At 37.9% G+C, this 129960-nt stretch overlaps 7 protein-coding genes across 20 annotated transcripts in view; 3 read left to right on the forward strand and 4 right to left on the reverse strand.

The window, feature by feature from the left end:
- Positions 1-387, forward strand: part of igsf3 (immunoglobulin superfamily, member 3) — a 187696-nt gene extending 187309 nt beyond the window's left edge. For both annotated transcript variants that reach the window (XM_048193202.1, XM_048193203.1), the window contains exon 9: positions 1-387. This exon is cut by the window's left edge and continues 2694 nt beyond it. The gene's annotated coding sequence lies outside the window, so the exon portion shown is untranslated.
- Positions 388-7217: 6830 nt separating this feature from the next.
- ttf2 (transcription termination factor, RNA polymerase II) lies at positions 7218-26808 on the forward strand. Of its 3 annotated transcripts, XM_048193205.1 has the most exons (25): positions 7218-7545; positions 8024-8077; positions 10549-11401; positions 13492-13603; positions 13740-13826; positions 14206-14275; positions 14421-15383; positions 15522-15642; positions 17127-17306; positions 17405-17562; positions 18119-18200; positions 19784-19882; positions 20084-20234; positions 21064-21169; positions 21280-21464; positions 21852-22005; positions 23083-23174; positions 23284-23363; positions 23743-23879; positions 23964-24134; positions 24220-24272; positions 24841-24994; positions 25098-25180; positions 25423-25497; positions 26525-26808. In XM_048193205.1, exons 5-25 carry the CDS (start codon positions 13777-13779, stop codon positions 26667-26669), a joined length of 3309 nt encoding a protein of 1102 aa, XP_048049162.1. In that variant the 5' UTR covers positions 7218-7545; positions 8024-8077; positions 10549-11401; positions 13492-13603; positions 13740-13776; the 3' UTR covers positions 26670-26808. The 3 variants fall into 3 exon arrangements, with proteins under 3 accessions (XP_048049162.1, XP_048049161.1, XP_048049163.1); XM_048193204.1 differs by lacking the exons at positions 7218-7545; positions 8024-8077; positions 10549-11401 and adding an exon at positions 12985-13296; XM_048193206.1 differs by lacking the exons at positions 7218-7545; positions 8024-8077; positions 10549-11401 and adding an exon at positions 13345-13363.
- Positions 26809-31987: 5179 nt separating this feature from the next.
- Positions 31988-39665, reverse strand: prmt2 (protein arginine methyltransferase 2). The gene is made up of 9 exons (XM_048193207.1): positions 39443-39665; positions 39078-39254; positions 38769-38930; positions 35079-35243; positions 34712-34887; positions 33748-33877; positions 33525-33661; positions 33171-33333; positions 31988-32994 (listed from the first exon to the last, which is right to left on the reverse strand). The coding sequence occupies exons 1-9, from the start codon at positions 39521-39523 to the stop codon at positions 32962-32964; spliced, it is 1224 nt and encodes a 407-aa protein (XP_048049164.1). The 5' UTR covers positions 39524-39665; the 3' UTR covers positions 31988-32961.
- Positions 39666-46190: 6525 nt separating this feature from the next.
- On the reverse strand, positions 46191-82230 carry LOC125270030 (UDP-glucuronosyltransferase-like). 8 transcript variants are annotated; one of them, XM_048193214.1, is made up of 6 exons: positions 58398-58742; positions 55298-55879; positions 49607-49738; positions 48108-48195; positions 47691-47910; positions 46191-46653 (listed from the first exon to the last, which is right to left on the reverse strand). In XM_048193214.1, exons 1-6 carry the CDS (start codon positions 58674-58676, stop codon positions 46374-46376), a joined length of 1581 nt encoding a protein of 526 aa, XP_048049171.1. In that variant the 5' UTR covers positions 58677-58742; the 3' UTR covers positions 46191-46373. The 8 variants fall into 8 exon arrangements, with proteins under 8 accessions (XP_048049171.1, XP_048049167.1, XP_048049173.1 ...); XM_048193210.1 differs by lacking the exons at positions 55298-55879; positions 58398-58742 and adding an exon at positions 81352-82230; XM_048193216.1 differs by lacking the exons at positions 55298-55879; positions 58398-58742 and adding an exon at positions 76190-77047.
- Positions 78606-79427, reverse strand: LOC125270031 (UDP-glucuronosyltransferase 1A5-like). The gene has a single exon (XM_048193217.1). It carries the CDS (start codon positions 79335-79337, stop codon positions 78609-78611), a length of 729 nt encoding a protein of 242 aa, XP_048049174.1. The 5' UTR covers positions 79338-79427; the 3' UTR covers positions 78606-78608.
- Positions 82231-85436: 3206 nt separating the features above from the next.
- nxph2a (neurexophilin 2a) lies at positions 85437-102739 on the forward strand. Its single transcript, XM_048193222.1, has 3 exons — positions 85437-86174; positions 86275-86419; positions 100657-102739. The coding sequence occupies exons 2-3, from the start codon at positions 86375-86377 to the stop codon at positions 101407-101409; spliced, it is 798 nt and encodes a 265-aa protein (XP_048049179.1). The 5' UTR covers positions 85437-86174; positions 86275-86374; the 3' UTR covers positions 101410-102739.
- Positions 98000-117244, reverse strand: spopla (speckle type BTB/POZ protein like a). Of its 4 annotated transcripts, none has more exons than XM_048193220.1 (12): positions 117224-117244; positions 115819-115949; positions 115104-115240; positions 113200-113321; positions 112957-113108; positions 112017-112144; positions 109645-109822; positions 109171-109226; positions 108933-109055; positions 107708-107850; positions 107556-107609; positions 105843-107133 (listed from the first exon to the last, which is right to left on the reverse strand). In XM_048193220.1, exons 3-12 carry the CDS (start codon positions 115179-115181, stop codon positions 106989-106991), a joined length of 1179 nt encoding a protein of 392 aa, XP_048049177.1. In that variant the 5' UTR covers positions 115182-115240; positions 115819-115949; positions 117224-117244; the 3' UTR covers positions 105843-106988. The 4 variants fall into 4 exon arrangements, with proteins under 4 accessions (XP_048049178.1, XP_048049177.1, XP_048049176.1 ...); XM_048193219.1 differs by lacking the exon at positions 117224-117244 and adding an exon at positions 116634-116841; XM_048193218.1 differs by lacking the exons at positions 115819-115949; positions 117224-117244 and adding an exon at positions 116634-116843.
- Positions 117245-129960: the final 12716 nt, after the last annotated feature.

Here is a 129960-nt window from a genome sequence, read left to right on the forward strand (position 1 = left end):
ACATGCCCAGCTGAATCATAATGTTCTCACAATGTTGTAAATGCATTTGGAGGGCTGCATGTCATGGCTGTGTACTGGCAGTATAGCTGCAGAAAAACAAAACAAATGACAAAAAATATTGTGTTGATGTGTGTTCAGTTCAGCCAGTGCTGCTTTTACAAGTGGTGATTTTTATGTTCTTTTTTTTTAAATAACCAAAATAGTGCACTGAATATTTAAAAAATGTTGCCATGTTTTTTTATGCTTCTGTGTTTTTGTTGTACTCTGTTTAATTTTTGTTGTGTTTTTTTATATCTATACTTATTTTATTCAATTGTAGCAATTGCTATTACGAAAAGGCACTTTGCTATTGTAAGTTGATTGCAATAAAACATTCAGTGCACAGCATTTTAGATTGTGTTTATATAATGTATAAATTGCTGTATATGGGGCCCAATTTACAAATGTTAAAGCTGCATTCTGAAACTTTTTTTTGGTTAAAAAGCATCCAAAATCAATTTTGAGCAAGTACATAACCAGCCAGTGTTCACAACTATCTCCTTACCTTAGCCCAATTCACAGCGGTAAGCCTGTAATAATGTTTTCTAATTCGAGTGGTACTGGTAGGTTTCCACGGGAAATTCAAGCATGCTGCCATTCGTCTTTGCATCATTACGCCACGTCTGTTTACATAAAGAACGAGTCCCAACTAGTAGGCTATGTGGCATGCTACAGATGACAGATCATTTATAGGCTTTTTTCACAGCAGCTGTGCCATCGAACGTTTTTTTACAAGATGTAATATAAGTCTAAGGTGTCCCCTGAATGTGTCTGTGAAGTTGCAGCTCAAAATACAGCATAGATTTTTTTTAAATTAATTTTTTTAACTGCCTATTTTGAGGCATAATTAGAAATGCGCCGATTCATGCTGCGGCCCCTTTAAATCACGCTCTCTCCGCCCCCTCCCGAGCTCTCGACTCTATCATTGCATAAACAAAGTTCACACAGCTTAAATAACCCTCAAAATGGATCTTTACAAAGTGTTCGTCATGCAGCATGTCTAATCGCGTAAGTATGGTATTTATTTGGATGTTTACATTTGGTTCTGAATGAGTTTGATGGTGCTCCGTGGCTAACGGCTAATGCTACACTGTTGGAGAGATTTATAAAGAATGAAGTTGTTTTTATGAATTATACAGACTGCAAGTGTTTAAAAATGAAAATAACGACAGTCTTGTCTCCGTGAATACAGTAAGAAACTATGGTAACTTTAACCACATTTAACAGTACATTAGCAACATGCTAACGAAACATTTAGAAAGACAATTTACAAATATCACTAACAATATTATGTTATCATGGATCATGTCAGTTATTATTGCTCCATCTGCCATTTTTCGCTTTTGTCCTTGCTTGCTTACCTAGTCTGTTGATTCAGCTGTGCACATCCAGACGTTAATACTGGCTGCCCTTGTGTAATGCCTTGAACATGAGCTGGCATATGCAAATATTGGGGGCGTACACCCCGACTGTTACGTAACAGTCGGTGTTATGTTGAGATTCGCCTGTTCTTCGGAGGTCTTTTAAACAAATGAGATTTATATAAGGAGGAGGAAACAATGGAGTTTGAGACTCACTGTATGTCATTTCCATGTACTGAACTCTTGTTATTCAACTATGCCGAGGTAAATTCAATTTTCAATTCGATGGCACCTTTAAATGTATCATTTTGATGGCGGATTGTATTGTATGACAAATTAACGTTGGAGATTAGACTGTACACAAATTGAAATCTACAGGTAATGCTAATACACACTAAATACACAGTCACGCAATGCTGATGTTGTTAACATTAACAATTTGAGAACAAAGTATAACAATAATAATTGCATGGTTTGATGTGAAATGAGATAAGTGATCGCAGATTTAATCACCATTGGCAGCGCGATTTATTGCAAAGCTTTTTTTTTTTCTTGGTCCGAACAAAAGTGTCAGACATGTTGCATACTTGCTTACTCGTATCTTCATGTTCCACAGAAGAAAGTCATACAACATGAGGGTGACTAAATAATAACAGAATTTGCATTTTTGGTTGAACTACTGTATCCCATTAAAATAAGCTTTTGAATTTACCATTACGATTTTTAGTACATATTAGTTAGGTTCAGCTAAAGAAAAAAGTTTCTGTGCTTTTCTTCCACACACCTAAATAAATAACAGAAGAGTTTGTGAATCTTTTTGACCTCCAGGGCTTTGAAGAAAGTGGAAAATCCTGTCTCTAAAGACACAGGTGAGAATGGTATGTGACATATATTGCAGTCTTATCAGGTCTGAGTAAGTCAGATGCTTTGGATTGTGGGGTGGATGATTTGGGTGGCTGCAGGCTGGTGTGTTATTATAGAGGGCCAGTGCTTGTTAACCTCCAGAGCAGTGCGGTGTACTCATATTGAGAGCTTCTGTCCCTTCCAGCTGCTCACAAACCTGGTTTAATGATGGACAGTGGCCAGTCTTGGCATCTGGCTGAATTATGATGTCTGGATGAAGACGAGCCTTTGTGCTTTGTTTACCTAATGTTTTGTGACGTTCTGTATGTGTAATTGCAAATTAGAGCAGTTAGTTCCTTGGCTTTCAAATTTGGCACCCCTGCATTGCTGATATTTAACCCAAACACAATGGAGGTTTCACTTTTGTAACTATCGTGTTTTACTGTCTTCTAGTCTGTGTGCTGCTTGGTGACAAATCTTTTGGAGCCGTTTTCACTGGCAGAGAAAAGAATATACAATCTAACTGGCCAAATGTTGTCAGAAACTCAGTTACTTGAGTCTCTAGCACCCCTAATGAAGCAAAATTAAATGATGTGAAAACACTTTTGAATTTAAAGACCCATTTAAATTGATTGGCAAGTAGGATGTTTGGATGGGGGATATCAAAGGCTCAGTCTTTTGTTAGGTCATAGCCATTAAAGGATTAGTTCACTTTTAAATGAAAATTACTCAAAATTTTTGTTACCCTCAAGCCATCCTAGGTGTATATGACTTTCTTCTTTCTGATGAACACAATCTGAGAAATATTAATAAATATCCTGACGCATCCGAGCTTTATAACGGCAGTGAGCAGGATCAACAAAGTATGAGCTGAAGAAAGTGTCTCCATCCACATACATCGATCATAAACATCCACACGGCTCTGGGGGGTTAATAAAGGCCTTCTGAAGCGAATCGCTGCATTTGTGTAAAAAATAAATAAATCCATATTTAACAAGTTATGAAGTAAAATATGTTTCGGTTCAGCTATTCAGCATGGATAAATATGATGGTTTGAGATGTACCTGTTGTTTTACGGTGCTTGAAATGCTTTTCTTACTTAGATTTGTTGTGTTGTTTCCAGTCCAAATATCTAAAAATTCTTAAATCAAGAAACATTTTCTAGACAAGTAAAAATTGACTTGAAGTCAGTTTTTGTTTAAAGGTCCCGTTCTTCGTGATCCCATGTTTCAAACTTTAGTTAGTGTGTAATGTTGTTGTTAGAGTATAAATAAAATCTGTAAAATTTTAAAGCTCAAAGTTCAATGCCAAGCGAGATATTTTATTTAACAGAAGTCGCCTACATCGAACGGCCAGTTTGGACTACATCCCTCTACTTCCTTCTTTAATGACGTCACTAAAACAGTTTTTTGACTAACCTCCGCCCACAGGAATACACAAGAGTTGCGTTTGTAGAGTGTGTTTGTCGCCATGTCGTCGAAACGCTGTTATTTTCATCCCGCAGTCCAATCACCGGGTCTGATTCCGGCTCAAATTGATAGGGTAAAATTAAAGACATGTTTACAATAACACTGAGCGCATGCATCTCCACGTTATGGTAAGAGGCGTGACCTTTCCGGGCAAGGTTCGCTAAGCTGCTGTCGAATCACAACACAGGAACCGCTGGCACAATCAGAACTCGTTACGTATTTCTGAAGGAGGGACTTTATAGAACAAGGAAGTCATCAGCCCGTTTTTATGACAGTGGAAACAGCGGTATACAGATAAGTAAATTATGTGAAAAATACTGGGGTTTTTTTACATGCGAAACATGAACGCATGTTATATTGCACACTATAAACACAATCAAAGCTTCAAAAAAACCACGAAAAATGGGACCTTTAAAACAAGAAAAATAATCTGCCAATGGGGTAAATAATCATGTTTTTGCCTACACCATTGACAGATTATTTTGCTTGTTTAAAGCAAAAACTCACTTAATTTTGACTTTTTTTCTGAAAACAAGACCATAATTTTTTACTTGTTTAGAAAATGCTTCTTGATTTAAGAATTTTTAGATATTTGGACTAGAAACAAGACAAAAACTCTAAGTAAGAAAGGCATTTTTTGCAGTTATTCTCGTTAGGCAAGTCGAATCTGACCTAAATTATAAGCATTTAAAATGCTTACAATCAGACAGAAGACTTCTCAACATCATAAATCAATGCCCCGGGAGGCAGATTCTGTTAAATAAAAAATAAAAAAATAGAAGTCAATTTATTAGTTTCTCTAGCAATAGAAATATTCTACAAATACTATTTGTAAGTTAAAGTAAGAATATCAAAAAGTTTTTTGATCAAGCAATTATCAGCATTGGTTCTGGTACCAGAGAAGCTCTTCAGGTGGTCACAAAGCAGCATCTGATGTCACTGTCGTCATCACGGATATTTAAAGATAAATTAGTGACCTCCCCAAATGAGGTCATCCTGACTAGGAACGCCCCCTTTAAAAAGGCCTGTTTTATGCGCTTGATGAGCTCCTCTCCTCGTCTGCATCCCTTTTCATCCACAGCAACATATTTAACACATAATAGTTATAAAGCTGCTCTAATACATGTTTTCCTCTCTACTCTGAGCATAAATAAGTCATCTGTAGAGTGATATGTGGAGCAGTCTCATCCTTATCTCTTTGACCTCAAATTTAACTCTGTACAGCCTCTTTTGCACTTGCACACATATAACTTTGCAATGCTCTCCAATCGAACACTTGCAGTACTACTGGGTGAATACTAGTGCAACTATTTAGCGCTGTTCTTTAGTCTCTTTTAAAATAATGTTACAAAAGAAAAATGCCGTCAAACTGGAAGATCAAATAATAGATTTGTTAATTTTTAGCCAAAAATACTGTATAGTACATAACCTAAATATCTGCTAAATGTAAACATTTGTAAATGTTAAGTAGTACGCTAGCATTTACATGACAGCAAAGCAAAAACACATGAAGTGAAAGCCACAAACCTCTCATTTTAATTTCACAGGGTTTTTAAGCTAAATCTCGCATGCAGTCATGTGAACTCTATGGCTCATTATTTTAATTTGCATCGTTTGCATTGAGTGTTTTTCTAAATATATTTAGCTCTATTTGTGAAGCAATGGTGTACTGTTTATGAATGGTAATTAATGTGTTTGTGATGGCCTGATGCAAGTGAGAGGTTGTCAAACGGGATAGATGGTCCTGTCCGCTGTTGCTGTCCTGTCTGCTAACCGAGCGTGGCGTGACCACCAGGGGCCAGGACCAAATCACATCACACCTATCATAACTCATCCTGACTCGCCAGCTAAAACTCCATTCTGCTCATGAATATTAATACTTCTCTCGCTCCATGATGTATGTGAGATTGTGTTTCTCATTTCTGGGCCTGCGGGAGAAACTGCTCTGAGAATTTGTAAATACAGTCTCCCTGCTATCCTTCATTACATTACCTGTCTGAACGGTGTCGAATCAATTTGCTGACACCACCGCCTGTGCTTTGTGTCACAGGACCTATGAAAGCGTTGAATGGAATGGGAATTACTTTCTGATGAAAGCAAACCTGTGCCACAGGTGTGTGCCTTTGTGTCATTTGTAATATAACAAAAAAGCATTTGAGAGGAGAGCAGACACCACGCCTCTGAAGGATTGAAATGACACATGGTTCTGGGCATTGGGACGCACCGCTCAATAACATCCAGAGCTGGGTCATGTTTCTGACAGAAGAGTGAATAAAAATGGATCAAAGAATACAGACAGCTGCCTTTGGAAAAAGATGGAATAAAAATGTAGATTTGTGTATGTGTTCGTGTTTGCAGCTGTGTGATGCCAGTATTTTTATTTTGTCTGCTTCAGCTGCATCCCAGCCTCTTAGCAAGGTCGAGCTGTCTGACAGGCCTAGATCAGATGAGAAACAAAGAATAAGTCTCTTTAATATCTCACAGCTGAGCAGGAGAGGTGTGTTTTTCTCATAAAGCTCAATAGACACCAGTGGAGTCCTTCAAACATGCCTCTGTAATTATACTGTTGCCTTTGTGTTTTATGAAGGCAGATTTAATCATCTATTGAACGTGATATTTCTTTTTCTTTTTTTACTGACGTCAGAGCTCTATGAGCAAACTTTCTTTTATGAAGCTGTAACTGCATGTTTTTTCCATTCAATTCAATTTAAAAGTTTAAGTCAATTTAATATGTACAGGGTAATATAGAGTTATCCGGCCATTATCAAAAAAATGCTGTTCTTTGGAACTTTATATTCATCAAATAACAGTTTCCACAAAAATATTAAGCAGCATAACTGTTTTCAATGTTGATAACTGTAAGAAATGTTTCTTGAGCACAAAATCAGAATGATTTCTGAAGGATCATGTGACACTGAAGACTGGAGTAATGGCTGCTGAAAATTCAGCTTTGCCATCATAGGAAGAAATTCCAAAAAAGTATTTTACATTGTAATAAAAATTCACAATATGACTGTTTTTACTGTATTTTGATCAAATAAAAGAGGCTTCTTGCAAAAACATTAAAACAATCTTGAACTTTACTGTATAGTTTATAGGTGCTAAAGAGGATGTTTTGTTTTATACGTTTTTGCAATATTACTTGAAACTGTCTTTACTAACTGATAAAAGACTATTTATTAGGTGCACTGAAAGGAATAATATTAATGTACATCATCTGTGCACGAGGTAGGGCCTTAAAAACATCAGCCAATCGTTTACGCGTTGATTGGCCCTATGGCTTGTCAATCACTGCCATGACGTTCCTTGTGAGAGACGAGCGCGGCCGCTCCAGTTACCTGCGGTGAGTCCGACATAATGAATCCACTAAACACAATACAGCGAATGCCGGTGGTAAACACTTGTGTTCCAATACGAGTGTTTACGAGTTTTTTTGGGAGGCGATCCTTCGAAGGAGGGGGGTTGTTCTTACGCATGCGCTCATTTCAAAAACTCAGTAACAGTCTTTGGTTTCTCAGTCGACGAAAAGATCCTCTTTAGTGATGCTAACTGGCAGTATGTGGTGATCAATTAAATTCAAAGCTAAATCTCATATAAATAAACAAGCCTCACATGTTGTCAGCTATGCTATAGTCACTGCTAAATATCACCAGAAAATCAAGCAATGCAGTCTTTATGTTCTCTGATTTTGCTCGGTTGTTGAACCCAACTCTCACTACAATCTACAGCCATCCATAATAGATGAGCTTTAAAATGTGTGGGTTTTCTATGGGGGCTCAGCACAGCTTTAATCAGCTCTAGTTCCAGGCAATTTGAAATCTAAAGCATTTCAGGTGAGTATTACTGTCTTGTTCATTTGCCTGAGAGCAAGTGTTTAGTTTACTTGTGATTGTTTACAGAGGGAATGTTATACCGTCTCATTTTGCTGCTTGACGTGTTTTAGATTGTGCCATAGGGTTTCATTATTAACCTCCCAATTACATCCAGTCTCCTGTTAGATATTGCTGTTAAGTGTTATGTAAATGAAGGGTTTCGTTAGAGGGAAAGTGAGGTCATTTAGATTGGTTAGCACTATTGATTTCTGTGCATCACAGTGGTCTTCACTAACCTGACCTTTAAGTATAAACATATGAAGCATATCCACATGAACCCTTCTAAGAGTTCACAGTTGAATAAAATCACTTGAAATGCTGGATTTGAATTGATTTAAATTCTCACAGATCCCAATTAGCGGTGTTCACAAGAAAGAAATGCTTTTCTTTAGTAAAATTGCTGTCATTAGGCAAATGCAACTTCAGCTATCCTTTGCAGGTACGCCGCTAACCCTGTGATTTTCACCAAAGGAGGCCAAAGAGGAGGCGGGAAGTGAGTAGCACAAGAAAAGTACTACATGTATTAGAAAACACTTTGTTAGAGTTTAATTTGCCACTCTCAGTTGAAATAAAAAAAAAAGACTTAAGCCAGCCTATGTGGTTAGCTGACTGATGGTTTTATAGATGTCCTTTTAAACTGGTCAGGGGTGCGTTTTTCCAACACGATCACATGAGAATGCGTATCAATAGTACGAGTGTGTAATCTCGTAGAATATATACGCCAAAACTCATTTTGGCGTGCTTATGGTACGCAGTTTTTCGCGTGCATATGATTTGATTTGTATGTATAATACGCCATAAAGTGCGTATCATATGCACGCGAAAAACTGCGTATACCATAAGCACGCCAAAATGAGTTTTGGCGTATATATTCTGCGAGATTACACACTCGTACTATTTATACGCATTTTTGTGTGATCGGGCTCGTTTTTCATACAATGACGTTACTCACTGCTGAACTACTGGGTACGAAAAGTATTCAGACCCCCTTAAATTTCATTTTTTTTTATATTGCAGCCATTTGCTAAAATCATTTAAGTTCATTTTTTTCCTCATTAATGCACACACAGCACCCCATATTGACAGAAAAACACAGAACTGTTGACATTTTTGCAGATTTATTAAAAAAGAAAAACCGAAATATCACATGGTCCTAAGTATTCAGACCCTTTGCTGTGACACTTATATATTTAACTCGGGTGCTGTCCATTTCTTCTGATCATCCTTGAGATGGTTCCACACCTTCATTTGAGTCCAGCTGTGTTTGATTATACTGATTGGACTTGATTAGGAAAGCCACACACCTGTCTATATAAGACCTTACAGCTCACAGTGCATGTCAGAGCAAATGAGAATCATGAGGTCAAAGGAAGAGAGAGAGATAGAGATTGTACTACATGTTAGTTTGCTTATTTGTAGCATGATCTGTTCATTTGCAACTACAGCTGACTAACAATGCTTTTGGGAAATGCACCCCAGACTGTGAAACCAGCCAGCCAACCAGCTTAGAAACAGCTTGGCACCTGGCTAAACCAGTTAAACACCAGGTTGGAAGACCAGTTAAACCAGCTTACCACCTGCCTACCCAGCCTGGAAGACCAGCTAAACCAGCTAAAATCCACCTTAGGCTGGATTTATCGTGACAACAAGTTACGCCTATAGCTTACCTGAGTGCGTCTACTGGCCAAAAATGCTAATATTTTCAGATACTGAGCGATCCATGATGCATCAAAACATGATTGCGTTATGGCTGGCATGGTTTCACCGTGATCTTATGCTCACACTATTGCTTTTGTCCGCTCAGTGCATAAATGTAGATATTTATCCTTCATGTACACACACATGAGGAGATGTTGGTTTTGTAGTTGCTAGCATACTTGGATAAGCAGATACTTCTCATACTCTCATACTGAATGCATGTTCAGTCATAGTGCACATTTATCAGCTCTTCTGTAACCTTGTTTGTAGTTCATTTTACACTGCTGCCACAAACTGAAGTAAATGTTGCCACAACAGCAAGCTAATAAGCTGAGCTCCATTTACTTGCTCTTCTGGGGCTGAGCAATTCTGAATGAATGTGAATGAGATAATGTGCTTATAATAAAACTACTGATTGCTTTTGCTAAGAATGTTAATCAATTCCATAATACTACGATACATTTCTGAAGTCATTACTAACATAGAGACAAAGATTAAATGTATTAATAATGCCAAACTAGTTTTAGAAGACTAAAAAAATTACCAATATTGACTCTATCACTGCATTTGCTGAGGCAAACAATGAAGCGACTACAGTCTCTGCCTCAGCTGTCTGAATACACAAACATCTTACTTTTTTTCCCATTCATATTTTGTAGCATATTCTAATTTCCTGTTTTTGTCAATAAAAACAAAAGCTGAGAGAAACTCTGCTTTGTTCAGTAGATGAGCGATTAGACTGATGAAATGTTATACTGTATATCTTTGGAGTTTTACTTTTGTTTGTCTCCATATAAACCTTTTCTCAGTTCAAGTAGGGGGGCCTCAGCAAACTTCCAGCAATCTATATAGCAGGATCATTAATAGTGATATTACTATTACTTAGGGTTAGGGGTTTAAATAAATAAATAATCCTAAAACTTCATCCCACACTGTTTGTGATATAGACATGAATGATGACTCAAATCATGTGGCTTGTTGAGTGGAGATGCATGTGCTAATACTGTTGTAAGCCATCATACATAGGTTTTTTGATCTGGTGGATGATATAATTTTGAATATGTTGAATATTTTCAGTTGTGATGGTTAATGCAAATTATTTGAATCATTTCAATTTTGTTAAATTAATCTAGTAAATTCTGTAGGCTAAAAATGAGTTAACTACCTCCAAACACAAGACCAAGCAGCAAGGCTATAATTATACAAAATGCTTTGTAGAAAGTTCAGCAAAAATATCAAACAATCTTTTTTGTTATGCTATTTCAGGACACCAGAAACTCTGCTGGAACGGTAGAGAGGTCTTCAGCAAGTACACTACACACATCCTATAAAATATGTCATCCACACAACAAGTTTACATCATTTCATTTTCTTTGAGGTGATAACGGCAAGGTGATAAATAACTTATCACCTTGCCGTTAGGTGGTAACTTTAAGGTGATAAATGACATTTGCAATATATATTTATTAACAAAAGAGTCAGCGCCGATAGCCTCGTGGGCAGCATGCTGACATATAGCGTTGTTGCACTTTGGGAGACCCGAGTTCAAGTCCCGGCTCGCTGACCTTTCCCGATCCCATCCCCCCCTCTCTCTCACCTTGCTTCCTGTCCACTCTATACTATCACAACGAAGGCAAAAATCGCCAAAAAGAAATCTTAAAAAAAAAACAACAACAACAGCAAAACAGAGAGGTAAGTATCAGATATGGAAATGAGGAAAAGTGCAGCAAAGTGGGTCAACATGTAAAAATCAGTAAAAAGTGTGAAATTTTTAGATAACATGTAAATAATACACCGTATAGAGAAAGTACTATGCCTGGAGCTTGGGCGGCTGCTGTTTTATGGAATGTAATGCTTTAATATTCTGATTTATACACTCTCTTTTTCTCCTGTCTCTCATACACTCCCCAGAGTCAAAGCCAACAATTCACTCCTGGCCTGTCCTCCTCCAGGGCTGTGGTACCTCGGGGAAGCAATGAGTGAGAAGCTAAGCATAGAGAAGCTGAGAGCACTTGCCACTCTCCTTAACAGGATTATCCCTCACTCACGCTGCTGTCTCCACTCACGAGCGGATCACATTCTTAATAAACATGTTACCTCACACCCTGAGCGGCCGCAGGTGATGTATATGTGGATGTGGCGATGGGGGGTTCTTGCTGTCACGGTTAGACATGGAAGCTTGAATTTGTTTCACTCTCATTGAGCAACCGTAGCATTATGGGTAGGGCTACAGTAGCTGCAGTCCCACATAATCAATAATTCATTGAATAGCATACACTCAGCTTAGTTAAGTCAACTGCTCTGTGACCAGCTCAAACTTTAGGGGACATGTTTGGATTTCAGGAGTCAGCTGTTGTTATGCTAGCACTCATGGTCGCTCGGCACTAGCTTTGAGCTAAACTCTGTTTTTGTACTTGTCATTTTCCAGGTCTTTCAGGGAGCATCTGACTCCCAAAGCGAAGCACAAACAGACTCTCTGCCTAAATACAACAATTTCGTCATTGTGTCATCACCACCAGTTTTGGTACACAAAGAGAGTCCTCTGTTTATGTGTTTGTGTTACCCATGAGTACGGTCTCCTGCTAATAGGCCAGTATTCTTCCTGGTATAACTGCACAGAAAAGTCAAAACATGTCAAATAATAACACTTAGAAGCCATATTCTAGATGCTACTCTATCTATATCTCTGTGAGTGCTTTAGCCATTATTAAGTGCATTACTGGTGGGTTTTCACTTCTTTTTCACTCACCCCTGAGACGAGTAGCACTCATCCTCTTGTGTCCTTTTCATGACGATAAGAAATATTGCTGCTCCAGATGGCATTTCACATAATTCAACAATTCTTTCTTTGTAGAACAGGCAGAGATGATACCTGCCTGATCAGGAGAAACTTCAGACGAAGCATAAGCTGAGCAGATGCTTTAATTTGTATTGTCAGCATATGTGCTTTTGAGGCATTTACACACTCCTGAGAATAAGACTTAAGATGCTTCATTGTTTATACATAATAAAAAACTGCTGGCTTGGAAATTGTAAATGTTGTTTGGAGGACACATTGATAACTGCAGTAATGTTCACTATACAGTGGAAGGAAGGAAGGAAGGAAGGAAGGAAGGAAGGAAGAAAGGAAGGAAAAGTTTGAGCAAATTTGAACAATATTAGGACTAAAACAGTATAGAAGAGTAATAGAAGAATCTCTATGTGAAAAGATGTCCTGAAGAAAGCTGGATGAAGAATATTTGAAGATATTTCTTTGGGTTGGTGATGAAACTAGAAATTGAACTGAAAAATTGTGACGCAGTCTGGGAGATTATTTTGTTTGAAGCAAAATGTGACAGGACATATTTGAAGGTGATTGATTTCAATTCATATCTTAAACAGTGCACGGGAGAAAACGTATTCAACATTTCTGGTGAAGATATACAGGAAAGGATAGTTTATGAGCCCAGACTATGTTAAAATATGAGGTATAAAGCTTAATATAAGGTAAATGGATCATGGATGTATTAGGCTATAAGCCTATTCGTAGCAATAGAAAAGCCTATGCATATTCACGCAGATCAAATGTATGATTTTCCCGTGACAGTTGTGAGCAGGGTACAGTAAAATGCAATACAGTAGGCTCTGTGTGAGCACCAGAGTGACAGTAGCTCACCCTTATGAATCAATTTATGTGCACATTACTCCATCTGCTGGAATATTTGATGAAATCACATTTGAACATTTGCCATTTATTTGTTTGGTAAATAGGGCAACATGCCCGTACAAAATGTACCATGGTAAGCATAGCTTCTGCCAAAATACCATAGCTATCGATATTTTTGTTACTGGTGTACACATTTAAGTACATTAGTTCAGTCGTTTCAGTAATGCATTTATTGGCTAAAGTGCAGATTGCGTCATCAAAACCGCGACAGTGGCGCCTGTTTGTGTTCAAGTGAAAGTGAAGCCGGTGAGTGAATGAAATAAGCCGCAGTCATAAGAAGATGGAAAGAGTTGTGTGTAAAACACACGGTGAGTAGGCTATCGTACACTCGTTCAGCTATCAGTGTAAAGGATTCTCACTGATCAGTTTTACTCTGTAAGCAGTTTGTGTTCACATGCTGAAGAGCTCCAGACAATATAAAACTATTGCTTTACTTCATACTAATGCGACAGTACATTTACATTTATTTAGAAAAAAATGCTAATTCTACTTGTGTTATTCAGGCAGTACATGTTTGTTGAAGACTGGTGTGAAGGAAGGACCGAATAAGGGCAAAAGTTTCTATGTTTGCACTGCGCGTGATGCAACGCCCTGCAACTTTTCACTGCCTACAGAGTGCGTACACACCTATGTATTATAATAATGTTAGCTTCATTTTATTTTTCCTATATGTATGGACAAAGAATAAGTGGTTTTGTTTCGCATGTTTGAGTCACTGTTGCCCTGTTCTGAGTTCATGTATGTTCTACAGGATCCCTCCATCTCACTGCCTTCAGCATGAGGACTCCATGGTTGAACTTCAAACACTAATTTACAATGAAACACAGGACAAATACAAGTAAGGGTTATACTACATATGAGTGAAAGACTTGGGTAAAGTTGGTTTTATATTCGCACATTCGGACATCCGTATTCAATAGCCTTGTTAATCACACTACATTGGACATTCAGTGGACATTCACAAGTAAATATGCCATTAAAACAATACTTGCCTATTTTGATCGACTGTGAAAAATGTTGTAAGTTGACAATTGTTGGTTGTCAATATCATGTCGCTGCTTAAAATTCGCAAACATTAATTTATTGCACATTTATTGGAAAGCCTGAATTTATCAGAGGTCTGAATGTGCGAATATAAAACCAACTTTACCCAAGTTAGGGAAAGGACTGTGAATCCATTCCACACTATTAATACTTTATTTTTTTTTCATAATCAGGTTGTTTTATCGCTGTATGCTTGGAAAAACTGAGGGACAGAAGTGGTGTGGGTGTGTTCCATGGAGAGAGGTACATATGTATTATTATCATTTAATAAAGTTTAACATAGTTTGTGTATACATTTATACTGTACAAGCAAATCAGACTTCATGTTTACAATTATGAATTATCATATTTCTTGCTACAATTCAGTTGTTTTACAACCTTCTTGCAGAAAGACCCTGAGAGACGGACTGATTTGTTAGACAAAAATCTTCAATCCTCCAGCCTCACTCCAGTCAGGAACCCTTTCAAAGTCAAGACAAAACAAGACAAATCTTCAGAACACAGGAGGGATCCAGATGCTGAAAAGGATAGAAGAGAGGTTAATGTTAAAGATAAACATGTGAACGGTGAAGATAATTGCAGTGCTAAAAAGAAAGAAGGAAAATCCAAGTCAAAAGAGATGGAAGGGACTAATAAGAATGGCATGGATGGTCAAAGTGTCTTGGACCGAGAGGGGAGAGATTCTGGAGGTTCAGAGTCCTGGAGGAACAAGACACTTCCTGCTGGGATGAAGATAAAGAAGAGAGTGTCTAATGATGAGAGACCAAGGAGCCCAGCAGAGGACGAGACATGTCCAGAGAGTCCAAACTCCGTGAAAGAATGTGTTCAAAGGCCGAGAGAATCTGAGACCAGCCTGAAAGAGCAGCAGGAGCAGAAACCTACAAAAAAATCAGGCAGCTCTACAAAGAGCTCATCTGGATCTGATATGAAAACTTCAGAGAATAAAACAAAGGATGACTGCTCGAACAAGCAAAGCACTTCTAATTCAAAATCAGTTACAGATAAACCTCAAAACCTGCAGAGCAAGAGCCAGTCACCTTCATGCTCCACATCACAGGATGTGGCAGATTCTGAAAAGCCCTCAGCACTTAATGTTCAGAAGACACTACCAAACCAGAGTCAGGAGAAGGACCAGAAGGGCATAGCGCGGTTTGGTGAGTGGAGCGATGAGGATGATGATGATGTTCAGCTGGTGTCAGTACAGCCTCCCACCCAGCAGAGTGCTCCGACTCCAGTGGCACCTGTTCAGAAAACGCTCACCTCTTTCCCTGGTTTCCAGGCTGCTTCTAAAGCCCAGGTTCAGTCTGAGGACCTCCACAGCCATCTCACAGCCCAGCTCAAGCAGAAGAAGGTTACTCGTTCTTTATTGCTCTTTTTCTTGAGGACATTTAGTATTTTGTGATAGTTACAATAATGGTGTGATGTAAAACAAATTCGATTGCATAACACTCACTTTTTATCCCTCTATCGGTGCTCCATCTTTTCCTAGGCCACTCTTTCAGTGGTGAATGTGTCTGCTCTGCCAGATAAAGGAGAGCGTTTGAAGAGTCAGGTGAAGGAGCTGGAAGAGGCTCTGGAGTCTCTGAGCTTGACCACAGCTTCTCTGTCTGGTAAGACTCAGTTTATTTTTTTGGGTCAATGACATTCATTATTTTGTCCAGATCTATCAATAAGTTATTCAAAATTACATTAAGATGCTTTTTTTTTATATATGACTTGAATGTATACCTCTGCTATGATGATCATGTTGTTGTTGTTGTTGTTGTTGTTTTTTACAAATCAATTTATTTTGGTATTTTTAGTGGTGGAATACACTACCGTTCAAAAATTTGGGATCAGTAATTTAAAAAAAAAATAATAATAATTAATACTTTTTTTTTTTTTTTTTTTTTTTTTTTTTAATCAGCAAGAATGCATTAAATCAATCAAAGGTAAGAGTAAAGAAGTTTTGTTACAAAAGATTTGTTTCAATTAAAATCCTTTTGATCTTTCTGTTCAACCAAGAAACCTGAAAGTATTACGGTTTCCACAAAAATATTAAGCAGCACAGCTGTTTTTAACACTGGAAATAATAATAAACTTTTCTTAAGCAGCAAATCAGCATATTAGAATGATTTCTGAAGGGTCATGTGACACCCAGGACTGAAATAATGATGCTAAAATTCAGCTTTGCCATCACAGGAAAACATTACATGAAATATATTAAAATAGAAAACAGCCATTTTAAATTGTAATAATATTTTGCAATATTACTTCTTTTACTGTATATTTGATCAAAAATTGATCAAATAAATGCTGTCTTAGTGACCATGAGAGACCTCTTTCAAAAACATTTAAAAAAATCGTACTGATCCCAAACTTTTAACGGTAGTGTAAATGTGAGAATGAATGAATGGAAAAGCTTCAGTATAGGAATACATTTTTTGAGTGATTTAGCATAATTCTCATTATTGTGTTTTTGACCAAAAATATATTTTACTAAAACTGATTTACTGTTTATCAGTATTTAAAAACCTTTTCCTCTGCAAAATCAAAATCATGTTTTAACTACTGCTGTCAAACGGTTAATCTCGATCACATCCAAAATAAAAGTTTGTTTATGTGTGCTGTGTATATTTATTATGTATATATAAATACATACACATGCATGCATATATTTAACAAACATATATTATATCTATATAATAAAATATATATAATATATAAAATATATATATATATATATATATATATATATATATATATATATATATATATATATATATATATATATATATATATATCGAGATTAATCATTTGACAGCTCTAGTTTTAACTAACATGTAAGGGGGAAAAACAGGAAATAATATATCATAGGGAAGACCCTCACAAACCCTCATGACTGTGTCAAGGTCAATAAGTTATGACATTTTTTTTTATATATATATAACATCTTAAGGTTAGTTCGGGTTGTAAAATATAATTTGGTGTGACACGCCAAAAATGTAATGATGTTTATGAATTAATAATAATTTAGCTTTATAAACTTAATAGCCTCATACTCTGGAAAAATCATTGAAATATAAATGAATTGAATCTAATTATTTAAATGTAGAGTCTCAAGATAAAGACAGAGCAGAGGCAGAACACAAGCCCATATACAGCTTGTCCAATCCATTCAGTCATCCTGGAGGCACAATCCTCCTGCCCACAGCTCCAGCTCCCATGCAGAAAGAATCCTCTAGTGGCTCACTGGGCCTGAACCTCAGCCAAGGCTACTCCCAGATGTATGGAGGTATAGTGTTTAATCTCATTTTTCTCTTACAGATTGATGTTTTCTGTGCCAATTTCATTAGTAAACGTATTGATGTACTGATTCGGTTTTCTCTTCAGTGAATCCTCAGAGCCAGGCTTTCTATGGTGGCAGGATGACTGAGAACAGACTGCTGGCTGTCCGCAATGCCACCACTGAGGCCCTCGACCATCTGCACGACTCGCTGGAGTCTTGCCCTACAGAAGACACGGAGGCACAGGATCCCAAAGGAATCAAGGTCAGTTCAGACTATAAAAACTGTATTATTCTGTTTATCCCATTCATTCATTTTTAAACTGTTTAAAGGGTGACTAAACACACCATAATACCATCATAGTCAAATTCACAAAAAATCAATTATACAGTTCTACTGCTGTAAAGAGAAATTAAAGACCTCAGGAGATCATTGATTACACTGTACTCCTAAACACTGGCACAAATAATTTTTATTAATTCATTGTAGTAGATATGCAATTGTAAAATGTACAGTGTATGTCTTTGGAGGAAACTAAAAGCAAAATATTGATGGTCTTGTACTTAGTTAATTACCTTAGTTACTAGTACGAGTATATAAATAAATAAAAGATAGCTTGAGTGTTTGACACTTTTTGAAAACAGCTTTAAGAGAGATGAGCGTCATTCGCTAATTTCAATTTTTTTTTTGCAGTATTTGGAATGGTTAAATAATGCTTATTGTAAGATGGTAAATGAAACTCACTTCACATAATGTATACCATCTTACTAAAAAAGCATTATTTAACCATGTTTTTGTCATGATTGTCTTGCTTCACAAGGTGGAGCTGTTGCCTCATCAGAGGAGGGCTCTGGCCTGGCTGCTGTGGAGAGAGACACAGAAACCATGTGGAGGAATTTTGGGTAATACTCAGTACTCTTATAAGAATTATTGATGTTTCAATTTAAAGGTGCTCTAAGTAATGTCACGCGTTGTTAGGCCAAATCATTTTTTGTCACATACAGCAAACATCTCCTCACTATCCGCTAGATGCCTGTCCCCTGAACACACTGTAAAAAAAACGCGGTCTCTGTAGTCGCCACAAGCTCCGAAAATGGCAATAAAAACAAACTGGTGCAGCCTGAACCACGAATCATAATAAACCTGCTCCAGCCAATAACCGACAAGAATGATTTTAAATGCGCGTTCATGACTGTTTCAGGAAGCGTGGAGTGGAGGGGGAGGGTCTAGCTAGCCTCTGTTTTGTTTGACAACACTTCGAACGTCAACAGGAAGTTACTCCACCCAGGATCACTTAGAGCACCTTTAACATGTATTTAGTGCATTATTGTATTTATTCAGTCAGTCATTATTGGACAACAAGCCCTGAGAAGATCAAGGATCCCAGTGTGATGCGTAGGGCTCTAGCATCACACTCTCAGAGTTTTGCAACATTATTTATTAATTTAATTTATTTATAAAGCACTTTACAACTGCACATGTAGACCCAAATTCTCTAGAATCAACATACAAACACATAAAATAAAACATAAAAGAAGCCATCTCTGGTATCACTTAAAGGGATAGTTCTCTAATCACTCGTTCTCTTGGCCCTTAGTTGAGAGAATTTTGGAAGAAGCAACTCTTAACCACAGCATTGATATGCTTGTCAAATTTCAGTTCTGGGTCAAACACAACCACTAGATTGCTTACTTGATCTAAAGTCATAATCTCTATAATTTCCCTGATTTAACTGAACCAGATTGTGAGCCATTCAGCTCTTAACCTTATCCAAACACAACAAAAGTGAATTAAAAACACTATTATCTCCTGTTTTCAAAGGGAGATGGTATATGGGAGATATATTTGTATATAAAGTGGTACGACGAAAAAATACAGCTGATGTGAGAAAAACACAGCAACCAAAGCTATGAAGCAAAATGTTTGCCCGAGTTTTAGAAGTATTTGACCATGGAGTGCTGCGACTGACCAATAACAAACAAGTATTCTGGAGAGCTGAGCAATAATCTATCATAATGCAGGAAAACTCTTGAACTCTAATATTAAACCTCAGCCAGTGCAGTTCACAATCCACATAAAGACAATTTTTCACCATGAAATTAAATCTATGGAGCCTTCTCACATTTCCGTGGTTCTCAAAGGCAGAAGTAAATATGACTTTTGTTTTCTCATTTGCTCCAATAGCACAAGAATAAATCCATGACAGTGTGTCCATTATTTTCTCAGTGGCAAAAATATTAAATATTAAATTATAGCAGTCAGAAAAGAGAAAGCATGTACTGTCACTCACTCAGCTTTTTTTTGTATTTTAACACCAATGTAATATAACACAAATGATAGTGTTATAAATGTACATCAATTTAATAAATAAATAAATAAAATATAAAAAACATTGCTAAATTTATAATGTTTATAACTGTGGAAATGTCATTGCAGTCAGTAAAAAGGGTTCATTTAAACTTGTTTTTATTATTATTTTATTAAGCTGATGACATGGGCCTGGGAAAGACCCTCACAATGATCTCCCTCATTCTGTCTCAGAAGAAGAAGGATGAAAAACTGGAGGAATGGATCTCTAAAAAAGGTATCCATCACTGATTAATAGCACATACTCTTAGATGTTCAATCTCTGTGTGTGTGTGTGTGTGTGTGTGTGTGTGTGTGTGTGTGTGTGTGTGTGTGTGTGTGTGTTTTACTTGATCAGGGCTTTCTGCCATGTCTGCTATTCTCAAAGTTGTTGTATAATCTAACAGATGCAGAATTGTATCATAATTATCATCCTCAGATTCAACCATAGTGGCTTCTCAGGGGACGTTGATCATCTGTCCTGCTTCACTGGTGCATCACTGGAAGAAAGAGATTGACAAGCGTGTGAAGAGTAGTCGCCTCAGTGTGTATTTGTACCATGGCCCCAACCGACAAAGGAGTTCAAGCATGTAGGCCACGCACTTACATACACACCAACAGAAGGATCATACACACACATCTGTGAAGCATTTAGCAAATTTTACATGTTGTCTGGGTGCTTAATGACACAACGCATGCCTGCGCATTCAGTGGTGCCAAAAATTACTTGGACACCTCAGTTGCCCAAAAATGACATTAAATTAATTTTTCTTATATGAAATACAAAATATGACCATGTAACAAACATGTTTATTTATTAACTCCACTAACTGGTCCCAAATTAATTTTTATTGTATATGAAGTCTCCACCCCCCCCTTGTTTTGCTACATTTATTTAAAAATAAATGACACCAGGTAGGGCTGTCAAACGATTAATCGCGATTAATCGCATACAAAATAAACGTTTGCATAATATATGTGTGAGTAATGTGTGTAAATAATATGTATATATAAATACACACAAATGAATGTATATATTTAAGAGAAATATGTTATTTATGTACAAAAAATGTATTTATATATAATATAAATTATATAAAAATAAATACATATACTTGTAAATATTTCTCAAATATATACATGGATGTGTTTGTATTTATATATACATAATAATTACACACAGTACACCCACATATATTAGGCAAACTCAAACTTTTATTTTGTATGCGATTAATCGTGATTAATCGTTTGACAGCCCTAACACCAGGTTGTTAGTATTGGGTTTTTTTTTTTATACTTTGATACTTTGTAATGCAATGGCATTCATACAGTTTGTCTTTTTCTGTTTCTCACGTTTTACATTTGCTTGTCGTCTAGCTTAATCTCTCATTCTCTCTCCCCAATCTGTGTCTTCACCAGCCTTGCTGAGCATGATGTGGTGATCACTACGTACAGTCTGGTCTCTAAGGAGATTCCTGTGCAGAAGGAGGATGCGGAGAAACCCTCTCAGGACTCTGATCATGTGGTAGGAATAGTGACCATAACATATGAATGATTCATTTGATTGACTGAGATGTTTGAGGGCCTGGACCTGTTAGTTTTGTTGCTTTAAGTATCTGTTTCTTCTGGTTGTAGGCCTCAGACTTGCCTCCCCTTTTACGTATTGCCTGGGCACGTGTGATTCTCGATGAGGCTCACAACATTAAGAACCCTAAAGTCCAGACGTCCATGGCGGTGTGTAAGCTGCGGGCCCGATCCCGCTGGGCTGTCACTGGAACCCCCATTCAGAACAACCTACTGGATATGTATTCACTGCTCAAGTACGATCACTTTAACTCTTTCTTGCTATATTTCGAGACATATCCCAGGACTTTGTTCAGACAGGCAGCAAAAATGTTTAGCATATCACGTTTATATCTATTTTATTTTTTGTATAGCCTGAACAAAAAAAAAAAAACATGGCTTTTGATATTTACAGTCCTTATCTAAACACCTTTCTCAATAGTGTTTACAGCTGTGTCTGAATACACACATTTTACTCTCTCCTCATATTTGACATCGACTATGTAGTAAAATAGTGAATGGTTTTGCTGGACAATGAGACACAATATGTATGCAGCACAGTAATTTAACGATTCAGTCCTTCAAAAAGATGTATTATGTGGCAGACTACTTTAACCGCTGTTGTTTGTGCACATGCTGTGCAGGTTTCTGAGATGCTCTCCGTTTGACGAGTATAAGCTGTGGAAGGCTCAGGTGGATAATGGCTCAAAGAGAGGAGGAGAGAGACTGAACATCCTCACCAGAGCACTGCTGCTTCGCAGGACCAAAGACCAGCTGGACTCTACTGGAAAACCACTGGTACACACACACAAACACAGAGGCTTCAGGCTTTGAAAAGCTGGAAATATCAGGGACATTTTTAAAGGACAAGTCCACTTTTAAATACACTTTTCCTGATAAATTTACTCACCCCCATGTCATCCAAGATGTTCATGTCTTTCTTTCGTCAGTCGAAAAGAAATGAAGGTTTTTGATGAAAACATTCCAGGATTATTCTCCTTACAGTGGATTTCAATGGCTACCAACAGGTTGAAGGTCCATATTACCGTTTCAGTGCAGCATCAAGGGCTTTAAACGATACCAGATGAGTAATAAGGGTCTTATCTAGCGAATCGATCGGTCATTTTCGAACAAAATACAACCGTTTATGCTTTATAAACAGAATATCGCCTTGAACGTACTTTCCGCTTCCGCATTCTTCATAACGCTTACGCTGAATGTCCTACGCCTTCCCTATTCAACTTACGGAACGAACGCGGCGCCAGTTTAGTTTTTTCCGTAAGTTGAATAGGGAAGGCGTAGGACATTCAGCGTAAGCGTTATGAAGAATGCGGAAGCGGAAAGTACGTTCAAGGCGATATTTTGTTTATAAAGCATAAACGGTTGTATTTTTTTTTCGAAAATGACCGATCGTTTTGCTAGATAAGACCCTTATTACTCATCTGGTATCGTTTAAAGCCCTTGATGCTGCACTGAAACGGTAATATGGACCTTCAACCTGTTGGTAGCCATTGAAATCCACTGTAAGGAGAATAATCCTGGAATGTTTTCATCAAAAACCTTCATTTCTTTTCAACTGACGAAAGAAAGATATGAACATCTTGGATGACATGGGGGTGAGTAAATTTATCAGGAAAAGTGCATTTAAAAGTGGACTACTCCTTTTAATTGTTGTTTCCTGACCTGAAAATTAATAAAATCCTAAAATGTCCTGGAAATTTCTATAGTGAACATAATTTTTTTTTTGTTGTGCTCAGACTATTTAATCAACCAGAAATTTCTTTTTGTGAGTGTAATTTCTCTAATATCTTAAGTGATCCATAATCACAAATGACAAAAAAAAAAAGTTTGTGAAGGTTTGTGCTTCTGTTTCAGGTGTCTCTGCCTGACCGGACATGTGAGGTTCACAGATTGAAGCTGTCTGAAGATGAACAGGCTGTATATGATGTTGTATTTGCGCAATCCAGGTATACCATGTCACTGAATCCCAGTCTTTATGTACATTTAAGTACACGTCTTGGCGTTTTGCGTGCTTGGTGTCTCATATGGACATTGGCTTGTCTTCTTCCTCCCCAGGTCCACACTCCAAAACTATCTTAAGAGACATGAAGAGGGAAACGCTAAAAAGGGAGACAATAGTAATCCTTTTGAGAAAGGCAAGCAGTCTCTGTCATAACATGTTGTTAGCTTCGGACTGAGTATTAGCGAGTATTTATTCTGTTGCTCTAATTTAATGATTTAATGACTTGATTCAGTGTTAAGCTTCAATGAAATATTCCAAAATTGGGAGTTTGAATGCAATGAGGATTAACCATTGACTCGCTAAATTGTTAATGGCTTGTACACCTGGGTGGTTGTACACACGAGTGCCATGGAGAGTGTTTTTTTCCATTGTATTGACTGTCACACTAGCCACTTTGTCTAATTTTTCTTCTCTTTTAATATTTGTGACATGATAGACAATATAAACTATATTTAATGTAGATTTATTGGCATTAACATAGTTTCCCTGTAATGATTGTTTTTGTGTCTCAGTTGCACGGGAGTTTGGGATGTCTCAGCAGGACTCGCTGTCTTCTTCTCAGCAGCCTCAGGCCTCCAGCACCATCCACATCCTGTCACTGCTGCTGCGTCTCAGGCAGTGCTGCTGCCACCTGTCTCTGCTCAGGAAGGTGATGTTCCCACTCTCTCACACACACTTATTACACACACTCACGTACTGATGCAGTGTGTATGATGTGTGTTTTTTTTCCCAGACTCTGGATCAGTCGGAGCTGCAGGGGGATGGTGTAGCTCTGTCTCTAGAAGAGCAGCTGTGTGCTCTGTCTCTGTCTGAGCCCTCAGACTCTGACCCTAAAGACACCGTCTCCCTCAACGGCAGCCGCTTCTCCTCTGAGCTCTTCCAGGACACTCGTGAAAGCACTAAGGTGAACCCTACTGTGTCTAATGTATCTGCAGTATATGAGCCTCTATTATATTTGATTATAAAATATTTATTTGAATTTATTTCAGATTTCAGCCATTCTGACAGAATTAAGAGAAATTAGAAAGAAAGATCAAAAAAGGTATGTCAGCTGCTCTTTCATTTTATATGACAGTGCTGTAGGTAACTAGCTAAATATTTCTTACCATCCATTATAAATATATTAATATATTTTTAATATATTAAATAGAATTATTGTTTTTTCCTTGCATATGTGTGACCCAGATCATTGTCAAATTCAAACTCGTCTCCATGTCTTGATAATTCTGCATAAGAACAAGAAGATGCATTGTGTTTTTGTTACTTTTCTAATTTTCCTTTGAGAAATATTCAAGTTTTTAATTAGGGAATTATGATGGAAATTATAAGTAAAAATGTATGAATGGGTATATCGTTTGCTCTGCTGTGTAGAGCAAAACTTTCTTGTAAGCTAGCATAATGAACCATCCTTTGTAAACTAAACATAAAATTGACCTTTTTTTATTCAAATGATTGGTATCTGACATACAAATTGAAATCTGCCAAAGAATGATTTATAAAATAGTGGAAAGGTCAAGGAATGAACTGAATATTTCACAATCTAGAGGTCAGACAATTTGACTTTTTGACTTGCATTTGGGACTTAATGAGTGTTCATTTTTGATTGGCAGTGTGATTGTGTCTCAGTGGACCAGCATGCTGCACATCGTTGCTGTTCACTTGAAAAAAATGGGTCTGAAGTTTGCGGTAATTGATGGCACTGTCAATCCCAAACGGAGAATGGACCTAGTGGAGGAGTTCAACACTAACCCTAAAGGACCACAGGTATGTGATCACATTGAGATCACAGACAAACATTTATTTGATGACTGCTAGTGTACTCCGTTGCTGTGCCCAGTGAAATGAAGAAGCATTCTGCTCATTGCAGGTGATGCTGGTGTCTCTGTGTGCTGGAGGTGTGGGGATCAATCTGATTGGAGGAAATCATCTGTTCCTCATCGACATGCATTGGTGAGCCACTTCATAAATTCTTTTTAATGTTCCTATTGTCAGTTTTTACACTAAAAAACAGATTACAATAATTACAACCGCTTGTTTTGAATGCTTGAATATTGGGAGGTCAGTCTTTTACAAGGTGCTATGCTATTACCAAATAAAATCAACATTAAAACAAACACAACTGCTTCTGTTCATACTGGTATGCTCTGGAGAGACTAGATGGACATATATATGAACTGGGTCTTCATTCACAGGAACCCAGCACTAGAGGACCAGGCCTGTGATCGGATCTATAGGGTGGGACAATCCCGAGATGTTACAATTCACAGGTGAGGGGTTGATGTTGCTTTTGTTCAGTAAGACGTTTGAAATTACACAGTAATATTGCATTCAGCATAGTTTTCTGTGGTGCAAGCAAGTCAGCTAGCAAGCAGCTGATGGAAATTTGCACAACAGTGTCATGTAGCCAGACTGTTCGACTTACAGGTCAGGGGCAGAAAATGGTTTATATCTCATAAGCAGTATTTAAAAAAATAATTGGACAAATGTGTTGCTTTGTGTTTGGCTGTACAGAAAATGGAAGAAATGAATGTAAATTTTAAAGCCCCCCCTGTAGTCAATCATTTTATCCCTTAAAACTCATCTTTGATCACCAAAATGACATATTTAAACATTTTTTCCTTAAAATAGCTTGACTGTATCTCTACACCCTTGCCTCATTTGCTTGGCTTCTTTTGAGACTCCCTTGTGCAGTCAGTTAATGATATGACTTATAAACTTATGTCTAAAAGCATATTAAAAACACCACATAGACATATAAACAACATTAAAACTTAATTTTCACCACAGGGGGACTTGAACGGAATTCATTTCCATCCAAAAGTAATAGAGCCTGATTATATCACAGAGTTAATTGAATAATTATGCAACTTAAGATTGAATTAAACTCTAAATTTTTTCAAATATTTGAGTTCACTAACTTTGCAAACTTAGGTTAGTAAAATGAGACTTTATTTGAGGGCACACATCGTATCTACCTGGCACAATGTGAACACACATTAGTTTCCAATCAGACTGCTGCATCCTGACTGACAGAGATTGCATAGAAGCCAGATAATCAGATCAGAACGGCCGGTTTTCTGACCGTCGGTCAGTGAATAGTTTGTAGGTGGTCCATGAGTGTGCTCCCTGAGGCTTGTCTAAGAAATATATTGAATTATAAATATATTTGACTCTACGTCCAAATACAATATATGTCTTGCGTTTACAGTTATTTTAAAATTCCGCATACTAACTAACTTTACACTGTATATTATCTGTCTGTGGATAGTGTCATGTGGTTCCATCTCCCCACAGGTTTGTTTGTGACGGTACAGTGGAAGACAAGATCTCTTCTCTACAGGAAAAGAAGAAGGAGCTGGCTCAGAAAGTCTTGTCTGGAACTGGATCCTCATTCACTAAACTGTCTCTGGCAGATCTCAGGGTCATCTTTGGTGTATAATGTGCATTTAATTTCAGAAAGTAAATAATAATATAGTCTCAACATCATTTTACCTACTTTTGTTGCTGTCGTGAAAGCAAAGACTTTATATTCAAATACTGCATGTTTAAATTGAATAAATTTAAGGAATGTCACCAGGTAATTGTCTTGTCTTTTTAAATTGTTCCTCAGCTGTACTATAAAAGGCAAACACATATGAAATACAAGATTTGATCTGTTAATTCAACATGAACTAACGATTATTGATGAAGGCAATCATTAACCAATGAAGAGCTATCCTTAACTACAACTGGAGTCGTATGGATTCATGCGTGGATAATATGGCAGCCTTAACTACATGTTTTAAATTTAAAGTATTAGTTCACTTTAAAATGAAAATTTTAGCATTACTCACCTTCAAGCCATTCTGTGTGTATATGACTTCTGATGAACACAATCAGTTATATTAATAAGTATCATGACACATCCAAGCTTTATAATGGCAGTGAATGAGACTACCGAGTTTAAAGCTCAAGAAAGTGCATCCATCCATCATAAACGTACTCCACACAGCTCTGGGGGGTTAATAAAGGCCTTCTAAAGCGAAGCTTCATTTGGTAACAATGATACAAAATTCTCTACGCATCCATTGTAGCATTGTGTCATGGGTGAGTTAAGTTGTATCCAGTACATCAACTGTAAGCCAAAATGAGGGCAACATCACAACATAAAAACTGTAATTCTCATTAGCATAAAGTTGTATTTTACTGTGTCATGTTAAATGATATCTGGCAAATGCGGGGATTTGTATTAGAAACCTGCAGTTTCCGTGCACAAACAGCTGACACAAATAAATATCTGATGAATGGGACATGACTGGTAGCAGTTAATATAGTTTTTTAGTGAGCAGTTTGGTGAAAATAAAAGTACATCTCAGTGTACATTTGCGTCCATTCCTTTTTTTTTTTAACCATGCAAACATACATAAAAAAGGAATGGTTGTATTTTTAAATGTTATGTTGTGCATTGCAGAACACCTGTACCAACATGAAGACGAGTGAAATTGCTCCCCTCTTGTTCCAGTTAAAAAGTCAACCCATTCTCACTCACGAGGGGTCCAATACCAAAGCGAAATGCTGTCACTATACTGATGGCAACATGCCGTTCTTAAAAACAAAACATTCTTAAAAGCACAAAGTGAAAAACGCTTTATGTGGCTTAATGTACAAAGACAGGGATATTGGAGGCCCAAATTCAGTAGCCTACACATCTTATTACTGTAATAAAGAATAAGTAGCTACATAAGCAAATGAGTGCACAATACGAATGCAATTAATTAGCCTACAAGTTGTTTTCCTAAAATACCATTATAAGAAAATGCTCAATGCATAAAGACAGTGATATTAAAAGACTAATCTGTATAAACATTATTAATAAAGCAGTCTTCTATGTAGACAAGCAGATCAGGCCGAATATGAATGCATCGTGCTCAAAAGCCATGTAAAGTGATGCAACCAAAACACATTGCTTTCATTGAGATGTGAGAAACATTTAAACATTGTTAAACTCCACTGAGGCAAAGGGCATTGAAATGTCTTCATGAAAATTATATATTGGGGTATAATTTTGTCATGACATATTGGGGTAAGCTATTTTCAATTTGAAATCTAGCATAGCTATAGACCTTATGTAGCCCCGCCCCTTTTCAGCGTTGCGCTCGTTGTCTTTTGACTTCCGGTTTGTATTTACAGCGCAATCTTACATTTATGAATGAACTGCTCGTTTTAAAATCTTCCCGATCTACTGACATTTGTTATGACATATGCTTTAAACATAACAACAAAGCTCATGATAACTTTCATTAACTCTACAACAAGTAAATCCACTTAACCAACTAACGTTAACTATAGACCTTTTTCACACTTCCGGGTTTTTGGCTGGTTTTTGGCTTCCGGAATGGGCCACGCAGCGTAAAAGTTTTTCCGGTTACAGTGATAGATAGCCTCGATCAGAACCAGTTCGGGAATCAAAGTCGTTTTACGAATTAAATGTCATGAAAATGTTTGAACGGTCTTGGTGAATTATTGGTGAGACTACAGCGCTCTCATTAAGAGCTACATTTAATAAATAATTCGAAGTGATGGCGGTTAAACTAGTTATATTCTTTGTGTCTGTTTGGCGCGGCTGTGCATTATCGCGCTCCATGTGCTGTAAAGACAGTGTCTGCGTCTCAACGTGCATACTATGTGACATTAGTAATATTCAGTACTATTTAGGGTGGATAGTATGCACATATTGGGATGTATAGAGTGTTTTTAGCGACGTGCTGGGGAAATGATCGACTGGCAGATCCTTATCACACAAGCCTGATCCTCTGATTCATGAAGCAGGACCGCTCGCACCCTGGATATTTCTGGATATAAACACTTAAGTCATCTCTCACTCATTTTCCTGTCGTCATCATCTTAAAGTGTGTATTATTTACAGTATTGTTGTGCTGTTGTAACATGCAAAGACTGATAGTTGTGTACAGTGTGGTGTTGGAAATTGTTTTAGTTTAATCATTTTAATCGATCAGGATTAATTATAACATATGCTTGAATGTGGGATGTGATGCCATATGAGATTAACATGCTATATATTTTTAAAACGTATTAAACTCACGACAATATATGTATCTCACGACTTTATATCCCACATTAAAGTATATATTGGGAGTTATTATTTTTTTTTTTTTAATTAATAAATTATATAAATAATGTTCGTCGTACGTAATACGATCTGGGAAATTGCTGAATGAGTAGCTGCGTAGCCTTTACTGTAGCTTACGGCTCCTAATAAATCCACCTGCCGGTAAATTCGATCAACGGTCTGAGTGGCTGTATAAGCTACAAACAAGTAGAAAATTTATTTGTAGATTATAGAAAAGCTATTTGGAAAACAGACAAATCAGAAAAGGTAAGAAGCGATATTTGAGAAAAGAGCATATCAATCTAATAGCCGTAGACTCATAGCGGAACTAACTTTACCCTGCGTCACTGATTTCCGATTCTTGTGAAAAAGGTCTATTCTTTGACAGCGATGCCATAGAAATGTACAGAGCTACCGCAAAACGGAAGTTCAAAGACAATTTTATAAAGATGGAGGCGCGTTCTTTTACTGTCTATGGGTAACGCTGCATTCACACGGGGCGCCGGCGTTAACGCTTCTCGTTTACCTTGAATGGGTGACGCCATGCGTTGCCGAACTGAATTGTGGGTTCCGTCGCGTCGCTTCACTCGCGTTGCAAGCGGCAGAAGTTGAAGATTTCTCAACTTTTCAAGCGCCAACGCAGGCGTCATCCAATCAGATCGCCCTATGCAAATACCCTAGAGCAGTCGCAGCCAACTGCGTTCGTGCAACACCGGAAAGTAATGTGATTGGCTGTAATCACTATAACGGTCGCGTCAACACAAGCTTCAGACACGCCCTCCGTCAAGCGTTGACGCTGACGCCCTGTGTGAATGCAGCGTAAGAAGGTATGCACGTGACGTCACCGTCGACCGTTACGACTGCGGTCACGTCCACTGAGTGGCAAAAGACTGAGCGGCAGCATTGGTTTTCAGCGTGAATGTCCCGAAAAACACACAAAACACATCCAAAACGGGAAAGAGCTTTGTGATTGACTGTACAAATAGCTTTGACACAAACCCTGAGGTATATATTTAAAGACCGCCGAAAGCTACAGAAAAAAGAAGCAAACGGATCACTGTAATTCACAGAAACAACTTGACTTCAGCAGATAAATATGGATTTGCAGTAATCATTTTGTGTCAAATTGTTGGATTTTGAGGTAAAATCATACCGTATATATTGTATTGTTATATATTATGTTGACAACTCATCAATTAAATATTTTCCATCTTATATTCTGCATAACTGGGTGTTTTTAAATAAACAACACTGACAAAAACTATACTATAAAACTATATATGTTTTAAGGCTGGACAATATGACGATATAAAATTGATATAAGTGATTACGCGGATTTAAACCTACCGATATTGTAGTTATATAAAATATTCACAGGCAGATTTGCTTTATGTGTCTCTCCGCCGTCGAAATCAGGCACATATAAATGTCAGGAAACACGACTCCTGGCTGCATGTCGATATCCATGGATTAGGTTTATTTGACAAGTTGTAAGAAACACATTAAATTCCAACCTTTAGTGTGATTCGTCAGTTTTACTCGCGTTTTCGCAGTTTCCTCTATTAAATCCAATCACGCAGCAGCTTCTTTTGCCACTCAGTCCAGCTGAGGGAGCGCGCTTTCGGCGGGAAAGTGACGTCGATGCATACCCTCTATCCGGTTGTTAAGTCTGACGTCACGCGGCAGCGTTTCCGGGTCCAAACGCTCTATCTCATACCACAAGAAAACATAATAGTACAAAAAATATATAATTATAACCTTTATCTCCATACCAAAATCCCAGATGGCCAGACAATGATTCATCTTTTATAAATCGTTAAAATATTAATGTCTGTGACGATGTGAGCACGGAGACTGTTGTGTAGACTGTAATTATTTAAAATGTTTGATGTTTATTATGAATAAATAGCACTCATAAACGGCCGTCGATGGCATTCTCAAGTGAAACGAGTAGAGGGTTGGACCCGGAAACGGCGTTCCTTACGTCATGACTTAACAAGCGGATAGTGACTCCTAAACCTTCACAATTTTTTGATAGAAAACAATATAAAACACCTAACAGCCAGACAAGTAGAAATGGCCATGTTTTGGTTGAAATATAAATGTAAAAAAAAAAAAAAATTAATGAATTAGAATGTAAATTAATGTCATCTTTTAAGGCGTTTTCAGAGCCGTTTTTTATGGCTTTTTAGCATGTGTATTGATGCAAAACACCTAGAAATTTAATTTAGCATATTTACATATTAAACAAGTTGTATATCATTTATACTATTTTTAATTAAAAAAAAATAATACTGTATAAAAAGGAAAATAAGCTTGTATCTGCAAATTTTATTAATGATTGTTCAAATAAAAAAAATTAAAAAAAGCATTTTCCATATTTCATTTGTGGTTTAAAAAAGGAAAAAGGAATGGACACAAAAGTACACGGACCCATCATGACACCTGCAGTGTTTAATGGGTTTTGACTGATGACTGATGATCCAAAAAAAAGTTAAAAGAACTGCTGAACATCGTTTGTCAGTTAACAAATAAAACATTCATGAAATCTGAAATCTGTTTTTGCATTTCTTTGGAATAAAATCTTTAAAACAGTAACTTGAGTTTTATAAGCTACTTGGTTTTAATAAAGAACACTGACAACATTGTTAATGTATTGGTTTTTTTTAATAGCGTAAGTAATGTTTATGTAACCTGGGAAATGAGTCAACATGAATTTACATTGGATTAAAAAAAAAAAAAAACAGCAGATGTGCATATGCAGAAAAACAGAAGCTGCGAAACCAGATGAGAAGGAAGACACAATAGTAATAAAGGAAGTTGAATGGCTAGACTACAATCTACACTCACAAAGCTAATATAAAGTTAAAGGTTTAATCAAAAGATTATGGTATAAAGATAGTCTTTTTGTCTATTTTTTTTTCTTTTGATGTGATAGTCCTCCAATTTAAGTTTGATCCATTTGTTTTAGGTGTTTTATCTAGAATTCTCACAAGCACCAGCAATTTTTTCTTACGGTGACAAATGCCAGGCAGCAAGAAAAGCGCTACTGCTCGCCTGCCAAAATACATGTTAAATACATGTTATGCATCACCGTACAGTAAGACAGCTCACCATACATATATTATGACCAATGTGGCAGCACCACATTTTTAAGCCCTTCTTTGTAATTAAACTGGCACATGCACTGCGTGCAGTGAGAGAAAGCGTTTATGATCCCAGACAAGAATTCAATGTGCCAGCCTGACTGGAAACCATGTAATATCCTGAGTTGGAGTTGCACTACACATCTCTGCTAGCGAAGTGTGCTATTGTTCCAGGAAATGCTGAACTGCCATTGATGACGCAGTTGGAGAATAGAAGGGCTTTGCCCACTCCATTATTGTTATTCAGATCATCTTATTACTATATTTAAAAAAATACAGAAAAATATATAATTACTGAGACCTGCACAAAATCTAGTGAATTTTACTTTAACCTTGTCAGTTTTATCAAGCTAAATGAGGCCTGAAAATTCCTTTTATAAAGGTTTTTATGAGGTTAAGATTTGTAGTGTCATGTTTTATGCAACAGCAAAAAGAAAGACAAGGTTCTGTTTAAAGTTCATGGCTGTGTCTTAGGGTCACCTCCACATTGGAAAACACTTTGTCTGGACCTGCAAAAATATGTAAATGAAGCCTTGTGCTTTAAGTGTTTACGCTGGTATTACATGTAAGAAATCTACTGGTAAGGTGATAAATAAAACAAAGCAATTGCCAAAATGAAGCAAAACATCTGGAAAACAAATAATATGATTGATTTTAAGGAGATCAAGCAATGATACATACTCACCTTAGAAACTTCTGTGCTGTTTATGTTCCATGAAAATGTGACTGACAAGTGACGTCTCCAGATTGGATTTCTCTGCAGACGTATGGACCCCAGTATAATGTCCCCTTCCTCGACTGTCACTGGGGAATCCAACATGAAAAGAGTCTGTTTCCAGTGAGTGATCCTGGGGAAAAAATGAAGGCTCTGTTTTACCGGTTTTACATTTAAGGATTCAGATTAATATATTACTCACAGATTATCCTGTGAACTGTATATTTAAAATTAGAATCTGCGTTCATATCTAAAATTGCGAACAGAATATCAAGTACACAATCATGCATTTGTATTTAGTCCTTTTCAGTTTATGCATCATACTCTGAACATGGTCCAGTGTTCAACTCCAGTGATGGTCCATCCTCTTCTAAACTCTGGAAATGTGCACTGAACCAGACAGTGAAACCATGGAACATGCCTGACTTCTCAACAGTGAAATTAAACTCTCCTTCGAGTCTCTGAACAAAGTGTGAAAAAGCGGCGTAGTTAACATGTGCTAACTGTTAAATAGTTAAATTTCATTTATCCAAATTCTGACATTTACCTCTAAGTCTGAGACCTGTATTGTGATCATATCAAGAGTGATAACATCAGCTGGAGAGGACAAACAGTCCTCAGGTAGGAGATGATGGCTGAATTTAGGCTTGGAGAGAAGCTCTTTCTGTGCAAGTAACCTACAATACATAAATACATGTAATATAACAGTGATGTATGGTTAGTTTTGTTTCAATAGAATCACAGTACAGTTTTTAATTACTCTATTTAATTATTTACTAATTAAAAAAATTAATTAATTACATTTATTAAATATATAATTAAATTATTAATTTAAATTGAATTAAAAAAAAAGTACAATTTGCTGTAGTTGAACTTCTGAATAAATTTTTCAATTACAATCACAATTTGACAATCAGAAATTGTTACAATTGAGTCCAATTGAGTTACAATTGAATGCATCAGTCGGCTTCAGGAAGCAAGAGTCCAATTAATTTTCTCTATAGGGAAACTGATTTTTTAATGATAACTTATAAGCTTTTAAAAGACATCCCTACTGTGAGCTATGAGGCTGTTAAACAATGGTATTTACTTCTGTTGAAGCAGTCAGCCTGCATTATTTCAACTTGTTTCTAAAATAATCGTGTTTAACATTGGAATTCATAGTGAAAAAACTACACTACCCTTGATACTGTAAAGAAAATTACACCAGAGTCTAATATTTGTATGTATATGTGCATATGTTGCAAAAAACATATATATTATGCTCACAATGCTTAATGGGATTGTAGTTCTTTCCCTCATTAAAACTGTTAAGTACACAGTCTTGTACCTTTGTTTTTTTGTTTTGTTTTTTTTTTCAGATTTTTAAATACTTTTCTGCTTCAAATCAAAGTTTGAAATGTTATGGTTCACCTTGTAGCTAGTTGTGTATAATGCTTTAACAAATACTTTTTTTTTTAATCCCTATATGAGAATGGAAAAAATACTTTCGGAATCACTAAAGGCCTCACTGTAGGTAGCTGAAGTCTAGGCCATAGGGTTTCTCCCAGAACTCCATTTTTTGCCCGTAGTCAGAGAAGGCCTGGCAAGGAACGACGGTCAGACAGGCAGAGGACGGCCACATCATTCCACCCTCCTTCAGCCAGCGATCACGTGCCAGCAACACTGACTCCAACATGTACTCAAACTGAGAGACAGTGATAAAACAGTGACAGTTATGGAAGAGTAATATTACAGTTAAAGTGAAAATAAAATGACTGTTTATCCACTCAACAGAAATAATATCTGTTCTGTGATATTCAGTTTATTTTTGTCTGTGAATATTGAAGTGAATAAAGCAGTAATCAGTGGTTAATTAGTAGCAAGCTGCTCTCATACCAGAAGGCAGTTGCCCATCCACTCTGACACTAGAACATCCACTTTCCCAGGAAGAGTGAGATTTTCGGCTCGGTCCTGAAACACTGTCACGACTTCCTCACAGCCATTCTGCCTCACTAGTTTCTCAGTGTGTTCTGCCATTGAGCTGGCCTCCACAGCATATACCTACAGGAACAAAAACTGTGAAATGAATATGAAAGAGTTTTTGATTGAAGTCAAAATTATTCAACATGGGTTTTTTTTAATCCTGTAAAGCCCGACATATGACATGTTTTACCCCAAAAAATTCTACTTTTTTTAATGGAACAGTTTATTGAAACTTAAGGCAAAATATAAAAGAAAATCTAAAAAACAAAAACGTTTGGATGTGTTTTGTTTGTATTTCATACATCAGGCTTTTATGGCTCATATAGTATGATATAGTAAAAAATATGGAGTTCACGCTTGAGTAAAAAAAACTAAATATGCAAAAAGAAATATGCAATTTTGTGGAGTTGCTGATGTTTATTTGACCAAGACGTAAGATGAAATTCTGATCTTAGAGATCTTTATAAAAGTATAACAGAATACTTGCATGAAATGAATATAAATATATCAATCTTATCTTCCAAAAATATGCCTTAGTAAAATATGTAAATGCTTTCAGTTTTATGATCAAAGCTCTGTAGTTTTTATTGTGAGTGGGGGGGCATATAATGCAATGCAATACAATGATAATTGATGATTTATAAATAAGCATTCCTCAAAAGTATGTTGTTTTATACTGATACATACATTGTCATTTTTTAAAATTATGTATGGATAATAAAGTAAACAAAGAAAGTTGCTTCAGTCCAGTAAATGTTTATCTTGAAATATTACTAACATTAGAAAAGTAATTCTTACAGTTGGTTTCTAAAAAATATATATTAAAACTTCCAAACTAAAGAAATGTTTACCACAACATGAAGGTGGATTTTTTTTTAGAATTATACTAAGAGGCCTTTTACTTCGTAAAAAAAAGTATGAACTTTCAATCAGAGGGCATGAAGGCATGAATAAGCTTTTCTACAAACGGTGTTTCAGCAAAGTTGTGTTGATCATTTACAGGCCTAAATTCACATATCAAATATGATACAGGTAGACTTTACAGGGTTAAAGAATTTTACTAGTTATTTTAGTCAAATAGTTAAAGATTTGGACTGATAATCAGAAGGTTGTATGCATGTTCAAACTCCACAAGATGTCACCAACTGAATATGACCCTTAACTTCTTAAATCTTCAAGAGGATTGATCCTATTAAGGACACTTGTTTGATTTTACATTTGGAAACTCCCTAAATGTCAATATAAAAAACAATACAAATTGTATAAATGGACTATTCCACTATATCCACTATCACTAAATCCATTCAAAAAGTGAAACTTGTATATTATATTCATTCATTACACACAGACTGATATATTTCAAAATGTTTATTTCTTTTAATTTTGATGATTATGGGAAAATCCCAAATTCAGTATCTCAGAAAATTAGAATATTGTGAAAAGGTTCAATATTGAAGACATCTGGTGCCACACTCTAATCAGCTAATTAACTCAAAACACCTGCAAAGGCCTTTAAATGGTCTCTCAGTCTAGTTCTGTAGGCTACATAATCATGGGGAAGACTGCTGACTTGACAGTTGTCCAAAAGATGACCACTGACACCTTGCACAAGGAGGGCAAGACACAAAAGGTCATTGCAAAAGAGGCTGGCTGTTCACAGAGCTCTGTGTCCAAGCACATTAATAGTGAGGCGAAGGGAAGGAAAAGATGTGGTAGAAAAAAGTGTACATGCAATAGGGATAACCGCACCCTGGAGAGGATTGTGAAACAAAACCCATTCAAAAATGTGGGGGAGATTCACAAAGAGTGGACTGCAGCTGGAGTCAGTGCTTCAAGAACCACTACGCACAGACGTATGCAAGACATGGGTTTCAGCTGTCGCATTCCTTGTGTCAAGCCACTCTTGAACAACTGACAGCGTCAGAAGCGTCTAAAGACAAAAAGGACTGGACTGCTGCCGAGTGGTCCAAAGTTATGTTCTCTGATGAAAGTAAATTTTGCATTTCCTTTGGAAATCAGGGTCCCAGAGTCTGGAGGAAGAGAGGAGAGGCACACAATCCACGTTGCTTGAGGTCCAGTGTAAAGTTTCCACAGTCAGTGATGGTTTGGGGTCCCAAGTCATCTGCTGGTGTTGGTCCACTGTGTTTTCTGAGGTCCAAGGTCAACACAGCCATATACCAGGAAGTTTTAGAGCACTTCATGCTTCCTGCTGCTGACCAACTTTATGGAGATGCAGATTTCATTTTCCAACAGGACCTGGCACCTGCACACAGTGCCAAAGCTGCCAGTACCTGGTTTAAGGACCATGGTATCCCTGTTCTTAATTGGCCAGCAAACTCGCCTGACCTTAACCCCATAGAAAATCTATGGGGTATTGTGAAGAGGAAGATGCGATATGCCAGACCCATCAATGCAGAAGAGCTGAAGGCCACTATCAGAGCAACCTGCAGGGTTCATACACATTTCTACCAATACATTTCCATGACTTTTCAATGACTTTTAGGCAAATATTCATGACCTAACGTTCCATGAAACGCCTGTGGATACATGTAAAATAAGAATAAAAATCCATGTTCAAATGTCAAATCACAGCATATCTTAACTAATTAACGTCAAGCTATGTAGTTTAATACAAAAGAAACGCTGACACACCAGTAAGATGGTGAGATAAAATACTGTGTCTGACCCTAGCAACAGATTAACATACATCAATAGGAGGCAATGATGTTAAAAAAAAGTGTACAGTAACACTGACTGTAACTTTACAAGGTTGCAGGGCTAGAGACAAACTTTTGGAATACAAAATTTGCTAACTGAGAAGCTTTAAAAACAGCTTTGCCTCCTAGACCTAAACACCCGTGATTGATCATATGCGGCAGTCGGGTGGATCGAAGTATGTTTACGAAGTTTCAAAGTTTGTTTAACCAGCATTATCACTTAATCAGATATTCTATTACATAAATATTTTGAAAAAGATTTCCATGACTTTTCTAAAGCGTTCTGGTTTATTTATTTTTCCATAACTTTTCCAGGCCTGGAAATCGCTGTTTTAAAATTCCATGACTTTTCCAGGTTTTTCATGACCGTACGAACCCTGAACCTGGGCTCTCATAACACCTGAGCAGTGCCACAGACTGATCGACTCCATGCCACGCCGCATTGCTGCAGTAATTCAGGCAAAAGGAGCCCCAACTAAGTATTGAGTGCTGTACATGCTCATACTTTTCATGTTCATACTTTTCAGTTGGCCAAGATTTCTAAAAATCCTTTCTTTGTATTGGTCTTAAGTAATATTCTAATTTTCTGAGATACTGAATTTGGGATTTTCCTTAGTTGTCAGTTATAATCACCAAAAGTAAAAGAAATAAACATTTGAAATATATCGGTCTGTGTGTAATGAATGAATATAATATACAAGTTTAATTTTTTGAATGGAATTAGTGAAATAAATCAACTTTTTGATGATATTCTAATTATAAGACCAGCATATATATATTTATATATATATATAAAGTTGTGTTGTTTATATAGGCCTTATGAATTTACACCCACAATAAGGCTTAATGACTGTAAAGCATTCTGCAAATATTTAGTTTGTCTCACCGCTGCAGGTTGTGCTAGAAGAGCACAGAAGAGGCTGATGACCCCTGTCCCACAGCCCAAGTCCATGACCACCTTCCCCTTCAGGGTGGCGCTATTACTCAGGATCACCTGCCTGTATGTTTCTGTGCGGGGTTTATCTGACAGCATCTCCAAATGAAGCCTCTGAGAGAAACATCAAGATAACACATGTTAACAGTTTGCTTCTGTATGAGAATCCTTTGAGTTTAATCCCACCATTGTATTGAAGTAATGATTTAACTGGATGCTTGCTAGGTTTTAGGTTTATTAGCTTAACATTTTAGTACTTACTAATGTCCCATAATTGCCAAAGTATTCGTCGTCTTGCCAAGCATCTTCTACATCCTCTACTCTTTTGTGCAAATAGCTGGATGGGACATATCCAAAGTGCCCGTGCAGTTCAGCCCACCACCACACGTCTGAACTCCTGTCATGGACCAGCAGTTCATCACCAACTGAGAAACTAAGCTGTCGGTTTAAAAAAGAAAGTAAAAAAGATGAGCTGTGGCATTTGATTATCTATCCCCAAAAATGAAATATTCCCAATAAATAATGAGTACTTAATCACACTCATTAATACATGTAACGTTACACTCACTGACTGTGAAATCAGTGTTTATTTTGAAAGGCGACCACCATCATGTGCGCAACAGTACCTGCTCATCTCCTTCAGCAACAAAATCCGCGAGTCCGACATACTCTTCAGCTTCATGACCCTCACTGCTTTCATTTTTCATTTTTCAGCTCAAAACTGCTAAATGCACACAAATCAAGAAAAGCAAACCTATTAAATATCTACAGCAAAACGGGGAAGGAACTGTTTAACTTTCCCACAGCGCCTCAACCCACCACACAATTTTCAAAATAAAAGCCCTGTTGGAATTGGGAATTTGAGAATAAACTATGCTGTATCTACGGTGACCGGGAGGGGACATGTTCGGCTCACTTAAGGCAAAATCCAAACGGCACTTCGGAAGGGGACGTCATTTGTAGGGGTGATCCAAACGAAAGTGAACAACTGAGTCCCTTCATGAAGGGCCCTTCCACAAGGCCGTTAGCGAAGGGTACATGCGATGGTCACTTCGAGGAAGTAATTTTATTATTTATGGTCATGTGACCCAGTGAATGCTCGTGATTTATTCATTTTAACAAAAGTGGCTGTTCAAACAAAACTTTTTTTTTCTTAAATGTCTTACAAAAAAGCTCTTTACAAATATTTCCTGGATTATTATTATGAAAAAAATTATTTAAAATGTAAATCAATAATAGTAAATCACTACCTGACAACAGCACATGCATGAGCTAATATAACATCCATATCACTGCATCAGCAATTACACAGTTATTGCAGCCTTTAAATAAAGCAACATGCAGCAGATCATCAATGTTTCTGGATCATCACTGACTGAAGCACAGGCGCTAGCCTACTCTCCAGCACAATGGTAACCAACACAAAACTCAGATAACAGAAACAACATTAAACAGATCTCTCTAGATCTCTGCATCTTCACTTATTATAAACCACTCTGACTTTATTTCTTTCATACAAATCTTCTTAATGAGTTTATGAATTTATGAATGTCACCGTTACGGAGGTAAGCGCTTGTTTTAGTTGGGCTCCTGACCCTTCAAGGTTTGACTTTAATTTATCTGTAATTGTTGTTGTAACTGTGTTTTAAAAGCATGTTTGTTACAAAAAAAAATAAAAATAGTGAGAAAAAAACCCTCATCAAATGGTTTTGGTTGTTCATTGTTGATGATTTCATAATCATGTAGTCAGGCCCGGATTAACACAGTGTAGTGCCGTATAGGGTGACCACATTTGAAGTGCACCCACCCCCCACCCATTCAATTTATATGCTAGTGCAACATGAACATATCTTACTAAATATCTTTATTTCCATCATAAAAGGCATGTATGAGGACTACATGCAAAACAATATGTAAAAAAAAGAATACATTTTAAAAAAGCAAGCCCAAGAAAGACGGTTGCAAGCAATCATAACAGCTGAATTCAGCACCACAGACGCGCGCAGCAGCAAAACACACACTCTGAACTTTACAAGCATCTAAGTAACCATCTAAAAGAGAAAACCGTTCCAAAAATTTCAAATCGACAACAGCGTCACATATTTGCAGAGAAATAATTCCTTTTTCTAGAATTTGTGCATGCAAAATCGTTGATTAATTCTGCCTTCACGTGCCATTGGAATGAACATAAATATGAGCTTACTATAGGTAAAATAAATTGTACATGAACAATTACATATGTGTAATTATTTGAAGCGTATTGTATGTTTTATACACAGCGAAATTTGCCTACATTTGACCGAAATAACAGAATCGTCAGCCACTGGACTATCTAGATAGCACTGTGAATGTTTATATGGTTGTCAGTGCATGGGACACCACATAGGCCTATAATTTTGTTTTTAATAAGATTTTCCCAATAAATAGGCAAAAATAAACCTGGTGTCCTCCATGCAGCGGCATGCACAGACCTCCGCGAGGGCAGGGGCGAAATCGCGTTCTGGGGGAGGAGAAATGGGAACGCGGGGGGCGGGGCACCGCTATGTAGAGACATCGATGGGACGGATTTTTCAGTCCCGCGCCCGCCCGCCCGCTTCCCGCAGGAATGATTTGATTTTCCCGCAGGAATGATTTGATTTTCCCGCAACCCGCGTCTCACCGCCCGCGCCCATCAAATCTTGTCCCGCGCCGCACTCTGTTGCGTTGGGTCCCGAAGATCTCTACCGGGATGCAACCGCAAACTGGGTACTTTCACTTTCGCGATCAAAGGGGCAGGGCTCTTTATATTCTCTCTGTATATATTGTATCATTAACTGTTAATTTTGTATCCGTATCTTTCCAGCTAAATATATACAAAACATGATTTAAAAAAAAATCATTATCTTAATCACTTGGTGGTGATTATCTTAATCCCTATTAGCTGGTGCCCCAGGGCACTCGCCCAATCCCGTCTATGGATAAACAGGTGTTACAATATATTCGGTTCCTGAAATATTCTGTTCCACTGGGTGGCGCTTACGCGAATATTCATGATATCATGCTATTGTGGGCGTGTCCTTGAGACAACGCGCAAGTGAATGGAACTGAAAATATTAGCACACGCTCCTCAAATTGCAGCTGTTTAATAGATTATTTCGAAATGTTAATAAAATATTCTTTTGAAATATAAACCTTTGGAGCTTTGTTTTGATGACAGTCTTCATGCCAGCAGCTACTTAAATAATGTTATTTTTGTTTAAAATATTATAATTATGATAGGAAATTATAGTTTAGTTTCGTTTTATTTAAAGTTTGACAAGGCAGGATATTGCAGCACAAAACCCTGAAATGTGTCAAACATAACACATACTCAAACAACCTTATGTAGCCTAATTTAAAACAATTTCAAAAGCAGTCAAATAAAATAATTCTGATAATAATATAATTTATTTCTTTGAGGTAATGCAGCACAAATGCACAGAAAAAAATAGACAGCTACTTTACAAGATGACGTTATAGCCTACTTGTTATTATCAACAATGTCATAATATGGTCTTGTTTTGCTTTTGTGATTCCACATTATACTCATCATCTTGAAAGTCGCTGTCTGTTTCAGATTGGATGTTCCCAAGTGTCAAGGCCCTGTTTAAATATTTACCTCAGAAGCTCACATTTTGCATTGCTTCATTTCACACATTGTTTTGAATTTCAATTTGAGTTACATTCATAGAGTAATTACTTCTGTACTTGTTATAATATTTAATGTAATTAATATTTATAAAGGCTACAACTGGATTTGTTGTTTTAAAAATTGAAATAAAAATAAGAAAAAATGAAAAAATCTAAAAAAAAGAAAAAAGAAAAAAAAAAGTCAATTTTCAGAATAATATTTTAAAGATAATTTTGTACAATCCAAATAAGCTTTACAGATCTTTAGTTTTAACAATGTTTGTCATGTTTTTCAACTGCACATGCACCTATAGGTCAATCAAGGTCAGTTACAATAACTTAGGACACTAAAGAGACCTTTCTACTGACTCTGAAAAACACCAGAATAAAGATGCCTAGAGTCTCTGATCACCTGTGAACGTGCCTTAGTCCTGCTGCAGGAGGTATGAAGACTGCAGATGTGAACAGAGGAGCAATAAACTGCAATGTCTGTAAGATACCTGAGACAGTGCTACAGGGAGACAGAAGGACAGCTGATTGTCCTTCCAGTGCCAAACCATAAGTCCCACCAGACATGTTTGAGAATGTGAATTGCCTTGATGGAAGAGTGGAACATCTCACAGCAAGTTCTAGCAAATCTGGTGCTGAGGATGAGATGCTCTGTAAAATAGCTGGTGCCACATCAGACTTTCAGATGTTCATCGAACGTCTATGAAATATGTTCAGTTTATGTCTCAGTTGTTGAATCTTTTTGTTTGTACAAACATTAGCCTACACGTTAAGTAATTTGCTGGAAAACAGTTGAAAGTGAAAAACTCAATGTGCACCAATATTGATTGAATAATAATCAAGAAATTAAGGTTGACATCGAATATTCACACCAGTCTATACCTTATTTTTATTAGGACACAGATACATTTGAGGTTTATTTCAAGTTGTCAACACTATGCAGTACTGTAGTCACAGAATGACAATGAAGAAAGCAGACTAATCAAACTATTCAAAAAAAAAATAAATAAATAAAAAATTAAAGCCTCAATAATAATAAAAACCGTAATAACAACCGTTTATCTGAATGCCTGTCCTGTACTCAATCAGGCAAAATAGCTTAGACGATTTATCATATTACACAAACTATGCATTGTTTTGAACATGTGAGCTGTTGACTAACATTGTATATTTTATTACCTTTTCGAAATAATCTATTAAACCGTTGTAATTTGAGGAGCATGTGCTAATATTTTCAGTTCCATTCACTTGCGCGTTGTCTCAAGGACACGCCCACAATAGCAGGATATCATGAATATTCGTGTACCCCAGTGGAACAGAATATTTCAGGAACCGAATATATTGTAACACCGGCCCTGCATGTAGTGGCTTTATTCACTTATCTCTGCATGTTGTATTTTTTTATGTTGTTGTAGTTCTATGATAATGCTTTAAATCCTGTCCTGCTTTGATATTTTGAAAGTTTTAATCATTGCATGATCCAGTCTAAATAATTTCTGCGCAAACTCACACAGACATCAAGATTCTGCGTATGAACCCCAACAATGGTGACAAAATTTTCAGATAAACAGATTAACTCTGAACAACACAAAACAAGCTACTAAAGTCACAAAAAAGATTTTTGTTTATTGTCACCATTGTTGAGGTTCATTTGCTGATTCATAATGTCTGTGTGAGTCTAAAAGCCACTGCTCAAAACTCAGGCGAGTAGCCAACAGAATGAAAGCTATATTTCCCCTGAATTGCCCAAGCTGGTTTAATGAAAACCAGAAAGTCAATTGAATATCATTTAATCACCACAGGCGACCTGTTGCTGACCATGTCCATCCCTTTATGACCACATTACCATCTTCTAATGGCTACTTCCAGCTGGATAATGCATCATGTCACAAAACTCAAATCATCTCAAACTGGTTTCTTGAACATGACAATGAGTTCTAATGACCTCTACAGTCACCAGATCTCAGTCCAGTAGTGCCTTTGGGATGTGCAGGAGCTGGAGTTTTGTGGCATGATAGCTTTTGTACAATGTTGAAAAACATTAGCAGTTGATAGGTTTAAAATAAAATATTGTAAAATAAAATTGTTTCATGGAAGAAAAAAATATTTAAAAAAGAAACAGGCCTATGTAATTCGTTGCTGTGACCCAGAAGAATGACCCTACTCTGTAGCTGTCTAAAATGTTTCTAAAATAGAGAAAAGAGAAATTTAAACATCACCAGAGTTAATTTTAAGAGCAGATGGTCTGGATGGAGTGCTAGTGTGTGAAGTAGGGATTTAAACATCAGTTATTTTTGGGAATAGAAATTATTATTATTATTATATAAATAACACTCATTAGCATACAGATGGATTACATCGTTTTATTAATATAAATGATGCATAAACAATCCGAATGATAAAAAGAGAAAAACATACAACCATATACTGATAGAGCAAGCAATAATCTGGGACAGCTTGTCTAAGATTATTTCTATGAGCAGGCCTAAGTAACCTGTTGTAAAGCACCGCTCATTCGACTCATATGTTTCAGCACTTCTACAGACACAATAAAGGTGCACAAGTGCCAGGCGCATTCTCTTCGACAGTGTATCCCAACCCTGCTCCTGGAGGCACACCAACAGTGCACATTTTTGATGTCTCCCTTATCTGACCCATACATTTTTAGGTCTTGCAATCTCTACTAATGGGCTTGAATCAGGTGTATCTGATTAGGAAGAGTTGGAAAATGTGTAGTGTTGGTGTGCCTCCAGGAACAGGGTTGGGAAACACTGCTCTACGAGTCGTCCTGACCATAAATATCTATGCTTTTAATAACATACTGGTTCTGATTGACGGACACGCATAATCTTCAGGAACACTGACATTTCTCTGTTCTTGCCTCGCTCTTCATAGCTCTGCTGCCGCCATGTTTACAACACCTCATTTTAGGGTAACACTTTACAATAAGGTTAGTTAATTAGTTAACATTAGTTGTCTTACATTAGCTAACATGAACTAATAATGAACTGCACTTATTAATCTTTGTTCATGTTAATTTCAACATTTTCTTATACATTATTAAAATCTTGTTAACATAATGCTCTGTGAACATGAACAAACTATGAACTGCTGTATTTTCATTAACTAACATTAACGAAGATTAGTAAATACAGTAACAAATGTATTGCTCATGGTTAGTTCATGTTAGTTAATACATTATAATGTTTAACTAATGAACCTTATTGTAGTGTTACCCATTTTAGAATACAAAAACAAAAATACTCAATGTTAAAAACTATAGATGTGTTAGATGTTGTAATAACCCCTGGTGATTTAGCTACCCTGAATGACAATATGCAATAATATTATCCTTTTTTGAATCAGTAAAGCCTATTGCATGGATTGAGACCAGAAGCAGATGGTTTGTTTCTTCTTTCAGTGACCAGTCATTCATTGATAGACAACAATTGTATGAAGGCACCCGCTAAGCAAACTTCAGATAGACTTTCAAAGCACCATAATGTCATGCAATCTAATCTAATTATCTGTTACAATAATGGAGCTGTAGAGATAACCAAGCAAAAATATTCATGATCAAAGATGTTTTCTCAAATAAGTACTATAGCATTTCCACAATATCTGTCCTATACCCATGAATCTGTATATTGTGATTTGAAATAACATTGCCAGGCCAAACTAAAACATGGGCTAGTGTAGAGAAAGGTTCACACTCAGTAAGTTTTGTGAGGCTTTATTCAAGTCATGGATCCAGGTCATGGAGGTATTAAAGTTACAAAGACCCAGATTGAAGTAGTTTCTTACAATCACCCCACAAAACACAGATTAAAAAAAAAGTTTCTGACGATCACCCCACAAAAAAAAAAAAAAAAAAAACGAAAAAAAGTTGACTTCATGTATCTACTCCTTCTTCTTTTTCTGGGTTTTCTTGAAGCACTTCCTGAAACAGAACATGCAGCTTTTGACAGTCACAAAAATAACAGTCACTAGAATGAGAATGAGAAAGCCAATGACGTCAAGTGAATGATACTGAATCCAGTTCAGCTCATGGGCTGCAGTTCTGAGATGGTCTGCCCCCTTGTGTCTCATGACAAACTCAGTCCAGAACACAGCCAGGTCCAGAGGCTCAATGGGACGGTCTCTGTGAATAGCTGAAAGCTCTGTCATTTTCTCCTTGTAGCTGTTAAGAGAAAAATGGAGGAAGTACTTTTATATTTTGTTGCATACAAAAGGATTGCATAATCTACACACAGAAAACATTTTGGTGAAGGATTTACTCTGAAACATGTTTCGCTCAGAAATTGCTAGTAAATTTCACAAATAATTAAAAATTTTGAAGAAGAAAGACTAAACATAACATGCCACTAAAGCCGCGTTTCCACCGAAATTACCCAGAACTTTTCTCCCAGGAACTTTTTGTTCCCCCCAGACCTGTTGCCTTCTGCGTTTCCACGCGGTCTAAAGTACCGTGAAGATTAGGCTAATTTGTCCGGTGACGTAGTACTGTGCGCAACTGTTTCTTCCTGTCAGTGACGGACCGTAATCATTCTTGTGCGACAGAAAAAGCAGTATGGAGGAGATTCAAGGAATGCTGCTTCTGCTCATGGTGTATTGGTTTACTAAAGAAATAATGAACCAAACGGCAGAAAACAGACGAGCACTGATAGTAAAGCGTATACAGAAAGTTCGTAATTCTCGATATAAAATGAGACAACGTGTCTTATCAGCAATTGCCGACATTGACCGTGAGATGGCTGGGACGAACGCCGCCATCGGGCAGAAAGAACAAGATTGGTAAGAAAACAATCAATCAAAATTATCCAGAGTTGTGAAGAATGTTATTATGGAATTTACTGCTGCGTGGAGTTGACCAATCAAATGCGGCGTGAATCCGACCAATCAGCATGTTCAGCGCCTAGTCCCACCCCCGAAAGTTCCTGAACTTTGAAAAAGTACCACCTCGCCATCAGGGACTTTTCTGAGGGGGAAATTTTACCCGGAACTTTTTTTAGTTCCTGGTTCCTGCGGTGGAAACACACCGAGTACCAGCCCAAAGTCCCTAGTTCCTGGGTAAAGTTCCTGCAGTGGAGACGGGGCTTAACATGCCACTTAGAGTTCAATATATTAATAGTATTATATGCTGTATGAATCAAAACAGAATGCATAAGTGCATAAACTGCATTTCATGCCCAGGCTGAACGTAATTCATATATTCACCTTTTGTCATTGATGACCTTTCTCAATGCAACCAGAAGTTTTTCTGAGGTCACATCAAAGATACTCAGGGCTTCTGCAACACCTCGAGACACTAAGCGCTGGGCGTTATCCCCTTGGTCTCCAAACAGAGGAAGCATCACCATTGGCACCCCATTACAGATTCCCTCATAGATTCCATGTGATCCGCCATGTGTAATAAAAGCCTTAATCTTAGGATGGCCTACAACACATAAGAAAACAACACATTCAGTATATTAGTGTGTTAACAAAAGACTTTGTAGTGAATTATAATATACCATGATAATTAAAACATCATGCACCCCCAGTCTCTTGCCATCAGCTCCAAAAAAAAGCTAATTTCTTTAAATCAAATGTCTTCCAGGAGGGTTAGAGGGTCAAAGGAGAATATAAACATACCCAAGAGATCGTTTTGTGGAAGCCATTTCATCAGTTTGACATTCTTTGGAGCATTTTCAGGGACTGGTCCAGTGTACCTCCATAGAACCTACAAATCAAAGAGAGCTAAAGGTTAATATGAAGCCATGTAATCCTAAACATACAGTATGATGACATGCATTATTTTGCATAACATTATTTTGTTTCACAAAATACATGGCTGGCCATCAGTAATTAGCATGGCAATGTTACAGAGGTAAGTACTGAAATGGTGCTATTATTCAAGCCAGAGCTGCATTTCAGTCAGGCCACTTTCGTCAAATGTATATTTATTATAATGATAAATGCATACAGTTAGTGTTGGCGGTATAGTTCTGTTCTGGGCAAAATCAACACGCCCGTTCATGCAGCCATGCTTGGACAGAGCGGGGAGAGCAGCAAGTCAAACCCCCCTTGGGGTACAGAACAGATCCAGTATCATACATAATTACAGTCACAATTACATGAGTTGTTGTAAACAGCTAAATACATGGGGAAGGATGATAAAATAAAATACTGTATGCAAAAGACAGTCGTAAACAGACAACAGATTAAAGATCCCAGCTAGGTGAAGTTGGGGATGGAGGGGGGAGTTTAATCAAAGTCCCTTTATTCCATAGTCTTTGGTTTAATGCAGCGTGCAGCTAAGCAATAGAGAGAGGCAGAATGAATGGGGATATATATGAACCGCTGTGATAAGTGTCACGTCTGGATTGGTACACGTCATAAACAGCTGACTATCAGCTGGTGCAAGCTTGACTGACGTTGCCTGCCTGAACTAACGCGATGCTTGATGTTTTTAACACAGGGGTGTCCAGTCCTGCTCCTGGAGGGCCACTGTCCTGCAAAGTTTAGCTCCAACCCCAATTAAACACACCAGCTAATCAAAGTCTTGGTGTACTACACACCTCCAGGCAGGTGAATTGAGACATGTTGAAGCTAAACTTGGCAGGACAGTGGCCCTCCAGGACCGAGTTTGGACACCCCTGGCTGTTAGTGTTACTGAATCCACATACTGACTAACATTTTTTTCAATAACCATGTACAGTAATTTTATTCAGCATCTTTATGCCATTAGCTGCCTTTGGTGCAAGAGTAAGAAATTTATAAAATAATAAAATTTGTAGCCATCAATGCACACATCACTGTATATTTGTAAATAATCTTATTTAGACAGTGAGGGAAAATAAATCGGCTGTAGTTTACATGTCTTATGAGTTTTGTGGACAATAAAATCACAGTTTTTAATTCAGTACATTTATGCTGTGATGAGATGGTCAGTTGGTCCTTGAATAACATCCCGGGGAAGTTGAAGGACTTAGAAAGTCCTAGAAACGGCTCAAGGAAGGAAAAAGTAACTTAATATAAAAGGGTCCTTAAACATGATCATCATAGAGTTAAATTAAAGTTTGCATTTCAATTGTAGTTATAAGCATTTAAAAAAGTATATTTTTTTCTTTTTTAAGTGTATCCACACTTACCCTCTGAGGTATTTGCCTAAATGCTTCAAAGAACTCTCTGGCTTTGGCCTCTGGTAACTGTGACACCATGGAGCCCAGAGTGAAGACCACAAACCCATGCTCTCCAGAACCATTCACAAACTCCTCCAGCTCCTACACAGAGGACAGACATGAGCATTGAACATAGATATCACTTTTCAAGTACACAATGGAGCATGCTTTCACTGTTAACAATAGGCGTAATTTGCTGGTGGGACATGTCCCGACACCTCACCACTTTTTGCCATGGTCAATATTGTCCCCAATACTTTTTGTAACATCTCGGTTGCATCACGGATGCATTTAAAAGAAACATTTCTAGTTGATTAGCAATTAGTTAGTTTTTGTTAAATAATGGGTGATCTGGCGCTGGGATGTGTTGTTTTTGAATGTCGAGTGCTCGTTCCCGCTGTTATCAGTGGTGTGTGTTGTTAACAGTGTTCTCTTGGCGCTCGTGCTGCGCAGTCTTCACACGGACGACGCACCAACTTTTTAATACAAAGTTACGCCACTGCTGTTAACACACTCTTTCTATGTAATCAGTTCTTCCTTACATTTATTTTTGTCCGCTCTCTCACACAAATACCGACATGAACTTGCATGTTCGAACTTCTGAAAAGCAGCATACTGCAACAAAACAGATCTACCTCTTGGTAAAAGAGTAACTTTCCCTATGTGTTTACTGAAAAGTACACAACATAATTACAATGGTGCTTCATGGTGTAAACACAAAGAAGCCCCTCATTTCCTCTCGAAGATTACAGTGGTCAAATGAAAAAATAAAAAGGAAAAAATACTTTGCCTGCAATCGTGCTGGATCAGTAAATGCATTTCACTATACTGTAAAAGACATGTGACGCAGTGAAATCTTTTTTTTTTTTTTGACACTTTTGTGCATGAGAATGACTCTTCTCATTAACATCTTACCTGTGTCAATGGACCCCTCTTTGCACAGTTGATGCCCCCTATTTGGACCATGTTTGGCATTTGAGGTTTTGGGAACTCAAAGGTAAAGTCGTACCTCAGAAGCCAGACTGCACCGTGCCCTAATAGCTCTTTGTATGTAGTGTCCTTCTGCAGATATCTACTGGCCAGTTCATCAGCGCCGGCAAACAGTATACGACAAAGGAACACATCAAAAACTGCCATAATCGTATTTTTTACTCTCTGAGGGAAAGTCATCTTATCTGAGTAACCGGTCATGAAGCGAGGAACAAAAGATGGAGGTGAGGGACACTGGGCGGCTGACTCGTCAAGCCCACAGGGAATCAGACGCAAGAAGTAAACGGCGGGTAGCGAGAAGGAATCGGCAAGGATAGTTCCACACGGCAGGAAAGGATCTGTAAGCAAAACATCAAATCCCGTCTCTCTTAGACTCTTCATCAGGGGCTCGTCGTACAGCAGCCATTCACAGGCTTTCAACTGCATATTTGTGAACTCTATCAGGTTCCTCAAATTTGCAACGATATCAATCAATTGCGGAGGCTTCTCAAACGCATTCTTCTCTATGTTGTCCAAGTTGGCCTTTAGATCAGCAAGGGTGTAGGGCACACGAAAAGACTTAGTGGTGTAATTGCCAGACGCCCTAATCTGAACACTAGTTTCAGGAGCCAGGACCACCATCTCATGACCCCTCTGAGACAGCTCTTCCACCAGGATCTTCATGCTCAACCAGTGGCTGCCATCCACTGGCATCACAAGCACCTTTCCAGCCTGCACAGGCTCTGAGGAGAACAAGCATAACCAGGCTAGGATCCCCAGAGCAGGAACACTCAGTGCTCTCACCATCCCTATAACGTTTGTGCAGCAGACAACAATAGACACGGTATTTAAGAAGCCTGGGAATGTTTTTAAATGAGGAAGTGCCTCTAAACTAGGCAAAAGGGGAGTGAGTGTTGATAGGTCTGGTTGCATGTGCAGCACAACTAATGAGCTCAGATTTTTTGCACTGTCACTGCACTGCGGTTTAAAGTCTAACAAGTGGGTTAAATGTAGCACTGGGTTAATTATTTCGAGAACGTACGAGCATATTAAAAACTCTCAGTTAGATAGCTATGTTTATACAAATGACCAAATGTCGGCAACAGGTTAATATGTTGGTAACACTTTTCAATAAGGTTCAACATGTTAACTTTAGTAGGTATCATGAATTAACACTGGAGAATATTTTAGCAGCATTTATTAATGTAGGCTAATGCTGTCCGTAACTTTTTTTGTGTTCAACATTTACAAAAAAATATATAATGAGCATGTACATCATGAAATTTTTTTTCCAGACCGTGTTTTTGTCTTGTCCTGAATCACTGCGGTACACCTATAATATGTGTTTTATTCGGGCTATTTTAGACTGGGTCGGCTCGGCACCGCTGCGGAGTAGCACAGTAGCCTACCTTCCTGACTTGTCATAGACATAAACAGAGAGAAGAAGCTCCGGCTTAAATGTTCTTCCGCAAGACGCATGCAGTTCTGTTTATTAACCCGTTAGAGCGCCACATACATTTTTAACATTTTTGAAATTTCAGACTATATATAAAAAATTACAAATTGACAAACTAAGGTTTTCTATTCAAAAATTTCATTCTTACAATGTCTTTTTTTTTTCTTCTTAATCATCATATCAGGACAAGTTGTATCACCATGACATTTCTGACTTTATTCCCCCCAAATTAAATAAAAATAAATATAAATAGTGGCTCAGGTCTAAGAGTTTTTTTATATCTCCAACAAATTAAATGTACTTTTCAAGGGTATCATGAATACTCAGAAATACTTGCTAGCATACAACTCAAGATTTTTTATGTATCTATGCCTACTTAACATCAAATATCTCTCTGTTTATTATTATATTTCATATAAAAATCATATGCACAGTGAATTCAAATCTAATGCTGTCATATTTATCACTGTCATTAGTTTTTACATCATTCAAAGGAACAATAACAGTGAAAGGTCTCGTTGTATTTGGACTAAATCACCGAATTTTAAATAGCCTACTATACCTACTCTTACTGTTTCTGTCTTTCTGATATAAAAGATATAGAAACAAAAACAGTAAGAGTAGTTTGGTAGTGTCTAGCAGCTGCCATCTATAGGCATCACCGACAGCTTCTAAGCCTTTCCTTATTCTTAAGAGTCTTTTATAAGTGTTTTTCAAACAGACATTACATTCTATAACCTTCCAGAATTACAGGAAATTTACGTGTAAATGTTTAATTAAAAAACATAAAAAATAAATAAATAAACTACAGACACACAGCACTTGTATAAGCCTATTAGGAACTAAGCTGTAAAGACTCACTTGTGATAAAGGTTTTGTTTTCTGGCTTACTGTTGCTCCAATCATGACCATGTTTGGCATCACCGGACGTGGGAATTCCAAGGAAAAGTCGAAACGCATAAACCAGAGAGCTGCACGGCTCATGATCTCCACCATCGATGCGTTTCTCTGCAGTACGCGTGAGGCGATCTCATCTGCACGAGCAAACAAATGCTTGCAAGCCGCAGGCTGCAGCAGATACCTTACCAAGTTCACACTTCTTTGCCAAAGATTCATGCGGTCAGTAAAGTGAGTTAAAGCTTGTGGAACATAAGAAGCTGGAATTGGACATTGACTGGCAAGAGCGTCGACACCACAAGGATGGTCTATTTGCATATAAATAGCTGGAATTGAGAGGTATTCACCAGCTATAGCTCCGATTGGCTCAAACGGGTCGGTGAGAATAGCATCAAAGTTGTAGTCTTGCAGTTTCTTCATCAAGTCCTTGTTGAAGAGTAGACCCTCAGCATTCCTCAGTATAAACATTTGCAGAACATCCAGTGAGAAGATGAAAGCCTGAAACTTGGCCAGGTCTGTCGAGATATCAATACTCAGAACTGTGTTAATTTCATCTGCTAATTTTGCTTCTAATTCAGCCTTGGTGTAGTTCACTGGATATGTCAGAGTGGTGGTATTCTGTGAAGGACCCATACTCAGACTCGCATCTGGGATGACGACCACCACCTGGTTTCCTCTCCTTCCCAGCTCCTCCACAATAGGCTTCATCCCTAACCAGTGACTGCCATCTGTTGGAATAACCAACAGTTTCCCAGCTTCAGCTGAACCCAAGAGGAACAGAACCAGGAGCAACCACACACCAGTCATTCTATTAGTGGTGTGAAGGACAGTGGCAGTTGAAGGAGATAAAGTAAGAAAAACACTCATGCAGTGTAACCACACAGGTTAAAGTACTATCTTAAGTGAGTTATGACTGGGTTCAAGGGGGTGGCGATGTTTGCAGTTAGTAGGATGTGCTCAATCCAAATATGGCATGTAAGAAATCAATGGGTCTTATTCACTAATAACTGTGGATTCTTCATATTTATGTGGACAGGAGAACTTCCCACAAAAAGTTTCCACCCAATACACATGCACAAACATGAATTTTTCCTTAACATTGTTCTAATGAATTAGGAATATTCTTAATTAGATCTTGATTATCCTAACACTGTTTAATGAACATTGTATGATGTAATACTAGAAAAGTAAAAGTAAAAATGAGCCAGAAAAGTAAAAATGTTTTTGTTTTGTTTTTCAAAGTACATACACAGTTCTAATATTACACATAAACTCATGAATTAATGGCATCAACTATTAGAGAATGCTGACCTGGACCACATGCTTAATGTTAATTCAAAAATATATGAAAATATATGCTTAATGAAAATGTCAAATATGTCAATTCACCAAAAGCCATATGGAAAACTCTGATGATATCATCAAATCTTACTCCGCGATTTGAAAATCCCATATATTTTCTTTCATTCCTGACCCTATACATCCTCAAATATCACAACAAGCATTTGACAAGTTGAAATGCATAAAATTGAAATTCATGCAAAGGTAGTGATAGCCAGAGAAAAACGTCCAGGAAAACGTGTGGTGCATCCAAATCACATATAGCTTTGATCATAACCCAACCAATTACACAGCTATAGACCACTGTTATAAGAATAAAGGACTTTCTAGTACTTCACACAACCATTTCTAGCACTTTAAAGCTCAAAAGTCTGAATATTATCTAATTTAAATGTTATTTTTAATGTGATGACCAAAACATTTTATTATTTTGTTTATCTTTCAAAGATTGTCCCCATTTGTAAAACAAAAATTTTCACAGTATAGGAAAATTAACACTTGTTAAAAAACAAACACCTTTATTTTAAAATCTAAAAAAGACATGAAATTACCACCTTAACCAGTAGATGGCAGCAGAAGAGCACTCATTGGCCCATTAGCCATTTCTACTCCCTAATATAGCCTAGTTTTTTCACATTTTGCTTTTGAATTTATTTTTAGACATTTATTTTTTAGACATTATCAAATCACTATTAAACATTACAAATGTACACATTTGCAGTCCTATTATTGAACTCATGTCCTGAACCAGATAGCTATAATTTACTTGTTTTTCTCTTTTATTAAACAATTACAAATTATACTGTTACATGTAGTAATATGTTAATCCTGCAATAAAAAATATATTACTTTGCATTACTAGCTGCCATACCCAATTGATGCCCACATTAATCAAGATTTTGCATAGTCTTACTAGTAAGTGTCTTTAAATGACATGTGACTCAGAGAAATCTCTGTATTTTGTGCACAACTTAGAACATATGAGAATGATATCTTACCTTTGTCAGTGGACCCCTCTTTGCACAGTTGATGCCCCCTATGTGGACCATGTTTGGCATTTGAGGTTTGGGGAACTCAAAGGTAAAGTCGTACCTATGAAGCCAGACTGCACCGTTCCCTAATAGCTCTTCGTATGTAGTGTCCTTCTGCAGATATCTACTGGCCAGTTCATCAAAGCTAGTATACAGTTTACGGCAAAGGAACATTTCAAAAAGGGTCACAAGCAAATTTGTTACTCTCTGAGGGAAAGTCATCTTATCTGAGTAACCAGTGATGAAACGCGGGATAAAAGACGGAGGCGAGGGACACTGGGCGGCTGACTCATCAAGCCGACAGGGAATTCCGTGCAAGAAGTAAACAGGGGGAAGTGAGAGGGAGTCGGCAAGGATAGTGCCACACGGCAGGAAAGGATCGGTGAGCAAAATATCAAATCCCGTCTCTCTTAGACTCTTCATCAGGGGCTTATTGTACAGCAGCCCTTCACAAGCTTTCACATGCATATTTGTGAACTCTATCAGGTTCCCCAAATTCTCAAAAAAATCAGTCAATTGCGGAGGCTTCTCAATTGCATTCTTCTTAATGTGGTCCAAGATGGCATTCATCTCAGCATCGGTGTAGGGCACACGAAAAGACTTAGTGGTGTAATTGCCAGACGCCCTAATCAGAACACTAGATTCAGGGACCAGGACCACCATCTCATGACCCCTCTGAGACAGCTCTTCCACCAGGATCTTCATGCTCAACCAGTGGCTGCCATCCACTGGCATGACAAGCACCTTCCCAGCCTGCACAGGCTCTGAGGAGAACAAGCATAACCAGGCTAGGATCCCCAGAGTGGAAAACATCAGTACTCTCACCATTCTACTGTTTGTACAGTATACGGAGATTCGTTTAAGAAGCCTGGCAATGTTTTTAAAAGAGGAGGGGCCTCAAAACTAGACAAAAGGGGAGTGAGTGTTGATAAGCCACTTGTTGCATCAGCTCAGATTTTAAGCTGTCACTGCCCTGTGGTTTAAAGTCTAACAAGTGGGTTAAATGTAGCTCTGGATTAATTATTTCAAGAAGCATATAAAAACCTTCTCAGTTATATAGAGATAGCTGTGTTCATACAAAGTGCAAGAGGACCAAATATCAGCAACAGGTTCATATATTGTTAACACATTTCAATAAGGTTTAACATGTTAACATTAGTAAATGCATTAGGTATCATGAACTAACAATACTTTTACAGCATTTATTAAAGGCAGGGTAGGTGATTTGTTCTAGAAACCTTTTTTTTTTTTTGTTATGCTGGTTGAAAGTTTTTTTCAGATCCTGATAGCAATCACTAAGTTAAATGGTCTAAATGAATTTCTCGTCTGTGGAAGGCGTAGGGCCATAAAATGTTCGTTCAATCATTGAATTCGGTCTGTATGCAATGAAACGTATGTATTTCCATACCTCTGCCACCGCGCACCCTGCTCACGCAGACATCAAGTCATCAGCGCGTTTCATGCGATCCAGAGTTAGAAAGACGTCAGTCACCGAACAATGCAACAGCTGCCCTTAACCAAAACTACAAGCTTATGCTGCGTTCACACCATAATACTGTAATTTGAGAGATGGAAACCTGTAACGTTATACTCGGAGCGGTTCATGATTCAAATTTAACACTATCAATGCCGAAATAAATCTGCAGCAGTCAGGTTGTACAGGTCAGAGCGCTTTGAGCTGTTTATGTTTGTTATTATTGTAATGTTATGTGCTTTGAGACATGAGGTAGTTTAGCGCCGTGACGCTTCTGTTTGCTGCCTGCTATAGGCGTTCATGTGTTTTGGAGGAGGCGTGGCTTTGTCCAGCGCTCTGAAGGGAGCAAAGCTAGCTCACTTTCAAAGCTCTTGCTAGCCTCTCCGAGAATTGCCTACAATACCTTTCAAAAGGTATTAATTCAAAAATAAATTATCATGAATCTATTATGAACAGACATGAATAATTACATTGAACAATAGTATTTATAAATCAGCACTGACCTAGGTTAATAAATCATTTCCAAAAAGATAAAAAGCTTTTGCATCCTTTTTTTTCTCCTTCATTATCATATCAGGACAGTTGTATCACCAGCCCTGACATTTAAAAAAAAAAAAAAAATATGCCTCCCAAAAATATCAATTTATTTTAATTCAAAAATTAAAAGAATGACCATCATAGAAAATGTATATTCAAGTAATTGTATGCATGTATTGCATTTTTTAATTGAATAAATTGATTAGACAAAAAATAAGTGTCAGGTTACTGACAGTATTTATATTAACAAATACATTTAATATTTATTTGTTTTTCATCTCAAAATTGTTTATAAACCCATAAATAATTCAAGAAATAAAGAAAGAAAAAGGTCACTTTTCTGGTTCATAAATACAGAAAAAAAATTTCAAGGTTAAATTTATTGCTTTTATTTTTAACCTTTATCCTTAAAAGTGGTGTGCTACTTTCAAAACAGTTATGCAAGTCTCTGCAGTCTGACTCTAGTAGGATTGCCTCATATATTTTGCAACTCAGTAATTATTCCCAGCTCCTCCCTCACATAAGTGGGTCAAAAATGGTCAAAAGCACACTATTTGAATGAAAGAATCTTCTGAGAAAAAGGCTACAGCCCACATTTTTTACACTTGAGGACCTATTTGCCACTTAATCATTCTTTCATAATGCATCCACACCCTACTTAACATCAAAACCAGTGTCTCTCTCTGGTTATTGGTCACACAAATCTTATTATGTATACACTGAATTCAATATAATGTCATCAATATCCAATGCTTACTATGAATAAGCCCTTATGATTCAGCTATTTTCGAAGTGCATTTTTAGTTCATGTTAACTAATGTTATCTAATGAACCTTATTGTAAAGTGTTACCCAATTAATGAATGAAGCGCACTAAAAAAATGTATGACAAAGCCCTAAAACAGACAATTAATCATCATAATCATCAAAGCCCTGAAACTGACAAATAATTGGCAATTATTTTTAGACAGTTAATCACCAGCCAATTTCATAATTGAACATTTTTAAACATTGAGTCAGTCAGTTGCGGAGGCTTCTCAATTGCATTCTTCTTTATGTGGTCCAAGATGGCATTCATCTCAGCATCGGTGTAGGGCACACGAAAAGACTTAGTGGTGTAATTGCCAGACGCCCTAATCAGAACACTAGTTTCAGGGACCAGGACCACCGTCTCATGACCCCTCTGAGACAGCTCTTCCACCAGGATCTTCATGCTCAACCAGTGGCTGCCATCCACTGGCATTACAAGCACCTTTCCAGCCTGCACAGGCTCTGAGGAGAACAAGCATAACCAGGCTAGGATCCCCAGAGCGGGAACACTCAGTGCTCTCATCATCCCTCTAACGTTTGTACAGTAGTCAGTAAAAGTTTGTGCAGATATACATTTAAAATGCCTGGGAATGTTTTCAAATGAGGAGGTTCCTATAAACTAGACAAAAGGGGAGTGAGTGCTGATAAGTCTCTAGCTGCTTGTGCATAAAGCACAACTGATTAGCTCAGACTTTTATGCTATGCCACTGCACTGTGGTTTTAAAGTCTAACAAGTGGGTTAAATGTAGCTCTGGGTTAATATTTCAAGAATGTGCAAGCATGAAGAACTGTCACAGTTACCTAGTGATAGCTGTGTTCATACAAAGGTAAAGAGGACCAAATGTCTGCAACAGGTTAATATGTTGGTAACACTTTTGTCATGTTAGCATAATATAACAATAAACTTATTAATATGCTCATTGATTTCTACATATACAAATAGTTTTAACTTTTCAATCTACATTAATCTATTATAAATAAACATGAATAACAATGAATAATAATATTTATAAATCAGCACTGACCTAGATTAATACATTGTTTTTTAAATAAATCATTTTTAAAAAGGTAAAAGTGAAAAAAAAAAAAAAATCATATTGGTGAGTTACACCACATGAACCAAACTAACTTTGCCTTGTCATAAAAAGGTCAAATTATCTGATATTTTAAGATACTTTTTGACCTTTGTCTGCAGGGGTTAACTTTATGATATAATTTCATGTTTTCTGTTTTTATTCCTGCATTTATGCAGGAATATATGTTTTTATTCCTGCATAAAATTTTTCCATATCAGGACTTAAAAAAAGGACATAATAAAAAATCATCTGGTCCTTGCCAGGTCTTAAAATTTAGAAAAAATAACCTCAGATGTACAACAACACATGACATATTACAACGTATCATTATTTATTTAACAAAAATAAAGCCAAGATGGAAAAACCATGGGTGACAAACTAAGAACACCCTATGATTCAGCTGCTTATAGATCTACTTTTAGCAGCAATAACTTGAGTAATCATTTTCTGTATTTCTGTATTTACTGACTTTATAAGTCTCTCACATCATTCTGGAGGACTTTTGGCCCATTCTTCTTTACAATGTTGCTCCAGTTTATTGAGGTTTGTGGGCATTTGTTTATGCACAGCTCTCGCCAAAGCTTTTCAGTCAGGATGAGTTCTGGACTTGACCGTGTTGTGAGGGTTGTTAAGCTCATTGTGGTGTTTCATGCAGAAACCGTTCTCACGTGCGCTAATTAAATAGGGCTGTCAATAAATTTTTTTTTTTAATTGCGATTAATCGCACACTTTACTATCCCATGAGGCCATGGGAGAGGATTTGTGAATGGCAGTAAAGTGACGCAACTGACGCTGGTAGGTCACATGATAATGCATGCCAGGATGTTGTACATCCAGATTACATTTTAATGACTTGCACTCATCCTATATAGAATATACTTTTTTTGTGGTTGTGAAGTAATTAATTAAAATAAGTACCTTCTCAAGAGAGTATGCAATTTCGGATGCAGCCATTGAGTAGACTCTCTTCCTTATGTCAAACTAAAGGCTATCAGCTTATAAAAAAATAAAAATTTTTTTGGAATGATTATACTCTGTCCTCTTACAGACATGCTCTTACATATAAAAAAAAGACCCAAACAGTTTTTTGCTCTTTCTCAGCCCATTAGACAGAGGTGTAAAGAGTACCTGAAAAACATACTTGAGTAAGATACCTTACAGTGACAATGACTCCATAACAAGTTACAAGTAACCAATTCCAATACGATTTGAGTAAAAGTCTTAGGCCCGGTTTCACAGACAGGGCTTAGGCTAAGCCAGGATTAAGCCTTATTTCAATTAGGATATTTAAGTAGCTTTTATAAACATACCCTAGAAAAAACATTACTGGTGTGCATCTTGAGACAAAACAATGGCTCTGACATATTTTAAGATATAAGTTGCTTATATAAATCAGCTCTAACATGCATTTTAGTCTAAGACTAGCTTCAGCCTTGTCTGTGAAACCGGGGGTTTGAGTATCTTATTTTAACAGTACTTAAGTCGCATGGGAACATTTTCATTTTTGGGTGAACTATACCTTTAAGGGACAATGCTATGTCAGAGGACAGACAGCTTGAAAGTGTCTGTTCCACCTTAGGCATCGCCCCATACCTGTGCCGTTTCAACCCCAAGATGTTTGAGTAGTTTGTGACTTGAGGGGCTGAAAACAGGGGCAGAAAACAATTTCCTCCACAATCCGGAAAAAAAATGCCCTCCTCAAAGAGTGTCATTAGCGGGAGCCACTCACAATGCACACACTCTCATAGCGCAAGTTCCCTCGAAAGGGAACAAACCCAAAAAAAAAGACATGAAATTATCACTATAACCAGTAGATGGCGGCAGAGGAGCACTCATTGGTTTCATTTGCCATTTCCACTCAGCCTAGTTTTCATTCCATAAATTTTGCTTTTAAATTTATTAACTTCACAATAAATCTATTTACATTGTGTCTCCAATTATGTCATAATGATAGGATTTGTGCGCATGTAAAACTTAGTAAACATGCGCTAAACAAACTCATTCAGCGTTTTTAGAGATACTGAGTGAATTCTCACTACCGGTAACTTAAACATCTGTAATTGGTCATTATTTTCAACAGAAATGCCTGTGATTGGCTACAATAGGCCTACTCAATGCTACAAAATCACGTTGTAAATAAATAGACACATTTGCAGAGTATTTTGTGCACAACTTAGAACATATGAGAATGATATGCTCATGAACATCTTACCTTTGACAGTGGACCCCTCTTTGCACAGTTGATGCCCCCTATGTGGACCATGTTTGGCATTTGAGGTTTTGGGAACTCAAAGGTAAAGTCGTACCTCAGAAGCCAGACTGCACCGTTCCCTAATAGCTCTTTGTATGTAGTGTCCTTCTGCAGATATCTACTGGCCAGTTCATCAGCGCTGGCAAAAAGTTTACGGCAAAGGAACTTTTCAAAAACTGACAAAAGTGTGTTTATTGCTCTCTGAGGGAAAGTCATCTTATCTGAGTAACCGGTGAAGAAGCGCGGGACAAAAGATGGAGGCGAGGGACACTGGGCGGCTGACTCGTCAAGCCGACAGGGAATTCCACGCAAGAAGTAAATGGCGGGAAGTGAGAAGGAATCGGCAAGGATAGTTCCACACGGCAGGAAAGGATCGGTGAGCAAAGCATCAAATCCCGTCTCTCTTAGACTCTTCATCAGGGGCTCGTCGTACAGCAGCCCTTCACAAGCTTTCACCTGCATTTCTGTGAACTGCATCAGGTTCCCCAAATTCTTAAAGATATCAGTCAATTGTGGAGGCTTCTCAAATGCACTCTTCTTTATGTGGTCCAAGTTGGCATTCAGCTCAGCAAGGGTGTAGGGCACACGAAAAGACTTAGTGGTGTAATTGCCAGACGCCCTAATCAGAACACTAGATTCAGGGACCAGGACCACCGTCTCATGACCCCTCTGAGACAGCTCTTCCACCAGGATCTTCATGCTCAACCAGTGGCTGCCATCCACTGGCATCACAAGCACCTTCCCAGCCTGCACAGGCTCTGAGGAGAACAAGCATAACCAGGCTAGGATCCCCAGAGCGGGAACACTCAGTGCTCTCATCATCCCTCTAACGTTTGTACAGTAGTCAGTAAAGGTTTGTGCAGATATACATTTAAAGTTCCGGGGAATGTTTTCAAATGAGGAGGTTCCTATAAACTAGACAAAAGGGGAGCGAGTGCTGATAGGTCTCTAGCTGCTTGTGCATAAAGCACAACTGATTAGCTCAAACTGATATGCTATGCCACTGCACTGTGGTTTTAAAGTCTAACAAGTGGGTTAAATGTAGCTCTGGGTTAATATTTCAAGAATGTGCAAGCATGAAGAACTGTCACAGTTATCTAGAGATAGCTGTGTTCATACAAAGGTAAAGAGGACCAAATGTCTGCATCAGGTTAATATGTTGGTAACACTTTTGTCATGTTAGCATAATATAACAATAAACTTTTACAGAATTTATTAATATGCTCATTGATTTCTACATATACAAATAGTTCAATCTGTATAAACTAACATTAATCTATTATAACAAACATGAATAACAATGAATAATAATATTTATAAATCAGCACTGACCTAGATTAATACATTTTTTAAATCTCTGTATTTAAAAAATGCATTTAGATACTACTTATAGTACATTTGAACCCATAGTGTACTACAAGTGGTAGCTAAATACATTTTTTAAATACAGAGATAGTATATTAAAAAAACATTTTAGTTCATATTTCATGGTGTCTCAAAATAGCACAGTTGAGTACACTTAGATGTTCTTAAGATGATCTTAAGTAGTACTAAAGAAGAATTGTTAGTATATTAAGTACAAAATGAGTGTGTGAAAATAGAGCACTTTAAGTACATTATAGAAGTGTACTTTTTTTCACCTGGGATTTTAAGATACTTTTTGACCTTTGTCTGCAGAGGTTATCTTTATGATATCATTTCATGGTTTATGTTTTTTTTTTTTTTTTCTGCATGTATGTTTATTGTCTCACAACTATTAAAAAAGATTAAGCCAAACTACATAATGATTAATTTTGGTTACACTTTATTTTGATAGTTCACATATATTAAGCAGAGTCTATTAATACTTTAATGACTGCTAGTTGACATGTAGCTGCAAAGTTACTTATGGTTAGAAGAATCTCTAAAGTGGACCATCAATATAAAATGTTACCTTAATTTTTTAAGAATTTCATTCTTTTCAATCTTTCTTCATTATGAAATCAGGACAGTTGTATCACCCTGACAATTTGTATCACCATGCAAATTTCTCCCAAAAAATGTCAAAATTAATTTTAACTAAAAAATTAAACACATCATAATCATAGAAGAGATGTATTTGTAAATATGAATTGGATTTTAATTGATCAGACAAAAACTAAATGCCAGGTCATTGATAGAAATATTAACAAACTGAGCCAAGCGTAATATATTCCAAAGTTTTTTCCCCTCACAATTGTTTATAAATCCATAAATCATTAAAGAATTTAAGAAAGAAAAAAGTCACTTCTCTGGTTCATAAGTACAGTGTTTGTTAGAGGTCAAAGTTATTGCTTTTATCTTTACCGTTTGACATAATTTTCAAAACAATTCTGCAAGTCACTATGGTCTGTCAGTATATTGCCTCACATCTCGTGCAAACTGAGTGATTATTCCTAGCTCCTCCCTAAACACACACAAGGCATTCACAAATCATGAACTCTCACATACAAGGTGCTGTGGCGTGAGGGGCTTAAGTGGTCAAAGGCACACTACTCTGAATGAAAGAAAGTGCAGACAGAAAGATTACAGACCACATTTTTACACATGATGATCTGTTTGCCACTTAATAAATTATTTCATAATTAAAATACCTACAATAGATAAAAACAATTTATGTTTAAACAAAGTCTAAAGCAAATGAGTATGATTAAAATTCTAATGAATGTACATAAATGACAAAAGGTCTAGAGCCAAACATATCTGAATCTAAAAGCCTGCACTGATGTTTCAGATTCAGTACACAAGTAAATCTAACATGATCCATGATAACATGATATTAAATCATGATGCAGGTGGAAACAGTGGCTTTAGCAGGTCTCTTAAAATGTACTTAAAAATGTACTTTTAAAGGTTTAAATGTTGTCATGTTTACTCAAAGAGCTACTAATACAGTATAGATTAGAATGCATCCACACCCTTAACATCAAATCTAATGTTTCTCTTTCTCTCTGGTTATCTGTCACACAAATCTTATTATATGCTGAATTTGAATCTAATGTCTAAATGCCATCAATATCAAATGCTTACAAATACTGTAAGCCCTTCTGAATTCAGCTATTAATGTTCTAATCAGTTTGGTAAAAAACGGTTTGCTGTTCTTGTCTATGTGAAATATGAAAGAATGTGGTCTAGATATAAAAATCTACTTTTTTATATTACTCATCCAAGAGTGTTATTTTGAATTACAATACGGCACTGATTCCGCAATGGGAACAGATGATGGACCTTTTTCACATTTCTAATGTTCTCAGAAGCAGACGATGGGTGAACTTCTAATTAGTGAACGAAAAAATAAAACAGGTCCGAAGAGAGAAAGGTGTTAAATTTGCCGTCACTCCCTCAGCCCTTGCATTGGAAACACACAGCAGCATTAACTATTTGCATAAAACACATCCAAATATATGACACTACCTAAAGACATGCCATTATGTGACAGCCATTTCAGGATAACTGTGCAAGACAGGTGTAGTCTCAGATTGGAAGTTAGTGCAGAGCTGACGATAGCCTACCCCGCCTCCACCACCAACCCTAACCTTAATGAGGCTATAATCTCCACCCTAACTTCCGGTCTGACATGGCTGTCCTGAAACTTCTGTGATGTATGGTGCTGTGGCTCTACAGTAGATGCTATTGGCTCTCGCTTGAGAGCACACACAACAAAGCCAAGTGTGTCTTGTCAAAACACAAGAAACACCTATACATTTTGATGATATATATAATTAGGACACCCTATTGAATTCCATGGTTCCCTTTCAGTCGGTCACTTTGACGTTACGTCAGAGACTGACGAAATGGGGTCTCGCCCGAGAGCCCAATCACCTTCGAGTGTTAACAAAACGAGCCAATGATACGAGAAGTATCTTGGTCTGCGGAATTTGCATGCGCAAGTCCCGCCCCACACAGTGGGAATATAAGGAGCAGCGCGAGCAACACGCATTCAAGCTTTCGCTTTGGAGCCGAGCGCATCGTGCCTTCACCGGAGTGTTTTCAGCGAGTCTCTGCAGTACTGGTGTGACGGCGCATCTCAGCGGATTCCAGTGTTCCTGCCTTGCCTGTTTCCCCTGAGCGCTTCAGTGCTAATTTCTGAAAGAACTAACGGGTTTCCAGGTCGCGTCTTTTTCAAGATGTCGTACCGCCCGTGTGTTTCTGGGTGCGGTCGGTATATGGCGCCTCTTGACGGCCATGATCGCTGTCTCACGTGCTTGGGCTTCCAGCACGCTGAAGCAGCGTTAGTGGATGGTTCATGTTCTCATTGTGGGAACATGACTATCAAGATGCTTAGATCTAGACTCAATTACCTTAAACAGTATCGAGTCCCCTCTGCCACACCCGTTCTTCGGCTGGTGGCCAGGGTGATCTGAGGGTTACGGTCTGGAATAACCCGACGAGCCAGCCTCCTCGGGCCACGCCCCCCTCTCAAGCATCTCAGCCAGTGGAGCTTCCGGATGGGCCTGCTGCCTCCCCTTCTGGGGGACCCAGCGTCTCATTCGGGGCTCCGGAGGATGATCGTATGTTGATCGCTGCATCAGGCGGGTTTGAGTCCTCGGGAGATGAAGACTCGGCTGCGGTGCCTCCCCCTGGGAGAGCAGCGTTGTCCGAGTCAGATCCCGAGCTGACGGCCATGCTTGCCCGGGCAGCCGAGAGCATTGGGTTGGAGTGGAATCCTCCACCCCGCCCTGAACGCTCACGGTTGGATGATTGGTTCCTAGGGGCTGCACGCTCTGGTGAATGCCAGGGTCCCCCTCTGGTTCCTTTCTTCCCGGAGGTGCATGAGGAGGTTACCAGTTCATGGAGGGCACCTTTAACTGCCCGAAATCGTTCTGGCGCCTCCTCCGCCTTCACCTCCCTCGATGGCAGAGCGGCTAAAGGGTATGCTGGGGTACCCCCTGTGGAGCGTTCGGTTGCGATGCAATTGTGTCCTCCGAGTGCTTCCACGTGGCGTGGTGATCCTAAGCTCCCGTCCAAAGCCTGTAAGTTCTCGTCCACACTTGTGGCCAAGGCTTACAGAGCTGCGGGTCAGGCTGCCTCCGCCCTGCATGCCATGGCCACCTTGCAGGTTTACCAGGCTAAGGTGCTCAAAGGCTTGCATGAGGCGGGTGCTGACCAAGCGGCCCTCCAGGAGGCCCGCACGGCCGCCGACCTTGCCCTTCGGGTGACTAAGGTTATGGCGTGCTCAATTGGTCAGGTGATGTCCACCTTGGTGGTCCAGGAGCGCCACCTATGGCTGAACCTGGCAGACATAAGGGAGTCGGACCGGACTCAGCTCCTTAACTCCCCTGTCTCTCAGGCCGGCCTTTTCGGCGACGCAGTCAAGGTTGTTGCCCAGCAATTCTCGGCCGCCCAGAGACAGTCTGAGGCGATCAGCCATATCCTGCCCCGGCGGCCCACTGCTGCTCCTACTTCGCCGCCGGCTCAGGTGCCTCAGCCTGCTCGTCACCGAGGTCGCCCTCCCGCGGCTTCCTCCACTCCCGCTCGGCCACAGCAGCAGCCTCCACCCTGGCCGCAGCGAGGAGACAGCCGTGGGAAGGTGACACAGCCCGCCCCTCCACCTGCAAAGCGTCAGGCTAAGAAGCGGCGGTCCTCAGACGGGCGACCCGGAGTCGGAGACGACAGCTCTTCAGGAGTTGGTAGAAGGCCCGCTCCTTCCCCCGGAGGAGGGCCGGGGGAGAACCATTCCATCCTCGCCGCTGGCACCGCCAGCGGTACCCATATCCTCACAGAAAGAGCTGTTTCCTCTACCTCCGGGTCCCAAGAGGGCACGGTTGACAGTGTCTGTTTCTCAACACTCTCTTCCTCTCGCCCCTCTTCCTTTGCAGAGCCGGTCCGAGAATGCTATGCCTTCTCACGGAGCCCCCTCTGTCATTCCACGGATTCAGACGCCACCTCGTTTACGGGACGCTACGCCTCCCATACTAAGTCCATCTGTTCCGTTTCGCTGCTCCACTGAGGGTACACCTGTGGTCCCGTTGACCCCGCTGGCACGGTTTCTGGGCACCTGGTTAGAGCTTCCCAACCTGTCCCGCTGGCTTATTTGGACAATCAGGCTCGGCTACGCGATTCAGTTTGCTCGGCGTCCCCCCAGGTCCAACCAAGAGAAGAGCAAACTTTGCCCAGTGCAGAGGATCTCTTTTCTCGGTATGGAAATAGACTCGGTCACCATGTACGCGCAGTCTCTGCTGAACTGCCTGAATCAATTCAATGGCAAAACAGCGGTCCCACTGAAACTTTTTCAGAGGCTCCTGGGGCATATGGCTTCCACAGCGGCAGTTATTCCGCTGGGGTTGCTCCATATGAGACCGCTTCAGCATTGGCTTCATGGCCGGGTCCCGAGATGGGCATGGCATCAGGGCACGCTCCGGGTGACCATCACCCCAGCTTGCCGTCTAACTCTCTCCGTGGCGGGACCTGAGTTTTCTTTGGGGGGAGTCCCCTTAGAGCCAGTGTCCAGGCATGTTGCTGTGTCAACGGATGCCTATGCTACGGGGTGGGGTGCCATGTGCAATGGTCATGCCCCAACTTCAGTGGCATGTCAATTGCCTCGAGTTGCTGGCAGTACACCTTGCTCTGCACCGCTTCAAGGCCCTGCTGAGAGGCAAGCATGTACTGGTCCGTACAGACAATACGGTGACAGTAGCGTACATCAACCGTCAGGGAGGTCTATGCTCTCGCCGTATGTCGCAACTCGCTCGCCATCTCCTTTTATGGAGTCAGAAGCATCTGAAGTCGCTTTGTGCCATTCACATCCCGGGCCGACTCAATCGTGCAGCCGACGAGCTCTCACGACAGCAGTCCAGTCCTGGGGAATGGAGACTCCATCCCCTGTCGGTCCAGTTGATTTGGGAACGATTCGGAGACGCTCAGGTGGACCTGTTTGCCTCTCCAGACAACGCCCACTGTCAGTTGTTTTATTCCCTGACCGAGGGTACTCTCGGCACGGATGCACTGGCACACAGCTGGCCACGAGGTCTACGCAAATATGCGTTTCCCCCAGTGGGCCTCCTTGCACAGACTCTGTGCAAGATCAGGGAGGACGAGGAGCAGGTCGTGTTGGTCACCCCTTACTGGCCTGGCCGGAACTGATTCTCCGAACTGATGCTCCTCACGACAGCCCCTCCCTGGCCGATTCTTCTGAGGAAGGACCTTCTTTCTCAGAAGGAGGGCACACTCTGGCACCCACGTCCAGACCTGTGGAGACTACATGTGTGGCCCCTGGACGGGACGTGGTGGGGTTAGGTACCCTACCACCGCAGGTGGTAGCTACCATCACTTCGGCTCGAGCCTCGTCTACTAGACAGGTTTATGCACTGAAGTGGAACCTCTTCGTCACCTGGTGCTCTTCCAGGAATGAGAACCCCTGGACATGTCCAGTCGGGTCAGTGATTTCCTTTCTTCAAGAAGGGCTGGATCGAAGGCTGTCTCCGTCCACCTTAAAGGTCTATGTGGCCGCTATTGCCGCCCATCATGACCTTGTTGAAGGTAGGTCTCTAGGAAGCATGACCTGGTTGTTAGGTTCCTGAGGGGGGCTAGGAGGCTCTTTCCTCCTCACCCCTCACAGATTCCCTCTTGGGACCTCTCTTTAGTGTTATCTGCACTTCAGAGGGCTCCCTTTGAACCTTTGCTTACAGTTGAGCTAAAGTTTCCATCCCTGAAAACTGTGCTCCTGTTGGCTCTGGCTTCTATCAAGAGGGTTGGGGACCTACAGGCGTTCTCGATTGATGAAACGTGCCTGGAATTCGGACCGGATGACTCTCACGTTATCTTGAGACCCCCGGCTCGGATATGTGCCCAAAGTTCCCGCCACGTCGTTCAGGGATCAGGTGGTGAACTTGCAAGCACTGCCTTTGGAGGAGGCAGAACCAGCCTTGGCATTGCTCTGTCCAGTACGTGCTCTCCGCACTTACTTAGACAGAACTCAATGTTTCAGAACTTCAGACCAGCTCTTTGTCTGTTACGGAGGCCAGCAGAAGGGGAGTGCTGTCTCCAAGCAGAGGTTAGCCCACTGGCTAGTGGATGCTATTATCTTAGCCTACCAGGCTCAAGACTTGCCATGCCCCCTAAGGGTGAGAGCTCACTCAACTAGGAGTGTAGCCTCCTCTTGGGCGTTAGCGCGTGGCCCCTCGCTGACAGATATTTGTAGAGCTGCGGGCTGGGCGACACCTAACACATTTGCGAGATTATATAATCTCTGTGTAGAGCCGTTGTCCTCTCATATACTCGCCCCCTCGGGCCAGTAATTGGGCCTGCTCGGTGTCATACGCTTGCTGTGGCATTCCACTCCTTAGACTGGATACATGCATTGATTCTCAGTTAGTTCCTGTTCAGAACCCTGAGTCCTCCAGCACTGTTGATGTCTATGCTTGTGTACTGCCCCCCAGTCAGTCCCAGTTTAGACTAGGTGCCTATGCTGTGGTTCCTTCTAGCAACCCTTTTCCACTGCTAGTCTCCTTGGAGCTTGTGTCTTCCCCATGTTCTGATATGTAATTCCACCCTGCGGGCTGGTTACTTCAGTTCTACCATTGTTTCTCTGTAAGACCTCCTTTAGTAGGCAACCTGTTAGCATATTCCCTGGATATGCCACCCAGTGTACTCTGTGTTGTATGATCCTTCTATCGTGCACTCACGGCAAGGTATCTTACTCACACTGTCGCTGGAAGACAGCTTTTGTGGCGTTTTAGTAGGGACCCCATTTCGTCAGTCTCTGACGTAACGTCAAAGTGACCAACTGAAAGGGAACTTCTAGGTTACGTATGTAACCCTCATTCCCTGAAGGAGGGAACAGAGACGTTACGTCCCCTTGCCACAAAAGCTGTACCGCTGGTTGGCCGGGTCACTTGGCTCGGCTCCTCAGCGAAGACTTGAATGCATGTTGCTCGCGCTGCTCCTTATATTCCCACTGTGTGGGGCGGGGCTTGCGCATGCAAATTCCATAACAAGTTACAAGTAACCAATTCCAATACGATTTGAGTAAAAGTCTTAGGCCCGGTTTCACAGACAGGGCTTAGGCTAAGCCAGGATTAAGCCTTATTTCAATTAGGATATTTAAGTAGCTTTTATAAACATACCCTAGAAAAAACATTACTGGTGTGCATCTTGAGACAAAACAATGGCTCTGACATATTTTAAGATATAAGTTGCTTTTATAAATCAGCTCTAACATCTAGCATTTTAGTCTAAGACTAGCTTCAGCCTTGTCTGTGAAACCGGGGGTTTGAGTATCTTATTTTAACAGTACTTAAGTATTTTACACATACAGATACAGTAGTCCTCGACACCTGAGAGACATTGTGGTGAAAATAAAAAACAATTGATTTGTGAGATGAGAAATCATGTTTATTTTCTAAAATCAAAATAAAACTGAACACCTTAATATTGCAATAAATCAAGGTCAACACAACAGCCTCTTAAACATCTACAAACTCTTAAGTCTCAGTTAAGCTCAAGTGCACAAAATGGCCATAAGTAAACCAATATCCTTCAAAAAGGTCTTGTCAATATAGCGCATAAATAAAATAATGTTAAGTAAAATAATCTAGTCAAAGTCTACTTATACTGGATGTGCTGTTTTGGCCTCATCATCGGCTGCATATCTCTATCTAATAAATCAACTGCAATTTGGCAAATACCTGCTAATGCACTCACATTCACGTAAAGTAGCCTTTTTGACAAGTTTGGGTGAGTAAAGGCAAAAACGCACAAGATATAGTACCTTCAATGCCCTGTAGATGGCAATATCACTTCTTTTGAAGCAGAAATAAACTGCTGCAGAAAAGTTAGATGGAAAATGTAAGGAGTAATAGCATTACTCATCACATTTAAGTAAAACGTACATTTACTTGTTCAAAAATGTAGTCAATTAGAGAGTAAAAGTTGCCAATATCTTTGATACTCAGTAAAACTACAAAGTAGCCAAAAATATACTTAAGTACAGTAACTAATTAAATTTACTCAAATATTTTACACCTCTGCCATTAGACACCATTAATTTAAACAAAACACTCTGGTATAGATGCTGGTTTGAGGTTTGCTTGTGCATTTGCTGGCTATTTTCACAGTCCATGACAATGAGTTGATGACAGACAGGGATTGAGAAAAGTGAGCGACGAGATAGAGATCAACGGCACTGATAATGTTAGAGAAAATGTACATGCAAATGTAATTATGGGAGCTTACTTGTGACAATGGTTTTGGGTTCTTGGTTGCCATTCCTCCAATCATAACCATGTTGGGCATCAACGGTCGTGGAAATTCGAAGGCAAAGTCAAACCTCATAAACCAGAGAGCTGCACGGCCCATGATCTCCACCATCGATGTTTGTCTCTGCAGTACACGTGAGGCGATCTCATCTGCGTAAGTATGCATGTATCTACAAGCCATGGGCTGCAGTAGAGTCCTTACTAGGTTGACAAACCTCTGCCACAAATTCATCTGGACTGTAAAGTGGGTATTACGTTGTGGAACATAAGAGGGAGGACTTGGGCATTGGCTGGCAAGAGTGTCGACACCACAAGGAAGGTTAATTTGCATATAAATAGCTGGAATGGAGAGATATTCACTAACAATAACCCCAATAGGTTCAAACGGGTCAGTGAGAATAGCATCGAAGCTGTAGTCTCGAAGCTTCTTCATCAAGTCCTCGTTGAAGAGCAGACCCTCTGCATTCCTCACTATGAAACTTTGAAGAAAGTTCAATTGGTAGAAGAAAAACAGAAACTTGGACAGGTCAGAAGAAAGGTCAATACTCAGAATTGTAGTTAAACCGCCTTCTAATAGCGCATGTAGTTCAGCTTTGGTGTAGTTCGCTGGAAATGTCAGAGTGGTGGTATTCTGTGAAGGACCCATACTCATACTCGCCTCTGGTATGACGACCACCACCTGGTTTCCTCTCCTCCCCAGCTCCTCCACAATAGGCTTCATCCCTATCCAGTGACTGCCATCTGATGGTATAACCAACAGTTTCCCAGCTTCAGCTGAACCCAAGAAGAAGAGACTCAGGAGCAACCACACGCCAGCCATTCTATCAATGGTATTAAAAAAAAAATCTCTCACTGTGGCTTTTGCCAGCTAGAGGAGAGTTCGACAAGAAGCAACCAGGTAATGCGTAGCTTGAACTACTCCAATATCTCACAATGAGTCTGGTTTATGTAGCAGAAGTGGAGCAGCTGGGTGGGACTTTTTCTATATATGGCGGTGAAGCAAACAATCAGGGTGAAAGTTTAGAAATGTGTTATGTCATGCAAAAATTAAATAGAGACAAATGCATACTGTATGGCTTGTAATGGCATAGATGAAAATGGAAAAAAAGAAAAAAGGGAAAAGCATATTACATAGTAACTATTGAACAGATACGTTTACTTTTTTTTAATAAATTATTCTTCCTGTCAAATGCAAAACTCATGGCAAGCATGACATTTCATTACGTCTTGTTATTCAAATAGGTGTATATTTTTACTTTTTTCAAAAAATATGCAAAATACTAAATATGATTGTAGAGTAATGAAATTTTTTAAAAATTAGGATGAGGACATGTTTTAACAAAAAACTAAATATAATGGAACACTGATAAATACTTATCTATAATCTATAACCTATAAAACAAGCAATAACAAAAAACCAAGACACTTTGAAATGCTACATTTGAAACATAGACACTATAATCTGTGGAAAAATGTGTAATTAAAGTTCATTACTAATGCAAGTTGTGCTCTAACATTTCTTTTAAAGAGTGAAGCACAAGCTTGAAGATAAAACTCAAACACAGCCTGTCTTCAAATACTGGCCTATTATCTGCATGTGTGGATAAAACCTTGCTTGCAAATTGTAATGTTTGACATGATTGGCTTATACAAAAACTAACAATCCAACACCATGCATGGCTCACAGTTTCCAATAGTGAGACTTCCATCTGTAGGAACTGCACAGCAACTGCATCAGTTTAGAGTGAGATTGTACATTGCTACTATGCTACTATGCTACTACTATTACAAATACAGAAAAAAATACTCACATTTTTTGGGTAAACTATCCCTTTAAGGGATGATGCCATGTCAGGAGACAGATAGCTTGCAAGCGTCTGTTCCACCTTAGGCATAGCACCATACCCATGCTGTTTCAACTCCAGGATGTTCGAATAGATGTTTGTTACTTTTTGGATGCATGTCTTGCCTCTCGGCTGGCCAGTCTATATTTAACTTAGCCCTGGCACAAGCTATTACCTCCACCAGCTCCTTATAATCAGGAGAGCGAGATGGCGAGTCCTCAATCTCTCCTGCCTCGATGCTGAGCACATCCACCTCTTTGGAACTGGATAGCTGCAGCACCGGGTGGAAGAATCCATAGAGCGTGCTTCCAGACCCAGAGAGAGAAAGCTAGATGCAGCGGGTGGGGGTAGAAAAGAGCAAGTCTCCAACCCCTCCACTAGATCCATCTGCAAACCCCACGATATTAACCACCGCTCTACCTCAGCAGTAGCGGGGCCTAAACCGTGAGGAACGTGAGCCTGGGCGCCCTCCTCAAAGAGCATCCCACTATAACCAGTAGATGGTGGCAGAAGAGCATTTATTGGCTCATTATCTATTTCCACTCAGCCTAGTTTTTCCACCCACAAGTTTTGCTTTTGAATTTAGCCTATTTTTAAACATTGTCAAATCACTATTATAACATTAACATGTCATTTTTGTCTCTTTTGTCACTTTTTGTACTGAAGTGTGAAGTAGGCTATATAATTGTTTGAATCAACTTCACAATGAATCTATTTACATTGTATCTCAGATTTGTATGTTATAATGTTAGGATTTGTGCTCATATTATACTTACTCAACATGCACTAAACAAACTCATTCAGCATTTTGAGACTACTGAGCAGATTCTCACTACTGGTAACTTACTTGTTGTGCCTCAAATCATTAGTTAATGATTAATTAAAGCAGACAACTGGAAGTTGAAGTGCATGGCTTCAAACCATTGTGTTAATTAACACATTAACTTACACTATTAGTTAATAAAATATGTTATTAAGGAATTAATACATTATGACACATTTAATTAATAACAATTCATATATTAATCTGTTAATCATATAGACTATTAGTTGCTGATGGAGTAATCATTAATTAATGATTTAGTTCTTCATGAGTCATACATTAAAAACATGATTATCTGTGCATTAGTTAAGCATTAATTAATGCATAGTGCTCCCGTATTGTAAAGTGTTACCACATTAATTTTAAAGAGTGAAGCACGAGCTTGAAGATAAAACTCAAACACAGCCTATCTTCAAATACTGGCCTATATCCTGCATGTGTGCGGATAAAACCTTGCTTGCAAATTGTAATGTTTGACATGATTGGCTTATACAAAAACTAACAATCCAAAACCATGCATGGCTCACAGTTTCCAACAGAGAGACTTCCATCTGTTGGAACTGCAAGGCAACTGCATCAGTTTAGAGTGAGATTGTACATTGCTACTATGCTACTACTATTACAAATACTGTAAGCTCTTATGAATTCAACTATTAATGTTCTAATCAGTTTGATACTGAAATCAGTTTGCTGTTCTTGTCTAGGAAATATGAAAGAATGTGGATATTTTTATATACTTTACAAAAATCTTCTTTTTATATTACTATACCAAGAGTGTTATTTTGAATTACAACATGGCACTGATTCCGCTATGGGAACAAGGCTGCAGATGATGGACCCTTTTCACATTTCCAATGTTCTCAGAAGTGGACATCGTCAAACTTGTGCAAGCTTCTAATTAGTGAACGGAAAATACAACAGGTCATAAGAGAGAAAAAATTTGCTAAATTTGTTAAATTTGCCATCGCTCCCTCAGCCCAAACACACAGCAGCATTAACTATTTGCATAAAACACATCAAAATATATGATGCTACCTAAAGACATGCCATTATGTGACAGCCATTTCAGGATAGCTGTGCAAGACAGGTGAAGTATCAGAATGGAAGTTAGTGCAGAGCTGACGATCACCTACTCCGCCCCCACCACCAACCCTAACCTTAATGAGGCTATAATATATATTTCATCAAAATATATAGGTGTTTCTTGTGTTTTGAAAAGGCACACTTGGCTTTGCTGTGTGTGCTCTCAAGCGAGAGCCAATAGTAGCCTATCTACTGCAGAGCCACAGCGGAGGTTTCAGGACAGCCATGTTGGACCAGAATTTAGGGTGTACTCGAATTCATCCTATATATAGAACATACTATTTTAGCGGTTTATTCAAAATAAGTACCTACTCCAGAGTGAAATCAGGCTAGAAATTTGTTAAATCAGTGTATTTAGGAGGATGTCAACATTCAACAAAGGTACTTTGCCTCAGTGACAAGAGAGAGAAACTTTTTTATATTGTGGTTAAAGCAGAGATGTTTCATGAAAAGCATATTTATGGAATCATTATACTCTGTGACATGCTCTTACTTAAAAAAAGACCCAAACAGTTTCTTGCTCTTTCTCAGCCCATTAGACACCATTACTTTAAACAAAAAACTCTCTATATATGGTATAGATGCTGGTTTGAGGTTGCTTATGCATTTGCTGGCTATATTCACAGTCCATGATGATGAGTTGATGACAGACAGGGATTGAGAAAAGTGAGCAACGAGATCAACGGCACTGATAATGTTAGTGCAAATGTACATGCAATTACATGCAAATTTATTTATGGGAGCTTACTTGTGACAATGGTTTTGGCTTCTTGGTTGCCATTCCTCCAATCATAACCATGTTAGGCATCAACGGTCGTGGAAATTCGAAGGCAAAGTCAAACCTCATAAACCAGAGAGCTGCACGGCCCATGATCTCCACCATCGATGTTTGTCTCTGCAGTACACGTGAGGCGATCTCATCTGCGCAAGTATGCATGTATCTACAAGCCATGGGCTGCAGTAGAGTCCTTACTAGGTTGACAGACCTCTGCCACAAATTCATCTGGTCTGTAAAGTGGGTATTACGTTGTGGAACATAAGATGGAGGACTTGGGCATTGGCTGGCAAGAGTGTCGACACCACAAGGAAGGTTAATTTGCATATAAATAGCTGGAATGGAGAGATACTCACTAACAATAACCCCAACGGGCTCAAACGGGTCAGTGAGAATAGCATCAAAGCTGCAGTCTCGAAGCTTCTTCATCAAGTCCTCGTTGAAGAGCAGACCCTCTGCGTTCCTCACTATGAACCTTTGGATAAGGTTCATTTGGTAAAAGAAAAGCAGAAACTTGGACAGGTCAGAAGAAAGGTCAATACTCAGAATTGTAGTTAAATTGCCTTCTAATAGTGCATGTAGTTCAGCCTTGGTGTAGTTCACTGGAAAGGTCAGAGTAGTGGTATTCTGTGAAGGACCCATACTCAGACTCGCCTCTGGTATGACAACCACCACCTGGTTTCCTCTCCTCCCCAGCTCCTCCACAATAGGCTTCATCCCTAACCAGTGACTGCCATCTGATGGTATAACCAACAGTTTCCCAGCTTCAGCTGAACCCAAGAAGAAGAGACTCAGGAGCAACCACACACCAGCCATTCTATCAATGGTATTTAAAAAAAAAATCTCTCACTGTGGCTTTTGCCAGCTGGAGGAGAGTTCGACAAGAAGCAACCAGGTAATGCGTAGCTTGAACTACTCCAATATCTCACAATGAGTCTGGTTTAAGTAGCAGAAGTGGAGCAGCTGGGTGGGACTTTATCTATATATGGCGGTGAAGCAAACAATCAGGGTGAAAGTTTAGAAATGTGTTATGTCATACAAAATTAGATAGAGACAACTGTTTATGGCTTGTATTGGCAAAGATGAAAATGGAAAAAAGGGATAGTATAACTTACTGCACAGATACTTTTACTTTTTTAATACTTTTTTTAATAAATGAAGAATTTCTTCTCAAATTCAAAACTCATGGCAAGCATGAAGGTCTTGTCATTCAAATAGGTGTATGCTTTTACTTTTTTCAAAAGATATGCAAAATACTAAATATGTTTGTAGAGTAATGAAAGTTTAAAAAATTAGGATGAGGCCATGCTTGAAGATAAAACTCAAACACAGCCTGTCTTCAAATACTGGCCAATTACCTGCATGTGTGCTTATAGGGATAAAACATTGCTTGCAAATTGTGATGTTCTACATGATTGGCTTATACAAAAACTAACAATCCAAAACCTCCAAACGCACACCTGCTTGGAAGTTTCAAGTAATCCTGAAGACCATGATTAGCTGGATCAGGTGTGTTTTGTTAGGGTTGGAGCAAAAGTGTGCAGAGCTGTAGCCCTCCAGGAATTGAGTTTGAGACCAATGGTTTAGACTGTACAGATTGTACAATTACTGTAAACAATTAGTAGCCATTTAACAAATGAAATTAAGGATTTAAAAAAAAAAAAAAAAAAAACCATAATAAATAATAAAATGGATGGTATGATTGAAAATATTAGTTACAATGACATAGAGTGAGAAAACTGAAATATGTTTCTGTTGATACATGGATCATTAAACACATAGTGATGATGGTGTGTGGAGTCTGGGGAGGTTTTGTACTTTGCCCCTGTGCACAGAAACTGAAGAACCAGTTCGTAGAGTTTTGTAGTGATAAAATTCCAGAAACAGTCAAACATGTTTTAGAACTATTGTTTTCTGTTCTTACACAAACATGTGAAAAGACTCAGAGAGGTTCCCCCTCCTCCAAAAATCTTGATCCATGAATTACTTGATCCCAATAACTGGTGCAATTTTCACAAATGACCTAAAATCTCTCAAAAGTTCCAAGAAAAGAAAAAAAAATGCTGACTGATCATGAAAAGACCTGTTGAGAGCTTTCTTTCCAGTAGTATATATGAGTGAGTTTATTTGTATTATTTCTGAATTGTCTTTTTTTTAAAAACTGCGATATTGGCAAATTCTCTTTACATTTAAGGATGATAACAGAAAACAGCACAGGGAAAAGTAGTAGCAAATTAAGAGCTATTAGAATACTTACCTGTGACAAAGGATTTGCTTTCTTGCTGTCCATTCCTCCGACTATGATCATGTTTGGCATCAACGGACGTGGAAATGTGAAAGCAAAGTCTGAATGCACAAACCAGAGAGCTGCATGGCTCATGATCTCCACCATCTATGTTTTTCTCTGCAGTACATGTGAGGCGATCTCATCTGCACGAGCAAACATACTTCTGCAAGCCATGGGCTGAAACAGAGTCCTTACCAAGTTCACACTTCTTTGCCAAAGATTCATGCGGTCAGTAAATTGAGTTAAAGGTTGTGGAACATAAGAAGCTGGAATTGGACATTGACTGGCAAGAGCGTCGACACCACAGGGATGGCTTGTTTGTATATAAATGGCTGGAATTGAGAGATATTCACCAGCTATAGGTCCAACAGGCTCAAATGGATCTGTGAGAATAGCATCAAAGTTGTAGTCTTGCAGTTTCTTCATCAAAGTTTTGTTGGATAGCAAACCCTCAGCGTTCCGGGTTATAAGAACATTAAGCAGATCCATAGTGTTGATGAAACTCTGAAACCTGGCCAGATCTGTAGATAAATCTGTACTTGTCAGAGTAGTAACACCTGCATTCACTTGCTCTTGTAGCTGGGTTTTGGTGTAGGGTACAGGATATGTCAGAGTGGTGGTGTGTTCTGATGGACCCATGCTCAGACTTGCTTCTGGGATGACGACCACCACCTGGTTTCCTCTACGGCCAAGCTCCTCCACCAAAGGCCTCATGCCTGTCCAGTGGCTGCCATCTGAAGGAACTACTAATAACTTCCCAGCCTTTGCTGATCCCAGGCAGAAAAGACACAGAAGCAATAGAGAAGCAGCCATTCTAACAATCCTATCATTCATAATCAGTCAGCAATAATTACAAGCATATGATCTGGTAGTATAGGTAAGAAGATTGTCTTGTATGTCCGAAAGCACTTTTGATTTTGCACTTCCAGGCACAGGCTTTTATCATGAAAGGGGAGTTTCAACAACCAACAGTAGGTTGGACCTGAAAAGTTGACAATCTTGATTTTTTAGCGGCAAAGCATGCCCTTAGTAGCAGAGTGAGAAAAGTATCCAGATCTCATAAGTGAATAAAGCTGAGTGATATTTTTAACCTTTTTTAACTTTTTAAAATTAAGTTATTACAATTTGACTAAAAATTATGAAGGTAAACCTTTTTATCTTTCTTTGAGACAACGTGCACTAGTCAATCATTCACAACAAGACCAGGAACATGTTGGTTCTCTTTACATTTGAAGCTGATGACAGGCAGCAAGGGCAAAATGATTATTATACTGAATTTCCTGTGGGAAAAAAATGCAATGAAATTTTAAAATTTTAAAATGAGTCTCCAAATACTTTTTGGTGCCACTGTATGCATTCAGTAAATGCACACAAAAACTTTTTAAATGAATTTTATAGAAAGGGTATGCTTGGTACTAATAGACCCTAGACTGTACACTGAGTGTGGATCTTGCATAGTTTCTATACTTGTTATACCGGTCTTAAACCTTAAGACTTTAACAATTAAGACATCTTTTTCTCACCTAATATTCTTCCACACAGTCTGCAAAATAATCAAGTGGTTTTTCTTGTTATATTTAACAGGGGAAAAAAACTATACATGGACTTTTTATAAAGACCCCTTTCAGACAGACGGTAGACTTTGAGCTGATATGAATCCTCTAGTCAACTCTAGCTATCTACGCACATCAACCGAGCATATCAACATTTTTACAAAGTACATCGATCACTTGTAGCTTACTTATTATCTCTATTAGAATGTGCATGGTCATGCTTGGACTGCAGTGTGGATCCGAACTGTGAGATGTTTTGGAATATGGTTATCTGACAAAAGTCATGTTCTCTTGATGCTCTGATAGCATAGGCATGATGTAGGAAATCATTTGTTAAAAGGAATATAATAAAAAGAGTTCCTGATTATTTTCATGTAACATACATTTGTGAGTTGAGTTTATCTTGGTTGCAGAAAAAAACAAGAATTAATTTTAAGTAGTCTAAACATTGAAACTGTTAAACTACAATACTGCTTTTTATTAAAATGAAGAAATGTAAATGTAGTTCACATCTGGTATTTTCACTCAAGTTCATTTCTGGCTAAACAGTTTGACTATTAAATACCATAATACCCATACTTTAAAGTTTAATCATCATTTATGTATAGAACAGATTATATCTAAAAGAGCAGGTTATAAAATTATAGGATTAGTTTCATTTTAAGACACGCGGTGGCGCTATTGACACATTTATCTGTATGAACTGTAGAACTGCGTTCACTGCATTGAAATTGCACTGCTCAGTTTAACTGCATATATCCCCCGCAAACCAGACAGAAGACATGTGCTCTTTGCCCATGTATTTTAAACAAAGATTGAAAAACAAACTTAAATATCAAACTCAAATAAAACTAGCCTCTATATGCGTAATTACAGAGATGGAAAAGTTTTTTTTACGAGTTAATAGGCTACTACAAATCATGATGAAGTTTTGCACAACATAGGCCTACTATGGAAACTATGATGCGAATCAACCAAATGGTTCAAAACTATGCCTAGCTCACAACTAATAATGTGACTTCCCTCTCTAGAAACTTCAGGAACCCCACATGAAAAGATACTATAGTATTTATTATAGTAAACTATAGTAAATTGTAATACACTGTATATTATAGTATTTACAGCACTTTGTTAATTAATGCTACAGCACTGTATGATTGAAAATATTGAGTACAATTACATATTGAGCAACAGCACTTTTCTTCCTTGGCCAAATTTAGAGAAACTTTGTTAGTAGACACTAGCAAAGGTAAAATTAGCAGTAGAGTAAAATGACAGCTATTAGAAAATCTTACTTGTGACAAAGGTCCTGCTTTCTTGCTGTCCATTCCTCCTATTAGGATCATGTTAGGCATCAATGGGCGTGGTAATTCAAAGACAAAGTCAAAATGCATAAACCAGAGAGCTGCACGACTCATGATCTCCACCACTGAAGTTTTTCTCTGCAGTACATGTGAGGCGATCTCATCTGCACGAGCAAACATACGTCTGCAAGCCATGGGCTGAAACAGAGTCCTTACCAAGTTCACACTTCTTTGCCAAAGATTCATGCGGTCAGTAAAGTGAGTTAAATGTTGTGGAACATAAGAAGCTGGAATTGGACATTGACTGGCAAGAGCGTCGACACCACAGGGATGGCTTGTTTGTATATAAATGGCTGGAATGGAGAGATATTCAGCAGCAATAACTCCAACAGTCTCAAATGGATCTGTGAGAATAGCATCAAAGTTGTAGTCTTGCAGTTTCTTCATCAAATCCTTGTTGGAGAGCAAACCCTCAGCGTTCCGGGTTATAATAACTTTAAGCATATCCATAGTGTTGATGAAACTCTGAAACCTGGCCAGATCTGTAGATACATCTACACTCAACAGTCCATTAATACCTGCATTCATACTCTCCTGTAACTGGGTCTTGGTGTAGGGTACTGGATATGTCAGAGTGGTGGTGTGCTGTGCTGGACCCATGTTCAGACTTTCCTCTGGGAAGACGACCACCACCTGGTTTCCTCTACGACCAAGCTCTTCCACCAAAGGCCTCATGCCTGTCCAGTGGCTGCCAAATGCTGGAATTACCAATAAATTTCCAGCCTCTGCTGATGCCAGGCAGAAAAGACACAAGAGCAAAACAGAAGCAGCCATTCTAACAATCATATCATTCATAATCAGTAATAATTACAAGCATATGAGCTGTAGTACTGGCAAGAGTTGTTTGTTTTGAATTTCTGCAAGGCACTTATGAATTTGCAGAGGTTTTTATCCTGAAAGGGATGTCGCTACACCCAACAAAGAAGGCAGGGCCTCAAAAGAATGTAATCCGCCTTCCACTCATCCACGGAAAAAAACCACACCCTCAGCAGGTCCTGACTCCTGTCCCCATATAGGCTATAGGCCAAGCGAATTCGAAAAACTTTGCACGGCTGATAAACACCTTCGAACTGACATTGGTCAATGACAATGACATAATAGACGGGAGTGCTCTGGGGGCTCCACCTTCTCATTCATTTCTTCTCTTGGTACTCATAGTAAAAACATGAATAGAGCTGCATTATAGTTGAAACGGAAGTTAATGAAATTATTAAAATTCTGATCCCTAAAATTTAACAAATTGAGATGCTGGTTTATTCCTGTGGAATACTTAACTTAAGCTGCTTTGAAGTTATTAAAGCACTATATAAACTTGACTTGACTTGAATGAATGGAGTGCCAAATTAGCTACAGAACTGGTGCAATATCCATATGCACAGCTTTCTTAACTGTTATTTTGTCATTTTTGTTGTTGCGTTTGTTGTGTTATTGAAAGGATAACGCACAGCCAGCACATATTTAAATATTCATCTAAATGGCTGTGGAACGTTCGCAAACAATGCACTATAGGGCTACAGTCGCCCATCAATTTTGAACATCTTTTTTTTTTTTTTTTTTTTACCTCTGAGCAAAGAGTGAAAAAATAATAGTAGGCCGATATAATATAGGAACATGAGAGAAACCAAGAAACACATCAGGGAAACCAAAAAAGTCTGCAGAGATACGGTTGCTACAAACGGTGGTAGAAACTGAGGTTTGACAGATAGCCTATAGCCTACTATAAATTAATAAAACTGTATGAACTGAAGAAAATTATCAGCCATAATACTAATAGAGTGTAAAAAAAAAAGAGGTGTGTGGAGTAGGTTACCTTCAACAAAGGTGTGGGTCCTTTGAGCCTCAGTGCAGGCATAAAACAACAAAGATAAAGCCCATGTATAAATGAACTTTGACTTTTTTTTAACAATGGGCATTTTTCAGAAAACTTTTTGTAACTAACTATTTTGTAAATGAGGCACTTACAGTGGAAGTAAACTGGGCCAATTTTAAGGCCATTTTATTATAGTAATTTTATAAAAGCACTTAATAATTATTTGTGTTGTAAAAATCATTATTTTAGAGTTAAAGGGTGGTGTTCTGCATGTCATGGCAACAAAGGTTTAAAATTAGATATTTTTCACATTAAAGCATGTTAACATGCATATTGTTTGTGGCTATATATTGAAACAGTGTATTTTTAATGTCTATGGATTGACCCCTTTCCCTTCCATTTTAAAAGCTTGTAGACTGTCACTAAAGACCCCTTTCAGGCCGAGGGTGGACTCTGAGCTGATATGACTACTCCAGTCAAGATGACAAAGCCTCCTAAAACCTCTCACTCTTTTCTGTCTGCACTCATTTATCTGTGACTTGCTTGACAAGTCTTTCAAAGCACATCGGTCACTTGTATATCTTTAGAATGTGCATGGTCATGCTTGCACTGCAGTAGGAGCCAAACTGTAATGTTTTGCAATATGGTTATCTGACAAAAAGCATTATGCTCCGATTATGCTGGCAGTGTTGCCCAAAGTATAAAAGACATATATAACCAGTATTCATTTTCAATCAACATGAAATTGTGTATAAAGCTACCCACATAATTTATTGTAAAGACATGATGATAGACCTTTATTGTCCCCAAGGGAAATTTGCTTTTACAGACTCTTACAATAACAGCAATAGACAAAAAGACAACACATGCGAGATCCATACAAGTTACAGATTGTTTAAGGCAGCAATGGCAGAAGGGACAAAGCTTTTACTGAAGCGTGCTCGCCTCCACCGTAAAGTTCTGTATCTGCGGCCTGAAGGCAGCAGAGAAAAGGAAATGTGGAGAGGGTGGTCCGAATCCCTGCTGACTGTCCGAGCCATGCGTGTGACAGCTTTGTTGTTAAGAAGAGAGAGATCCGTAATGGGTAAACTGATAATTTTGGATGCTATACAAGTGACCTTAATAAGCTTGTTTCTATTGGTGATAGAGAGCATATTAAAATAACAAGGGGAACAGTAGAGGAGGATGGGTTGGATAATACTAGATAATACTCCACATGGTGGAGCAGAACTCCAAAATATAATGTTATAAAACTATAAAAGCTATGTGTTTAGTTTATTTGTGACATATTTATTTTGTTCAGGTCAGTTTGGCTATTTGGTCCAGCTAACACCTTATGGTATGTATAGCTACTGTGACAGACAAATGGTTGAACTCTGCTGCTGGTGCACTAAAAAGAATGTGCTTCACAGGTGATGGAAAAGTACATTTGTAAAAGATATGATATAAGAATGTTCAGTTCAGTAATCATCTGGTGTGTTCTTGAGACTCATAGCCAGGAGGACATCAAGAAAAGGTTGCTTTACAAACTTCAACAGTTAGTCTCTAATGGTAAAATCTCCCGTCTTTTTTTGAATTGCCAATTTCAAAATGCGTTTAGTTTATATGTTTCAATACTAAGTACCTAAATTAAATGGAAACATTTTAATTTCACTCTTTAATGTTTGGTTTGGATAGGCCTGACATTCAAATACTACAATTTGACATTTAAAATAGCCTACATTTGACATTTAAATATAAATCATAGTCTATTCATCCTTTACATTCAGTAAATTTTTTAATTAATTAATTGAAAGAACAGTGGATATGATATCTAATTGAAAATTATACAATATTACAACATTATAAATTGTGAGGCAGTTTACACACGTGGTGGCGCTATAGGACTGTGCTAACTAGGATTGCGTTAACAGCATTGAAGTTGCACAGCTCACTGTTTAACTGCACACAACTCCAGTAATCCAGACACACTCATTGCACACTAACAATTTTTGCAATGTCAACATTTTAATCTTATGTGTGGGTGTAGCTGCAATGTTGTTTTGCACCATATTTCACCTTGGGTAAAACGCATCAGTAAGTCTGACTCTAACCCGTCCCTTTCTCTCTCTGCTTTTCTCTAATGCTATTATTACTGTGGCTTATGCAGTCTTCAGTAACATATTCATTAAATAATAAACCTATTAAACAAGACTACAAGCTTACTATAATTACTTTATGGACGGTTTTCTCTAGCCTACCTGAGCAGAGCACTACTTTGTTCGTCACCTCAAATCAAATAGCCTATATTTTCGGAACCTTTCAAAAACTTTTAAACACACATACCTCATATGCGAATACATTAGTAATACTGACAGTATGTTATTCTGTCGTTATGAAAACCTTACCTCAGATAAAGACAAGAAAAAACAGACACGTGTCTACAATGGGTTAATCAGTTGACGTCTCTCAGTTGAGAGTCCCTCACAGGCGCTAAATCTGAAGAGCACTTCAAAGAGGGATTCACATCACCACACACACATACATACACATTCACAAATCAAACTACAGGCGAACCGACTAAGATATTGAGCTTTTGGTAAAAGATCGACTCTACTTTGGAGCTGTATAAAACTTTAATCAGAACAAACTGCCATAAACAAAAAGACACACGGCGGACTGCGAGAGCGAGCACTCGCATCAATCACGCAAAATGCTGCGAGGCTTCACACCTTCGCACTGATCGGACTCGGCGCGTTTCGTAAGTCATCGCTGCGTTCCGTCGATCTATCGAACAGCCACTCGGACACTACTTTCCAATAAAAACCTATTTTAAAAGCAACCTCTCCTGTCCCGAACACATTTATCAGCATCACTGACGCCTGTGGGACCTTCTTCAGCTGTGCCGTCATAAACCCCGCTGGTTATCATCACTTTTCAACATGATCAACACCTTTTGCCAAGGGTAAGCAAACACTTTGCTTTATGGAATATGATGCCATTCAACTCTTCAGACGGTAGTCTTCTGATAAAAGCATTCATTTTCGTGTCATTTTCTAATTCAGGTAGTTGAGAGCAATGGCACCTTCTTGTAAACCCTGTGAACTGGATATTTGCTTCTCCCACCTCAAGTAAGAGTCAAAGACCCTTTTTTTTGTAGTCAAGATGCAGATTGTTTCGGCTGTTTTGCTCCTGTTCTGTTTGCACAAGGTGAGTACCATCCTTTCCATTTACACATATATGAAATCTGTATGCAATTATGTACAAACTTTAAGCAAATGTACTGTGAAGAACACTATACTTACAGAATATTTCAGACATTCTGGTGGATGAATCAATTATCCATAGTCTTTTTCATGTCTTTTGTATTTGCTTTTCCTGGTAGAAAGTAGAGAGACACATTTACCAACTTTTTATTTCTCTCATACATACTGTCACATTAAAATTCAAATATTGGAATCAAATAACTGTACTTTTAATGACTTAAAAAGGACAGGACTGTTTGTTTCAGCTGAGGTGACCTACCTTAATTTTATTTAGCTATGAAATGAAGATAATACCTTGTTGAAAATGAATGTTAACTAAACAAAACAATGATTTTATTCTGAATATGTCAACTTTAAGAGTTTAGGAATGATGAATTACTTAGGATTACAACTCCAGTTTGAATGCTGTTTTTGTTACTAAGAACAATTAGGAGAAATATTGGAAGAAATAGATGTACAAGTGTGGATGTATAGCAGATAAAACAAAAGCAGTGTAATATTACTGGTAGCTCATAAACCATCTCATTCTCGACTGAGTGTAGCTTTAGACATTTAATATTTTTATAGAGAAAAGGCAAAGATGTGTATCATTGTGTAGCCTATTCATTCTTCTTTTTTTGTCATATTTTTATTTTAGTAACAAGCAGATTGTGATTAGAAGGGTAGTCGCATGCGCTTTTGGTGAAAAATAATTTAGTCATTTTATTGTATAAAACTCTGACGGGTAATACATATAGTTTCTGAATCACTTCAAAATCATCAGTGTCACAGAACTGCATACAAACCTCATTTTCAGTTAGATGCATTTATGAAGAAATCCAACCTTGAACATAATTATTTTTAAGACTTGGCTGTCCGTTGCATTTGGCTATACCTGTGGGAATGGCTTCTGTCTATGAGTACATCCACTTTTGTACAATCCTCCAAAGGCAGCATCCCAATGGATTAGAGTCCCTACAGTCTCTCTCTCTCTCTCTCTCTCTCTCTCTTACACACACACACACACACACACACACACACACAGTGTTCAAATACTAGAGAAGGAGCCCAGCATCTGTGCGGCTCCCTGGGGACAGATAAGAGGGTCAGAGCCTACACACTAGTAACTATTCATTCCATGACATCTGCTGCAGTCAACCTCTGAGAGCAGGACGGAGAACAATGTGATCAGCACTAAATCCACTTGAGCACAACCGCACGACTCTATTGTTTAGACACATTTCCTTTCATTCCTCATCTTTGTATAATGATTGTTCTCTGCATGGTTGAAGTTCAGCACATTTGGCCTTTGCTGCCAGAGCGCCGCTCTCTTCAACACCCCCTCTTGTTGCCAGCCGTTGTGCTGTGCTCTTGTTCATGCATAAGAAGAAGCATAACAGCCATCAATCTGTGCTCAAGATTTTCCAGAGCACCGCTTTGTTGATTGAAAAAAGAGATGATGAGTAATTTAGGAAGGTGGTGTGTAATGTCCATACAACTCGAACAGCACACGTTTGTTCACTCAAACACTCGTATGATGTCGGTCTGTAAGAATAGCACAGAAATGTCTGTCATTTTCATGGAGTCCTCGCAGTTATTTCAATATAAAACTCTGCCTCAGCCGAAATCTCAACTCAGAGGGCGCATTTTGAATACACAGACTTCAATGGTTTATGGAGAGCAAATTTAAAGCCGGAATAATGATTCGCAGTGAATTCCCTATCGCGAGGTCGTCCAGCTCTCCCGCTGTCTTTGTACGCAATTAGCTTTGATTTCATTATTTATTTACTGGAGGAAAACTAGCGGTGGAGAATTTACTAAAAATTTACAGTGCTCGGATTAGGAGCCACGCTTTAATCTTATGCCTCTGATAATGCCGCATGGCCTGATTGATTAGTTTTTCAGGAAGCTTATGTCAGAAAAACTAATCCGTCTTTGGATTGTGCCAGCCGTGTAAGGTTCTCCGCTCTGGTGCTGTATCACGGAGGCGAATTACAGAGCTGCTGGGCTGTGATAAGGCCCTCGTCTCTTTCACACACCCGTCCCTCCGGACAATAAAAACGCTGTTTATATTCTTCAGAACCTGCTGCAGCCCGAGTCTTCACATCAAGCCCTCGCTGGATTTGCCATGTGAGGGGAGAACGTACATCGGGCTCTTAGAATTGGGATGAGGACACCAAATGAGAGGAAAAAGCAGTGCCAGAATGGACTTGTGAAATGTGTTTGTAGGTCCAGTAACCCAGAAATTGCTGCGAGTGAGATTATATGTGGATTTCAGTGAGTGCGTCTGTAAATATGAGCGTTTCGCTCTAGATTGGCATTATCAGTGCTGGGCTATATACACCGGTGATGTGTATCTGTGTCTATATTGGGGTCATTGTTGCTTTCCAGAAGCCTGGCCTCGGTAATCCCTCATAAAGAATGTTGTCTGTGACATTTACCGTTATAAGCAGAGATGTTGTTGGGTGGTGTGCACTTTCTCATGTTTGTTAATTTCATGTGGAAAAATACAGGAAATCAACGTCACACCCAAGAGCAGGTGCCATTTACACGTTGCCATCATTTTTTGTTTGCTGTTGGTTTTCTTAAGTTATCTACTTTTCATTTAGACACATTTACTGTGAATGAATAATGACAGGCATCTCGGATTTAATAATGTTTACTATACAGAACATTTTGATATATGGAAACATGGTGTTTTAGGATGGCAGTTCTCACCACTCCAGTGAGAAAGACTGCGAGAATCAGCCTGCAGTGCAGTTGTTGGCCTTGGAATCTCTCTTGGAATTTAACGTGTTAATTTCAAATAGAATTCCATAAATTAATGAATTTATTGCTATGAAAATGTAAAAATTTAAATGTTAAGTTGGTGTTTTGGCTCATTAGTCACTTGAAATGCAGATAGTTACTCTAAAATGTTTAAAAATGCAATGTGTCTCACACATCAGACAGTTTATGTTAATGTCCTTTGTCAAAGTTCTGACTTTTATTTTTTTGCCATGAATGTAATGCCAGTGTCATCCATTACCTGAGATATAAAATCAATGCTTTTCCACTTATGGGCTGGAAACAGTGATTTCAGAGTGTTCCAGAGCTGAAGGACAGGCCTGTATATTTCAGGCTTTTTATCATGATAAATGTGTTGTGTAGCATCTCTGTGACCTGGTGTGTATGTTAGTGGCTGGCATCTTTGTTGTTACACTCAGTGTTAATCAGTATTAATAAACAATTGCAGACACATATTATCATATATAATGTATTTATATAATGATTAATATAATTTCATAATCATTTACTCACCCCTATGTCCTTCCAAACGTGTATGACTTACTTTCTTCTGCAGAGTGCAAAAGACTGTATTTTGAAGAACGCTTTTTAGCTTTCACTGTACGGACAAAAAACAAAACAGTATCTTATTTTGTTCCAAAGAAGAAATCATACAGGTTTGGAATGACATGAGGGTGATTAAATGATGACAGGTTTTTCATTTTCGTTTTGGGTGAACTGTCTCCTTAAGTGTGCAGATTTAGTATTTGTTATTCATATTATAAGAATGAATATTTTTTCTCGTTTCAATGAATGTCTGTTTGAGCGTTAAGCTATTTCAACATCTCCATTATGTTTTCTTTACCATAATTTTTTTTAAATTCATCTCATTGTCTCTCGTTTTGTCACTTTGATGTGGTGATGTCAGCCCCTCTTCTATGAAGAACCGATCATATTTATGTGAAACCAAAAAAAGACTTCTTTCTTTTTTCTTTTTTTTTTTTGCTGCTGCTGCTTCATTGTCTTCAAAAGAGACTGGTATGTCTGAAAACAGTTAGGATTCGTCCTAATCAAAGAACAGAGACATCTGTACTGTCAGTTCTAACGCAGCGCTGACAGATAGGAAGGGCTGGCTGCATATGCTTCACACGCATGCTTCTCACTATTTATATTTGTATGATCTTCATCCAAAGCAAAGAGGGAAATTATTAAGGTGAACAAATTGAACATCAGAAGTGCTCCCAATCAGGAAGTTTGAACTGCTGCATACATTTTCATGCAGTTTTTTTCCGACACTTTCTCTCCAGTGTTGTCTTTGCATGTGAAACTTGTGATCATAGCTGTTATTCTTGCTGAGGAAATGTCAAACACATTTGTAGGAACAAAGATCAGACAGATGGGTATAATGGGATTGTCGAGGTGTTGATGGGATGATAGTTAGTACACCAGCAGAGTGTGGAACAAAGAACCGACCGACAGGCATTAAAGGAGAAAGAACAAAAATCACTTCTCACCTAACAGTCCTGATCTTATTAACAGATTATAATGTACAGTAAAATGTTTTACAATAGCACCTTGTCTGACTCCCTTTATGTTGGTCTTTGATGCTTTTTCACATATTTTCCAGCAGCTTGATCCCACAGCTGTTGACTTATATTTAGGACATTAACACATGCAATTAATTAAATAAGTTTAAAGCTGTTAACGCATTTATTCAATTTGACATTATAACGGTTTAATTCTGTTAATGTCAACCACTTATCTGCGCTCCATTTTGTCTATAGATAAAAATAAGTAACTAAAATAATTCCACTCCAATTAATTTCCATGACTTTTACATCACTTTTTATGGACAATTTCTACCAAATAAAATATTTTACAGCTTGGCATAACAAGAAACCTTTTTTCTTTATAAAAATGCCCCTGGAATTTGTTGAAATAACACTTTTAAAATTAGGCTACCTCATACAGTTGAACCCTGAAGAACCCTGATTCTTCAAAGAAAAGGAAGTGAATTAAAATAATATATTGAATTTTATAGGATTTTAAAACTTGTTTCGTCTCTTCCCTTGGAAGTTTGTTTAGGCCCTCTATGGGTCCCGGCACCCTGGTTGAGAACCAACAAAGAATGATAAGTATGATAACTGTAACCTTATTAGAGTCCACACCATCGCACAATATAGTTCTATGTATTATAAAAATGTGCTGTAATTTTGTCATCTGGCACTCTTTAAAGCAGAATAGATTATGATTGTTTGTCAAAGTTTTTATTGTTCATCAGCTGGAAAATAAAACATCCTGAAAGTGATTCCAACAATATTGTTTCTCTGTGCCGTTATCATCATAGTTGTGGTGTGGACTCTGCTATTCTTTTATATTTGGAACAATATTTAGACAAATATTTGTACATTTAGTTGCTGTTAAATATATGATATGATTAAATATATTTTAGTGCTGTCAAATCGATTAATCACGATTAATCGCATCTAACAAAAGTTTGTTTACATAATATATGTGTGTGTGTATGTGTGTGTGTATTATTATATTTATATATGGTAACACTTTAGTATAGGGAACACATATAAACAATTAACTACAACTTTTCCCTCAACAAACTCCTAATTTACTGCTTATTAATAGTTAGTGAGGTAGTTGTTAATTTTAGGTATTGGGTAGGATTAAGAATGTAGAATAAGGTCATGCAGAATAAGGCATTAATATGTGCTTAATAAGTACTAATAAATAGCCAATATTCTAGTAATATTCATGTTAATAAGCAACTAGTTAAAAGACCCTAAAATAAATACCTTATATATATAATATGACATACACACTCACAGACATAGGAATATAATAATATATATACACATATATTATGTAAACACAGACTTTTATGTTAGATGCAATTAATCGGTTTGACAGCACTAATATTTATCAGATACTTTTTAGTTATCATGTATTTATAATGTGTAATCACAACATTACTCCCTTACAATATGACCAAGCAGAGAAAGTGAAAGTACTGAAATATTACTGGCACATGTGTGGGTTTTCTAACCCTTTTTTTTTTTTTTTTTAATCTTATCTAAAGCACATGTATTGATTAGAGTTTTGACATGTTCAGAATTAAAAATTAAATGCAGAGTTACATACAAATGTTTAAGCATGCATTTCATTGGCCTCACATCACTTTAATTGGAAGTCATTGAAAGCGACCATACCTCTGAGTGGCTACAGGTCTGACCGGATGATTTAAGGGTCTGGTGACTGAGGCAGCCATGCATGAGCGTTTGGATCTGTAAGGGTCAGGTGCTAATGACAGCAGGGATTATATGGCATTAGACATGCAGCACAGCGTACAGTTCAGCGATCAGTCCCGGCTGAGGGTGAGGATTTCTCTCTTTGATCCTCTCCGCTGAAAACCTGCCATTTGTTAGCAGCCCGGCTCTTGATTAAGAGTGATGGGTTTCGGGTTTGCGGCTGTTTCACCCATCAGGGTAGCAATCTATTCTGCGGCCGTGTGTAGACTCAGGACCCCACCTGCCTCCTCCAGGCCTTTGGGGCCTTCTCTTGAAACTGCTCTTTGTGTGAATCATTACAAATGAAATGCCCTGTAACACCACACAGGAGAAACAGTGGGGGAGATGAAGAGAGAGAGACAAAGATAGGAATAAAACGACAGAGACTTTGGGGAGGAACAGGGGGCTGGACAGGTGTAATGGAGAGGCAGCTGCTGCCAAGTTCAGTACTGTTTAACAAGAAACTGCATTTCGATTGAATTATGGGTGACTTAGCTAAAACAAACGCACTTATATGTGTGTAGTAGAATAGACATTTTGGCCTGTATAATTGTGTGGTGTGTATTTGATGATGGCATGCTAAACTATGTTTTATTACAGAACATCAGAGAGTAGGTTTAGGTGATCTCGGATGGTTGACCCACTTGTAAATATAGTGCACATGCTAATGATACACAAGAATCATTTAGGTTTTAATCAGATCCCATCCCCCCTTTCTCTTCCTTCCTTTTTCTCTGTTCTTTACTGCCCTATAGAAAAATAAAATAAAATGTCATCCTATGCATTAAAACAACAACAACAACAAAAACCCAAAAGGACATATATATGTACATGAATAAATAAAACTATATTCTATGGCTGCCCTCGACTAAAGATTTTTCTGGTCGACCAGTAGTCGTTCATTTTAAGCGATTAGTCGATTAATCGCATGTTTATTAATAAACCATATAAATCACAATAATGAACCTTAATTGCCTACATAGCCTAATCAGCGTTCAAGTGCGCAGATAAAGTGCCCAGCATCGCACCGGCAGAAGTAATGATTATGAATGTGTCGGGGGGAAAACAGCGAGGAGACTGCATTAACATTTTAATAATTAATTGATAAAGTAGTGTTTTCTATATTTTCGGCTGCAGTGATGAAGTTTACGATGCTGACTCATCATCTCTGCAGCAGTGGACGATCCTATATGCACGTTTCATACGGATTACATAAACTGAGAATATTTGTTTTCCATGTGAATTGGTTCATTAAAAGTAGACATTTTGATTTCTATAGACAGGGGCGTAGTTTGTGGGGGTGATGGGGGGGGGAGGTAACCCCCCCAATATTCAAAGCCATCAGTTACAACCCCCCCAATACAATACAACCATACCAACGTTCAACCCCCCCAAAGTTGAAACCAAATCTACGCCCTTGTCTATAGATATATTTTTCATGTCCGTGAGGCAAGTTTACATGGAGTTTTGGTTCATTTTGACACGCTCAAGTTCACGGAGAGAGATGACAGAAAGTGCACCGTCTGCTTTCATTATTTTATTTTTTTGAGTGCACACAAGTAACAGTAGACTCTTTACAGATTCAAAAGATGTATTACTCTTTTCTATATGTCCAAAAATGATGGAGTATTTTTAGTGCAAGTAACCAGCGCCTCCATGTTAGCGTGCTACTATTCAGCTTTCACACTCCGCAAAAACACTTGAATAGAGGACATTTTTCTAGGTTAACGTTAAAGCAAACGGCCATGTAAAGTTGCTACTACTTACATGTTTCAGATGATAAGCCATATTTGAGGTCCTGCCTGATGTACTATAATTACCACATAGACAAGCTTTTAATGATCAGTCTGTCACAGACTGTGTGATTTCGCAATTTTATTTAGTTCCCCTTCGACTAAAATAAAATTTTGGTTGACTAAGCCTCTTCTCGTCGACTAACGGTAAGTCGACTATTAGGGGCAGCCCTACTATATTCCACTACTGAATTCATACAATAGCTACTGTGTGCAAGGAACAGACGGAAATGCGTATGCATCTAGATTTAAAAGGGCAGAATTTTTTTTTAGTTCTGGACATGGCCTAGACTTGGATGAGAACTATTGTTCATGAGTTCACACTTACAAATGATTAGATAGTAAAAGAGAATGCGTATTTGGTGTGCTGTCCGGGGTAAGGCTAAGCCCGAACCCAGAGTACTCCCCCGTATCTTTGGTTAGGATTGTAACCAGGCAAGTGTGAGGAAATGGGGTGGTGGAGGGATGCAGAAAAAACTGTTGAGAAACATAAGTGAGTCGGCTACATATTTATAGGCCTCCTTATGCTGATTTGGTAGATCATTTGAAAATGCTCCTCCCGAACTTTGTTAATAAAATATAATTTAGTGAATAATTACTTAAACTTCAGTTTCTCACACAAAACTATCATATGACTTCAGAAAACATGGAATATTGTGCACAAAGTTTATATGTTCATGTCCTTTTTTGGAACTTGACAGCTGTTGTCACTATGAACTGTAAACCTTTTATTTTCCATTGAGTGACATAAGGGGTAAATAAGGACGAGCTGGAATACACTACTGGTCTTTTAAAATCTGAATAGATTTAAAACCACTAGGCTTTCATATATTGCCAACTTTAAAACTGGTTAGTGATTACAGAGACAAACTGAGATATAAACAACTGAGGATCACATTACCCGACTTTACATTACATTACACAACATTGCACAACTAACCCACACTTTTCTGTTGTTGTGCCTTAATTAAAAACAATTCGTTCTGAAATCAGCTCAAAATATCAGTAACATCCTCTGATTGGACGGATTCATAGTTCATGTGCCCATCATACACCACAGAAGTTACTGTGAAATCTTTCAACTCTTACTGTCCAATATCTGCAGACTGTTTCTGACTTTCAGCAATGTGCGTCAACTCGTCCAGACAAATCAGGGCAAAAATCTGGGCAGAAGTCGTGTTGTGTGTTCCAGCCTTAAGTAATGTCAATTTTCACTTTCGGGATGAACTATATCTTTAAAATAAAGCAGAATGTAAAATTCAAGAAAGTAAATTCTCAAAATGAGGTACAAATCACATCTGCACTACCATGCTGAACAAACAGTCTCTGGGGCAGAGAAATAGGGAGACAGCACAAGAAAGAAAAATGGACGGAAAATGACAAGAAGGTGCAGGTCTGACATCCAAACAGATTCATGCCCTGGGGCTGGAGAGCCATCAGAGGTGTGCTACTGCCAGAAGAAGCAAATGCATTTTAACAGCATCCTCATCCATGATCCGCCACTGAGATGTCCCTGACTTCTTAATAACTTTCTAGAGGGCTAGTTCTGGTCACCACGGCAATTACCTTTATGTCAAGCCGTAAAAGATATGTCCACCCCAGGGACTGGCAGACAGCTTGCTCCATAATGCTCATTACAGATGAACGTCTAGACTGATTCTTTTCTCACTTTGTGGATGTCATATTATGATGCTGTCACTACGAAAATGGGCCAGCTATCGGTGTGGGTGACTGACACATTGTACAATACATTACAAAATTACAGATATTTATCAGAGGTTTAAACCATGTAATTCTGCTTTTATGATATTATATCTATCTATCTGTTCATATTTAGACTAACTTTAATTCTTTAATTCAGCAAGAATACATTACGTTGATCAAAAGTTACATAAATATTTCAAATAAATGCTGTTCTTTTGAACTTTCTATTAATCAAAATTCCTGAAAAAAAAATTATGGTTTTAACTAAAAATATTAAGCTCCAACCGTTTGCAACATTGATGATAATAAGAAATGTTTCTTGAGCTTCAAATCAGCATATTAGAATGATTTCTGAAGGATTTTGCTGAAAATTTCGCTTTTTCCATCACAGGAATGAATTACAGTGATTTTAAAATATAATAAAATAGAAAAGTTATCTTAAATTGTAATAATATTTCACAATATTACTGTTTTACATAAATGCAGCCTTGGTGAGTAAGAGACTTCTTTAAAAAAATATTTAAGGAATCATGAATTGAGAAATCAAATTTTTCTTTATCTTTTGACATATAAGAGGTCACTGTATTCTAAAAATATCCTGCAACTTTTAGAACTCAAAACCTCCTCATTACTCCAAAAACAGCTTTTTTTTTTAAAATCCAAGCTCAGAAAAAGACCTGTTTCAGATTTTGTCTCATTATTATATTGTTATTATACATAACAGTGTTTATTTTCTTTCCTTTGGCATTTATGGGGTTAATACATTGAATGATCAGATATGGAAGAAAGGAAAGAACACTGCTTTAAAATAATAAAAAGCTTCAGTGAGTGAGATCTTCTGTTCTGTCATCAGTAAGATATTAAAACACATTTCATTTTATTTAAAACATGACACTGCAAATGACTACGTTTTTCACTTTATTGAAAATGAATGAAAATGAATATGAATAGCTTATAAGAACGACAGTGTGACAAATGATGACACATTCATTCATAATTCTGTTTACACGAAACACTGCAAGTCATCCTTTGTCAATCAACTGTGGTAACTCTAAGTACTTAAATTTGCCACAACCAAGACTTAAAGCATATGTAATACTCATAAATGTTTCACATTGTTGGTAAATGTTTCAACTTTGTAACAAGATATTTTTCAAAATTGGAAGTTATCAAAACAGTTCCACACATGTAATGGCGGGGACATTGAAAATTATTTTAAAATGCAAAACTGTTACATAATCATAGCAGTAGGTGTTTACTTCCAAGTCTTGAATGTGCCTATCAAAACAAGTTTTCGAAAGAGAGGGTCAAAAACAGGATAGAAAATAGCTTATTATGTTTTTGATGTAAAAATTTTGATAACAGACCTCTAGAACATTGTAAAATGCAGTTCATGACTCTTTTAAAATCTTACCGACCCCAAAGTTTTGCGCACACACACAAACTGGGTTTTCATGATTTATGATTTCCCATAGACATAATGGATTTTTATACTGTACAAGCATTCTGTCTCCTAACCCTAACCCTACCCCCAAGCCTAATCATCTCAGAAAACTTTCTGCATCTTTAGATTTTCAAAGAAACATCACTTAGTATGATTTATAAGCTGTTTTCCTCATGGGGACCAAAAAATGTCCACACCTTAAGGTCAAAGATTTCTGGTATTGCCATCCTTGTGGGAACATCTTTTCCCCATAATGAATCTATAAGGTTTATATTTTATAATTATACTACAGGGCTGTTGAATGCTCGAAACTGATTGGTTGAAGAACGTTCTAAGGTGTGCAATTATTTTCAGGGAAATGCATAGCTAAAGTAGTTCTAGGCAGGTCTTGACCGTATTACAGTTCCATATCACTTCACCAAGTGATTTCAGTTATTTCAAAGGTCCTTACAGCCTTCAACAGCAAAAGAAACAAAACCCACAATGACACTGACCAAGCAAATAAATATAGTAAACAAGAGGATAAAAACGACAAATTATTTCCATTATTTCACAAAATACATTTTATTATGTCCTGAAAGCACATACTATCTTTCTCCCGCTCTCTCTCTCTCACTCAAACGCACACACATACAGTATGGACAAACACTCGCAAAGAAACACATTCTCAGCGCAGCTCTGACGAAATTAATCAGTAAAATAGTTTAGCAACATAAAACTACATGACATTTCTCACCAAAAAGGTAATAACTGTGCGGTTCTTGATGTAGATAAACTTACAGTTTCAGTGTTAGTAGAGACACTGCTGCCGAACACTGTTGAGAGACGCACAGACTCAGGCTTATTCACATATGCTTATTCTCTCTCTCTCTCATCTGTGTTAATAACTGTATCAACTGTATTTTGGAATTAGCAACGGAGGCTTGGGATGAGATGCGTAAGAAATTAGTCCCACACACAAGTGTGTTTTAAGGACAAAAACCTGACATATGTCTGGAAATACAACATCGGAACAATGTCTTAACGTGTGGTAACCATAGTATAAGAATAATAGAATAAGAACCATAGAAAAATTGACACAGAGCCATTGAATTATAAAAAAATAATGCACCCTGAGGCGGACGCTTCGCGTCGTGGCCGCATTACCACCTTGGGTGTGCATTATTTTCTAATAATTCAACGGCCCGTCGTCAATTATTCCTTACCTATTGTATAAAGTTAAAAATAAGGACAAAAAGTATTTGAAGAGTTTAAGGTTGTCAAACTTTACCTGTGATGAACTGTGGTTATTCTGATACTTGTATGAACTTGAGGCTAATTACTGTATATAAATGCTGTTTCTGACAGAAAATGAAAGGTAAATATGTGTCTGATTAAATATGTCTCTGACTATATAGCCTGCAGGATAGTACTGTAGTTTAGTCTTAATTAACGTCCTTAGATTTTCCCCTTAGCAAACCTTGTATGTTTTACCTCTACCAAAGTCACAGCTTCAGTCCTTCCCTTGAGTTAGACATCAAACATATTACCAAAATATGTGTAGAATTACTCCCACCCTACATGTAAGACAGAGAGAGCATGAGTGAGGTAGAGAGGGAAAGGATTGGGACCGATTGTCAGCACAACCTTTTAAGTTTTCCTCTCAAGGCAGTAAAGCGTTTTATTTTGCCTGTGATCCCTCCACTTGTCACAGCAATTTCCCCAGTTGTTCATCATCCTTTAACTGCTTCCACATTAGCATTATCATCTCCTTCCTGCTTCACCTGAAGTTGTCTCTCACCACATTTTCTCTAAATGTGAATGGTATTCATCTTCCCTTGTCAAGTCATTGAGGTCTGCAAAATGAAAAATGAAGTGACTCACAACCAAAAGCGAGAACAGAGATATGAGCGCTCTAGTTTACCGAACATCATACAAGACCATGGGGACTCAAAGGGGAATAAATGTTTCACCGATAAAAATCTCTATTTCTTTTTTTTCTCATTTCCATTGAGGGTTATCTTCCATCTTTGTTCATTGGACTTTCAAAAGATGCTGGAAAGTTTCACCTGCAGCCTATAAATTCATTATGGAAATTTACACAGCGTTCTCTCTCTGTTTTTACGTGGAGGTATTGTCTTAATTAAGTTTTGTGAAGAATGATAGATGAACAAACCCCCCAATCCATGGGAGACACATTGATTTCACATTATACAGGGAACTTTCAAATTACTGGTCTATTACTGGCTGTTTGCATCATTTATAATGTTGTGCATGATGTTCTCTATAGCCATTACGCTATTTGACAACAACATTTTACACCCATCTAAAAGTTTACACAGACAATCAGAAATGTTTTTAACCGTATTTGATAAAGCACAGCCTCTAAAATACTAATACACTCTAGACCATTTTAGATGGAAATGTCTTCATGAACATAGTCCTTTGCTGACTGAGTTCTCATATGCTGCTGTTAAGCTTACAGCAAAATTAGTAATTATAGAGAAAATACAGGGTTGCTCGTCTGTGCGATTTCAAACAGCCCTACTTTCACATCTGCTTCAGCAAATGATCCTCTCAGCCGTGCCTCAGGATGGCAGCCTGCGCTAATTACCAGCGAAACTAGTTTGGCTTATTTCTACAAATTATTAAAGACTTTATCTTAAGTGGACCAGAACTCAATCCTGGAGCAAAAAGGTTATTTGGCACATAGGATCAGCACTGCAGTGGATTGCAGAAATAATTTTGTTTACACTTTATTTTGTTTACACTAGTGTTTTTTAAACACTAAGAGGCACACATATGTTACCAATACAATCATCACATATCATCATATCGGTTACACTCAAACTACTTAAAGGGTTAGATCACCCAAAAATGAAATTTCTTTCTTTAATTACTCACCCTCATGTCGTTCCACACCAGTAAGACCTTTGTTCATCTGCGGAACACAAATTAAGATATTTTGATGAATCCTCTTTTGAAAGCAACTTTTTGCTTCAAATCAAAGTTTGTAATTATGCAGTTCAGCTCGCTATTTGGTTTGATTCAAGTCTTATAACTTTTAAACAAGGACTTTAAAATCCTATGGGAAAAATAATTCAACCAAGAGCTCTGTTGCACTGTGCTGTTTGATTTTAATAAAGATTATAGGTTAATATTACATATACATCTAATATGAAGGATTCTCATGTTTGTGTGTTTGTGTTTTTCTCAGTGTTGTTGGAAGGTCACATGCAGAAGAGTCCATATTCCAGAGGTGGGGCTTGTGGACTGGGGGGAAAACGAGGAGCACCCCTCCCCCAAAAGCGCCAGCCCCCGTGTTCTCAACCCCCTGCGCCTTTTCGCCCGAGGATCCCCTGGGTTCAAGAGTAACAGGAGGGAGATTACATATTTGGAAAACATCGAGGACTCCTGGGACTGGTTATCTAACCAGACAGATGTCAGAGAGTCGCAGAGCAGGACTAAACGCAGACCCATCGTGAAAACGGGCAAGTTTAAAAAAATGTTTGGCTGGGGTGACTTCAACTCCAACATCAAGACTGTGAAACTAAATCTCCTCATTACAGGCAAGATAGTGGACCACGGCAACGGCACGTTCAGCGTTTACTTCCGTCATAATTCCACGGGCCTGGGGAACGTCTCGGTAAGCCTGGTGCCGCCTTCCAAAGTGGTGGAGTTTGAGCTCGCCCAGCAGTCCACCCTGGAGACGAAAGACTCGAAATCTTTCAACTGCCGGATCGAGTACCAGAAAACGGACCGCAGCAAAAAGACTTCACACTGCAGTTATGACCCGTCCAACGTGTGTTACCAAGAGTCCACCCAGAGCCACGTGTCCTGGCTTTGCTCAAAGCCCTTCAAAGTCATATGCATCTACATCGCCTTTTACAGCACTGACTATAAACTGGTGCAGAAAATCTGCCCAGATTACAACTACCACAGCGACACGCCGTATGCTTCCACGGGTTAAGATCCGGTCCATCCTCCACAGTGAGAATGGTCAACCTCATTTTCACCATGTGTTTCATCTGATTTAGAAGCAATTAAAATAAATCCAGATGTTTCGCATTAGGCTACATTACTGGCATGTGCTTCAACCTCTGCCTTTGCCTTTTGTGATACGGCAGTCACGACGTTTGATGGCAAAATAACTGATCGACGCTTTTGTTTTTGACTTTAAACGTCCCACATCCCATCCCATGGTTTGAGTTCTATTGGGAATTTTTTTCCGAAAACACACCTTTCTCTATTTGTCAAGCTAATAAATCACAGACCTACAGAGGATAGAATATAAGTGAAACACCTTTTTATTGTGAGGTTTATGTGTGTGTTAGTGTGTGTGTGTGTTTTATTGAGCAATGTGTTCGGCACTAAATTGTGGAAAGCATTTATGCAGTTGACAAGGTAAATGCGAACGGGTTAAATCATTCAGCAAAGACATCACATACAAATTACTCTTAGTCATTTTGCATTTCACAAAAGATCTATGTGTGAATTGAGATTTGTCTATAATTTCAAAGAGTAATTTGTGATGTCTCACGAGAGCACAATTCATTGGACAGGTGGATTTAGTGAATCTGGCAGCCGGTTAACAACCCTTTGTCATGGTCTCGCCACAGAGATCCACATTTCCAGGCTCTAATTAACATTAATTATAGTGGGAAATTTCACTTACAAACCATGACAGAGGGGACCGAAGCCAAAAACTGAAATTTAGCATGTCAGTCATGTAGCAAACCTCTATTCATGCCAGTGACTTTGGAATTAAACTCTTTCGTGTCTTCTGTTCCTCGAAAAGAGAGTAAATACAGATATTTATGCAAACGCACATGAAGTGGTAATTTAATGCATTATGTGAGTCTGCCTTGTACTGAGTCTTTCATAATTTAAAACAGTACCTGGAGATCAATTGAAGGAATCATTTTTGTTTGCACATTATAGTCTAAATGTCAGTGTGTCACAATGAACCAGTTGAAATGCCATAGTCTGATAATCAGAACTGGAATTCTCAGGTTCCATGTGTGTGTGTGTGTGTGTGTGTGTGTGTGTGTGTGTATGCCTAACAGATTATGGCCGTTTATTTATTCTTCTCATATCAGGGCGACTGATCTGGATCACAGTTCTGCTCGAAGTGAAGAATCAGATGGATTATTAATTGTACGGATACTCTAATTGTCTTGCCACACGAACATTAGCATCAAAAACATGTTGATACAAAGATAGCTGTTTATAATTGTATTTAGTTTATAATCCTGTGTGCAATTTTGTGAATAGTGTATAAATGTGACTATAAAACCGTTGTGTATTTTGCCTTTTAATGATGAATTAGTTTCTTTATTCTCTCAATACAGCATAAACAGTTTTCCTATGTTTGGTGTTTGACAGTTATCAAGTAGATTTTAGTCATCTGGCTTGTCACAGCTTTCCCCTGGTTTCACAGACAATGCTTAAGCCTAGCCCAGACTAAAATGCATTTTTGAGCTGTTTTAAAGGGTTAGTTCACCCAAAAATGAAAATTCTGTCATTTATTACTCACCCTCATGCCGTTCCACACCCGTAAAACCTTCGTTAATCTTCGGAACACAAATTAAGATATTTTAGTTGAAATCCGATGGCTCAGTGAGGCCTCCATAGGGAGCAATGACACTTCCTCTCTCAAGATCCATAAAGGTACTAAAAACATATTTAAATCGGTTCATGTGAGTACAGTGGTTCAATATTAATATTATAAAGTGACGAGAATATTTTTGGAGCGCCAAAAAAAAAACAAAATAACGACTTATATAGTGATGGCCGACTTCAAAACAATGCTTCAGGAAGATTCGGAGCACAAATGAATCAGTGTATCGAATCTTCCTGAAGCAGTGTTTTGAAATCGGCCATCACTATAAGTCGTTATTTAGTTGTTTTTTTTGGCGCTTCAAAAATATTCTCAAAATAACGACTTATTTAGTGATGGCCGATTTAAAAACACTGCTTCAGGAAGATTCGGAGCACAAATGAATCAGTGTGTCGAATCATGATTCGGATCGCGTGTCAAACTGCCAACAGCTGAAATCACGTGACTTTGGCGCTCCGAACAGCAGATTCGATACACTGATTCATTTGTGCTCCGACTCTTCCTGCAGCAGTGTTTTGAAATCGGCCATCACTAAATAAGTAGTTATTTTGTTTGTTTTTTTTGGCGCTCCAAAAATATTCTCGTCGCTTTATAATATTAATATTGAACCACTGTACTCACATGAACCGATTTAAATATGTTTTTAGTACCTTTATGGATCTTGAGAGAGGAAGTGTCATTGCTCCCTATGGAGGCCTCACGGAGCCATCGGATTTCAACTAAAATATCTTAATTTGTGTTCCGAAGGTTTTACGGGTGTGGAACGGCGTGAGGGTGAGTAATAAATGACATTATTTTCATTTTTGGGTGAACTAACCCTTTAACTGAAAGCAACCTGCACAGACATCTCAAAATATGTCACTGCCATCGTTTTGTCTCAAGATGCACACCAGTAATGTTTTTTTTTCTAAGGCGCATTTATAAAAGCTACTTAAATGTCCTAATTGAACTAAGGTCTAATTCTGGCTTAATCTAAGCCCTGTCTGTGAAAATAGGTCTTTATTTTTCACAACTGCAAATTGTACGCTTTATGTTTGTCCTCAATATCTGTAAAATTTAAAAAACGCTCAAGGAGCTGCCAGCTTTCTTTTAATTTATAGCTTTTATTCAATATGACTGTCACAAAGAAAACCATGAAGCATATCCAGACTATGTGAGATTTGTAGTGAAACATGCTCCGTCATTTTTATGACCACATAAAACACTGATTCTTAAATCAGTAAAATATCTTGCAAAATCACATTACCTCTGGATAAAAACGTTACATCCTGTGATATGTGCTTCGTTTCTTCAAGCTCTAATACATGATCATATTCAATAAAAAGCTTTCTGATGTATAGACCCGTGTTACATTAGTTTATCTGCACATGCAAACGATAGACTCTTCCTCTATTGTTTCTTTCAGAATGGATTGTCATGTTTTTGACTTTGAACATAGACGGCCTCCTACCGTCCGATTCACACCGAAGAAAAGAAAAGAACAAAAGACAAAACTGAATTGTCATATGATGAAAAAAGAACGAATCCGCAACGTCTCATTAGCTCAGTGGTGCACTTAAAAATTGTCTTCCAGAAAGACGGGAGTGGGAGAGAGGGTTTCGGGTGAGACGTTATCACGGTTCCCTAGGAGCCGCTGAAAATGGTCGGCATGAATCGGCATGTTGGCACGGGAAAAAAGATGCGTGTTTGATAGCTCAGATTACGGACTGCATGCTGTTCGCTTTAATTATCCCCGATTTCCCCATCATGAAGGGTGCGAGAGCAATACATTGAGACTGCTGCAGACTCACTGTGGTCATGGCACCACAACTTGTGCTTATAGAGCCTATAACACTGCAATGTTTAATCAATCACAAAATGACTATTATGTTTAGCTAAATGTAATCTGAAGCTCAGCTGGATGGCCGGTTGTCTTTATATTGTTCTTTCTGGCCGTTCCATCACCTCTTTTCACCTTTTTGAAATGTGTTATTCGCAAATAACCAAACCAAAATGTCAAAACATTAGTCATTTTGCAGATGGCATTTCACTTCCTGCGAAACTTAACTATAACAAGCTACTGATGATGAGATCATGAAATAGCCTAATACACTTCTTATTAAAGAAAATCGTATTCCCTGTAAAGACTGAATTAAGCACCTACTTGTACATAAACTAAACAGAGAAACAAAAAAAATCAGACTGTTAATGAGTTAGAAACTGCTACTGCCAATCTAGAAATGACATTATAACGCATCATATTTGATGCAATAATATATATTGTTCACACGTTTTGGTTCTGTATAAGATTTAATTTTATATATATATATATATATATATATATATATATATATATATATATATATATATATATATATATATATATATATATATATATATATATATATATATATATATATATACACTTTTATTCAGCAAGGATGCATTAAACTGATGATAAGTCACAGTAAAGACATTTATAATGTTACAAAACGAATCCTAAAAACAAAAGTATCACGTTTCCGTCAAAAAGCAGCACAACGGTACTCAACATTGATAATCAGAATATTAAAATGATTTCTGAAGGATCATGTGACAAGGAAGACTGCTGCAAATTCAGCTTTGCTATCACAGGAATAAATTACATTTTAAATTATATATTGAATAATTTCACAATATTACTGTTTGTACTGTATTTTTTATCTTATAAATGCAGTCTTGGTGAGTATAAGAGAATTATCTTACCAAACCCAAACTTTTGAACCAAAGTATAGCATATAAATCATACATCAAACACCACTGAATGCTGAAAAACTTTTTTAATGAGTTAATGCAGGCATTCTCGCAGACAATATTTTTTTAAAAGATGGAACAAATTCCAGAATCTTCACAAAACATGTCCTTTAACAGAACAAGTCAGTATAGCATGACACAATGTACAGACTGCTCCAAATCACTGTCAGTTTGACTGTAACGCCACAGCTCAAAACAAAACCATGAAAGATTGATGACAATCAATCTATCTGTAGTTCCCACTCACACATTCATCAATCCATCCATATGACATACATAATGCCACACTCTGATGCTCAGCATCCAAATATTTAATTGATCACAGAGGTGTTCGGAGATGGATTGTCTCGACTAGTTCAATCAGGTTACACAAATGCAATTATGGGCCAGACAACTTCAAACTACTCGTCTGTGTGTATGGTAGACCAATTCAAGGGAAGCAACACTATTGAGTCTAAAAATGTAGTCATTGGTAAAATTGTGACTAGATGACACAATGTTTTCACAGGTTAAGGGGCAGGACACGAACAATAATTCATTTTGTTACACATATCAATACAAATATCTGAAATGCATATAATTTTCCCACAATATGGAATAGTACTAGTATTCTCTCCTCCCCACGTGGTTAAATTGTGTCTTTACATTAGAAATCGTGCCATCAATATGGGGCATAGCTATCTTTTCAAAAGTGTAAAGAAATGACCTTGCACTCATCGTGTTAACGTTTATTTAATGTCTAGTCGCACAACTAAACATTAGGCATATATACTATTTCCTGTGGATCAAACTCCTGACACATTCCTAGAGAGCTCCATATCAAAACAGCGAGACTTTGGGAACTAGTGCAACAGGGAAGAGGCCTGGTCTCATGGGACAAGGCAGGCACAGAGTAGAACTGAGAGAATTCAAATACTCCACACAAGAGTCATGGCAGATAGTTTAAGGCTGTTTGAAGTGACAGAAAGATTCGCAAAATAAAGCTCAGATGCCGAACCCATTGCTCGAGAAGGGTGTGAACAGCTTTCACTGTCGTTTAGAAGCCAGCCTGTCCCAGTCACGTGCTGTCGGGTCAGATGACAATGGGATAGAGTCGAAACTCCGCAGTTTTCTGGCTTTTGCCCCAGGACAGGCCCAAGAGAGCAGCAGGAACTTCGTCACGACTGTTTTAGACGCTTCCTGGGCAGGCCGAAGTGGGGGCACTGTGCCGACGCAAGCGCACGGAAAGCCTCCGCCACTAAGTGAGGATGAGACTGGATCATTGACTTCCAGCCCGCGGTCTCCATTATGTCCGTGGCATGACTGTCAGGAGAGGGTGAAGACATTTCAGTATTAGCACAAGACGCATTCAAAATCGAGAGGCTCAATTCAATGGTGCATATGGGAGATTTAAGCAACTCTATTTATATGAAAGGCCATTTTCCTCTGAACGAGCATGCACTAATGCAGGAGTTATTGCTGTTCTGAAGAGTACGATCAGCAGGGTGCCAGGGATCTATAATAGAGACTTTGTGATATGTTTATAATGCAGAAATGTTCCCTTCCTTGACGTTTCAGACAGTCAGAGTCTATTAATAACCGGTATCAGGAGATATGCGGGCTGTGGGTACCAGCCAAGCAGCTCGAGCTGCCCAGAACCTAAAACAATGAATTCTAATGCATCTAAGAGAGCAGATAAGAGCTTGGTATTAATCTTGTGTCACACATATCAGCTAATTACATACTTGCTATTCCAGTTTTTCCCATCTTTACAGCCCAGCTGTCGGAGGACACTGCACCTATGGATAAGATAGAAGAAAAACACTCTCATTCTCAGGCTGGTAAACAGCCATGGCAGCAGGAATTTATCAAGCAGAGTTTCTTTGGCGGCGCTTGCCTGTTGATAAAATCTATGGCCTGTGCTTTGAGCTGTTCGGCACTGTGCAAGTCGGCCAGGATGAGGGTGTCTGCCACGTTTTCCACAGAGAGGCTGTTGCAAAGGGCTTCCTCACACATGACCTTTAAGCGCTCCAGAGCGTACTGAGAGAATGACAAACATGACTTACACAGAACAACACTCAAAGGTTTTTGATGCCATTTTAAGCATTAGCTCACCCAAAATGACTATTCTGGCATCATTTATTCACCCTCATGTTGTTCCAAACCTGTATGACTTTCTTCCATCTATGAAACACAAAATAATACATTTGTAATCATGTACTGGTCAATATTCTGAAGCTTTCAAGCTTCGAAAAGGAAAAAGCCCCATAGAAGTATCACTGAAACAGTCCATATGTCTGTATTCTGAGACAAGCCGAGCAAACTATAAATCTCTATTCACTGTACATCTTAACATTCGCCTTAGATCACCATGACGCATTCGTGAAAATAGTCCTGATACTGTCTTTATTAAATCACTTGGCTTTAGTGATCAGAACAAAATTTCTTCCCACAAAAGAAAGTCATGGGTTTGAAACAACATAAGGGTGTGTACATGATGAAAGTTTCACTTCTGGTTGAACTATTCTTTTACAGAAACTGTTTGTTTCCTGATCCTTTTTTATGTTCTGCCAGGTTCACAAAAAAGCTAACCCAAATAATTACCACTTTGGCTTTTGGTTGCAGTAAGATTTTTTTTTTTTTTTTTTTTTTTTTTGAATGAAGTCTCTTATGATAACAATAATAAAACAATAAAATCAGTAACATTGTGAAATATTACAATTTAAAATAACCATTTTCTATTTGAATATATTTTAAAATGTGATTTCTCCCCATGATGGCAAAGCTGAAATTTCAGCATTATTGCTCCAGTCTTCAGTGTCACATGATCCTTCAGAAATCATTCTGATATGCTAAAATGATGCACAAGTAATGTTTCTTATTATTATTATTATCAATGTTGAAAACAGTTGTGCTGCGACACATTTTTTCAGGATTCTTTGATGTATAGAAATTTCAAAAGGAACAGTATTTATTTGAAAAAAATCTTACTGACTCCATACTTTTGGATAGTAGTGTGTGCACTGATGGCAAACATTTCTCTTATTACATTAAGAGATGCTTAGAATTGAAATATGTGCATTTAACATTATTTCAAGTTTTCATAAAACACCCAGACTTACTTTATCAGCTGCGGCTAATAAACTATCAGCCATTTTTTCTAAATTTGGTGCTTTTCCCGTGTATATGAAGCCCATCATTTCTTTAAAAACCTCTGGTTCAACATCACTGATGTCCACTCGGTTCTGCAAAAAAAACGGAAAAAAAACAAAAACAAGGCAGCTTATAAACTCATATGCTGGATATTGGCAAAAGTATCTGAAACAATATTGCAATATAAGAAGAGCATCAAATGCATACCTTTTTACTCTCCTCCATTTCATGTTCAAACATGGCATTAAAGACCGGTGATCTCGCTGTCAAGAAAGCAATAAATCTGTCAGTCACATTATATGAGCATCTTTCGATGGTCACAGTCAAAAAACAAATGACACAAGTGTCCAGTTTTTATTAGATTATTCCAGACCTGTGAGTCAATCTACACAGACAAAAAGAAACCAAAAGGCAGAAGTCACATTCATGAACCCAGTCGTCCTTTGAGGACATTAGCAGTGGATCACACTCTGGATTTTCAATGATGAATCTAAATCTGTCATATTGAAGAATTACGACCTCAGAAAGAAAAAAAAAAAATACCGCCAAGGTCACACAAACTGTCTCCCGACACACATACACAACCCTCAGAAGGGTGGGTGCTGAGCTAGCGTCGATGGGATGAGAGGAGGACATGGAGCTGATGTCGTCAGCAGGGCTGGGGGTCTGGATTAGACTCACCTGCCAGGATGGATTTGTGGGCTTTGAACTCCTGCCCCCCCACATATAGAGTGCAGTCTGTGAAGCGTGAGCATTCCCACAAGTTACCCAGGTCATCGGACAGCTGGCACTCTGGAACCTTCAACATGTTCATGTTGGACTGCCCGGAGATGTTCACGGAGTCCTGGACGACACTTACCTAATTAACACATTAAATTAAACTAGTCAAATTAAACCACTTGGTCTGGTAATGCAATGTGATGTACTGAAAACCCTTCTCACTGTTATATCCTGTTATATTTCATTATAACAACAAATTGAATGCATGTTACTTGGCAGTATTCGTTTACTTCTCAGAACCGTGTAAAAGCAATAGAACACCCGAGGTAGCGTTATGGTGAATTTGACTGCAACCAAATCAAAGCTATGATGCCATCCATGACAAAACATGACCTCTGTCTGCTGCACTGCTCAAAGGAATTGTTTCGAGTGAACTATTTCCTTTAATTAAGCGATTGCAACAGCAATGGAGATTGGGCTGGGAAAATGCAGGTCTTATTAATTAAGTACTAATTGACTAAGTGCTCCTATTTATACTTTCTCTGTATACAATGTTGACAAACAACATTGCGAGTACAATCTAGGCCGCTTCGAAAATATTCCAGAGTGTTGATAAAAATAAAGGTGAATGCAAGAAAAGAAAAGAAAAAAATAATGCAAAATGATAAACAACTGCAGCTATCAGAAACACAGCTGATGAAAGCATCCTGCAGTTGTTTAATAGTTTTTCTGGCAATAATCATCTACAAAAACTGTCCAATTAATGAGGGAAAACATATTATCTGCAATTTGCATTTAGTTTCAACTTTGCCTTGTGATATTGCCAATTTCCCTGCAAATATTAAACCCTGCAGCGGATCTCAACAGGCATGTCAGCTATTTTTCAAGCAAGACTCATAATTGTGTTACAGTAAATTCATTTGACAACCCATTTCATTTGCCGCTCTAGGTGATGTCTCTATCCTGCTACGTTCTGAACAGAAGGGTGATCTGTCAAACGGCTACTAGCATATTCATACAAATGGATCAGAACGTGCAGGAAATTCAATCTGCGATCTACTTGCTGGAGAAAATTTTGCAAAAATCTATAATAAATGACCCTAATGACCTGAAGAAACTGGAGGTCGACCAAGTGATCGGCTTTGCCAATTAATTGGCACCGATAACCATTCTTAATTTGTATTCCGAAGATGAACGCAAGTCTAACAATTGGTTATCGGCGAAAAATGCATAATTTTTCTGTGTTGAGTCCATTGCTGGAACGGCTGAGAAGTTGTCCACTGTCATTATACAATATGAGAGCGGCCTCTAGAAGTGAAATAAAACTATCACTGACGCCTCGCAAATTTAAAACAGACAAAGCGGTATGTATACGGTACATGTTTTCATATCATTATAAAGTAATGAATTGGTTGACTAGATGCTGCATTAGTGGAGAACAGCAATATGCTTGCAGTCAAGGCTGAGAGGATGCTAACATTAGAAGAGGTTAAAACAATGTGACAAAAAACATGCAAGTCTGACCGATGTCACAATTGTTACCATGTATTTGAGTTAGTTTATATCCAGCTGGTCGCTTTTATGCATTCGTTATGCAACGAATTAGCATATTTAAAGCCAGTGATGTGAAAAAGCAAACTGCAGAGAGAAACATTAACAAATCAGAAACACATCCCATTTCAGTTCTTTTTTTTTGTCGTCACTGTAATACATATTTTGTTATTTTGATTAGATAAAGTTCAGCACTATTTTCATTCAGTATCCATATTAATTTTAATTAAAATTAAATTAAATGAATCGGTTGATTAATCTTTTATCAGCCAGCGTGGTCCAACCTATTGCTAAATCGTTAAAATCCACTATCAGTCGACCTCTAGAAGAAATTCCAACCAAGAAAATATAAATTTAAAAAATTGTCCTGTTATTAAGTCAAAGACAAATAAGAATATCTATCATGATAAAAGGAGAATTTGTTTGAAATCTAGTTCAAAAGAAAGTGTCAAGTTCAAGACATGTAATCTTTGAATGAATGTGAATTCCTAGTTGAGTTGTTCATTTCATATATTAATAAAAAATGCTGACACCATTAAATTATTTAGTTATCACTTACATAGATGTACATTCAAAAAAATGTTTCGCATGAATCTTGGATAACTTAAAGCTGGACAAAATTTGCACAAAGCAATCTATCATTGCGTAACACCTAAAATGCTTTTAGGGGAAATAAAATTTTAAAATGATTAATCAGGTGCAGCTGACCCAAAGCAATACTTTCATGCATGGAGGTTTGAATCTAAGGTACTAAACAGATTATGAAGTAAATGCATACTTGCCTCACAAAATAATGTGAGTTTATCATCTGGTAGCAGCCCATTTGCTTCATCAAGCAGAAAATCTCTCCTAATAAATTTTTTGAAGCCCCAGTCTTTGCCTTGGACAAACCGATAGGCTCTTTGGCTTTCTGCATTGGGAAATGTAGTAAAAATTAAGTTAGAAACGTTCTGTTCAAGAGCACCAAAAGCAATCATCTGATATTGGATTACAAATCTATGTAGCTTTTAAAGGATTAGTTCACTTTCAAATAAAATTTTTCTGATAATTTACTGTCATCCAAAATGGCCATGTCATTCTTTCTTCAGTCGAAAAGAAATTAAGGTTTTTGGTGAAAACATTCCAGGATTATTCTCCTTATAGTGCACTTCAATGGCCTCCACAAGGTTGAAGGTCAAAATTACAGTTTCAGTGCAGCTTCAAAGGGAAAAAAAAAATGGAACTGGCACTGCGTTCGTTCCGTAAGTAGAATAGGGAAGGCGTCGGACATACAGAGTAAGCTTTTTGAAGAATACGAAAGTGCGGATTTTGGCGGAACCACTTGGAGGGCGATCATTTGTTTATGTAAAGCATATACATTTAGATTTGTTTCGAAAATGATCGATCGTTTCGCTAGATAAGACCCTTATTCCTCGTCTGGTATCGTTTAAAGCCCTTTGAAGCTTCACTGAAACTGTAATTTTGACCTTCAACCGTTTGGAGGCCACTGTAGTCCATTATAAGGAGAATAATCATGGAATGTTTTCATCAAAAACCTTAATTTCTCTTCGACTGAAGAAAGAAGGACATGGACATTTTGGATGACATGGGGGTGAGTAAATTATCAGGAAAATTTTATTTGAAAGTGGACTAATCCTTTAAAACATCCAGACTCCAATAATAATATATTAACAAAAAGGTTTTTGTTTTTTGTTTTTTTGTTTTTTAAGACAAAGTTCTTACCCATAGCTTTTGTCTCCTCCCGTTTAGCGTTCAGTAAAGAAAATTTGAACTTGGCTCTGACTTCACTTTTTGGACAACTAACTAATAGCAAATATAGCGATAGATAATCTTTACTTTCATCATCGAGTCCCTTCGGATTGACCCGCAGGCACCTGAAGATAGACAAAGATGCCGAGAGATTGAGATGTCTTATGAGCATGACAGCATTATAACACACATGAACACATGAATAGGGCTCCTCACCATTTCATCTTATCATTAGGCCCTGAGGAGAAGGTAGAGCTCTTCAAAACTTCACCCATCTCTTCTCGACAGAAGCTGAAGTTGTTTATGGTCCACATGTAGGAAAATTTCACTACTTTGACCTACAAGATCACCAAAGATTACCATCAGTGAAAACTGTCAACACACATTCCAATGTGCAGTCATTCCTAGTCGACAATACATCAAATACTATGAGAACACATGCACTTCCTGTAGCTTCATCTTGAAATGTTTTTACCAACATCTCATTCACTTCCTATTCCTAAGCAGCTAAATAGCTCCTATTCAACTTTGCATTGCATTAGCCTGAGGTTAAGTCTTACCCGTCAGAAATGTCTCAGTATCATTTTGCCGTATCTGATAAACCAGCATGACCACATTATGATGACTGCTTGAGTTTCATTATCACTTGCACAATAAAGTGTCACTCTATCTACTTTAATGCACTGATTACCCTTCATTAGTTCAAACTGTGCACAGTGCCGTAACAAGCAAGAGATCAAAACATATGCATTTGCTCAAGATACACTTGTCATTTCCGAGTCATATAAAAAAAAAAAAACCTTAAAGAAATGGTCAAATTTCAAGTCAAGTCAAATTTATTTGTATAGCACGTTTCACAAGACACATTGTTTCAAAGCAGCTTCACAGAAAATCATGATGTTAATGTTTAGAATATCTTTATGCCTTACACCATGTCCTAACCAGACACAAAGGGATAAGATGTCAGCGACAAGCATTTTGTCTGTCCACACCAGAAAGACAAAAATAAAAAACATTACTAAAAATACATACTTAGTGGCTGAAACATTCTTTGCCAAAGAATAGACTTGTTTGTTTACATTGAGTTGACAGTTCAAAAACTCGGATTAAAGGGATAGTTCACCCAAAAATGAAAATTACCCATGATTTACTCACCCTCAAGCCATCCTAGGTGTATATGACTTTCTTCTCTCAGACAAACACAATCGGAGTTATTAAAAAATATCCTGGCTCTTCCGAGCTTTATAATGGTAGTGAATGGCGCTCACGATTTTGAAGCCCAAAAAAGTGCATCCATCCATCATAAAAGTAATCCACACGGCTCCAGGAGGTTTTTGTGAGAACAAGAATTTTTAAATAGAAATGTTGGAGGATTTCAATAAAGAGTAGAGGAGCTTTAGTCTGTTGCCCAGACCTATTTGCTTGAACCGTCAGAGGTTACGCATCCGCCGTAAGTTGACTTGCGTACAGATGTTTGTCGGAAGATGGTTATTACAGTTTATAAAATTTAGGGATATTTTTCTTACAAAAAACAATCACTTCACTTCAGAAGGTCTTTATTAACCCCCTGCAGCTGTGTGGATTACTTTTATGATGGATGGATGCACTTTTGAGGGATTCAAAATTGTGAGCGCCATTTACTACCATTATAAAGCTTGGAAGAGCCAGGATATTTTTTAATATAACTCAGATTGTGTTTAGTCATATACACCTAGGATGGCTTGAGGGTGAGTAAATCATGGGATAATTTTCATTTTTTGGGTGAACTATCCCTTTAACATGGAAAGATACCTTTTACCGTGTATTGCAGTATCATGTCTGGTTAGGACACAGTGTTATAGTCGCATTTAGCAGATTAGAGCTGGGTGATAACATAGCTCATATTCTGAAATGGTACAAGCAATCAAGCAGTTGAGACATGCTATATAGTAAATATCACCCTGCGTGAATATGCTGCATGTATACAGATAAAGTTGGATGCATTATATGTCCAACTTTATATAAAGAACTGGGTGAAAACATAGTTATCATTTTGCAACAAAAAAAAGAAAATCAGGTAAATAAGATTTGCTCTTCTGCAAAGTCTGTACATGATCACTTGAGAGGAGAGTCCATCTCACCTGGGTATAGCACCAGCTCTCTGCCACAGGCCCACTGGACATCTCCCCTGGAGGAGGAGGGGTTGGGACCCCTGACATCGCCAGCTCACTCCCCACTACAAGAAGCGCTGACGGTCCCAAAGCTTTCACCACTTGACCTTTATGGAAACACAGAGCAAAGGCATCATATAAGAAAAATAAACGGCAGCAATTTCTACCTCTCCTCCTGACCTGAAAATATCAAATCTTTGACTTTGCCATCAGCAAGCCATTTTGTGGTCAAATGAGAGTCATTGCTAACCCCAACTCAGGGCACAAAATCTATCAAGTGGAAGAAGGAAATGAAAGAATATGAGCTTTATGAAAACCTCTAACACCAGAAGCGTGCAATATCACAATCCAGTCTGTAGTGTGACAGAACATCACCACAAAAATGTTTTTAAAATCCATGAAAATGCTTACTAAAAACTATTGCTCTAAATATAGCTGTGCTTGATGAAAAACATCATAATCGGTTAAGTCCAATGTAGTGACTAAATGGCTTGTTGGCACAGGCCTGATAGGCAGGTCTGAACTTGCCTTTGTTGACAAGGTATAGTCAAGGGCACATTAGTTGCATTTTGGTAAACCAACGGACAAATTCACCTGACTATATTTCACTCTTAACCAAACTATTTTGACTTTACAGAACCAAATTCAAGTTGAAATAATGACTGCACACCATCCTTCAACTCACCTAAGCTTTAGTAAATATCCTGAATTTCATTTCTTGATGCCATTGTACACATGTATCAGGTAAACACTGCAGAAACAAGCTTAAGCTTTACTGTGACATTACAGCATGATCCAAAGGCTCCTCATCCCAACCTGTAAATATAAATAAATACATATCTTTCATACGATAAACTTTGCCATTTAAATCCACTCATAAGCTTTTATCAGGCACTAATTAAAATATGACCAGCACATCATGATGACATTATCAAGACTGATAATTACTGAAATCGCATTTAATTCAAAATATATAATAAAACATATCCAACATCCACAGCTATATGATTTCTGAATAACAATGATTGAACTCTACTTCATTAAACTTCATTACACTATTTACAATTCAGTTGAGTGTGTTCAAATCCGGACTGACTGCTCCTAAATTGAGTTGACAACCAATTTCACTCAGGCCAATAAAATTAAAATGTTTAGAATACGAATGACAGATTTTTTTTCTCTGTTTTGGGGCATTTTTTAAATGTCAGATTGTTTTCTGGGCTTGGTCAATGTGGCATAAGAAACTGGTTAGCCTTGGTGCAAACACCAAATCTAATTAAAATCATTGGGTGGTCAGCTTCTATTGTTTGATTATATATTGGCTAAATATCATTAACTGAAAACCTATTGAATAAACAAAACAATCTAGTCTTACAGGGACAAAAGGAATCAAGTCTTTTGTTTGAGCTAGTCAGATTCTTGTCGGCTAGTTGGCTATGTTGTTAGCAAGCTAAACTATATCCACAACACTGACAAAAGTAGATCAGTTAAAGCACAAACCTTTCCTCGCCATTCTGTAAAAACTGTTAAATTCAAGGTTCGGATGGTCCTTGTGGATCTGCTAAGTTTAATCGCCACTATTTACGATTGAAGTGTATTTGTGTCTTTTCAAAAGCAGCCCATCACAGTAGCTTGCAGTGTGCTGCTTATCCTGCCAATGAAGGAAGCGAAAGCACAGGAGTGTGAGCAGACATGGCCGCGCTAGAGTCACACTGTGGCTGTGTGTAATTCCGCCGACCGGGGGCGCGTCTTGGCCAAACAATACAGATTGAATAAAGATTAAATACCCAAGACAGAGCAAGGGATGTTACGAATTTATAGTATATATCGTTCCCCATAGAAATATATATCGTGGAAGCGTATATCGCGTTTGTTAAAATAATGGTAGCTAAAACGGCAGCATAAATAGCCTACAACTTAATTGCGTTTTGCTTTGCTTTGATTTTGGTTTATTGTGATTGGCTCCAAATGGAAACGTTGAATAAAGTAATAATTCCCCACAAGTACGATTTAACATTCTACAGCTTTCTTATTTTACAAACTTAAAGGGTTGGTTCACCCAAAAATGAAAATTCTGTCATTATATTCACCCTCATGTCGTTCCAAACCCTTAAGACCTTCGTTCATCGTCGGAACACAAATTAAGATAGTTTTGATGAAATCCGACAGCTGTCTGACTCTCCCATTCGCCTTATTCACCTGGCGGCCATTTTGAAAACTCGAACGCCATTGAGGGGTACACAAACCCGGAAGTTGGACTCCGATATGGTACTATCAATCAGTAGCAGCAATGGAAACTTTGTGGACTGCGAATCTTGCCATTTTAACACATGATTTCACAGTTTATTTTAATAAACATTAAACATATAAAAGGTGTGCATCATAGCTGACATGTAGACTTTACAGTTGTTTTTTTGACTGTAAATTATTCCCTTCAAATGTTATTGAGCTTTAAATTTATGGCATATTTATGAATGAGCATATACTGTATACAATAGTGAAAAATAGCCATTTTTACACATGATTTGACAGTTTATTTTAATAAATATTAAAAATATAAAAGGTGTGCATCAGCTGACACATTGATGAACACTTTACAGTTGGTTTTATGGCTGTTAATTATTCCCTTCAAATGTTATTTAAGTTAGAATCATGCATACCTATTGTTCGATGTAACTTTAGAGACAGTCCTTAAATTTTGAGAATATCAAACGTTCACCGTCAAACCAACCTTATGCCAGTGACCAGGATCCCTTCTGATATTTTTTATCTACTCTCGATGTAGTCCCTTACCCTCTGGAAAATGGTGAAAGGTTTGTCCTCTGTTGGATTTTTTCCTGTGTGACGAAGTGCGCTGGGGAACACAGCAGTGCGACGCCATTGTCGCTTAGAGAAATCGCGATGCGAGAATTCCCGGAAGTGGTAGCTGTACCCCTCAAGCTACTTAAAACGTTCGAGGTGAATAAGGAGAATAGACAGAAATTTAACCACCGCTTTTAAGGTCCAGAAAGGCTAAGGCTACTAAAGACATCATTAAAATAGACCATGTGACTGCAGTTGGTCAACCTTAATTTTATGAAGTGGCAAGAATACTTTTTGTGCGCTAAAACAAAACAAAAATAGCGACTTTATTCGACAATATCTTCTCTTCTGTTTACGTTGTAGACACAGTGCAGCGCTTCCAGGTTCTACGTCAGAACGCCACCTCAGTATTGGCCGAAGCTGTACATGTGAGCAGCACGACGCATGCGTGTGATGCTGACACAGGAGTTGGACAATACTGAGCCGGCGTTCAGACGTAAACACGGAAGCCTAAACTGCATTCATTACATCAACTGCGCATAACAACAATCAAATTGTTAAATAAAGTGTTTTTTTTTGTTTTTTGCACACAAAGCATATTCCCATCGCTTGATAACATTAAGGTTGAACCACTGTAGTCACATTGACTATTTTAACAATAGTTTTACTACTTTTCTGGACCTCAAAAGGAGCAATGATGTTGCTGCCTATGTGTGGTTTAGATACCCTTGGATTTCATCAAAAAATATCCTAATTTTTGTTCCGAAGATGAAAGGTCTTATGGGTTTGGAACGACATGAGGGTGAGTAATTGATTGATATTCACACACACACACACACACACACACACACACACACACACACACACACACACACACATATATATATATATATATATATATATATATATATATATATATGAATATATTCATAATGTCCTTTATGTATCATCTGTGTTGAAAGCAAAACAAGCAACATAAATAATCTCTGCTTGTGTGGCACTTTCTCCTTTGATTGCCAGTAGTTGAGCGCAGATGACGCTTCCCTCATGCTGTCCTCTGCAGTGCTCTGATGTCATTCTCCTGACAAACAAAAAGGAGCTTTGGGTAAGCCACTCTGAAACAATGTGCTGTGATTATACCCTGGAGGCCTGTGATAACTAATTCCCATTTACATCAGCATGGAAGTGTCTCACTGCTGAAATGATACACCATTTTCACATGGGTCTCATGGTCTCCACAGCTAGTGTTTCATGGTTAATATGCCTTCATCATGAGGAGAGTTCTTTGTTAACTGTGACATTACATTTTGAGAGTGAGCCGAAAGTTAGAGATGTCTGTTCTACATTTCACCACAGGCTGGGCAAAGCCCTATAATAAAATTACCAGCTGACTGCAAAGTATTTGAAAAATTGATTCCACACTTCATCAGGAAAATTGAAACACTGTAGTGCACATTAGCTATTGCATTGCCGGTGAACGTGTTGTCTTCATGTAATAATGAACCTTAACAAATGCTCAATTTTTAAAAAAATATTCTCAAGACATGGAGGAGAGATAAGCATCTTGCATTCATCAACACCTCCAGAATGATGGTTACTCAATATCCGCAAATACTGTAAAGTTGCAAACTGAAAACAAGTGCAAATCAGAGCAATAGAAATGAAGAATAATGTCTTAATTGCACAGATCAGCCATTCTCTTTTCAACACTTAGAAGTTTAAAATGAAGATGTTCTGCTGACGAGGGCCAAGGTCACAATGGATGTGAATACTGTTAAATGATCATTATACAGTTTGACAGGCACTGAAGTGTCTAATTGTCTGTTTTATTCTTGGATGTTACTTTAAACTTGTGCTGTGGTAATTACAGCCTAAGACAAGGAAAGTAATCTGTATACTTTTTTTTTTAATAAAAAAAGCTTTATCTACAGTCAACAGAGGTTTTGAGTGGACCTTTCAGTAGGAGGGCAACACATCCCCCCTAATATTTAGATCAGTGGTCAACCAAGGTGGGTTTTTATGTTTATAAAATAACATAACCCTGACAGTATGACAGACAGGCCACAATGTTTTCAGTGAGAAAAGCATTCACTGAAAGATATGTCGAATGACAAGTTGACAACTTTAAATAAAAAGTACATCTAACATCTGTGCCACATCCAAACTGGATGTCTGTGCTATCAAGACATTGCTATTATTATTTTTGATATGTAGCAAAATGCCTCTTTCTGGCTGAATGGCAAGACATATATAATGTTGACCATGGAAAATAAGAGTACTATGACAGCTGACCCTGGACTGACCTAATCAGGTCACTGACAGACGTACAATGACAGCAAAATACAGACTTTCTATCAGTTCTCTAAGCCAGCTGAATGAACACTGATGAACTCTGAATGCTTTTTCTCTCTCTGCCTTCTATTATATTTGTAATCTTTCCGTGAGTCACAATGCTTTCAGTTATTCATAAAAACAATACTACTACTAAAAGAACAATACTGCTTCTACTTGAACTACCAAATCAGCTTTTTACCTTAAACACACTAACCAACATAATAATAATGGTGGTACAATAAAAAGCCAACAACAAAAAGAAAAAAAGGCAACATTCATGACACTAAAAGAATACAATAAACATTAACTAAATAACAGAAAATGTTACACAAAACATTACTGATAATAAAAATTAGAAGAAATATATATGTATATATATATATAATATATAGTTTTTACTTCCAAAAAACACAAATATGACAATAAAATATTTTACATTAAAATTACATATAATGTGATATTCAACCATTTACAGTATTCTGTAACTTGGTTAATCAAGTTAAACAGGTTTCAATGAAGCATTTTTACAGTGTTTTCTCTATAAAAATTACAAACATTACAAACATTATTTTATGCATTTGCCACAGTTTATATGAATCATCATCATTTGGGAGCTTTTCACAGCAAATATAAATCTATGTAAATTATTTGATTAATTAATCCGCATATCATGTAATTAACTATATTGACAGCCCTAAAATCAGTATAAAACAGCCAGATTCATTACAGATATACAGTACATGACTCCAGACTCAGTGCAGATGTCATGACAAGTAACCTGACAGAAAAATGAGTTGTTCTGCTTATTGGATGGAACATTTCATTGTCCTTGACTTCAGCAATTTCCCTTTGAAAGTCTAAGTTGAATTTAATTTAAATGCATTTAAGGGAAGTTTCAAAACTCAGTTAAAAAAGACTAAATATGAAGGACACAAACAGTTCAGTCTTTGTTAGAGGAAAAAAATGAAACAGCTGATATATTTATCCAATGCACACACATCTAATTTAGATCGTAGTCTCCATGCATCCATCATTATATGCAAATAAAGCAGCAATATGTTTCTTTTTCAGTGTGGACAGGCAGTGATGTGCACAGCTGGATCAGTGGGAGCCTTGCAGCCTCTCAGAGCCACACAGAACATTTCACACCCGAGCTAGCAGAGCTACACACACACATACTAACAGCTCTCTGCATGTATAATGAGCTTGATCCTGCTAAATCTATCATTCCCAGAGTCCGTGCATGCAGCCCCTTTAATCTCTTTAACAACTGTGTTGGCTGCGTAGAAGCATGGCAAAGACTGGCCCAGTGTTCAGATCATCTGAGTGTTCCTTCTCTCCCTAATCCACCGACTCCTCAGTTGAACCCAGGCATATAGAAACATTTACAAATTCCAACACGTCAAGTGCTTAAGCCACTGAACAAACATTAGATGCCATTTTGTCACAGTTTTAAACAGTGAACAAATACAAGGTGTGCTAGGAAAGAAAATACACATTTAAACATTTTGGATGGATGAACACAGACTACCATAGGCAACCATAGTGCATTGTGGTTGTCGGAAATAGCAGAATTTTTCAAAATGTTCAGCTTTTAAATAGAAATTTAAATGGAAATTTGAAAGAAAGGTTCTTATATTTAAGAAAAGTTTCATTTAAATGCTGTTGTCACAAACTGTTTTCCTCTGCATTTCTCCCCTGTCAACCTTTAGCTCTTTTGGGCTATAACAGGGCTGATAGCATGAAGAGCCAGAGCAGATGCTCTATCATGATGAGATGTCCACTGACAATTACAATCATTTTTCATAGCTCATTTCCCATAGAATGATGAGAGAAATTGCACATATTGCTCCCTATTATTAATAGAGCTGCTTCATATGGAAATTAGGTACTAATTTTACTAGAATGCAGAAAAAAAAGAGAAAGTTTTTCCCAGTTGATATTACGAGAGAAGTACTGCACTTCTGAAACAATTTTACCTTTGTAAAATTGCATTAATTTAATTTAATTTACAAATGTCACTATAAAAAGTTTACATTTTGATACATAAGGGGTTGTGAGATATAGGTTGAACACCAAGTGTTTTGAAATGTAACTATTACAATTTTTCTTAAACAAGCAACATAACTACCTTGAAGTTTCATTTAACCATTATCTAAGGGATAAAAATATAAAATCTGACAATTACTTTTACTGTTTCACAAAGATGGGAAAATTTCCTCTGGTGGTGTTAGTTCGCCATCTCGAAAATTAAAAGTCTCTCCACATTCCCGCACTTATTGGAGAGCAGGAATGCGAGCGGTTCGAGAGTAGAAGATGCTATATCAGAGCCATGGCAGGTGTACATTTTATTACTTAAGGAGCCAAGAGATAACATTCCTTTCTTCTGGCCTGACTCATGTAGCTGCTTTCTGCTAGGCTGACTACACTCTGACAAGCTCCTGTCGGCTCCTCTCTCCCTCTAATCTCACTCTATGACAGGTTAGCTCAGAGCCTGTATTTTATTTGTGTCTAAATCTGTATTTCCACCCTGGAGCGAGGCGAACAGGGGCATCTTAAAGTGTACTATATATGCCACAATGCTGTTTATCATTTGCTGCTACTCGATGCTGAGCAAGTAAGAGTAAGAATCGCTTCTCCCCTTAATTTGCTTTGGGGAGAAAATGAAGACATAGTAATATGACAAAAGGGAAATGGGATGTTCTTTTCTCTCTTGCTCTCATATTGTCATTTTTTTTGCCCTGTTGTGTGCTTTAAAATGCTACTTAATAGATCATTTTCATCTTGAATCATTTATTACTCCATAATTCAATTAAGCAATCATTAACAATAAAGTACGAGGTGTGCTATATTCTGAATATAGTAAGAGCAAAACATATTTAAAAAAAATCACAAAATCCAGGGTGCCTTATATGTAATAAAAATAATAGAAATATTAAAGTTTCATTAAAAAAATAATAATAATGGATTTAATGACAATTAAATTATTATTAAGTCCCATCATTCCACTAGAAAATATACAGAATATATGCAATACAGAGCAAAGTTTGGGGTAACTTTTTTTATCAAAAGTTACAGTAAAAACACAGTAAAGAATATATTTCAAATAAATGCTGTTCTTTTGATAAAATCAGCATATCAGAATGATTTCTGAAGGATCATGTGACACTGAAGACTGGAGTAATGATGCTGAAAATTCAGCTTTGCCATCAAAAGAATACTTTTCATTTTAAGGTATATATTAAAACAGGAAACAGTTAACAACACTGTAAAATTGTAATACTGTAAATTGTATATTTACAATAGTATTTCTGGTTTTACTCTATTTTAAATGCAGCCTTGGTGAGCATCCAAAAACATACACACACACAAAAATCTTACCAATCCCTAACTTTTGAACAGTAGTGTATACATATGAAATATGAAAATATATGTATACAGAACTTGATAGGTGTTTTTTGTCATAACTGTTAGATACAATTTTGAGAAAATCTTTTGAGATATATACATCATCTGAAATCTGAATAAATAAGCTTTCCATTGATGTATGGTTTGTTAGTATACGACAATATTTGGTTGAGATACAACTATTTGAAAATCTGGAATCTGAGGGTGCAAAAAAACAAATATTGAGAAAATCGCCTTTAAAGTTGTTCAAATGCAGTCCTTATTACTTACAAAAGTCACATATTACTTACAAAAATAAATTCTTTATATATTATAGTACGAAATGTACAAAATATCTTCATGGAACATGATCTTTACTTAATGATACTAAGAAAAATCGATAATTTTGACCCATGCACACTACAAATATACCCGTGTGACTTAGGACTGGTTTTGTGGTCTGGGGTCACAAATGGTGTTTCTGGCATCGCTGTAATTCTGTATTGACCAATCAGCATCCAGAACTGCAACTATTCGTTTTATAAATGGTCATCCACAAGCTTTCAAGATTTACCCTTCAATTCCAGATTCACAAGTATGAATGTGCTTTGCTGAATTTACCCAGCATTGGCCTTATCACAGAGAGACTGTCTCTTATAAAACATTCCTCTTCCCTCTTCACAACAGCTACTGTATTGGACTTTTCCTATTGTATTTTCAGTGCTTTGGGAGGACCGTGGACAGCTCTTCAGACGGGATGCATTAATGTGAGAGTGGTCAGTGAGCGATTGCTGATCCTGGAGGGTGATAAAGAGCAGGAGCCGACTGCAGAGCTGAATAACGAGGAACCACTGTGCAGCGCAGGAGACAGATCTGGAGGACACAGCCTGCAGAGAGAGGTCAGTGACTGTCTCCGCTGCAGCCTTTCCTGATAGCGAGTTACGGCGGCCAATCGCATTTTAAGCCAAACAAAGTTATTCTGAGGTCAAATTGAAACAATAACCACAGTCCAGAACATTTTAGGACCAAGTTTTAGTTGGTGGTTATCTCAGCTTTCTTAAAGCATTAAAGAAAAGTACTATACAACTTAAAAGTTAAAATATAGTAAACAAAAGCTCAATAAAATTAAAATATAGAAAGAAATATTTTATGGTCTAACCGTTTTATAAAATCAATAAGCCCTGTGAAGCCGTGGTTTACAGTGAATTTAGAACAGCTAAGGGGGTTTTAATAAAGCCATGTAAATTAGTTATATATTCATATTTTCACACATGCAAAATAAATGGTATTGATCACAGATCAGGCATTTGATCAGCTAAGGACAAAAAAAGAATGGAAAACTGCAGGGAGACCTTAAAGCTTCTCTTTTGTTTTACAACAGATTTATAAGCGATCCTTATTACAAATATAAGAATATGGTTAACGCATGTTGCATTTTTTTTAAATGCATGTTTTAAAAGACTCAAACTCACAGGGCTTTCAGAGATGGATTTCATGTGGAGCAGCAATTACTGCAAACCGAGCTGTTATGAGACACTGAAACTTTTTCAATATTTAAATCAATATAAAACAATATTCCTTATTTATTTATTTATTATTTATTTGTTTGTTTGTAAATAGCCAGATAATAAGTGAAATAATCAGCTTCAGGATGATATAAGACCCTTTCACTTCTCCCAGCTGACTGGACAGAATTGCCTCATTCGTCTGGTTGTGAAGTATAAGCATAGTGTGAAGTATAAGCACAAACTCTTGGGCCACATATAGAGGGAATTGGGGGAAGATCGGGGTTGCCAGGTTTTCACAACAAAACACGCCAAATTGCTAACCAAAACTAGCCCAGTCAAGTTTCTGGGGTGTACCCCTATAAAAATTGCATTCCGGGGGGGTAGAATCCACATTTTTGGCAAAGTTCCTCTGGAAAAATTTTTGCATACCAGGGGCTAAATATCATATTATTTGGGGTGTCAAAACAGTCAGTTAACCAAGAGGCAAGCGGTTTTACTTTTTTTTGATATCAAATTAGACCGATTCGTGTTTTTACAACTTTAAAAAGTTATGAACAGTCTTAAAGAAAAAAAAATGGATGACTAACTTGTAAGACTAGTCTTAGCAGTTTATGCAGCCGGGCCCCTGAATTACACTTTATACTATTATGAATTATACATAAGCCTTTATTTTGAATTCAAAGGAAAATATTTTTTATACCCTACAAATCTAAATTAATTAGTGTATCCACATTAACAAATAGTCAAACTTTTAAAACACATTAAAGCTGCTGTACGCAACTTTTTTTGTGTTAAAAATTTACAAAAATTATATAATGAAAATATACAACATGAATCCATTTTCCAAACCGTGTTTTTTGTCTTACCCTGAATCATTATGGTACACTTATAATAAGTGTTTATATTCGGACTATTTCAGACCAGACTGGTAGGACTCACCGCAGAGTATCACAGTAACGCATGACTCGCCATAGACATACACGGAGAAAAGTAGCTCCGGCTTACAATGTTCTTCCACAAGACGCGTGCAGTTCTGTTTATTAACCGCTAGAGGGCCAAAAATCACGGACAGCAGCTTTAAGAATGTCAGTTTTTCATCCAAAAAGAGACTAAAGTCATGCAAGTGACACAAAAGTTATCTTGCGTATGATTTATGAATGGCATTGATAAGTTATCTGTGGAAGTTTTTACATGCAGGTGAAGTCTTGCTCTGCCCTGCCCCGAAAGCCATTCTCCACATCCGGCTTATCACATTCATGGGCAGGTGCACGACTGCCCTCTGCAAATTAAATATGGGCTAATTTCATATTGATTAATGCAGATGCCTTCTTTCTGGCCCATATTTACTACCTGGAGCCTATTTTGGCGAAAATTACCGGTGCCATTTCAGTGCACAAGGCAGCTCTTTCCAATAAGGTACTGGCTCATGTGTCAACTGGGGCTCCAAAAGTACCGCTCTGCCTGCAGGAAGCACTAAAGCTTTTAATTGCCTTCTGTGCAAATGGTCCTTTTGTATTTTATCAAGTGTCTGGAAACTTGGGCATGCCTGGAGTCACTCTCCCTCTCTCTCACACACAGTGTATATGTCTATAAGAAAATGGCTGACGGACAGAAAAGCAAAGGAGGAAGTTTTTCATTATTCTTACATTTTGACTACTAGTGTTGCAGTATTTACTCCAAGAAATATGGAGTATAACACTAGCGATATGCATCCTGAAATAAACAAGCTCTCCTCACCTTTTTTTGCTTTCTCTTTTTAAGCGTTTACTCCAGTACTGTGGCACGATAACCTGGGGTGAAGCGATAAACAATCAAAGTGCAGCTTCAGTAGAAACGATTGCGGCCAGTATCCCAGCCTGAGATGGGAGCCATTATTAACGCCAGCCCTGTCCTGACAATGCTATTTTCTGGAAGGTAATTGCAGATTCAGATCTCTGAGAGAGCCTGACTGGGAGTAAATGCCACCTCTTTAATTATTGTCTCCTCTACGTCCCCTCTATTGAGTGTCAGAGATGTCTATCGGCCAGCGGGATCTTGGGGAAAATGACTCTAATGGGAAATGACCAGTGTCTGGGAAGCTGTCACAGATTAGAAGCGACAATTCTAATTGATAACAGCAGAATTCCCTGGATGGATGACTGGGAAAGTCACTTTGGAGCAAACCTAATTGGACTGATTTGTTTCTAAATGAGGATCACTGAATAATCCCCTCTGATGCACACCTCAGTTGTATTTAAAATACTTTAAGTTAAATATTCCTGCTGCTCTTTGTTAAATATGACATTGCAGATTCTGACATGAATTCAGGTCAATGGGGTCACAATTTGACATCGAGATGACTATCACGAATTGACCCAATTTCCTTAAATTCACCCTTACTGCATCGAAGATTTCTGTATTTTCAATAAAACAGTTTAAAAAAATACATAAAACTCAGATGTTTTATCTTTTTTGTTCTACGTACTTTCTATATTCTATGTAGAATTTATTCATTCTCTTTTATTTTATTGACTCAATAGGTTGGTATAATGTCCAAATATAATTTTATATCTGTAGACTAATATCTGTAAACCGTATAAACAGTTATTATTATTTGCTCTGACAATGATTTCATTTGATTTGATAAAAAAAAATACAGTGCATCAAGAAATGCTAAATGTTGTCAAGATACTGCACGTTACATTCAGTTTGATAATTTTGGTACAGTTCACAATTATTTTTAAAAATATGCATAAACAAAAAAGTAAAACATTATTTTAGAAATTATAGATAGATATATATTGATAGATGATAGGAAGAATAAATGAGGATAGATAGATAGATAGATAGATAGATAGATAGATAGATAGATAGATAGATAGATAGATAGATAGATAGATAGATAGATAGATAAAACCTAACCGTTTTGTTTATAATAGAGCCATTTAATTTATTATGCAACTGGAGAATGTGTGTGTTTTCTGCATAGTTAAGTTAGTCAATTACACAACACGCAATAGTGCACAGTTAAGCAAATCAATAGCACAACACACTGAAGTACTTAAACATAATGGCTGTTCAATAGAGCGCATGTTTCATGCTCAATATTTGTGCACAGCAATGTTTCTATCACTTAAACTGGTCTGAAGAGCTAACATTATCTCGCTGTCCTAGCGTTAGTTTCCATCTTAGCTTTTCAGAGTTTCCGTTGGCAATGTTTTCGGAGAGTCCAAATCAATCATCTCAGTTTGTCAGTTGTAAGAAATATGGTGCTCTTTTCTGAGTGTCCTCATATTAGCTGACATTCTTTTGCTGCTGAGACGGGCACCGCGGATCCCAAATCTCCTGCTAATGTTGAAATGACAAAACAATAACAACATTTGTCTTCTGTCAGTAGGTATTGACATAGCATTACAGGTGCCAAATTGTTTTGTGTTGTGAAGTGTGTCTTGGAGAGCTCATGAGTTACCAGGGTGCCGTTACCGACGTGCATTTCTTTACTAATGTTTGACTCAGAGCATCAAGCACAAAAGATGATGGACAGAACTCACAATGTCAGCAGCAGATACCTCATTCGATAGAGCATCCTTTGCTACAGAACCTGCAAATGTTGCCGATTCATAATAATCATGGGTTTAATTTTTAATGGGTTTAAATGTACTCCCATGATAATCAATAAACAATTTAAAAACAATTCAAGTCCAGAGCATCTGTATGTGCTCAGCTTAAAAGTCAATCCTATAAGCCTGTTGTGTGTTCACATATAGGAATTAAAGACTTATTTTAACTCCTGCCTTCAAAGGTCAACATTCACCTCCTATTCAATAAAAATTTACTGACCTTGTCACCTACTTTGTATAGTTTGTGGAAGAGCAAATTAAGATTCAGGGCCAGGGTAATGGGAAAGTGTTTTAATTTCCGTGTGACATTAAGATGTTTGTGCCCCACAGGCATGTGGTGGAGCGGGGAGCCGGTGTACCCTCCCCCGTCTGCGTGTTTTCCTTTAACACTTCAGTCACAGGGAAAGATCAAACGAGTTGTTAAACTAATCAAGGGGAGACACTGGAAATATAACTTTAACTGTGCCTCTTTTTCTTTTTCTGCATAGTAATGCTCTTTTTTTTTTTTAGTAATCCTATTGTGGTGTTGATGCACAAAGGACTTGTGGGCTCAATTGTCTGTGACATTTCGCAACCAATGATCTTGACGAGAGTTGTTTTTGCTAAAACATACAAGATATAGCAGCACAAAAATGTGAGATAACATAAAAATGTGGTAACATCTAAATGAACTGGTTACATTCATTCAAGTCAAAAACACAATACACAAATAAAATTCATTTTGATTTGAATATAATTACACATATTTTTAGGTTTATAAAGGGTTAGTTCACCCAAAAATGAAAATTCTGTCATTTATTACTCACCCTCATGTCGATCCACATCCGTAAGACCTTCGTTCAACTTCAGAACACAAATTAAGATATTTTTGATAAAATCCAATGGCTCAGTGAGGCCACCATTGCCAGCAAGATAATTAACACTTTCAATGCCCAGAGAGGTACTAAAGACAACAAAAAAACAAAATAATGACTTTATTCAACAATATCTATTGATGGGCGATTTCAAAACACTGCTTCATGAAGCTTCAAAGCTTTACGAATCTTTTGTTTCAAATCAGTGGTTCAGAGCATGTGTCAAACTGCCAAAGTCACACGAACCAATGAAATTTCGAAATGTTTCGAAACACTTATGATGCCTCGTTTACTGAAATCACGTGACTTTAGCAGTTTGATACACGCTCTGAACCACTGATTC

This window comes from Megalobrama amblycephala, linkage group LG6 (genome assembly GCF_018812025.1).
Source record: "Megalobrama amblycephala isolate DHTTF-2021 linkage group LG6, ASM1881202v1, whole genome shotgun sequence".
In the NCBI taxonomy this organism is placed as follows: Eukaryota; Metazoa; Chordata; class Actinopteri; order Cypriniformes; family Xenocyprididae; genus Megalobrama; species Megalobrama amblycephala.

What these genes read in the sequence shown, in the direction of transcription:
- ttf2 (XM_048193204.1), top strand. Translation starts at nt 13,269, where the DNA reads ATGGAAAGAGTTGTGTGTAAAACACACG. An exon ending in GGTGTGTTCCATGGAGAGAG is followed by an intron (nt 14,276 to 14,420) that starts GTACATATGTAT and finishes ACCTTCTTGCAG; the next exon opens with AAAGACCCTGAGAGACGGAC. An exon ending in ACACTCGTGAAAGCACTAAG is followed by an intron (nt 24,135 to 24,219) that starts GTGAACCCTACT and finishes AATTTATTTCAG; the next exon opens with ATTTCAGCCATTCTGACAGA.
- LOC125270030 (XM_048193208.1), bottom strand. Translation starts at nt 51,538, where the DNA reads ATGCAACCAGACCTATCAACACTCACTCCCCTTTTGCCTAGTTTAGAG. An exon ending in AGAGGGGTCCATTGACACAG is followed by an intron (nt 49,739 to 50,551) that starts GTAAGATGTTAA and finishes TCCTCTGTGTAG; the next exon opens with GAGCTGGAGGAGTTTGTGAA. An exon ending in AAGGTCATCAATGACAAAAG is followed by an intron (nt 46,654 to 47,690) that starts GTGAATATATGA and finishes TTCTCTTAACAG; the next exon opens with CTACAAGGAGAAAATGACAG.
- LOC125270031 (XM_048193217.1), bottom strand. Translation starts at nt 79,337, where the DNA reads ATGAATGATAGGATTGTTAGAATGGCTGCTTCTCTATTGCTTCTGTGT.
- nxph2a (XM_048193222.1), top strand. Translation starts at nt 86,375, where the DNA reads ATGCAGATTGTTTCGGCTGTTTTGCTCCTGTTCTGTTTGCACAAG. An exon ending in TCCTGTTCTGTTTGCACAAG is followed by an intron (nt 86,420 to 100,656) that starts GTGAGTACCATC and finishes TGTTTTTCTCAG; the next exon opens with TGTTGTTGGAAGGTCACATG.
- prmt2 (XM_048193207.1), bottom strand. Translation starts at nt 39,523, where the DNA reads ATGAAAAATGAAAGCAGTGAGGGTCATGAAGCTGAAGAGTATGTCGGA. An exon ending in TTCTAGCACAACCTGCAGCG is followed by an intron (nt 35,244 to 38,768) that starts GTGAGACAAACT and finishes TTGTTCCTGTAG; the next exon opens with GTATATGCTGTGGAGGCCAG. An exon ending in GGATGGGCAACTGCCTTCTG is followed by an intron (nt 34,888 to 35,078) that starts GTATGAGAGCAG and finishes ACTGTCTCTCAG; the next exon opens with TTTGAGTACATGTTGGAGTC.
- spopla (XM_048193218.1), bottom strand. An exon ending in AACTCACATTATTTTGTGAG is followed by an intron (nt 109,823 to 112,016) that starts GCAAGTATGCAT and finishes TGTGTTAATTAG; the next exon opens with GTAAGTGTCGTCCAGGACTC. An exon ending in CCACAAATCCATCCTGGCAG is followed by an intron (nt 109,227 to 109,644) that starts GTGAGTCTAATC and finishes CTTTCTTGACAG; the next exon opens with CGAGATCACCGGTCTTTAAT.